Source organism: Leuresthes tenuis, unplaced genomic scaffold, assembly GCF_036924035.1.
Source record: "Leuresthes tenuis unplaced genomic scaffold, fLeuTen1.0.hap1 SCAF_21, whole genome shotgun sequence".
In the NCBI taxonomy this organism is placed as follows: domain Eukaryota; kingdom Metazoa; phylum Chordata; class Actinopteri; order Atheriniformes; family Atherinopsidae; genus Leuresthes; species Leuresthes tenuis.
Window position 1 is genome coordinate 4,274,929 of NW_027325375.1, and position 116,763 is coordinate 4,391,691.

The 116,763-nt window shown below is 39.3% G+C and overlaps 2 protein-coding genes across 5 annotated transcripts; one reads left to right on the plus strand and one right to left on the minus strand.

The window, feature by feature from the left end:
• Nucleotides 1-2,728: 2,728 nt before the first annotated feature.
• On the plus strand, nucleotides 2,729-67,997 carry stk32a (serine/threonine kinase 32A). Its single transcript, XM_072374799.1, has 13 exons — nucleotides 2,729-3,026; nucleotides 3,981-4,460; nucleotides 11,038-11,093; nucleotides 13,120-13,271; nucleotides 24,646-24,819; nucleotides 43,515-43,552; nucleotides 49,650-49,739; nucleotides 51,346-51,449; nucleotides 53,523-53,639; nucleotides 55,852-55,977; nucleotides 57,470-57,598; nucleotides 64,419-64,483; nucleotides 65,137-67,997. The coding sequence occupies exons 2-13, from the start codon at nucleotides 4,409-4,411 to the stop codon at nucleotides 65,246-65,248; spliced, it is 1,215 nt and encodes a 404-aa protein (XP_072230900.1). The 5' UTR covers nucleotides 2,729-3,026; nucleotides 3,981-4,408; the 3' UTR covers nucleotides 65,249-67,997.
• A 2,682-nt stretch (nucleotides 67,998-70,679) lies between these two features.
• On the minus strand, nucleotides 70,680-110,863 carry dpysl3 (dihydropyrimidinase like 3). 4 transcript variants are annotated; one of them, XM_072374491.1, is made up of 14 exons: nucleotides 110,483-110,863; nucleotides 94,414-94,502; nucleotides 92,997-93,181; nucleotides 91,312-91,476; nucleotides 90,786-90,847; nucleotides 89,608-89,688; nucleotides 86,720-86,788; nucleotides 85,482-85,602; nucleotides 84,209-84,365; nucleotides 83,393-83,534; nucleotides 80,908-81,078; nucleotides 78,190-78,369; nucleotides 76,255-76,408; nucleotides 70,680-72,431 (listed from the first exon to the last, which is right to left on the minus strand). In XM_072374491.1, the coding sequence occupies exons 1-14, from the start codon at nucleotides 110,846-110,848 to the stop codon at nucleotides 72,337-72,339; spliced, it is 2,037 nt and encodes a 678-aa protein (XP_072230592.1). In that variant the 5' UTR covers nucleotides 110,849-110,863; the 3' UTR covers nucleotides 70,680-72,336. The 4 variants fall into 4 exon arrangements, with proteins under 4 accessions (XP_072230592.1, XP_072230591.1, XP_072230590.1 ...); XM_072374490.1 differs by having other exon boundaries at nucleotides 76,237-76,408; XM_072374489.1 differs by lacking the exon at nucleotides 110,483-110,863 and adding an exon at nucleotides 105,436-105,626.
• Between the last annotated feature and the right edge of the window lie 5,900 nt (nucleotides 110,864-116,763).

Below are 116,763 nucleotides of genomic sequence, written 5' to 3' on the forward strand. Positions count from 1 at the left end.
CTTGGCATGAGGGAGTGGCATACAGGGGAAAAATGAGTAATGTGCACTGTAAGCATATCTGTTATCCTCAAGTCTCACCACTCAGCTATTCTCCTCTTGACCTTGGCCTGCTCTATTAACAGGGAACACAGGTGACTGTCCAGTCCTCATAATGGATGGGTGTATTTTGCACTCTGTAGTAAATGGTTGCACAACTTGATCTATGATATGAGACTGGACCAAAGCAAATTTCCCTAAAAGACAGAAAATTCCAATGAAGCAGGCATTTGCTCTGGTTTACAATCTGGCAGGCAGGCTATTATCTAGATGACACACATAATGTGAAGGCAATTCTTGTTTTTTTTACATGGTAGTTGTCAAGGAAACAGCTGACTCTTACAGTCCTTCATCTGCATTGTGCTTCACACTCAAGTAGTTTGACTATAAAACAATGATTCACCATTTCAACCAAACAAATTCAAGATACAAAAAAATAATGAAAGTATTAGCATCATGTATCTACACAATGTTCATGATGTGTTAAATTTAGTAGAACATGATATAACACAGATGTTGTCTGTCTGCCTATTTTTGCAGGTTACTTTAATTACAAAGTTGCAGGAAATTATAAATTCTTTATGACATACAGTACATCTGGTCATTTGAGAATGTGAATATAATGTGGATTTTGAGGAAGAGAAAATACCAAAAACCACACTTCAGTCTTTATGGACACTAAACTGAGCAGTAGACAAACATTATTTACTGTAAAACTTTAAAGGTTATTATGACGCAGTAGGTTCAGCTGCCATTTAAATAGATTGTGGTCCAACCCAAATTACCTCTTAGAGCCTATCCCAGCTGTCATCGTGCAGGAGGCGGGGTATATCCTGGACAGGTCACCAGTCCACCACAGAGCAACATAGATATTTTGAATTTATATTCAATATGAACTTATATTGATTTTTTTTCAAACATTGGAAGACTCATCCAGTTATAATCTAATGCACTCTATGTCCCTTGTGTGCAGCCCCATCCCTGCCTGTTCCTCTCTGTTTGTCAGCAACAAGCTAAGCTCTTCTGGCTTACAGCTTCTTCTCACTGTTAATGGCTTTATTTTTCAAAAGCAACCACCTTTACATGCTGCGACATCTTGGGCAAATTGTGGATAAATTCCCTAGAGGAGTGTTGCCAGAATCACGTTCATTGCCCTACAGAGCTGTTGACTATGACAGACCCCTAATCGAACCTTTCCTGGTAGACTTGCAGTCGTTTAAAGCAAATAATAATAATCCACACCACACACATATTTGGAAAACCACTCAAACAATTTCATTGTGCATTTTACAGTAATAGCGAAATCTACCAAAGCAAAGCTTGTGTAGTGTTCTGAGCCTCTCTACATCGCCCCTTTCCTCTTAATAAACATGCACAGGATCAACTACAATCACAGGAGTTACATTTGCTAGGTTACACAACTCGCTTTAAGCACTTACGGACTTCTTCTTCAGATCCTTTCAACACCAGCACCAACCACAATAAAAGGAATCAACTCTTTGAGGAAACCTTCACTAAGTTCCTTTTTGTGTTACATGCTCCCTCTCTGTCCCTCTCTGTTTCATCACAGTTCACTGAGTGCAGGAGGAGCAGCACAATAATTGATGTGACTTTGAGTGGGAGACAAGAAAATCCTGTTGCTTCTAATGTAAAAATTATGATTGAAGCATTCAATAATTCACATATTTTCAAACATGACTCAAACATAACATACAACAACTGCATTGGTTTTTCGTTTTCATTCCTGGGTCACATTCGGTAAATAACATGACAACACTTAATTCAAACACTCTTGTCACTTACTGGGTAGGTTTGGACAATACCATTAGTGGATTAGAGTTAAAAAACTGTCAACATCCTGGATGCTATTTCTACGCATCACATGCAGTTGCTCGAAAGACCAGGCTGTGTATTCTTCAAAAGGGATTATAGATTGCTTTGGTCTGCATGAACAAACAACACACTGGTCGTTTTCATACTACTTGGCTCCATAACTCCATTTTCCAAGCTTGAAGGTAGGATAGTTGCTCCTTTTCTCTCTGAGATCAAGAAGCAGTAGTATTCTAGCCGTTCAAATATTACTCATTGTCCTTTTGAAAGGATAGATAACCACTACCCCTTGATCTTGACATTGCGTCTGCACAATGGAGGACGAGGCCTAAATAATTTCATCATGGGTACCAGACTAAAAGCTCGTCCATAAACTCTCCTCCAGATGTGCACCTAGTGCCAACCAAATATCAGCAGCGGGGGGCGCCGTTGTATAGCTGACCACTTGATGGCAGCTTTGGGGGAAATGACCCCGCATACACAGAGAGAGTAATATAAGGCATTTGATTTTTAAAACACTAAAATAAATGGAAAAAACTCACTCTTAATGTGAAAGGAAGAAAGTTTATCTAGTTTGAATCAATCATCACTAAATGTTATGCAGTTGAAAGAACAAGACCAAGAATCTGAATGAAAAGTCTAATTGTAACATGTCTTCCAACAACACATGTTGAAAATGTACCTGCTATTTCTGTGGAAGCTTTGTGGATCTTTTATTTAAGATGTGCGTAAGCCATCAACAAGGAATCCTCCGCTTTACAGCTACACCAGTTCTGGCGGGGAGCCTATGAAACGTGCCTCCCCAGACGCACGGATGTGGTGGCCACTGGCCAGCCCATCATACAGACTGCGATGTGGAGGTCAGTCGCACATCGGCGCATTGTGCAGCACAGTTCTCCACTAAATCTTTGCTCTTGTCGCCTTTGTCCTTCAGAAACACTGCACTGGTTTTCGCTCTGCACACTGTCGGCGCAGCCCGCAAGTCACGTCTCGCCTTGCGGTTTAATTGTTTTTGTGTGGCAGGTGTCCCGGTGCCGCGTCGTTTTAACACCGGACAAGTGATGCCCTGAGCTGCGCTGTTGCTCCGCCGTCGCTTCTCCTCTCTGCAGCAAACTGGGCAAGAAATGGTGCCATGGGCAACTAAGCGGCAACGTTCGGAGGTAGGTACCCACAGCTGCCCTGCATGGATGGACAAAGGAGGGGGAATACTTTCTATTCAGCGCATGTTCTCCAGTTTGATCAGATAAGAGGCTCCGAGCTCCGTGTCCTCTGCGGGGAGCTCAGCACTGCGCCTTCCCGCACTAGTTTTGGAATATTTAATTTAACCCAAGAGGGTTATTCAGACGTGCTCTGGTGACCTTATCATGCAGTCTGGTAACGACAATAATTAACGGTTTCACCTAACATAATGTGCTCAGTTTATCTGTTAAACCCAATAATATGTCTCATAACTTAGTTCATTCACCTTTAAACCTTGAAAGTTAAACCTTTCATTCACCTGACACTGTAACATTAATATTTTGGTGAATTTAACCACACTTTAATAGTTAACTCCCATGTTTTAACGGTAATGTACATTTCAGTGACTTGCCAACACTAGCATGAAAATGTTTTTACCTACAGGCTTACAAAGAGGCAACAGAGCCTCTGTTTTCTTGTCTGGCACTGGAACGAGGTGTAGTAGCTCATGAAATCTTGTGAGGGCAGCTCAGAGGATTTCCATTTACAGTACATAACAACATCAAACTGTAAATCAAAAGCCTGCAGTTGTGTGCTGTTAATGAGGAAACGAATCCAACCATTCATCAGATCGGCCCTGTAGACAGTGCTCCTGTGGGATTTGTCTCTGATTAAAATATAAACGTTAACTAATAGATAGCTGGTAGACAAAGGAAAGATGGAGGGGATGGAGGGGAGGGGAGGAGGCAGGAAAACTTCAGCTTTCTGTTTAGTAAATCTATAAGTTTTATCTCTTTCAGTATGTTTACATCTCTAAAAAAAGTCTGTGAATATCTGAGGGGTTCTACTTTATCACTTTTTCTTTCCTCTCCTTTCTTTATGTCCCGCCTTCTCTCACTCAGCTGGTGGTGTCATGTTGTCTGCCTCTCTCACAGGTTAGACTCTCAGTCAACAGAGGGTCACAGCCACAAGCACATCACCAACCCTCTTCCTCCTCCTCCTCCTGGCTGGCAAAATTCGACCGTCTGCCTGCATTCATCTAAGCAGCATTGAAGACCGAATAAGTAGTGACTTTGCCTGCGTGAGGGAGTGTATGTGTGTCTGCACGTCAGTGCCTTCACTGCTCAGTCACCCTCCAGCCTTTTTTTCTGAGCGTGTGTGTGTTTGATGATGTGTGCTTGTGTCAAGGTGGAGAGTTAAGAGGAACAAGGGACCTCTTTCAGTCAGCAAAACAGAATCCAGTACAAGAGAGAGTGTGTGTATGCATGCGTGTGAGTTTAGCTGTTGACCAGGCTATGTGGGAGAGCCGTTCCATTCTGGGTTGAGTCGAGCAGAACAGGAAAGATCTGTAGGAGGAGCAGCCATGGGGCTCGGACAGTCCAGTAAGCCTCCGGTCACTGATGACACAGATGAGGGTGAGTTTTATTACATTCTGTATTCTTATTATGCCTCAGTTTTTGTGGTTCAAACCTGAAACGAAAGCAGTTTCTGAGCAGAAACTAGCACGGTCCAAGCTTTTCTGCAGCCTTATCAATGTGTTAGTCTTACCTGACAAGATTAAGAGCACTTCCAGTTAATGGTGGTGAAGCTGATTAGGTCTGAAAGCAGTCTTCTTCAGCAGTGCAGAAGAGGAATGCCAAGCGCTGCACAACAGTTTGCCTTTGATACGACCACAGAATTTTATATTTTTGCAAAGATAAATGTAGTCTGGAGTTTACAGGAGGACAGAAAGTTGTCTCTGAGCCTCAGATGTAGTCATTAATGCTAATCTTTACCAATGCCCTTGTATTTTAAAGTCAACTTCTTGATAGCTCTTGTCATAGTTTGTCTTATTCCTGCTACACCATTGCATTATCCATTTTTTTCTCAGACTAAACCCAATCAAGGTCAACATGAAAAGAGCCTTGATTGGCAAAGCTCTTGGTCTGAATTAATTTTCCCTTTGCGTGTCCTGAGTAGATAATACATTGTGATTTTATTGATCTGAGCCTGTCTCTGAAATTAATTCCATTCTGGCTGCAACCCAAAGACAAAATAAGTCAGTGTTACATGAGTCAGTGATTTAATCACAAGTGAAGTGGCTTTCCCACATTTGATCTCACTATACATGTTTTCCTCTGCATTTATAGGATCACAGGCCATCTGATAGTTTTGTTTCTTGTTATAAAGTTGCACATCATACATTTGTTTTATAGGTTTGGCTGCTGAGACCCTATCAAATGACTGTATGACTCAGAAATTTAATTCTGTGCTTTTCTCCTTTTCACTTGAGCTAACTTCTTTCAAAGTAGAAGTTATTATTCATGGTTAACCTTGCTGCTTAGTCATCTAGCGTGCCATTGTGGACGTGTTGCTCATAACAGAGCTTCTCTGAACTCTGAGGTAATGCAAGAGTGCATCCTCGCTGACTGCATGTGGGCGAAGTCACTGAGGGCAGGGTAGTGACAAACCCAGAAATACAACATTTGAGTTGAAAAAATAAGAACGTTCCGCTCTCTGGAAACAAAGTTATCTAGCTGATGAAACTCAGTGGCAAAAAGGATTCTCCTTATGAGGTTGGGGGAATGTGATCGGTGCTCCTTGACTTTGGGGTTATTGCTTGACATTGTGGGGTGGTGACTGGATCCCCTCACTGCTGTGTATATACTCCTCAATACTCCGCACATGCCTGAGAAACACAGTTCATGTCTGGGGGACAGAGCAGAGAAAGGGATGAGAAAGTAAGGATAATTGAAGAAAGACACAAAATGGTCAAAAGTAAAAAGGTTGAAGCTGTGTTAAAAACAGAGGTCAAGATGTAGAATGTAGAACAAATAGGGGCAACAGTGATTTCAGTAGTCCTTAAGAATACCTGAAAGCTTCTCAGCAATGATGACAATGATGACCAATCTCAGCGCATCTCCTTATGTGTCAAGAACCTCCAATTCAATTTTTTTTGCTGAGTGTTAGCAATCTGCATGTTGAGTACAGACATTAACACCTACCAAGAAATCATGGTAGGTGTTCGAGATGCAATAAAGATGCTAATTGGGCTTTCACTGCACAGTAATATTGGCAGCAGCGAAGGTTTGTTTGTTAATTCTGCCATGAAGCTATGGGTCCACTCATGTTATTACAGCAATATGAATACATGCTGACATAAAAAAAAAGCTTATCAATGTACAGGGCAGTCATTGCCATTGGCAAAACCTGTCTTGTACACTTACGTCAGAGTTTATGACATTTGTGACGCTTTTATAAACACAACCGCTCATTCATGTAGAAAAAGCGCAAACACAAATAAAACAAAAGGAAGTTAAGATTTGATACAAAACCAGCTGTAAGAATCAGCGAAGTTGATGAAATGTTGAAAACTGTGCAGTGAAAATCCTACATATTATTTTCTATTCTGCCACTGTTAGCTGTTTTACACTGAGAGGTGTGCATGACAGTGAAATTTGTCAAGACGTGTTTATTCCCCCAGAGAATATTGTTTGTTCATCATGTGTCCCCACATGTGTCTCTTTCTGCAACCAGGAGACTGGTTAATTGACAGGCCCTGTTCACAGTTCACTAGATTCTATTCACAATGCAGCGCCACACGGACCCACGGGTTCTGTTACGGTTGCCAGAGCAACCACGTAAATGCTGATTGCACCGATACCGCTGAACCCTCACATGATTTACAGGTTTCCATGTCAGAAGAATGAGAGGTAGAGTTAGAAAGAAAGAAATAGGGTGAGACATTATATCCACAATGAGTTGCTGATTTTGAAGATGTCATTTATATTTTTTGAATGATGAAACTATGAATTCTGTCCAACACATATGAGATTGTTCTGTTTCACTGTGTCTTTGTTGGTAAACCTGTGAGATTTGAATTCAAATTTGAGTTAAAGTTTGTTTCAAATTTTTTTCAGGCCGAATAAAACAAAAACCTCAGTTTTTTTTTTTTGGGGGGGGGGGGGGTTGAGCCCTGTTATTCCAATTTATCTTTGGAATAACACTTCACAGGCAAGTCAGCTTCACAAAATCAAGTGCAGCAGAGGAAGAAGTACACGATGTATAACAGTCTTGGACTCCAGGTATATTCTTAATTTCATGAAGATTTGTGATTTGGAATTTCATGAGAAACCACGTTAGCGCAGGAGATTCATTTGACTTTTTGATCCTCAGTAGTAATGAATGATATATGTTTTTAAGTGTTACTAAATTGAAGGGGGATATTTGAACTCAGTGTTCTGTTTTTTAAGAATGTCCTTTTGTCATAACCTTTTTACTAAAGACCAATGACTAACAACAAATATTGTGTCCGTAGCCAAAAACTCATACACATTTCTCTGTATCATCTATTGTTTTAGGCTGATAAAAGCTATGAAATTAAGTATGAACAGCAGATATTGACAAAGTACTATACTGTGTGTGAGTTAAAGTTAGTTTAAAAATGTAATATAGAGATAAATATGATATTTACATTTTTTTTTGTTTCCTTTTGAGAGGCATTGTTTTTTTTTGTTTTTTTTTTAAATGAACCAGACGGCCATCACAATGAGAGTGAGCATAATAATACATCAGCTCCATTGCAGGGTGAGAGTTGAATCTCCCTACAATTAGGGGAAAAAACTGAGAGCACAGATTAGTTTCAGGCATGATAAGTTGGAAGATATCTGCATATAAGATACAATATATGCAAAAGTACAATATGGTGCATCCCCTCAGTTGTGCATCCCTCTAAAATTAAAATACATCAGAGATGCAGATAATTACAGAGGCGACATGTTCCTTCATTAATACAAAGAAAAACACTTTATTTTGAGTAAACCTCGCTCACTTACTAGTATTGCTTCTCACTGGATCACCAGATGTGCTTTAATCCACTGCTGAGAATAGTCTCATGCAAATGCCCGTTAATTCTGGACTGAGTACTGTGTGCTATGGCACTTAGCTGTTTTAAGAATTTAATTGGCTGCTTTCAAGGCTCTGCATACAAGCTCAATTCTAAAAAAAAAAAACCATCGGGATGCTGTGTAAAATGTAAATAAAAAACGGAATTTAATTGTTTTGTCAAATCCATAAACTGATATTTTATTCAACAGAACATAAAAGACGAAATGTTAGCTCATCTTTATTTTCATGGCAGCAGCACATCTCATCAAGGTATAGAAGACGCAAAAAAAGGCTGGGAAAGTAAGCAGTACTGAAAAGAAACAACCGAAGGGAGCATGTTGCAGCTAACTAGATTAATTTGCAACAGGTCAATAACACAGATGGGCATAAGAAGAGCACCTTGGAGAGAAAGCGTCTCTCAAAAAAGGAAATGGGAAGAGATTCATAAATCTGCATCTACAGATGTGGAGCAGTTTAATTTGTAAATGTAAAATTGCAAGGACTTTGAGTGTTGCATTCTTTACAGTACATAGTATTATCAAAAATCTCCAAATCTGAAGACATCTCAGAAAATCTTATTTGCTTATCTGCTTATTTTCAGAGTTTGAGAGTGTGCAGGGCTTGAACCCAACAAGAGTGATTACTTCAGTCCAAACTGATTAGCATATGCCAGTCACATTCAAATTGACTAGCAGATGAGTTCCACAGTCACATGACTTACTCAACTAGTTTAAATCACAGAGAGGCTGTCAATGTGTCAATTCCACTCATGTCTGAGACGTCAATCATTACGCGCTCTTTTCTATGTATCCATCATTTAATATGGCACATTAAACCACTTACAGTAAAATACTAGTTTGCCTCTTGCTCCAGTCCTCCCTTCCCCGCTGCCTGCCTGTATCAGCTGTCTCTCCAGTAACTCCATCAGAACAAAATCTTGGTAATTCATCAGCAAAATGACCAAAAAAATCGGAATCGTTTCTGCGTATATATTGAGTTTATACAGTGGCACCTCTGTGTGTAATTGGTGGGTTATTCAGCTGGCCTCATATGGACCTTATAAGTGCACGTTGTATAAACACACCAACACAGATAGTGTGAGACAAGGAAGTGCTGCTGATACGTGACTAACAGAGCATAACATTGGCTGTCACATCCAATAGATCTTGTGACCGCAGGCAGATTGTGTGTCCGTGTGCGTGAGTGCACGCCATTCTGCTGCAAGTGGCAGGTAAAGTTTTAAGTCAGCACTAAATGTCCAATAAATGTGTGTGTGTTTTTCAATAATGAATGTGGGTGCATCTGTAAATGTATGTGTGTGGCAACATCTAAGTGTGTAAGGGCGTGTGTGTGTGTTCAGATGAGTGCTAATAGTGGGCAGCAGCTGTTCCATCCTCAGGGAAACTGCAGAGGGAAAACCGCCTGTCCTCGTTGTCACGACAACAAGAAACAAACAGCCCCATCCGGTTCCAGTTGGCGATAAATGTTGCTGATAGATGGAGGAGAGTGAGATAGGGAATAATACTGTCATTTAGGGTGTGTGTGTGTGTGAGAGAGACAGAAACCGACATGATAACAAAGTGAGGGAACTGCTAGTAAGCGGTAAAAAAAGAGTGCCCAAGATATATCTTTTCACATCTGTGGAATGGCTCTAAAGGAGAAACATGCAGATGTCATGCAAGACACCCGTGCTGAAGGTTATTTATGTCTCCATCATATAATGTCAATGACTTCTTGTTGCCCTGGAGACCTTCAGCTGCCTGATCTTGACTGAGGTGTTGTGTAGACAAGCAAATCTCAGTGATCCTTAGATGCAACACTTAACATCCAACTCTTTCCATTTATAATGCATCAATGATCATTTTTATAGGTGTGTACGTATAAATCGATTTTTCTATATTAGATTCTACCTGTAACACATTTCACACTGTAAAATGCCTGTTTTCAGAAGCAAGTTCAAATAGGTTTCATGAAGCTGAAAACTGAAATTTACAACTTTTCGAATGTTCCTTCGTTATCCATAATTACACGGAGCCATTTGTTTCCAAAAACATTGTAAAAAGAAAGAAAATGCAATGAATTGCAAATGATTTAAATTCTACAGCTAATTGGTGGAAGAAAATTTGCTCATTTTGAACTTGATGCTAGAAACAATTCATAAAGGTTTGAAGAGATGCATATTTATCTTTGCGTTGCATCATTTTCATTTACATTTTCACTGTGTTCCAGGTGTTTTTATGGGGTGACAGAACTGGACTGCAGACAGCCCAGTGCAGCATAAAACACACAAATATGATGTGATTTGGCACTGTGTTACTGATATAAGCAGCATATGTTGCTCTAAAACCTGTATGCAGGGGCACCATTGATGTAGTTCCATGCCATCATAGATCCTTACTCTTGAACTTTGTGATGGTAACAAGCCGGATAGTCTTGCTCCAAATTAGATAAGGTGATGTGGTGTAAATTCAACACAGAGGTTAAAAGTATGGAATCATCAGACCCAGGGACAGTTGAGCTCTGGGTAAGATAAAATGCAGCATTTCCAGCAGTTCTATGTTTTCTTTGCTTTGCATGAGTTCTAACTTGCATTTGTGGATGCAGCAATGAGCTGTTTTCACTGACAGTAGTTTTTAGAGGCGCTCCTGAGTTCCTGCAGAACCACAGAATTGTACCACATTACTGGTACAGTTCCACCTTAGTGTTGGTTTTCAGCCCTGGTGTTTTTATTTTTTATTTATTTTAACAAGACAGCATTTCTATTCATTCTTTACCTCTGTCCCAACTTAACTGATAACCTGGCATCACATTAAAAATGCATGTATTAAAAAAAGAAAAGATGATTCAATATTTTATATGTTGCCTTTGTATTTTTTCATTTACATGCACGATTCAAATCATTTTCAAATTAATGCCTTCTGTTTTTGTTTACATTTACACAGCATGATAACTTTTGGGGAGAGTGAACCAATAACAAGAAGATGTCAACATAACAACATGGGTTCTTTTTAATAATATTATCCTGATATGATATAATATTTTCTAAGGTTTGGAATTCTGCTTCAAATTTCGAATGAAATTGAACAATAACAGCTAATTTTTTTCCTCTTTTTATTCTCCCTGCAGTCAGTTTTGACCATTTCCAGATCCTGAGGGCAATAGGAAAAGGGAGTTTTGGAAAGGTAAGTTCATGTCCGCTCAAGTGTCCTCTTTTTTTATACTGGACAGGATGGAAAATAATAGATTAGTCTCACAATTACCTAAAGCTCGTGGGGGATATATGCCCCATTATGCTGGAAAACCTGGAAAATATGCACATTCCAAGGGCTGAAATGTGCAATGTGTTACTTTATGCTTCAGTAGTAGCAATTTTTGTGTCCATTGACTACATATTTGAGATTCCCTCTGATTTCCTTTCAGAGGAAAGGCTGCACTGCATAAACAATATGAACCTAAAAAAAAGAAAGCTTTTTAAACTGCTATTTAAAAAGAGAAAGAATATAAATGGACAATGTGTCACTTCAGACAAATTGCAGACCGTATATTAAAAAACGAAAAAATATTTTTGGTTTAAAAAGCACAGATATTAAGATGTAAAATTCATCATTCAGAAACTACATTGTAAATATGTTGCAGAAGCTCTTTCTGTTTTTTATAAGTTAAATGTGATGTTAGAAATAGCTGCAGAGAAACGTAATGTGTGTGAGTCCTCTACAGAGGGTTTCTGTTACTGTTTCAAGTCTGGACATTTTCCTCCTTGTGATTGTGGAACTGAGACCACCAAAAACAACAATATTTCTCTATGATTTGCCTTTTGTGTCTAAACCACAAATCCAGTAATACTGACCTTTCACTTTGCAGTTATTTTCATTTCAATGTCCAGTAATTTGGAGTAGAAAAAAAATCACATTTACATTTAAAAGACTGGCACGGAAATTAGGCTTCATGATGTTCTAGATTTATCTAAGATAAATGTAGTTAAAAAAAACAAAAAAAACGGTGTACACAGATTTAGTTGTAAATCCACTGTGTTTGTACACAATAGAAAAAAAATAATAGTCCCCCCCCAATTCAAATCTGTACCCAGAGTTCTGATAAGCACATATAGGGGATGCGCACGCACACTGAGATGCACACGCATACACACAACACAGACCCACACAACAACAACATGCTATCCTATAACAGATAAGCAGTCTAATCACAGTAGATGGCAAGCTGCTCAATGCTCCGAGTGATGCGATCAGGGCTTGGCTGATTAATTGTGCCAGCTGGTCCAGAGATTACTCTCTTAGATAGCAGTAATCAATGGCTTATTGATGCTTGTAGCACAGACAAGCACAACTACAAATAAATAGGCCGTATGACAACTCTGCAGTTTGGAACTATGAGTGTCAACATGTAATACACATGTAGCAGTCTGTTTGATATACACCAAATGTCAACAACCCAGATCCCAGATTGCACCAGGTGTTACACTTAGCATTTGCTCACATCAGTCATGCTACAGCCATGATACATTCATATACACTTAAACCACTAATGACTGCAAACATGTACTGGTTTCCATTTGGAAAAAATTCTAAACATACCCACGCTGAAAGCTAAACATCTTAAGAGAAAATTCAGTTCATGATCCCAGAGATAAAAGACACATCCTTTCCCTCCAAAATTTTCATCCAAACTTGATAGATGGTCAGCATTTCTTTTTATTGCAGGGTTGTTACAAATCCTCCATATGTGACGTGCAATAAAGCTTCAGGCAAACATGAATGAATGATAGAAAGTGAACCACCATTCTGAGAGATTTAATAAAAAGAATATTTTTTTCTAACATGTCAATCAGCCTATTTTCCCACTTCTGGGTTGCATGCAGTTGACACAACAGCTGCTGGTCAGTTGAAACACAACAATACTTTACTAAAACATTAAACCCCATCCTGGTTGGTTTTTGACAGCAGCATCACTTGGTTAGTGGTAGACATCGAAATTAGATGGTTAGAGTTAAAAAATAACAACATGCTAAAAACTTTGTTCTATACCAGATGTTGAATATTATATTTATTTAGGGGCACTTTTGGCTGTGGTGTTTATAATGATCTAATTTTGTAAGGAAAAGCTTTTTGTGAAAACAACAATCTTTTTCAATTCAATACAATTGAAACACTGCATTGCAACAAGCGATTCCCCCTCATGTGATTTCAACAGGTCTGCATAGTGCAGAAGAAAGACACGAAGAAGATGTATGCCATGAAGTACATGAACAAGCTAAAATGTGTAGAACGGAACGAAGTGAGGAACGTCCTGAAAGAGCTGCAGATCATGCAGAACCTTGAGCATCCTTTTCTGGTCAATTTCTGGTAAGCTAGTATTCTTAAATACATATTTGGCAAGTGTAATGGTATGTCTCTGTTTACTACTCCGTAGATTTTCTGTAAATGTGCAAATTCCTTTGTGTTTTTATCTATTCTGACCGAGTTCAACTACAATGTAACTGTTTGGCATCCAGTCTTAGAATGGCTTTCATTTGTAAGCCAGTGACTTTGACAGAACATACCCCACAGTTCAGTGAACATTCACACAAAAAATTTGAAATCTCAAACACACTATGAATGCTTGCTACTTCTGCAGGTCATCTCCACAAAAGCCAATGTTTTACAGTCAGTATTACCATTAGAGCACAACAGCAATATCGTCGATTTTTTAGTGCACTCTGTCACCCTTTTAATTTAAATTGTGGCTAGATCCTGTCCTTTAAATCAGTGAATGTACAGCCACAGTAAAAGAGTATTATCTATTTAAAGAAGCCTTTCACACAGTTCTTGGACTCAGGTTGCAGATTCATCCAGAAAGATGTCAACCACTGAGGAGCACTTACAAGCCTCCATCCATTTCTATATCACCCCCTGAAGTTGCTAAAAGGAAAATGTAGTTTGCTCACTGATCCAAGCGCAGCTTTATGGCACAAACTCTCCTCTACATGGCCTCTCCTTTGCCTCATCGCATTTGTTGTTGAAGGAATCTTTCCTTCAACACCACACAAAGCTCATGTCGGGGCTAATCTAAGATGACTCATCAGGTGCTCATTCATCATCAAATGAAAGCCAGCACCAGGGATCATACTTTTAAGTTGCCTGATAAGTAAAGCTTGTTATACTTCCCTTTGAAATGCATCATTCATTTATGATAAGCACCCTACCATCCTGGTTTTCTGTCAAGTGAAGAAGCAGAGAAAGGGGACCTCTGTCCAAAGGTTTTTTAGGTATCTCCTAAAAATTGCTAAAAATCTGAATCAAAGAATATCATTTGACTAGTGGAGCCGATTTTCTCCAAGGTCTTCTTTGAACTTTACTTTTTTCCATTCATATTCATCCTCTGCTCACCTAATTCCCCTTTCCCCAATTACAATTTATCTTTTTTTGAAAGCTACTATAAAATAATCAATAGCTTTCTTTTTTATTACAAATGTAAGGGAAACAAAAATAAAAGTCTCCCTTTGACAGGAATAAATTAGATTAAACTGAGGGCTGTTTAAAGATGAAGAGAGAGTCGAGGGACAGAGAGGCCCGTGAAAACGTGGAATATCCACACAGCAGAGGAGGAAAACAGAAAACTAGAGGGAGAGGTGCCGTTTACAGACTCATCAGACAAACAATGCCAGCGCTTGCTTTCTTGCTTGATTGCATGCTGTGCTGGCCAAAAGAAAAAAAAAAAAGCTGGAAGTTAATTCTGTTGGCAGTGTAAGCCCCCATGGGTGGGGGTAATTTCCTCCAGAGATGTGCTTGGGTCAGCGCTGTGCCCACTCAACCACCCACTCCTTCTCTTTCTGTCTCTCTCACTATGTTGAGTTGGCATAAGTTATGCTTGTCCTGTGGTAAGCACTCAAGGTCAGACGGGGAGGCACTACCTGCGAGTATATGAACTGAGTTGAGCCAATTACATGCACAAAAGTGTCCCGTCACTGTCCTCTCTTCTTCCTTCTGCATTCATTCACCTTGTCCTCCCCTACTTTCCACTTTGTCCTCTTCTACTGTATTTCCCTCCTTCACCACCTGCTCCACTTTCTTTTCCCTTCTCTTGCTGTCACTGTGCTTGCCGTTGGCTATGACCTCAGAGGTGCGCACAGCACGCAGCCAAGAAACAATTGCACTTAGAACAAAGGAACCAAAAAAAGGACAGTTATTATCCAGCCATACAAAGCATTTTACCACTTAATGGTTATGAAGAATTTTAACCTTTGGAATGATCAGTTTATTGATGTGCCAGCACAGAAGGAGAAGCCCTTTGTGCCTATAATTCCCGCTGTGTAAGGGGAGCCCTTACTGGCGCTGCTCCACTTCAACACAAATGCCAGATAGACACTTTGTGCAGGATCATAGGCAGAGAGAGACACGGGGATAGTTACGAGCATAAAATTCCAACTTGAGCTCATGACAGATTGTAAAATATGTACATTGGTCCACTGAAAAATACATAGCAATATCTACAATGTCTTTACTTAGTTCTCTACCGTGACACAGCTACTGATGATGTTTCCACTCCCGGTGTGACCTGACAACACTGACACCTGCAACGCAATTTTGTTGGAATTCTTGACTACGAAAACAATGCTGTATTAGGGGTTGGTGGGTCATGTTAAACCCACAACCTTCATGCAAGACTTTACTGGTTCAAATACTGTCCCGAACAATCTTTTTCACTCTCCTTTTACTTTTCTACTTTGCTCCCACCGGCTCAAGTTAGGAGTTGAAAGTAAATGGTTAGGATTAGAGCTAATATAAATGGTTAGGATTAGAAAAAAGGGTGGGGTTAGAAAACGCTACCCTACTCAAAACAACTGGCTACCAAAACATTTTTACCTCATAATGTTCCTTTTTTTTTTACAATTTCTGGGCTGACAATTCTGTTTTCAGTCCTAATGTTTTTTCAGCTGATTGGGGGAAATGGCCCTGCTGTCTGGTGTGATGGATGTATTTCAAATATCCATATGACCCCCACATTACTTAAGCTTCCAACGGAACAAAAAAAAAGCATGCAGTAATATTTCCCCAGACAACAAAAGTGTAGAGTAGTTTCTGTTCTAGGGGTTAACTCTTGTTTGGAAGCTTTTGTTACACTTACAGTAAAGTAATGTGTTATCATCAGCGCGAATAACTAACCTTAGCTTAATTTGTCCCTCCATGTGTTTCCCCATGACACAGCCTAGTGGGTTATTGGAAAAGAAGATTAAAAAAAATACCTGTGCTGTGTCTGGCAGAGCATGTACCCAAGCCACACACACACATTCCAGAGAGAAGAAAAGGAAGAAAGAGAGAGTGCAGCAAAATAATCATATTTCTGAAGTCTGAAGGACTCTTCATATAACAATATTTCCCATTTATAGGCTATGGGGAAAAAAACTACTATGATGTAACGCACTATCATAAGAACATAATTGCATAACTATCAAAGAAAAAAAGTAGTAGCCTACATTAACAAAAGTCTGAAAGATTGTTTAGAAAAAGCTTTACTTGCTTCAGGGCGTCCTTCCTTTCCTCAGTCCTTATGTAATCTTACAAATGCATCACATTTCTGTGCATAGCAAGTTTCAGTCTCTTTTCACTCACGTTTTAAACTCAGAAGACCAAATAGTGATGCCATTATGTGCCACCAAGGCAATGCTCTTCTCCAAAAGGAGCCCTTCTTTAAGAAACCTGACATAAAAGAACTTGTAAAGAAGACATGTTGCATTGTGAATTCACCTCACATATTGACTGAAAATACTGAGCAATGATAAATTTGACTCCAAGTACCGCAAGAAATAATAAGGCCCAATTTTACTTTTAACACTGCAGACTTTGTCAAACGCTTGAAAACAGAATGTCAGCATGTCAAGTATTTGGCTTCATGTCAAGGTGACCTGCTGAAATGGAAGATCGGATAATCCAGGATGGCAAGAAGAGGAAAATATCATAATCAAGTACTGGTAATGCCAATATGTGACCCAGCAGGAAGTAAAAATATACATACAAATATTCCTTGGAAATATTTTGTGAATAAAAAGAAAAAAGTAGCTGATTTAGAATCTGCTTGACTGCTAAATTACTGGCATTATGTGAGGGCATGAATTTGTAATGTGCCTTTTCGTTACAAACATGTTTATGTATTTTTGCATGGAGGTGCACCTATTTGTGTGCGCTGAGGGTATATTGAACATCAACTGATGGGAGCTGTCAGTCAAAGGGAGGTGTTGGGAGAAGGGATGGGAGGTTGGTTTGAGAGCAGTCAGCATTGATCCGGTATGTCACAGTCTGAGTGGTTGGCTAGCTGAGTCCATTTCAATGTAGTGCTATGGTCAGTGTGTGTGCATGTATGGGTTGCATGTATATCTAATCACTATAATTGCAGTGCTAAACAATTCTTAATTAAGCAGGTTATTACTGAGATTCACTGATGTAGTTTTTATGCTTAAGGCACTCAATACATACTGTAAATGTTAATTAGCAAAACTGCTCAACAGTTTAGAATAGGTTTAGTTAATTTTCTTCACAAGTCATAAAGAGCACAATAGCGCATTTAGTTAGAGTACAAATAATACAGCTTTAGTATTATTTTAACTTTCTTTGTAACCTTACAACTCATTACTGCTAATAACTGTTCCCTATGACAGGAGGAAAGCAATGCCTTTTGTAAGCATATGTTACTATTAGCTTGTGAGCCCCTGTGGTTTCTTGAGACATCCATTACCGAAGTGGCCCCGGGGTGCCTCTGCCTCTAAAAGCACCATACAGGATGCTTTCCTGTGAGACCGAGAGCCTGGAGGCCACCAAGAGGTCACATTGAAATGCATGTGTGGTAGAGACAGACTGAAAGAAAGAAGGACAGAATGAGTAGAGGACTGAGGAGACAGAGAGAAGGCATGGGAGAGAACCAGCACACCATAGAGGGACCAGGCATGCATCCAAGAAGGCAAATAAAAAGTCTGCACTATTTTATCATGATGTACAGTTGCTAATCTAAAGCCTAGCTATTGGTCTCTATTCTCTTCTCAAAATGCAGTTTGAGATATGAAATAACAGCAGCTGACTGATTTTGATTTGTTCTTTCTAGTGGTAATAAGCTCATTCAGCTGCAAAATACAAAACTCTGTTGTTGTTTTTTTACATCAGAAAACTATTATTTAGCAAAAATATAAATTTCTAATCATGTTCTACTCTAAAATGTAAGTTACACAGACAAATTGTGAGTACAATAGAAAAATGCAATGACATAATTTCTTTCCCACACATTTTACTGAAAACCTCTACCCTGGCTAATGTTTTGATGCACTAGTTACACTTGATAGGGATTTATGTTTCGAGTGCTTCCCTGCACATGTTTTATCCAGCCAACTTAACTTTCCAGCTGCATCTACCAGGGAAATTTAATGAGCTATGACAATCAGTCTGCATTGGTTATTGGGAGTTAGCTGCTTACTGCTGCTAGCAGGTTCTTTGTTATAATGCTGAGCAGTGCTTCCAATTTAGTGAGCCTACCATCCACTGCTGCCACTTAATTTATTCCAAGGATAAAAGAACACACTAAACATCTGACAAACTATGCAGGTGGGAGAGTAGAGGAGCAGAGGGAGAAAAACTGTTGCAACAAGTCCTCCAGTTAATATAATCATATCGGTCATTTATTCATATCCTTAAACAACCCATAACAGCATCCTGTAAAGGATGGCTCCTTTAGGCTGCAGGAGGGTAAGACAACCCATATGAGCATTTCCACATCAGGATAGATGTCATTCTGAAGTGTTTGCTTTAAGAAACAAACAAAAAACTCATAAATGGGGGGAGGGGTTGGGGGGCACTGTAATCAATTTAAATGATATAAAATACATTATTTTAACAACAGAAACTGTCACTTTCATGGACACATTTTTTATAATTCACATGCAGATGCTCTTCTTTAAACATAACTATAGGCTGTTTCGGCCCGCATGAACAAACGTCCAATTAGGACGTACTCAGGTAGGGGACAGTCTCAGCTAATGCTAAATGCTGTTCTTGCAAACCTGAAAACAGCACTGTAAAATGAGCAAGGCACTTTTAAAATAAGCCACTGTGCAGAGGAACTTTGAGTTGTAAGATGAGTTAATGTAAGATCTTTTTGTATGCAGCAGCACAACACAGTTTATACTGTGTGCAGTGTGTGACAGTTTACAGCAGTAGATGTCAATCAGACTCATCACCTCTGAAGCTTTCAGCTTTGTACAGGGCAGAACACAACCTCTTGGCTGAGGATTCACGCAGCCTGCGTGGGTACGGCTGATATAAACAGCAAGGTTTTTCTTCATCTTTTTCTTTCAACATCTTGAACAGTTTTGAGCGACCTGCAGTTGAGATGTTTTAGAATAAATTAAAAAAATAAGTGTGACTTTCTCAATAAGGCCATCAAATACTCTCTTAGTTTTTAAATATATATATATATATATTATCTGATAGAATTTAAAGATTTATTTTTTTATTTTCAAGTTTAAATAAAAAAAAAAACAGCAAGGGCTTTAGGGGTCAGTGATGCTAGATACCATTTGTGACTTAGTGGCAGTAGACCGGAATGCATTTACACAGGTTGCAAGTTGGATATATATTCAAGTTGGAATATTTCAAAATGACACAGAAAGTGAAACTATCTAAGATACAGAACAACAACAAAAAAAAAGATGAAAGACAGAAAAAGACAATAAAAGATGAAAGAAACAAAGAGATGATAACCATGAAAGTGTATGTGTTGGAACGAGTGCCATTTTGAATTCACTGTGACAGCAGAAGCAGCAGGTTAACCAAGACTTGGTTTATATTCAGCCATCTTCCAAATACCACGTCAAGCAAATACTGTTGAGCATTAAATAAAAAGGTCAGTTAACACCACATGGATGTTGTTTAGTGCCGAACACAGTGCATGAACTGCATAAGAATGTAGCTATCATAACACGCACATAGACTGATAAGTGTTAACATTGTGCATAAATCTATGGGATGACAGGGTCTGTCTGTAAGTGAGCTTTTTTTATATAAAAGCTTGCATGTGAGTCGGCCTTGATCTGCCAGCATGCAGAACGCATATGAAACTTTTATCACATCTCAAGAATGACTGTGGTTGGCTTATGCACCAACAAGCAGTGGGGCATGACTTGGCACACGTGTGGGCACACTCTACAGAAATCCAAGTACAAAGTACATTCTTTTCTCTGTACATATGTACATGTGCCTGTGTGCCGGCAAACTTCCCTACAACAATGATGGCTATGTCCTTTCACTCTTTACTGCGTTGGCTTTTTGATGGAAATACTATTGGGACAGAAAACATGGAAACTGCGGCCAAGCATGAGAGTTGGTTTTCTACTTGATTAATCTGGTTTCGCTGAGGACTCAGGTGGGATATTGATTGACTGGATGGCCTTTCTGGCCCTCTTTAACAGCACTCTAGCCCCCTTAACAAAATCATGTTCATCCTGCAGTTATGTATGTTGAAGTTATAATATGTTATCTTCTCATATGAATAGCTACCTGGATTTTCCTGCCAATGAATATTCTTCCTCAAAAAGCAAATACCACATTACTTTTGAATTTTTTTGTAATTCACAGAGAACAATAATTTGAAACATACACATAACGTATTTTAAGATGTAAACTAAAGCATTCTGCTTGATTCTTCTGATGATGAACACATTAATGTTTGTGTCTTTTTTGGCAGTTATTCAAATTCAGCTTCTCATGCACCTTTTGGTTTGTCGACATAGTTTGGAAAAGGTCGGAAGTATGAGAAGAACAAATTATAAAACAAACCAAATTAAATATAGCTAAGTTGCTACCAAAAGAGGTGTGGTAATCTGTAAACAAGGACCTGGTGTCAAGGTGAAACACGAAGCTAACTCCGAAGAATACACAAAAGGGAAGTAAAGTCACTAAAAGACGCTTTACACCCTCCAATCAACGTTGGGTGATGCACCTCCAACCAGTTCTCGCTGGGAGTCTGTGAAAACACTGCTCTCATTTTCACATCTTTCATACTAAATGCAAATAAATGCTGTAACCGTTCAGAGATTACCTCTGCTCTTGGCTCTGCTTGAAGAGCTCCAGCTTCAAGACAGTTTTTCTAATTGTATTATTATATTATCTAAAGATCATAGTCTTGAAAAACATCACTGAGCACACCACCACACAAGAAAAATGTCCCATTTTATAGACCGCATAACAGAACAAATAAATAAACTGCTGTTTGACTGATAGGGGCCACCTTTTCTCAGCCAAGAAAAACAACAATTAAAGCTAATTTGTGTCTCTTTAACTCTTGTGACAGCAGCCTCCTGAATCCTTTGCAGCCTTAACTAATTCTGCTGGGTTAGAGGTATGTACACACACCATATGTGTGTGTGAATGTGTGCAGAATACTGAAGTAGATTGAAGGAGAGAAAGAGAGGATGAAAATAGGCCAAAAACAAGAGTGAAAGCAGAAGGATGAGAGTTACAGACAGTTAATCAAAAGATTAATAGACTGGCTCCAGTCCAGCAAACACAAACTGTTGTCCAACTCACACTGTAAACAACAAAACAGTCTGTTTTTCTTGTCTTGGTTTACAGTTTTCAACCTGTTTTTTTGTACCTTACTGCTTATCAACCTATTGTGCTCAAGGGCACTGATCTTCTGTAACCACGCTTTACAGATGTTTTCATTATATGGTCTCCAGTACACACACAAGCATCCAATCAAAGACCAGTAAAACCTTCAAAATGTTAGGATTTAATATTAAGAATTCAAAATTTGCATGATTCTGTCACATATTTATCCACAGAAGCACAAAAAGAGCACTATGAATAATTAGAAGGAATGTTTTTATGGTCACGGCCAGAGCTGTGTCAGGCTAAAAAGACTACAAATGCTGTGTCAAAGGTAGGCAGGGCTCTGATATTTAGGAGAGTGCAATGTAAATTTCATGATGCAGGTCTGATGTGTGCTTTTTTCCCTCAGTGCCAGACTGAAGTGTCATATCATTTTCCAACTCACCCCCTCTTTCTCTCAGCTCCTCTCTGTTGCTGCAGTTTTTATCTCCCTTACATCTGCTGAAACTGCAGCCGCTGGAACTTTGTAGACTCCCTCGTGCAGGTTCCCTCTTTTCACAACATGTCCTTCTTAAATGAACTTTTCCCCTTATCATTACAGGACCTAGCTTTCTTTTTGCTTTAAAAAACGCACAATTAAAAAAGAGTTGAATATTTAACAATGAGAATAGGCACATGTGCAGTGGATGTGAGAGCTAATTTCAAAGTAACTAACCTATTCCGTTTCCTGAAGTTGTGGTGCACCGAGCTCTAATGTTAAATGTTAAAGTGAGTAAATAAAGAAAAAACTGTAATTTTTCTGTCTAATGCAGAGACAAAATACAGATGGACAAAATAAAAATACACAAAAAACAAATCAAAGGAATTCAAATGTAAGTTTTCTTAATGTAATTCACAACAAGTGATTTCCCTGATTTATCTTCACTGCAATTTTTACGTTCACTGAATGATAAAAGAAAATGAACTCAGCTATAATAGATCAGTGACAACAAGAACAAACTGTTATAATGCTGTAGCCATGACCTATTAAAGGAGATATATTATGCCTTATTTTCACAAGATTACTCAATTCCCTAATGTTTTAAAGAACTGTCTGTGACATGCTAAGAGATGCTACAGCAGCTCTTTTTCTTTCATTGATTTACATCTCTGTTCAAATGGATCCTTTTAAGGATGTGGAGTCACCCACTTGACTCCCCTTCATCTCTCTCTTCCTCAGGGTCTGCCTCTTTTCAGATCTTTTCTACTTAATAGCCCTTGGAGCATGTTATTATTGTATGAGAGAGTGGATACTGTAAATAGCCTGAGAGTTTAGCGCACACACCAAACTGATACTTGACTAAAAAAAAATTATTCAATTGAATTTCCCTACTCCGGCTTCCTCCCACCGTCAAAACACATGCATGTTAGGTCAATAGGTCACTCTAAATTATCCCTTGAAATGAGTGTGAGCGTGCATGGTTGTGTGTCTTGTTTGTCTTTGTGTGGCTCTGTGATGGACTGGCGACCATGTCCAGGATACCCTGCCTCTTGCCCAATGACAGCTGGGATAGGCTCCAGCCCTAAATTGGATTAAGCGAGTATAGAAAATGGATGAATGGATGGATGACTTTCCCTTCTCTGCAGTTGAATTATGGACAGCTGGTGGGCTATTGATCCATCTTTTAGGTGTGGTCCCATCCTGAATCGTGTTGAACTGGCCCAAGTTGTTAAAACCCCCACTGCATGTTCAATGATTTTCTCACATTTTTCAGGATTACAGGAAAATGCACATGTACTTACTCACATGCACATGTTTGCTTGCAGAGTCCATAAAAGTTAGTTTTGTCCCAACAGTGCGACTACATCATCCGTTTTATTTCATTAGTTAAGAATAGCCTAAGTAAAACTCAGACACACTTATTGAGGCACATTCTCCTGCCAAATCATTGGTGAACTCTCGCGTCTGCAGGCATGGCTAAGTAATTGTACTTGTCTGAGTAACTGATATTCCCATCGCCTCATTCACTCAGCTATACTGTATACACACATTTAAATGGTAAGTTTGGTTGTTTCTTTGAATTTCTAATATTTGTGTATTTGGGACAGAATGTCAACTTCGATTTCAGGATGCTCTGATAGTCTTTTAACAATACGCAATAGTTCACGGTGCATGTGAATTTCATCTGACACAGATAGTACTGCAAGTATGTGTTTCTTTCTTTAGGAAGCTCTTTGTCAAATGTGCAAGCATCTTTAGGATGGGCATCTCCCAGATAGTCTTTCCCCATTTGGAGGCCACTGGCAGTCAGATGTTACGTGGTCTCAGCATTATCTGAGCCTGAGCAGACAGTTTGGAGTCAGCTCAATCAATCCCCATCCATCCAGTGCAGAAAAGCACCACGTCCAGTTTGTCTTTGAAGGTCCCAGAGGGAGGGGGCGGTTTACCAACTTCATCTATGGTCAGTTAGCATCGAGTTGGAATCAAGATGCTGGTCTTTTTGCCAGCCAAAACCTCTGCAGGCTTTATAGGGAGGACATATTGATGGAAACAAGAAGGGGGATATTGTATACTTAGTATAGTTAGTGAGTATTTTTTACAGGATATGAACTTGTGAATGTAGGACATTTTTGTTGTAGACTTTATGTAGAGAATACCTTCAGGGCAAGTGAGGAAATGTCTGCTGCGTTAATTAGTTTAATGCAAAAAAGAATAAACCCATCATGAAGGAGAAAAAAGAAGTACAGCCCAGGTGGGAGGCCCGGTCAGTAAAATCAATAATTTGATAGGGATGAGTTGACCGATGAGAGACACACACACACCAACACACTAATAGATTCTTAAACAGGACATTATTCATTACAGAAAACCAACATTAAAAAGCACATTTGGCCTGAAGTAAAGCAAAAGAGATGTCACTAACCTGGTGTTTCCGTAAAAGCTAAACATTTATGTTTTATTTCACATTACAAATGATGGCAGATTTACAAATTTGTTGACATTAAAAAGTATTCTCATTGTCTTTCTCTGTTGGGAACTAAATTGTGGTGAACGTGTGAATCAAATATGTGGTGACCTCCTCACTTCCTCCATCTTCTCCCTCGTCCACATCATTGTCACGACCTGCTCCCCCTGACATTGTTATCTCTTTCTATTCTTCCCATGCAGGTATTCCTTCCAAGATGAGGAGGACATGTTTATGGTGGTGGACCTGCTACTGGGTGGGGACCTGCGTTACCACCTTCAGCAGAACGTTCACTTCTCAGAGAGCACGGTGAAGCTCTACGTCTGCGAATTAGCCCTGGCTCTGGGATACCTCCGCAGTAAGCGCATCATACATAGGTAAGATGTTTTCTCCAAATTCTCTTCCGCTGGCCATAAAGTGTCCCAATGTTCTTTTTTATCCACATATTTTTTCAATATGACTGCTCCACCACTGTACAGACAGTGCAAGATATCCTAAAATCAAGGTCAGACCTGACAGATTAGTTTACTCTCATCTGAAGACTGTGGTCTTTGTGAAAAGCACCAGTCCTGTAGATAGTGATGTGTTGATGGCTTATTTAATTTGTAAAATGCACGTTAAGTGCATATTATGCAGAAATATCTGCTACTATGGCAAATAAGCTTAGTCATATGGCCAAGAAAAGAATGGTTACTGCCAAATGTTATTACTTTAAGTCGTTAAAGTGATTCAGAAAGCTTTTGGAAATCCTGATGCAGTCAAATGTGCAGCCAACATACAAGGAAAAAGCAAAGTATGGGAAACCTACTCTTGAAAAACCTACCTACCTTGTGGTTGAGATGGAGTAAACAACTACATTCTGATTCTATGTGATTTGCAGCAATATTCTTTAATATTTTAATATCCAATATTCTTCTTTGTTAAATTTCACATAATTTAAACAGAGGTCATCAGCCTGGATGGTTACACAAAACACAATATTCCAACTCTACCTCTACTGTACCTGATATTGCTTGTGTGGAAAATATATAATTCCTCATTAAGTGCATTTAGTTATCTTGACAGCAAAAACAATTTGATTTTACATAGGCAGAATTGTTGCATAGTCTGTTCCCACTAATGTAAGCGATAGACTTTCCAACTTTTACTTCATATCTCTGTTGAAATTTATATTCCACAATCACAACTTCTCCTGTGCATCAACAAATTTAGGTCATACACACCACAATTTTGAGCCCCTCTTCTCGACTTGACCTGCATGACAAGGTCTCCAACTGATATGACCATATTCATCATCAGCTCATAACATCCTGTAAAGTACTGCCCCTACAAGCAGCTGGAGGGAGATACTACTCATCTGAGAGTCATATATATGTTATTTCAAGTAATTTGTTTTAAGAAATCACAAATCCCTCATATATTGCATATTGCTTTTATCTATATGCCTTCATGTGATGCGCGACCAACACTTGACAACTGTTGAAGTTAAATTCAGCGTATACACGACAACACTGGTTAAATTTAGACAATAACACTCCTTGGTTAGGTTTCATATTCACGGCTAGGGCTAAAATACATATCCTTTACAAAAAATGTATTCAATTGAATTTCCCTACTCTGGCTTCCTCCCACCGTCAAAACACATACATGTTAGGTTAATAGGTCACTCTAAATCAGTGGCTCCTTATCAGGCCACTGCAGAGCTTGGTGATGAGCTGATCATTTGAATCAGGTGTGGTGAAGGAGGGAAACATTGAAAACGTGCAGGGCAGTGGGTCATGAGGACCGGAATTGAGAAACACTGCTCTAAATTATCCCTTGAAATGAGTGTGAGCGTGCATGGTTGTGTGTCTTGTTTGTCTTTGTGTGGCTCTGTGATGGACTGGCGACCATGTCCAGGATACCCTGCCTCTTGCCCAATGACAGCTGGGATAGGCTCCAGCCCTAAATTGGATTAAGCGAGTATAGAAAATGGATGAATGGATGGATGACTTTCCCTTCTCTGCAGTTGAATTATGGACAGCTGGTGGGCTATTGATCCATCTTTTAGGTGTGGTCCCATCCTGAATCGTGTTGAACTGGCCCAAGTTGTTAAAACCCCCACTGCATGTTCAATGATTTTCTCACGTTTTTCAGGATTACAGGAACATGCACATGTACTTACTTACATGCACATGTTTGCTTGCAGAGTCCATAAAAGTTGGTTTTGTCCCAACAGTGTGACAGTGTGTTCATATTCATGGCTAGAGCTAAAAGACATTTCCTTTACAATGCGACCATCACCTTCATGGACATGATTTTTATACTTAACATGCTCTGAAGATTGTCTGAAGTTGTCATTGGACGAGAGGCAGGGTACACCCTGGATGGGTCACCAGTCCATCACAGGGCACAGATGGAATAACAGCACTGCATCATGTTATGGTTGCTACTATTATCTCAGACTCCATTTTCTTGTGGATGTATGTTGGAGGTACAACAGTGGGTAGTACCGTTGTAATAGAAGTAAAAGAAGATTTAGACGTGCTGGCTGACTGGAGTCTTTTCTATGTTTCGCAGAGTGCACATTGCATCCTTTGTTGAATTTCAGTTGAGATAGGCATAAGACCCCCTTTAACCTAAACAGGACAAAATAAGGTGTAGAAGACATGCATGGATTTCACGTAAAAAATGTTATATGAAAATGTACAATTTTAAGCCACTAAACCTGAATTTGTTTTCGGTTGAATATTGAAAAATCAATATTTCAGGGGCAGTGCTATGTACATCTAGTCAATTTACAAAAGAGTTGTTAGAGCACATGTGCTCACTTCTAATATTCCCACGGGTGACGCTCAGGTTCATGTCCTGGTCAGCTCGACCTATACATGCCAGTGTTCTGCTCTCAGGCAAAAATGAAGCCAATTAAGGCAACTTTTTGTTTTTTGGCTGTTATTAAAGCAACTTTTAAAAATATGCATCCTCTGAGAATGGAATCTGAGCTGATGTCAATGACTCTTGGCTCGTGTTAGTAACAAGAAAGAGGAGAATCCACATAGAGGAATACAAATACTCGATTTTTTTAAAATCTAACAGTAACAGCATTAAACCAGGTGGAGTGTGGAAATGTAGAGAGTCAGTGGTGTAATTCCATGAATGGAAAGCTGTAAATGCGTTTGGAAATATTGAATAAAGATGGCTTCCCAGAGACAAAGTGAGTGTTTGTATCTTTAGCCACTCCCACCTCTCAGCTGCAGAAAATCCTGTAACGATCCATCCAGGCAAATTTGTGAATTTGCAACAAGGCACTGAACCCCACGTTGCTCCCCCAGTGTATCATTGGGGGTATGAATGTGTGTGAATGCTTAGAAAGCACGTAGTTATATCCTAAGACGTGCTGTATGAATGTGTGTGAGAGGGGTGAATGCGGCATGTAGTGAAGCGCTTTGAGTGGTCAGCTAGACTAGAAAAGCGCTATACAAGTACAAGTCCATTTACCATTTACCATTGAGGAAAACAAAGATGATGGTCAACCAGGAATTAATTACCGATCACTATTTTATTGGTTTGCAACTGAGTAAGAGTGGGTTATCATGTGTGTCTGTTCGATTAAAATGATGGAAAACAAAAATTCTGAAAAAAACATCTTCTATGTGGATTAGCCTTTGGACTCATTCCTCTGGTCTAGCGACTGAGCAAATACGTAGTCATAGGAGTAGAAGCATTCTCAAATCATGACTAATAGGAAACATCACTGCAACAGGGAACACTCATTTATCAACAGCCACAGATAACTAATTATACCACTTAACATTAAGCAGGCTGCTTGCTCCTGTCCATGCCCTTAAAACTCCACAGGAAAGAGAGCGGGAGACTGTGGATTAATAATTTGCTTATTCATTGAGTCCTTCGGGGGATATGAATATTTAAATTATGTTTTCTATTTTAGTCCTGGAGAGGACACACTTGCCACTTGATGTGCAGGTGGTGGGCTTGTTTGTTTAGATGGAATCAACATCGTTTCAGTCTGCATTCATTAGTTTCAAATAGGAAGAGTGACTGAAAGTAACTCTCAGCTCATCTCTATGGAAATTGAATAAATAATTTCCACCCTCAGATGTGGATGCGCTGACTTTGGTACAGTAAGTGAATGCACTTGTAGCCTTGAGAGTGTGTTTGCGTGTATGCACCTGTCAGTATGTGTGTAAATGCAGGATGTGCATGTTTCCCTTCCGTTTGTCTTTGAGGATTTTGATGATAATGAGAGGTGTAATGATGATAATGAGATCAGTCAGGTGCAATATGGTTTTATGGTAATTCTGTTATTAAGAAGATGAATGTGATTGGCAATAGTTTGTTGCATATGGTGGCAAGATGTCCATATTGGTTGCATAAATTTGCCTGCATCTATTTTACAGGGGAGCAAAAGTAACTTCCATACCACAATCAAAAAAAGTATACAACTAAGTCAGAGCGTCTGATTATTGGGTTTTGCTTGTATGTAGTGGTTATTACTTAAAGGGGAACTCCGTTTTTTTTAAACCTAGACCTTATTTCTGCCATGAAATACGTTTATCTACTCACCGAGAACAGTTTGGCGAAAGTCAGCGTCCTTCAGAAGATATTTAGATAACTCGCGATCGACGTATATCCATATAACGGAGTGAACAGGGCAGGGATGATGCAGCCTCTAAATAAGGCATTATCTGTCTTTATTTCACCAATACTTTAAGACGAATGAATGAACGAACAGGTACTATAGCTCTGTTAGTTCATAGCTGCTGTTATGTGGCTACTTGCAGCTATAGGAGAGCTAATGGAGGGAATTCTACACACACCTCTACTGGAACCACTTCATCCACACGCATGGCTGCAGCACAGCTCATTCACTCCGGTAAGAACCATCTTACTCAAAGTTGTCATTCACGTTGTCAAAATTTGATAAATATCCAGCCAAGTTGCACAAAACTAGCAGTAGCAGACTGCGTGTGAAGTTAGCAGACTGTCACAGTGAAAGAAATAAATAAACTGTGCTCCAGGGGTGTGTGTGGATGAAGTCGTCCCAGTAGAGTGCCTGTGTTAGAATTCCCTCCTTTAGTTCTCCTATAGCCGCAAGTAGCCACATAACAGCACCTACGTGCTAACAGAGCTATAGTACGTGTTCGTTCATTCATTCATCTTAAAGTATTGGTGAAATAAAGACAGATAATGTCTTATTTAGAGGCTGCATCATCCCTGCCCTGTTCACTCGCCAATCGCAAGTTTTCTAAATATCTTCCAAAGGACGCCGACTTTCACCAAACTGTTCTCGGTGGTCTAGGTTTAAAAATACCGGAGTTCCCCTTTAACAAAAGTGTCCCAAGGAAGACCAACCAATGAGCCAAAGACAGGATCATGAGCACCAAAGTCTAACTGATATTACTTATAAATGTCATGTTTACACAGATTTCTTAAAACAAAGAGTTAAGAAAGTTTCACAGATGTGTATCTGATTGCAAATCTGTGGATTGTGCACTAAAATCAAGCCTACTCCCTTGGGCACCATCCCACAACCAACAGCAACTAGAGGATCCACAGCTATGCCTTGGAGCCAGAGACCACAGGACACCTTTGTAGGTGGTTGTAGAAGTATCAGAGACCTTAGTGAGATGGACATCCTTACAGAATAGACAGTAGTCCTGGGTTTAAGACCAGGGCATATTTTTGGCAACATGTTTTATAACTTAAGAATATGAATACAACCCATTTAAAAATAACAAAATCAAAATAACTACATTTATAGCTATATATCGGCCAGACGACCAGACTAACACGACAACAGAAGTGACAACATACAGCGCTATCTATAGTACTGCAAACTGTTTTCAGTGATAAACACTTGTCCTGTAGGCCACTGAATGGAAAATGGCTCATGTGAGTATGAACAGAGCATAAGTTAAGCTCAGCAGACAGAAAATGGACTCAGTTTAGTGTAATTTACAGGACAATACAAGAAATTTGACCTATGATTGGATGGTTGGTTGGACAATGGTAGGCAAAAATCACCTCAGGTTGTTCATTTGTAATAGATGATTGAATTGTCCAGTTTGGTTAATAATTTGTCTGAATTTCTCTTACACAAATTACGCTGGTCTGGTTTGTATCAGTGTAGATGTTTGACTACCAGTGTTTGGCACCCTCAGATATATTTTCAAGCACCCAGTGCTCACAGATACGTCAAATCTTGTCTAATCATAAAATCCCTCCTGCAGCTACCACACACTCCTATCACAGGATTAGGGAGAGCTGTGTTCAGCCACTTCATCATTTTTTTAAACCTGTGTATACATCTACATACTGAGATGAAAAAGTAAGCAGGGTCGTAACCTCCCTCCCTGGCTCTGTTTTATTTGTTGCACTGTTTGGGAGTGCTACAATATGAATGCTTTTCAGGAGACAGTCTGACAAAGTGGAGCATTATATCCAAGGTTAACCTGCGTTTTTGTTATTTGTTTTTTACTGATGCCTCAATACTGAGTAACTGAAGCAATTTTTTCAACACAGCGTGGGCAATATGAAGAGAAGTGCAGCTATACTAGCACATGATATTTTAAATAGTAGAACATCATCTTAATTTATAACTTTTAATTAATTTCTTAATATGAAAAAACAAGTAGCTCATGGCCTTAGGTAATAGTTGAGTACTTCAGTCGCTTATAACTGGAGAAATCCCAGAGGGTTTAGTGATATAGCATTTTGTTCTACTCACTGTGGCTACCGGCTTTTCACTGCACCCATGAGAACAGAAAGGAAAAGCTATAAACACTTTTTCCAATGTGTTAATCTTAGCACTTTAAAAAGGAAATTAAAGACATTTATCTATAAATCCAGTGCATGACACCAAAATTTGTGTCACACAAATTTTCAATATTTTGTCCTTCACAATCATTTTTGTTAAGATTTACTTTTTGGAGCATCATGTTCTCACTATGCTCTACCAAAAAGGTGTCCTATGTCTTCTTGAACCTAATTCAGGATTTGTTAGTGTTTTAACACTAACCCCTTTAGGGGATTTGAATTATTAACGATAGAGCGAGTCTCAATTAGACAACATCTTCAGAGACAAGACAAGGTCTCTCAAACAAGTGGAAAGATAAATGGAAATTGTGTGACAGGGGAGGTGTGTGTGCGTGTATTCTCATTGGCTGCAGTTGTTGTGTGCAAGTTTAAATCACCACATGCTCTTTGACATCAACAACAATTATCTCCGGATGAATCCTCTGGTGCATTTTGGTGCCTCCTCGAATCCTCGTAATGGAAAGACTTGCACGTTGTTTGCCAGCAGACACTTCTAACGAGTCAATATGCAGCTGCAGTGAGTTTAGGAAAGACACTGCCCATTAGACTTGTTAGGGGACTAATCACTCCTTTTACAGCTGGAAGGGAAGTTAATTTATTTTGTGAGAGAAAGACAGCACACACAGTAATGTAATAGTGACACATCAGTGCGTTTCTGCAAGATTCAGCTGCTGAAACGTACACACACTTAAAACTATTAAGCTTTTATTTTGTACAATAAGGGACACAGTTGGTTGCTTAGCTTAACTTGATTAAAAACTTAATTTTATCTTTGTTTGTTTAACCCTCTGGGGTCTGAGCCGTAATGACGTCATGCGATCTGATAACACCGACGTGATCACAGACAATGATAATGTTGTACGGACAGGATCAGATATTCCCACCAGCGAGGAGCCAAATGCCGGTCAGTTTTGGGTTAAATAAATTAGATAAATGAACTGGGTCCTAAGACTAACATGACCTCTGACCACCATACCTACCCTGACGTCAAACTAAAGCAGCTTACTAGTATTTGGTGTTTTCTGCAGATAACTGCTGGGTGGGAAGAGTGGCAGTTGTAGCGCATCAATATAATTCATGTTGATGCTGTTTTCATAGTAAGAGTTTAGAAATAAGCTGTAGATTGTTTGGTTTGTCTCTCTTGAAAGAATAGAAAGATAGCTTTTCCTGTGGTACTCTCCATTACATAAATGTAACCAAAGCTGGCACAAACATCTTTGGTCAACATTTTATGGACTGAAAACTGACAACAAACCAACTTATAGTCCCTTGCCTATACGTTCTTTGCATTCTGCCTATAGACTGATGACACTCTTCCCACTGGTAATGGAACTAGTGCCTGTAGCTTTTTCCATCGGGCTAATGGATGGATCAACTGTGTCAAACAAGAATTCAGTCATCCTACCACAACAGTCACTGTTGTGACTCTTCATCCTCTGCTCCCTTTTCTTCAGTGGAGGGAATGACAGTGACAGTCTGTCACAGTTCAAAGTGAAGGACAAATGTAATATTTCCTCTCCTCTCGAATATCAGCCTATAAGGAGGAAAAGCCAAATCTACAATGAAAAGTTGGCATTTAAAAGTGTGAAGCCTGCTATAAGCCAAAGTGAACTAGCTTTCAATTGCCATGGTTAAATTATTCTAAGGTTAGGCCAGCAGAGACAGGAATGTCACATCAAAGAGGTGTCTCTGCAATCAGAATCAGAAGTTTTGACCATGTTTACAGGAGTTACAGAATTTTCTTTGTGTTCTACACAAGGTATCCTGAATGTGATCAAATCGTTTCTTATTGAATTAGTGAGACCCAGCTGTCGCTGCTGCAAGCGTAATACGGCCAAGTAGTATGAAGATTTGTACTCTCTGACTCTCAAACACACATACACACACACACATTATGCATAACTCCAAATAAGAAGAAAGTTGAGATGGCAACAATTTTTGACAATTTTAGAGACACCAACTAACCTGACATGCATGTTTTTGGACAGTGGGAGGAAACCGCAGTACCCAGATGGCACTGCATCAACAGCCATGATTCATTGATACCTGATATAACCACAGTGGAAAGGGATTACTATGGTAAACCTTTTGCCTTATGTTAACCTTGTCCAAAGACTGCAAAGACTTCTATGGGCTCAATGGCCATCATACCGTGGAACTGAGTAATGCCAAATCAATCAGGATCTAAGATCTGTTCTGCAGAAATAGCACTGTGTGCTCTGGACAAAGACAAAAAAACTTTCTGGACGGTTGTCAGCAATCACTCCAAAAGCAAGGCTCTGTGATGGTATCGGGTCGTATCAGTGTGCTTGGCAAAGCTCATTTACACCTGTGATGGCAGCGTTGATGTGGAAAAGTTCACTGAGATTTTAGAGCAACACATGCCGCCTTCAGTATGGCATCCAAGGATGCATTTTTCAGCAAGACAATGCAAAACCAAGTCTTACAAAGACATCTCAGGGAAAGATGGTACAGGAACTGCTCGGGCCTGTCTGCAGTTTGTACTTGTCCCCAACAGAGAATGTGGGCAGAATTTTGAAAAGAAAAATATAAAAGAGAAAGTCTTTCACTGTTGCACACCTTAAGACATGTTTGTGGGAAAAAAGGAACAAAATAACACATGAAACACTGCATAAAACTCCTAAGTGTTGTAAAGAATAGCAACAATAGCAACTTTTTTCGGAATGTGTTGCAGCCCTGAAATGCAAAAAATAGATATATAGTAACAAATGAAATGATGTTGTGGAGACAAAACATGAAATTTCTCAGTATCATATAATCTACAAAGGAATTAACCAACATAAGTAAGTGCAGGAGTGCTGCCTTTTCTCTTAATTAGCATTTTCCATATTTTCTGAACATTTTTTTTGGGGGGGGGGGGTTATTCTGTTCTTCTCTAATAATCTCTGTCATTATTGCTCTGAATTCTGTCTTATGCTACTGTTGCTGTACTTGTGTTGCTTTCCCTTGCCTATTCTCCCACATCCAATATGTGCAATGTCATTCTCAGAGGGAGTGGCACAAGTAAAGCTCTGCTTCAAATTATTCATTTGCTTCTTCATCCCACTTCTGCTCGAGAGGTCTCTTCTCAAAGCTGCCAAAAGGGAATATTGTCTTAATTCACCAAATTTGGTGAAGTGAAGGTGAAGTGAAGTGGGTCATCTAATGAAGGGTTCTTAACACGAAGATGTTATACTCAATTCTGGAGATTTAATTAAGATTTACAAGGTCATCACTCTTATTTTCCATCAGCTGTTCAAAATGGGGGCCGTTTGTCGTAGCTTCAAGAGAGATATTCTTTATTCATGGAGAGTGTTAATGTTTTATTTCCCAGCAGAAGAAAAAAGAGGGGTGAGAGAGAGCGGAGAATGAGGGTGAAATTATATTCTTGTTTTTCATAAATGCAGATTAATGTGCCAGCTGATGCCAGCTCTCCAATTTCCACCTTGAAACGGTGAATTGAGCACTATCATTGTTGAAAATCTCCCTCAGCTCAGCCCAGCTGACAGCAGGAGATTAGATGAGGGGAGGAGCATTGCACTCTGAACATGATGGACTGTTTACTGGCGAGTCTGCTCAAAAAAGATCACAAATTGCCTCTTGTTTATCATGCTTATGTGTCTGTCTGTACGAGGAGAAGAGGAGAGATTAGAGCTAAAAGGAGCGTATTCAGAATGGCTCATAAGCAGACAGTGAGACACAGAGAAAGGCAAAGATACACACTCAAAAGAGCCAGTTAGAGAGGGTGGAGAGATCTGTTTTTTTTAAACACTCTCTGAATGTTTCTGACTCTGAATTATTCATCACTCATAATTGTGATGTAAGTTTTGGCCTTGGCTTTTTAGTGCCGACTAGCTGTTTTTTAGTGTCTGCTTGGCACTTTATGTCTTATTAGACCACCAACTTGTCAAAGTCTTCACAAAGAACTCAGAACACTCAGAAATTTGTTGATGAATAAAGAATGAACATCTTGGAGCTCAAGAGTCAGTAGCATCGTACACACCATTTGCGCAAAGTATATTTACTTGTGTACATAAAGGTACAACATGAGCACCTGTGCCATTCTCACACGCGCCAGAGCTGCTTTCCCCAGCAGAGAGAAAAGAGGATGAGTTAGAGATGCAGCAGTTTGTTGGATTTGAGCTGTTGGTTTCTGTGGGTCGAATGGAGCTTTCAATTCACGTTCAAAGGCAGTGACTGTCTGACTAGCTCTTAAGCGTCTGGTGGGCAAGAGCAGGAGAGAGGGATTCTGGCACTTTGTGTGTCTGGAAGTGTGTACACATTTCTATACATTCTATCTATCTATGTGTGTGTGTGTGTGTGTGTGTGTGTGTGTGTGTGTGTGTATTGCTGGTTTTGAGTGTAGCTGAGCTGTGGTCTTTCTGGGGCTTCCACAACTCATCCATTCTCCTTTGTGATAGAGATGGAGAGGTTCAATCTCAAACAGCACTCCACTTTGATTTTAGAGTGGAGAATATATATAACAATTAAAGCTGGAGAGCCATGAAAGAGCCTTTGATTAAACTGCCAGTGATTTACTTTATGTCGAGAAAACCAGTATTCGCAATTTTCACTGTAGCAGCTATGGATCTTTTATTCTTTTTTAGGTATGTAAGTGGAAAAAAAACACAGATTAAGGACACTATATGGCTTGAGAAAAAACCTTCAAATTTACATTTTGTTGAGTACAAGAAAGTTCTGAAATCATGTATAATGTAACTAGCACTGTGTAACCCATCTCAGCAGTTTCAGTTGCTCTAGAGCAGTGAAATCTTTCAGGTATTGCTTACATAGCTCATCAGGTAACTCAACAGTTGATTTAAAGTCATGGATTTCATTATAGATGAATCTTCTGAGAATCTTTTGTTTACTGGGGGTTTTGACTGTTGTTCAAACAAATTATGTAATTCAACAATGTGGTATCTCTACACACACCAACTAATGACATAAGTCCAAACTAAAAAAAAAAAGCAAGAATCTGTTAATTACTATTAATATTTGTCTGTGATTTTGTCAAGAAATGTCACTGATTATTTGTTGCTTTTATCGTAAAAAAGGTAGCGTTGTATTTGCTTTAAATCCACAAGAAGCACCATTTATCTCTCAGTTTTGATCTTATTTTGCTTTTGTATGCAAGACACCAAATGTGCATTCATGTGCTTTTAACTATGTCAGTGTGTGGCTCTGTGGTTGCAGAACCTCGGTGTGAGTGTAAGTCTCTATTTTCGGGTGTGATGGCCTTCTCCAGTATCAGCTCAGTATCATATGGCCAGGTAGAGGGCTCAGTTACCCCTTTGCCTGTGATAGCAGGCTGTAATGAGATCATTAGATCCTACTAATAGCTTGTAGGGCCAGTCAACCGAGAGAACAGCCAAGAGGATCAGTTTGCACCGAACCAAACTGGCCCTGTGTCACACAATTTTTTAGAGGAGCCCCAAATTTTTTTATTACCAAGGCTCACTTCGTTCCTTTATCTAACTTGCTCAGTTGACTATAAGTATGTCTTGTCTCTACTTCCAAGTTAACCATTACAACTCCTGTAATCTCCTTTTTGCTCAAGTTGTCCAATGGGCTTTCCACTTTATTTAACCATTCTTTCCAAGTAGAATTGCACCATACACAACTGCATTTTTTCTGACAATAAACTATTTAAAACAATTGAGCTTTTTGGCATTTACATTTTTATAGCAATATGAACCAAGTAAAAAATAAGGCCATATATTGACAGTATAACTAAACAGATGGTAAATGGACTTGTACTTGTATAGCGCTTTTCTAGTCTAACTGACCACTCAAAGCGCTTCACTACATGCCGCATTCACCCCACTCACACACATTCATACAGCACGTCTTAAGATACTTAACTACGTGCTTTTTTCTAATCATTCATACCCCAGTGATACACTGGGAGGCAACGTGGGGTTCAGTGTCTTGCCCAAGGACTCTTAAACATGTCGCCCGGGGAAGCCAGAGTGGAACCACCGACCTTCCGACTGGTGGCCGACTGCTCTTCCTCCTGAACTATATACCATAGCTATATACCTAACAATATACTCTTATTTACAGTAATTGTTGCTGCTATTATACACTACATCTGTTAGTGGCGGATGTATCTGGCCTCCAAAATGAGGCATGGTTGTTCCAATTGTCTGACACAAGATTGTCTCATTGACTTCTCCAGGACTGTTCAAGAAAACAGCAGTCATACCATGATCAGTCTGTACATCTGTGTCTCCCTCCTGATCATCTCCATCAAAGACTGCATACTGTACAGGCTGAAATGAAACTGTATCTCAAATGTTAAGAGCTAATGTCTGTTAAGGTAGCTAGTTTAAAATCCAACCATTTATTTGTTGCTGTTGTTTTTTTTAACTATGCAATGTTGTTTGCTCTGAACTTACAGTGCTGATTGATTGATACCGTTGTAATTTATCAGTCTTTCTTCTGTTGGTCTTTGCACAAATTCCACTTTTCAAACACTGTCGTGTCACAAATGTCAGACAAAGAAAAAAATGGAAACCTATGATGTCACAGCATAAAAAGAGGAGACAAACTGAATGAGTTTTTCACACCTGGTGATTCATACACCTGCCAGAACTCCCCATAGCAGACACACCTTTCTCTGCTGCTGCATGAAAGGTAGCATTGTGCGTTCATTGCATCATATGAGGCTTTTAACTGTGTGAAAATATAAGTGAATATGAGCAGCTTTATTGGGAGTTCAATTATAAATTAATTGAAGGAGGGAGTCGGAGTAGGAGACAAGAAAATATAGGCTGGAACCAATCAGAATGCAAGTGTCTTGATGGTGCTCTACATTTGTGCAGCACAAGTGCTATAGATTACCCACCGAAAATATCACCTGTAACGGTTAAAATCCTACGTTAATAAAATTATCACCATAGTTTGCAAATTATTCTTTGCCTAAGAAAGACTACATAAAACAAAGAAAAACAATATTATCTAATTTCCTCCTTTTTAGATGTTCACGGAGAAACTATTACAATAGCTCTTAAGCTGCTGACAGCCCCCCTCACATGTGTGAGTGTCACTCTTCTGTCACAGAATTAGTTTTGAAAGGCTTGTGTCCTTTCTCAAAGGTAAGAAAATCCATGTTTCAAGTCTGTCAGGTTACATGGTCCATAGTCTGGTCAAAGAGTACGATCTTTACAAAAAGAGACAGGGGACGAAAGATCTTTTTGAATTGTCCCATTGCTTATTGACTCTATTTCCAATCAGTTTAGTATTTTATTCACATTATCTGTACGGAGTTGAGGAAGTCACTGAACTCAAAATCTATTCTGCTTGAGATTTCAAATTGTAAGCAGTTGTGTTGCTGCTGTTGGTGCTAAAAACCTGTCTAGTGTACTTGTTTCCTGAGAAAATTTGGTCAAGAATCAATAAGGATATCAATAAAGAACCATATTGATTAGACGCATTGCTGATGGAATTGCTATCAGTAAGATGTTATTAACTACTATCCCCTGTGAACACACATAGTTTTAGATATAAATCTCCACACAGTTTTCTGCAACTAGCCCCAGATGTCCACAAAGTCACACATGGCTGAAGTTTTAACCTGCACAATATTGCTGAGTAGATTAGCTCCTTTGTCTCTTGTGCCTTTTTGATGTGTCACCCCTGAAATCATCTTACTCACAGTTGTAATCGCTTACAGATGGTAGAGGTTTCACCTCAATAAGCAGTTTTTCTTCACACAGTCCTGCTGTGACCGCCGCTGCGACAGACCCATCTGTTTCTTACCAATAGATGCTGCATCGCTATTATCCTGGCAAATAGAAAACATGACAAACTGCTTGCTGAGATGAACAACTGACAGTTTCTTTCTCATGTCGTCTGTTTTACTGCAGAAATGGAGGGTGAGGCACTCTGATTAGTAAATGGGAAAAAAAATAAACATTATAAAACAAATCACTTCATTATAGACAGTAACATTTATTGAACAGTAATATTTGGAATTCCTCAGAGGAGATGGCCCCTAAAAAGCAGTGGACATGGACAGGCTTCTAATTTCTTAAACTGTCCTTAAAAAGAGTTGGGAATCTGGGATTATTACAGCTTCACAGTAAACACCTATTTAATGCTGAGTCTGGGAAAACATTTCATCTAAATATTAGCTCAGCTCTTTTTCCCTGACATCGTCATTAAAAAGCTGTTTGACCTTCCCCTTATCATTGCTGTTTTTGATCGAAAAACTTTAGTTTGGCAATTTTTGGGTGAATCTGCTGGATACTGCAGAAGAAAAATAATAGTCATTTCATGAATATTAAACTGAATGCAACAAAGTGTGAGACTGTTTGCATAGGCTTCATAGTCTCTGAGGTTAAGAAAATATTACTGTACTTTTGCAAATACTACAAATGACTGAGTTTCTGATTGTATTTATTCAACTGCTCTGTAGATTTATGTAGCTATATTTACAATATTCAGCCCAGTCTCAGCAGAAACTGTGAAAGTGTCATTACAGTTCCAGTAGTACAATATGACAGGATATATATATTTAAATGTATATGTATATATGTTTATATGAAACATATATAAAGCACAAGGCTACTGCCAATGCAGCCTTGTATTACCCAATAACAAAAACATTGCAGTGATGGTCACTCTTATTTTTAAAGTGTAAAAGAGGATTTGTTCAAGCTATCAGAAGATAAATCATTTGAATCACCATCGCCTCTATCTTGGCAGCATGATGTTCGCCATGCACCACCTCCTAATGAGACTTGCTGCTCTGCTTTATCTCTTTAGCCAGGTGTCCCCTACCAGTCCCGTGGCTTCACAATGACAGTGTGGCCTTTAGCTGTAGAAGAGACTTCCTTGTACTCACTCGCAGCCTGCTTTTTTAGCAGCAACAGTTGCCCCTCCTCTCCCCCTTAGTGGCATCCTTTGAGGCAAATGTCAGCTAATTAAGGGTTACATGGTCGACCTTTCTCAACCCCACCTAGGCCTGCACCAGTCTATCTGGCAAGGCACCCCACAGCCAGCTCTATGCTAACAGGTTGTCCTTTTCTGCAAAAGCCATAGAAAACACACATATTCACATACAGGCTTCTGTTGCCTTTGAAATGCTAAAGACTGCTGTGCTCCTCTGGGGCAGTAGACTTCATTAGACCTGTCACTAACACTGAGGATGCATCTGTTGAAATGGATTCTCCAAAATGTTGTGTTTTACCAAAGCTTGCTGTGTGATATCTTTGATAGCACTATTTCTCAATTAGATTCCGTTGTCCTTTTTGTTCCTTGAAATTCTCGGTGGTGTAAGATCCAACAGAGAAAGCCATACAAAAGAGAACCACATCTTAATTTTAAGAGGAAAAGAGGCAGATTACAAATCATCTCACATGAAAAACACAGGTGAAAATGTTTAAGAATGCTTTTGTGATATTCCCAACCCAGTTAAAGATCGATGACTGATTATTGTGTCACCGGTTGAAATGCATTTTTGTTGCTATGGTGATGCGTTCCAGAACCGAGAGAACAGTGAGAACAGTGAGAACCCACTATATCCTTCCACTCGAGTTGTAGTTTTTTTATTCTATAGCCTCTCAAGTGGATGCATACCAGAATATTTTGCTGTCTACATTTCTCATGTATGTATGCCTACCTGTGTTTGATGAGGAAGGTGAAACGAAAAGAAGCATGTAAACACACGAGACTCTGGGAATACTGCAAGTGTCACAGACAATGTCATGGTATGAAAGAAAGAAAGCTGACTGTGTCAAGGACAGATAAAGATCAACGAGTAAAAGGAAAACGAGAGAAATAATGGTGCCATGAATTGTTCTTTGAAGTCTATGATTGTCATCAGGGACTTCAGCATTGCTGCCGGTGGCTTTGCGGAAAATCCAGTGTGTATGTATCTGAAATGGTTAGACATTCATTTCCCCTCCATTAATCCACTTTTTGTAGTTGTATGGTTATTTCTTATTCTAAGTAATTTTCTTCCTCTTTTGAAGATGGCAGGAAAGGCATTTGTTCACAAATGCCTGTAATTCAAAAGAAAAGGGCTTATATTAACGATTAAATAAATGACGCATTAAAGAAACAAAGTGGCAGAGACACAAAGATCTGTTTGAAAATACAGAAGGAGAAAAATGAAGACAGGACAGAAGATGAGAAAGCAGCAGAGGCTGTGACTTTGAAGAAGGGTCTCAGTCAGCACCTGCTCCTCTTCTCAGGTGTCTCAGCTACACCTACAACTGAACCAACTGCTGTTCTCCCTTCCCCTCAGCTGTATTAGATATTCATTTGTTTTCCCACACACACCTAGTACATACTGGCCAAGCACTCCTTCATGATTAAGCTTTGGTATAAGGTATTTTATGTCCATTTTTATCCCCACTGTGGTGAAATGATTCATACTGATAGTGAGTCAGCCTACTGCAAATTTACCTTCTGGAAACTTTAGCATTTGATGACACGTGCATACGGTGTCTCTCTTGTTAATGGAATGGGGTTTTTTTTCTCTTTTGCTTTGTTTTGTTTTTAAGACCTGTTAATGTGTGGTTTGTTTGGAGCAGGCAGAGAAGAACTGGGGAATTAATATGGGCCAACTAATCTCCAAGGCAGGACACAGAGAGCGGATAAGTACCATCTACGGAAACTGAAATGTCAGCAGCAGTAAATAAGACATCACAGCACCACCCACAACAGTTTATTTACAGGTGAAATGTAGGAAGTGTGATGCAAACCCAAGCTTTGTGAGCTAATTACAGGAGACATCACACCACTCAAGGTCTTTGATGATTACTATCTCATAGTAGGCAGCAGTCACTGTAAACCCCAACTTCTCTACAATAACACAATAGCTGTGTTTTTTTATGTAATCTGTGTTTTTCAGCATCCTGAAAGGGCAGTGAATCTGAAAAACTCAAAATATCAATTTAAAATAAAAGGTGTAATGAAGAAGGTTATTTGGAAAATACTTAGAATGCATTTTAGGAGATGGACACATTCTTTCTGAACGCTTATGTTCAGATTCAGTTGTTCCCCATTTATTTGCCTTTTTCATTGTGGAAAAAAAAGTATGACTGATACTTGCTCAAATGAAAGAATAATGAAAACGTATCAAGCTAAAAAAATCACATCACCAAAGTGACTGGCTTCGTTTCCTCTTCATCAAAGCTTTGTTTCCAGTTAATGAACACCGCTATGGTGTTTGTCACAGCCATATGTCACCTAGCCTATATCTCCAGCTTCTGACAACACCACGCAGCCAGTAAGTCAGCGTTTTAAATTTTTGCTGTAAATTTGTTTGACATTTGTCTGGAAACCCAAGTATTAATAGAGGGTCAAGAGTTAAGTACCTCTCTAAGTGATAGGTATGAAACCAAATTTTTCCATCAAGTGAAGTTGCTTATAATGATGATAAGAGTAAAACAAAACACTCTGAGAGCACATCCTCCACTAAGGCGAATGCAGGATTTTGCAATTTTAACAAAAGAAAAGAAAAATGGTTCTATTAGCACCGAAACTGAACAGATTTTTCCTTTGCCCATGCTAAAACTTGTTAAATTTCATCAAATTCATCTGGGTAGTTTTTGTTTGATCTTTCAAGCAAACAGACAAAGAAGAAAGCAGCAACGTTCAGAAACATCCACATCAGCTCCCACCTTAGCAGAGACGTGCATGTAAATACTATCTAAAAATGTATTCAAACTACTAGCCATGACAGTTTACTCATCCTGGCCATATGTGGACAACCACATAGTATTGCTGATCTCTTAGTGTTTCAGTGTCTGTTTCAGGAGTATGTTTCACTTTACTTTGCTTATCTCTTGACCTCTGTTCTACATTTGTATCCTGTTTGTATTTGCATGCTTACATTTATTATAACTGCACCAAAACACCAAAGCAAACTCCTTGTGTGTGCAAACATACTTGGAAATAAATATTTCCCAAACCTCAGATTGTTTGTCAGTTCCTTTAATCTCTCTCCCCTGAGTTTAAGTCATGCTTGAGATTAGACAGTTTACAAACTGTTTGATTTTCTTTCTTTTTTATTTTATTTTATCAATGCTGCATACAAGCTTTCTGAAAAAAAACTCAAAACAAATATGAGTGGACAAGGTTCTCATTGTAGTTAATGAAATGAAGATTGAAATTGCCATTAAAGTATATCAAGTTAAGACAACTGTAACTCAATTATAGCCTGATACCTTATGCCTACAAATAAATACATTTAAATAATAACGTGTACTAATCCTGCTGCACTGTGTGCTTCCCTCTACAGAGACATCAAACCTGACAACATACTACTGGATGAGCATGGTAAGACCCTGTTACTCGTCATATTTTTTTAATTGATTCATGCAGGGATGGTGTTCCCTTCCTTAAATGGTAACATGAAATTTAAAAATTATTTTCTAACTTGTTAACATATAGTAGAAAATATGCATTTACTAAACTTACCAGCCAAAATCCAATCCAGCTACTTCTGACCAAGCATTTCACCAAACCTCCAGCCTGTGATGTGGTTGCGTATTCAGAGACAGGCTGCACAGTCATGCCATTACTTATTTGTTAAAAATATATATAACTCAGAGAGTACACGCACGAGTCAATTTATACATTTCCAAACTGTCGGTCTGAGTTAGAACATCGTGACATCTAGAAACTTTATTTTTTCAAACAATGGGATGAAATAAGAGGAAGTGATATAATAGGAATGTGGAAGCCAAGATCATATCCTTCATGTCACTTCTCCACTGAAAGAGAAAATCCAGCTCTGACCGATCAAGCAATCTTCAACCACTCAGCTGTTTCACACAAGTGGACATAGACTCATTAACACACATAGAGTCAGAAAATAGGGTGTGTGAAAAGAGAAAGTGTGTGTGTGTGTTTACGGTCTGAGAGGAGAACGACAGGCAGCATTAATAATACACACTATAAAATCTTTCATCAAAATGTTAATGAGAAGGAATATGAAGTATTTCATATTATGACTTGTACTATCCTACACAAACATCCTCAGATGTATTGCAGTGTGCACATGTACCGAGCACGACCAAATGTATGTGGACAGCACTACATTTCTAAGACAAAACCATGGACTCAAGTATGCTGACAGCATTTGCAAGCATTCCACAGCAAGAGCATAAGTAAAGTCAGCAAAATGATAAAGCTGCTGTCAGCTGGGGTCAGGACTGGTTACACAGTTTCTTTGAGACCTCCCTGTACGCTTAGGAATTAGGGAATTGCAGGCTAGAATAGGAAAATAAGTTAGGAAAAAGAGACAAATAAATATGTCTAGAATTGTACAGACAAATTATAAAAAATAAGCATTTTAATTATTTTTTAACGATCGCTTTTCTCTATAGTGATTACTCCAAGCCAATCAGGTTCGAGCACCAGTTGTCTGCTTCCTCTTTATGACACTCATCTTGTTGCAGGAAGATACGACAAAATGTGTCACTTATTACAACTTAATCCATTAAACTGTGCTTCTGAGCAAATTTTGTGGCAAGAAATAAGTAACATAAAGTTTGTAATGTAGCGATATTGTATGCAGGTGTGAGGATTCATTGTCTGGCCTAAGAAAAATTAGGGATTGTTGGTTATTAGTTAGGATTATTGATGTTTATTTTCTGTATCAGGTTTGCTTCTTAGCTAATTTAAAAGTAATTTCTATGGGATGTAAACTAAGTAACCAAATATACTACAGCCAGATTTATCTTGACTTGAACCGAAGGGTTCCCAAGGGTTCTATGGTCTAACAGACTTCTGGCCATATGCTGTAATACTGTACATTATGCACACACACAGCAATCACACACACAGAGGCACACACCTGAGAAAGTCCTAAAATCTCAGAGGACACTGGGCATCTGCTCAGGGGAGCTGGAGGGATATGTAGGATGACAGTCCGGCTGTCACTAAAAAACTGGAAGCAAGCAGTGAAAGACATAGAGCAAAGAGGGAGATAGAGTTAGGCAAACAGGAAAGGCCACAAGGACACAACGAGAGGAAAAAATATGATGAACTTTCTGAAAAGGTTTGTCAAAACTGAACAAAAAGAGAGAGAAACGTTTGAGAAGGACAGAGATAAAGAAAAAGGGGAAAGACATAAAGGCAGCTTTTTCAGCTTTGAGTCTGATTTCCACAGGACAACAGATACCTGTGGTCTGTGTGTGTGTGTGTGTGTGTGTGTCAGTCCCTCCAACCACAGTAAGCACTTTTCTCCACTTCATGCACTCAGCCCACACTGTTTTTCTGCACAGACCTGTGGTTTACCACCTCACTGAGGTCTGAAAAAACAACAAGAGGCATCGGAGGGGGAAAGTGAGCTGTTTGCTCCTGCGCATTTGAATTTTACAAGCTGGAATTGACCAGTGTTCCTGTTTTCCTCTGGGAGCCACTTCATATAGAGAAAAATAATTTACTCATGTCGCTTTGTTAAACGGCATAGCCTGGGGTTGGTGGGAGAAGCTCAGAGTGTCTTTGTCTAGGTTATCCACTGTAAGTGTGCATGCATGTTTTTTACAAAAACAGAGATAGTCCATAAAAAGAATATTGTTGCTGCACCTGCTAGTCTGTGTTCCCCTCCTAAACAAACACAGATCTTCACAGTGAAGAAAAAGTAGCAGTTTTTATGGTAAGACACTCATACTGTGTGGATATGAATCACAGCTTTGCTATAACCTTAATACTACCAACTTATTTCTGATCTGGTTCACCTTATGCAGCCTTAGCATCTCTGACCCCTCAGGCATGTTGCAGTGTTTCACACACCCTTCCAAGACCTTTGTCATCTAGAAATGTTCCCTTACTGCCATTAGAGTTTACATTTACGTTTGAGTTCAGTAATGGTTAGATGGGTGGTCCATGAAACATCCTGATATAAGCCAGTACTCAAGGTTGCCCAGCAGAACAGTTCTGTCGGTGTAAAACACAGAGTTTCAGCTCTAGTGTATGTTTAAAGATGACAAGCATGAACTCAATGGTGTCTACTGTACTGAATGATAATTAATTTCTCTCAATAGGGAAATTATTTTCTTATTAGTGGAAGTAAAAATGTTTCATTATTTTTTTTATCATTTATAACCCCAAATCAAACAGTCTGTGGAGGTTGTTTATCATGTCATCAACAAACACAGGTTAAAGCTCTATCATATGTGAAGATGATACAAAAAGGGCCAAAGCTCCTTTAAAATGGGTCATGGCGCATTGAAAAAGTGATCTGTGGTCAGACTAATTGAAATAAAACATTTTTTGGGAAATCATGAACACTACCTCCTCTTGAGAAAAGAAGGTTGGGGTCAGTAGCTTCTTATTAGCTCTCAAGTCAAAACCCTGCATCTCTGATGGTTTGGGGGTGCCTTTGGAACCGAAAATGTGCATACTGTATCTTGAAAGGCACCAACAATGCTGGAAGGTATATATAGGTTATTAGAGCTTTAAGAGAGAGTTAAGGGACATCTTTTTATGGGAAGACCTTACATATTTCAGCAACACAACACTAAACCGCATGCTGCGTCTATTACAATAGCTTGACTTTGTAGTATAAGAGCCTCTAAATCACTACATGTTTTTGTGAGTTACTCAAAGAGATGAAAACCGTCTCGTTAAATACTATTCTCTGATGACAGGGATTGCACTGTATGTAGTTTTATTTTTTCCTCAAAAAGTGTGTGTGTGGGTGTGTGTGAGGGGGGGGCATAAAATATAAGTCTGCACCCCCACTCACTTTTTTAGTATTAGGTAGGTGGTCCACTTGTCCCATCAATCAAACACCTTTGGGGGGAAAAATGTAATTGGATTAAATTATGTGTCGGGTTTATTACCTGGTGAAAGGCTGTAAAGACTTTTTATTCATCGAATCTACTTCATGAATTAGGTCAATCAACCATTTTACATTAAGCTTATGAATAAAGTTCATGTAGGGATTTGTACAATTCTTAGTGCACTTATATAAATTGGTCGCCAGAAATTAATGTTGAGACCATTTATAAAGTAATTTGTGTATGTATAGTATAGATGTGATAAGTGGGGGGGTTCTGAGAAACCAGTAAGCAAAGTCATATTGCAAACAGAAGAGATAAGCAGCAGAGTGACATAACCTAAGGATGAAACCTCAACAGCTGTGGAGGTAATCCCAACAAAACATGTTAGATAACTAAGCCACCATGAATCACACAGAGTCTTTGTTCAGCGGCCACACTCTGAACTCTGAAGTAGGGACAGTGGGAATCCACTTTTACTTAACACACAATGTACCCCCTCAGCTCGAGCAATTCATTCACATCTGACAAGCATTTCAAAATCACCACTGCTGGCTGATTTTTTCTTATCCAAAAGCAACACATTTGACACTTTTAGTCATGACTTAAAAACTGGTTTGTTTTTATTGCTTCATGTCTGCCCAAGAAGCAACACTATCTTGTGCATTTCTATAGTAGAGTAGAGTATATAGAGCTCAAAATGGGTCTTTGCGGGGTGACAAAATTCGATACTTGACCCCATTTAGCCTCTTACAGTAAAGTCTATTTTTTTTTCAATTCAATTAGATGTATTTATTTATATAGTTTTCACTAATCTCAGGGCACTTTACAGCACTAACAGGGAAGAAACAAACATTTGAGTACCAAGCCTGGTCAGTTTTTAAGTATTAAAACTCATCTAAGATCTTTTTATTATAATGTCAGGCCATGTTAAATGCTTCAGCATGCTCTTTTTATGTTTATGTATTTAGCAGATGCTTTTATCCAAAGCAACTTACAAATGAAGATATAACAAGCTATATAAAAAGCTAACAATAAACTACACAGAATGAACCCACTAGTCAGACTCTGTCAGAGGTGACAGAGTAGAGATAGAGTGCAGGCATAGAAGGAAGTGCAGAAAGATAAAGTGCAGAGATAGAAGGGGTAGGGAAGTACAAGGATAGGAGATGCTCTCTGAAGAGCTGGGTTTTCAAGAGCTTCTTGAAGATAGACAGGGACGCCCCTGTTCTGGTAGTGCTCGGTAGGTCATTCCACCATCGTGGAACGACACATGAAAAGAGTTTGGATTGTCTTAGGCGTGGTGTAGGCACTGCTAGACGACAATCCTGTGATGAACGGAGGGACCGAGTTGTAACATAAGCCTTTGCAAGAGCATTCAAGTAGATGGGAGCCGTTCCATTAAGCACTTTGTAGGCTAACATCAGTGACTTGAATTTGATGCGGGCGACTAAGGGTAGCCAGAGGAGTTCAATGAACAGAGGGGTGAGGTGTGCTCTTTTAGGCTGATCGAAGACCAGACGTGCCGCCGTGTTCTGGACCATCTGCAGATGTTTCACAGCTCAGGCTGGGAGACCAGTTAGGAGAGCATTGCAGTAGTCTAGGCGGGAGATGACCATGGCCTGCACCAGGAGCTGGGTGGCATGTTGGGTTAGGTATGGTCTGATCTTTTTTATGTTTAGCAATGCAAAGCGGCATGAACGGGCAACAGAACTAACCTTTAAAGGTTAGTCATCATCATCATCAAAGTTCGTCATCAATCATGACACCCAAGTTTCTAGCTACCTTTGATGGAGCAAGAGATAGGGATTCAGTTTGGATGCAGAGGTGTATGGTTGGTTTGGGCAGTTCAGTCATATATACTTACATGTAAGATGGTCTCCCACAGACAAAGTAAGAGGCAGAATGTCTTTTTTCAAATTTTTTCACTATACTGTGACTTTAAAACCCTATGCTCATATTGAAGAATGTTATAAAATCTGCTCACACAAATGGGAGAAGGGAGCACTACAGGAGAGGAAAATACACTTGAGTATTTCAGGCCCTAACTCAGTAGCTTTTGTATTTTCTTTCTGTAATACAGTCATGCATTCATCTGAACAATCATTCTGGAGCAAATACACTCTTTCTACCACTTTCTCTCAGTATGACATAGACATAAACATCCAGTATATGCACACACATATAGTACATTCATCTCATTACTGTGTGATCAGCGAGCATGGCAAAGACTCAAGGCCATCTAGCTGCATGGTGAGACACAGGTCAGTGGTTTGACATTGGAATTTACTGACGTTGCTTATCCACCTCCCTCACAGTATCAATAAAGCTTCAGTTAATTTCCATTAGACTCTGTTAACAAGAATAAATAAATAAATAATAAAAAAAGAAAAGAAATATATATATATATACTTTGATCCTCATTTTTTCAATATTCACATAAGCTGCCAACAAAACAGATAATAGCAATGATTGAGCTGGTTAAATTTCACTTCTGAAGACAAATACTGCATTGTTAAGACTTATCGCCACCTTACAATGCATGTTTTGGCAGCAAAGGAGGGACCTACTCAATTAGACAGAATGTTATGTGACTGATGACGCTGTCCATCAAGATACAGTAATGTAATCTCTCTCATCTACAGGGCACGTCCATTTAACAGACTTCAATATCGCTGCTATCGTAAAGGAGGACCTAAAAGCAACATCCATCGCTGGAACCAAACCATACATGGGTAAGAAAATTAAATTTTGGAGGGGAGAGGGTTGGGTGTCATATTTAATACAGCCACCTTACACTGAAAAGAATATCTTCCCTTTTTTGTTTAGAAAAGTTGTTACCTCATAGCTCCTCCGTTTGTATTCACAGAACAGCTGCACACCTATGGGCATACTGTAATATTCAATTAGTCACACTTTTCTTTTCATTTAAAAACTAATGGCCACCTTGAGCTCAAAAGCACAAGCTTATTGTTGCAAGGGTACAGGTTGTCGGTTCTGATGGTTATGCAGCGCTGAGTGGGAGAAAAACCCTATACTTTGTGTTTAGGAGTGATTTTCTGTGTGCAGTAGCATGTTTTGTAGCCACTATTCTGGTAAAATTTCTCAGACGCTGAATCTCCTTGAGGGTGAGCAAAGATATTTGAAAGTGATTCATGTCCTTGAAGCTGGAAATGCAGAGGCATAACAACACTTACAATTTCTTTGATAAGTATGCATCAACATTTGTAAAACTATATTTGATTTCCTGCTGAGTCATGTTTCTATGCAGAGTAAATTTTCAAGCATATTGTCTAATTGTTCACAAACAGCAGATATTGTATGCAGACCAAGAGTCGTGAGGGATATTAACTTTAAAGTGACCGGTATGAGAATCTTTGAATTGTGTTGCTTTACAAGATTGATAAAACCAGTGACGTAAGGTTTTAAGGCATATTCAGTTGTTCTGCCATGAGAAAGCATGGCGTATCCACTAATGTGGATTCAGCTCCCGATATACCAGATAGGAGCTAACAGGATTTCAGGGGGATATAAATGACAAGGAAGGGCATGTATTTGTCTGTATGTGTCTGTGTGAGTATGTGTGTGGTTGCCCAAGACTGTTCTGTGTGTGTTTTGCTGGTGTCTAAGTTTTGACACTTTTAACCTTGTGTGGCAAGCTTTAAGCTAAATACTGTGGTATAACAGGTCTCTCATAGGTATATAAAAAAAATCCTATCTCTCAAAGGTTTAAATTTTTCTTCCTAGCATGAGAGAACTCTGTGGGCATGTGTGTGCAAGAGTAGATGATTTACATCCATAGAAGGAAAATTATAAAACAAGTGTCCCTGTTGCAAATTAGTCATTACAATTCTTTATTTAGGTCTAATGTCCAAACTACCACCTTTATCACTTTTTACATAAAAGTGGTGATACTCAACTGTTTCAGATGTAACAACATTCCCATAAACCTTTCAACACCCATAGCCTCCTCGAGTACTATGTATCTTTTATCTTTGCCAACTGTCTTGAAAATAACTGCATCTAATAGGATCAAAGCGATTAGAAAAAAAATAATGAGGGGATTCACTGTATATTGGTTGGAATAAGAATGCACTGAACAAGATCATTTGTGTGCAGCATCTTTCTGCAACATTCCTGGTCTGTCTGAATAAAACCATTATGGAACATTTAACAAACGGCAAATAGAATCTGTCTCAATAGTCTAAAAAGAAAAAAAAGCCAGATGAACCAATTGGTTTTGAGTTTTCTGTGTCTGAAAGGGAATCGCTGTTTTAAATTAGGAGAGCTGAAAATGCCATCATGTAGTAATTGTGTTGAACAAAATGTGCCTTTTCTCAGCTCCCGAGCTTTTTCAGACCTTCGAAGGATCCCACCCTGGCTACTCCTTTTCTGTCGACTGGTGGTCGCTGGGGATTACAGCCTATGAACTACTAAGAGGACAGGTAACATAAACAGTCAGTGTACCGTCACCCTGTCCACATCGCAGCTCTCCTCAGTGTAGCCTGGCACACTTACATGAAGTCAATAATGCATATGACAGCGATAAGAGTGTGCTAAAAAAGTCCTATCTCTAGAAAATTTGATGCAAAGAAAATCCTCAATTTACAGGGATAGTTCAGCATTTTTTAAGTGGGGTTGTGTAACATACTTACTGCTATGAGTATTTAGTACCTTACCTGCAGGCAGCAGTCAGAGTACTGTCTGTTTGGAGAAGCAGGAAGACTTATTATGGGGGAGCCATGCTTATAACTACTCAGAGCAGGGACCAAAGGAAAATAATTTTCTAAAACAACTCAAACCTCAAACATTTCATTGCTGTTCAGTGCACAGTGCCCCTGATGAATCAGACTGTTGTTACCTTTGTGCATGCAGTGACACAGAGTAACACAGATGTTGTACAGTCAAGCTTTCACTGAACTGCTACGAAATTTTGGTTTATACTGTTTTAGACTTTTGTCCCTAGTCTTAGTAGCTGTTCATTCGTCTCTGCTTCTCCAAACAGACAGTGCACTGACCACTGCCTACTGCAGGTAAGGTACCAGCTACTCATAGGTTAGTCACTCAGTTAAGTCCACTTAAAAAAACGTGTAAAAAAAAACCTATCCTTTTAAGTTACTGAGAAATATATTTGAATGTTTACTCATAGGGGTGAAACGAATTGCTCCAGGAGAATGACAACACAGAATATGAGTAATTCCAAGAGCCACATAATTGAAATGAATCATTAAGATATATGATGCTCCCATCTGGAGGAGTTTAATTCTGATGTCACGGAAATTACACGGGACAAATTGTGTTCGCTCTGAGTTCTTACTCTATTAGACTCAGTCTTAGAGCTGAAAGTCAAGCTTTCACTGTTTGTTTGTGGAGTCAAGTCAAACTGCAGCTGCTGAATTCTCTCACATATTTCAACATGGTGATTGAACATACAACAGTAGGACCTATCAACACTTAATGACATCAGAAACTGGTCTTGAGTCATTAACATTTTAGTGTGATCTCCTCACACTGTACATGCAAAGGTCTTGCTTCATCACTTTCTCTTACGCCCACTAAAATGCATTCTGTTCTCTACCTGATCCTAACTTGACCATTCCATCCAGCTTATTTAACTCCAAATCCTTCCATTATCCCTTCTTAAATGTTTTGTCATTTCTGTCCTCTTACTGAAGCAAGGGCTTCTGCCAGCCTTCATCGTTGTGCAATTAATTCTGTGTCCTGCAGTTTTGAAGTATCTCTTGACCTTCTCTCAATCAATAGAAGGCTAAAAAATGTTATTCTTACCAAGAAATGACATGAAGTGACTCAGACTTTGGGCCCCATTTTGTGTCTTGCCACACACTCCACTTTTTTGGAAGTTCTTCCTGCCCCCTACCACCCTAACATTCTCCCAGACAATTCATTTTCACTTCGTTCTCCCCCTGCCTCTTGTGTGTTTTCCTACACTTTTCTCCAAACGTCACATTTCATCACTATCCATAACACAAAAGTCAGATTTAGGGTGTCAAAACTGCCCTGTTGGATGTGCAAAATAGCCAGCTGTGGGAAACTGAGATCCCTCTCACTATTATAAAGCTCCAGGCATCTCCATATGTAGCTCTTCTCAACTTTTGCTTCAACTCTTTATCTCAAGCTCTCTCTATTTCTCTGACAGCAATAATGTCTCACTTTGATTTAATCATTGTACTCACTTTTTTAAACATGCTTTCCTGCTGGATTTGACACTTACTCCTAGGGCAAGTGCTGAACTTTCTCCAGACCCACAAGTCTTTGTCTCAACTTTTACCTCATCCAAACTAGATTTTTTCATTAATTTGAGTAAACATTTGGACCTTCACAGAAGGACACAGAACCTGCAAGGTGAATTAACAAAAGGGTATTGTAAATTAGTATATAATGTGTCATGAAATGAAAACGGACTAGATATCTGAGTTGCAAGTTGTAAATACAAGTATTTACAACTTTAAGTTGTAACATCACGTCTCCTCCCGTCTCCTCTTCCGTCTTTATTTCAGAGACCATATGTGATGAGATCCAATACCCCAGCTAATGAGATCCTACAAACGTTCCACAAAGTCCATCCCAGTTACCCAGCAGCCTGGTCTTTGGAAATGAAGTCTCTTCTCAGAAAGGTAAATAAGTTGTGCATTTATGAACAGAGGTTTAAAGGTAAATTAGCTATATTTAATTTTGCGTAACCACTAACCACCAATGAGACTTTTCTCTCATGTTTGATATCTTTATTTCCTCTGGGAAGATAATTATACATAACTGATACCAGCAATTCATTAGTAGCTACAGAATCTTAATTAAGGTTCTCTTTCGTTGCCGCAGCGCCACTTCCTTGCAGTGTGGTTTTTGAATTATAATCACAGAGCAAAAGCACTCAGTATTCAGGATCAGTGCTTAGTAACATTCCCTTTTATGTATTTTAGCTTGTAAAGCCAAGAGTTTTCAGTCCTTGTCTGAAGATTTTTGCCATTTCTTCCTAGAAAAGGCTTCTCAGTTCTGAGAGTTTCTTGGGAGTATCACGCTGCTTTTCTTAGGTATATTAGCCGATTTTCTATCATTTATAAGTCAGAGGTGTGAAAGAGCCTTGGAAAAACCTTCAGCTTACTCCTCTTCAAGGAAACCTTTGTGAATTCTGAGGTACAGTATTGAAAGGTAATTGTCCTTTGAAAATTATAGTTTTTCCTCATAAAGTGCGATATTGATTCAGAAATGTGTTGTATACAGTATAAGCTTTCCCCATTTTCTTTGTGCCATTGGCTGTGCCACAGTTGGAAAGATGTCCTTTTCGTGAAATCCAGGACCTTTTCTTCTCTGAAAACCTTTGCTGATTGCGTGCAAAACCAAAGATATTTCTGTCTCTTGGCTGGAGTTTTTCTAAATGCATATGGCTTGCTTAGATGTTCATTTTAAAAGGTTTTGATGCAAAATTTTGCTGTGCAGGAAATGTTCTCCTCAAATAACTATTCTAAAGGTCATATTTGTGCATGTGTGGGTGCACAATGCATGAGTGTGCCAACAATCCAGTGTCTCCTACATTTTCTTCAATATCTTTTACAATGAAACAGGGGGTTTTGATTTCCATTTGGCTACATTGTCATCTTCTTAGGCCTGTCTCCTGTTTTATTAAAGTTCTATTGCTAAATCATTGCTGCTGATAATTGGGACAAGAGACAAGTCAGGGGACTCATAACGAGATTTCCATGTTAGCAACCCAATTGGAACTTTGCAGATATATATAAAATCCATATTACCTCTTGGCCCAGCCTGCCAATCCACAAGCATGTAAGATGAGGTGTGGATAACAGCAGTTTTCCAACAAAGTTTTAAATCAAGTGTCCGTGTTGTTATTTGAGTCCTCACATAATATGCTATGTTCTCTGAATGGAGACTGATCCAGGTACATGCATAGCAAATATTCGGGTTGAATGCGTTTGGCTGCAGGGGAACTTGGCGGACCCTCATAGACTGGTGACGATGCAGAAAATGATGTCACACGGGTAGCACAGGAACGCAGAGTATGAGAATTATCTTTAAAGTTTTGCAAATTTGGATAATTTTGCTGATGAAGTCCTGATGAGCTAATTCACAGAACAAGGCGTTCACTAAGGTAGTGAAGGCTGTGTAGGCTTTCTTCTGGGGCCAAAATTTTACGCTTTTTTACTGTCAAATGTACACAACAAAAAAATATCAGACAAATCTTGCTCAACATGTTGAGGATAATCTTAAAGTTTTGGCATTATGTCTCATGGAGATTAACTTAACATTTATATCATTAACATTTGCATACCACTAAGTTACATCTGTTACAATACTTTAGATGATAAATGGATGTTAACAGTCGATTCTGTAATCTCAACAGTCTGTTAAAAATGAGTTGCCAAAAGTCTATTCTTCTTGTCACAATAAGCTAAGCTAAAATATGCACTGTTGTAGTAGCATTTGGGTTTTTCCTTGGCAGCTATCCACTGCAGTCAAACTGTTGCATTGCTTCGTGCTCAGACTCCTCGAAGCTCATTGGCATTCCAGTTGCATGTGCTTGAGTGTGTGTGCGTAGACAGTGAACAGGAGAGTGTGTGCGTGTGTGTATGGAAAAGAGAGTGGGAGATGAAAAGAAAGTGAGCATAACAGGGAAGAGTTCCATGCTCAATATATTTGTCCTTCATCTTTCATACCTGACAACTCACTGAATTCTCCTCTTCGCCATTTGCCTTCTAAATGCATTTTATTTTCTCATCCTCTCCCTCTGTTTCCTCTCTCCTCTCTGCCCTTAACTTTTCAGCCGTGCCACCCTGTGGACAGTCATTCTCACTCTCATCTTTTTCTCTCTTTCAGTTGCTGTGCATAGATGTCCAGAAGCGAATTTCTTGTCTAGCAGAGCTACAGGATCTGGACTACATGTCAGATGTCAACTGGGACGCTGTGCTTAGCAAACAGCTTCCTCCAAGCTTTATTCCCAATGTGAGTGTCAGAAATAAACTGAGTGCTACCTTGCTCTGAAACACCATGAAATATTAAACTGAATATACTGAAACTGAATTTAATGTTTTTTCTAGCATTCACCATTTTATTATATTGCTAATCACATAGGCTATCCCAAATCTACAATTCATCTACAAATAAGCAATAATATGTAATTATTTTAAGGCTGTGTATCCAAAAAAACAACATTATTTTGTCAATTTAAATGTTTCCCTCTGTTTTTTTTTTCCAATACTTGTTTTTATACGATTATATTTGTAAAGAAGACATAGCTATGGATACAGAAATATGTAGCAAGAAGTACCCTCTACTCTCATCTCATCTTTCCCTGTGAGGCTGTAAACACCACCCCCTGCTGGGGTGAGTCGGATCACCCACTGAGTGTAAACATGGTCTGTATCTGAAGCCACCTACTTAACCAGCCATACATACTGGGTTGGCCAAATTGCTACATATATTGTGAAGTATTGTAAGAGGCTAAATCGGCTGGACTCCAAAAATACTCAGATGACATGTTGATTTTGTACACAGTACACAGTAGGAATACTTCAGTTGTTCAGTGAATGAAATTGGCTGGTTTGAATTTTGGAAAGAGCCAACCTGACAGACCGTATCACAGCAAAAATACTGTTTGTATACCTGTTAGTCACAGATAAAAGCAGAAAGCATGCAGACGTCTACATGCAGTCATTATGATAAGTTGGGTGGAGAAAGTCAAGCTGCACGGCCGGCACACTGACATGCATTGCCCTCTGCTGTCAGACTCCAACTGTAGCTGGACTTATTTAACAGAGGCTGTTTGCTGGGTGCCTATAATGAAAGCCTACAGGTAATTTAACTCAGTTTTATACAAGTGTCTTTAGAAAAGTTAATAAATGTGCAACAATGCAACACTGAAGCAATATTACACTATACTGCATTCTATCACTGCTTAGTGTCAGAGATCAATAAGTGCATAATGATGCCTGTTGGAAGTAAATATCCAAATGACTATCTAACTGTAAGTCTATGCAGAGCAGCAGATATCTTTATTAGTCAGGCTGGCACAGAGGAGAAAAAGCATCGATGGGGATCAATGGGGGAGTGACGGTGCCTTCTTGTGTAACAACAGGCCAATCCCGTGTCTGGTTAAAGACTTTTAATGTATGGCCATAGAGGGAAACTCAACCATCATGATTTGTTTCCCTTCTCAAAGCATTCAGTTGTCTCCTTTATTAGCTTCTTGTAATTTAACTTAAATTCATCATTGAAAGTGTCAATTTCATCATCCTATTTAGTATTACATTTCATCAAACTCTAACATATCGCACAACCCATAGATTACATCACGATCATTTATCCAATAAAAATGTCAGACATATACAGCAGTGACACAGCTGTGTAGAATTTCCTGACTGTATCATTTGTGCCACAGGAACCAGCCGTCTCCTTTAGCTTAAATGTTTCCCTTTGTGTGTTTTTGTTGCTAAAGAGACGGAGGCTAAACTGTGACCCCACTTTTGAGCTGGAGGAAATGATCCTGGAGTCCAAACCACTTCACAAGAAAAAGAAAAGGCTTGCTAGAAAGACCAGAGACCAGGGATCTGATGGTTCCCCACAGGTAAGGTTTTCAATTAAACACATCAATTACATTTTAAAGCAGGATTTTAAGGACACCCGGATCACTTGAAGTCTGTAGCTAAAAACACTGTCATATTTGGAAAACTTGGATTTTATTACTTAAATTATTCAAATGATTTACATGTCATATAGTTTTTGAAAGCTTTTTAGAAAAGACATGTTTAAATATAATTTTGCTCAACTTTAAAAGGGCACATATGATCCTCTGAGGTCATACTGAACCAGCTCTTTCGGTCTCTTCCCATCTAACGGCTCAATATTATTCATTAAGGAAAGCAGTCCGTTGGTTCCATTTAACCATACTACAAGTGACGAGTTGCTCTTTATTTTGCTGCGTCTGGATGAGGGCATATTGTAGAGCTGTGTTTTCCCTAAGCTTCATCAGGATAAATAGCAAAAGCAAAAACCGTGACAGCTGTATGCATGCAAAACACAAATAATGCACTTAGCTAGCTGTGTTAGTCTCGCCAGTCTTCTGCATACTTTCAAAAAAGCATTTAGGAAAGCACTGAAAGGTTCATTTGACCTTCTTAATCAGGTGAAAGAGATGAAAATCCACATTACAGGGTCATAGACACTTTTAGCGAAAGCAGTGATTTTGTTTGTGCTCTTATACAGGAGATGGAGCAGATCAGTGCTGTTCTCTTTGTTTTTACAGCTAATTGTACCTTATAAGAGCTTAATTCATGTATGTTTATGTACGTTTAGCTACTCTAAATTCTAGGCTTTTGTCCAAACGTGAATCTTTTGAGCTTCCCATTGAGACTAGAATCTAATACATACAAATGTTCCCTTGGCTGTAACAGTGGCAGAAGTGTGGCACTTCTGAGCACATTAGAACAGTTTGTGGAACTCCTCACTAATACAAGGAAAGCACTTTGTGTTTTAGACCTAACATGCCAGCCCACAATGAGAAGTCAGAGCTGGCCCTAAAATGCACCATGTTTTATGAGAGCTGACAGCTGTTTGTGGAGATTTGACTTTGTCTGTATATCAGTGTGCAGCTAGACAACATTTATCATCCTCTGGCCCTTTTAGACAAAGATATAATGACACAATGATAGCAGCCTTTCAGAAAAAAATGTTTTTCATGTTTATGGAGATAGATGAAGGACCATGCCTGGTCAAATAAGCATGAACCAAACACACTTTTAGAGACATTCTAGTCTCATTTAGGCAATATGAAAACTACAAGTATCACATACTGATGGGAACTTTTACTGATTTAAAGCAGGTTGTTGGTTGTTTTTTTGGAGCATTTCGTCCCCCTCGTGTTAAGACTTCAAGTCCTTTCCTTGTAATCTATGATGCTGCCATTGCATGCAGCTCTCATTCTTTGGAGCTCGTCCAAATTGTTGTGGCCAAACACAATTTTCTGGCATCATATTTTGCAGTGTGTGCTAATCTTTGCCTCTGTCAGTCAGGGAAAATACTGGCTTTGCTGTCTATAAATATCACTTTGTGTTTGTGCAAAGCTTTAACATATCCATTTACCAAAGGCCTGTGGGGCCACTTGAGATATATGCATTTAAGAAAGAGACAAAGCAAGAAGGGTGAGTGCTTCGGGTGTTGCGGAAAGAGAGAGGTAGATGTCTATATGGCATCGCTGAACCATAGCAGATTAATATTGAATGAAGAAGTTCGCCCTCCCGTCTGTCCCAGCCTACTTTTTTCTTCTACTCCACTCTGTTCTGTATTCTTTTTTCATATTCATCCTTTCTTCTCATTTCTCTCTTCTCATTGTCAAGCTTTGCACTCCTCCTTTGTCCTGAGACTCCCTCAGCAACGCAGTCTGTGTCGTCCTTGCTGCTTTTTTTCTCTCTTTTTTAAAAAAAAATCTCTCAGCCTCTCCCTCCTATTTTTCTGATATGCTCATAATGTAGAATGGAATTAGCTCAATTAAATCACTGATAATATACAGCAGAAAATTGGACTTGCGCTGAGAGAACAAAATAAATTGGCACTTCACACACACACACACACACACACACACAAGGCCACAAGCTCTCAGAAAACCCATTTTAATCACTAATCAAAGCCATCCTCCACACCCTTTCCTATGCGCTCTGTACACATAACAGCAGACATACACGTAGGTGCATAAACTTCTACACACACAGAAAGATGCAGCTACACACACACTTCTCACACACACTGTACATTGTACATTTTTACAATGTACACTTTTTTTCTTAAATAACATTAAAGAGATGAAATGAGGAAGATATATCATGCATATCTGTACATGTGCTCACTGTTCCATTCATCCTTTGCAGGGATGATTCTGTGGTCATTCTTCCACATGAGAGTGTAGACAATATAGGAGCTTAGATCTCATAACAGAGCATTTGAGCATTTTTTTGTCACAAATATCAATCATTGTTAACACAAAAGAAGTTCATACATTGGAATGTTTTTGTTACTTTCCCATCTACATTGTAAAACACTTTAAAAAATCTTGTGATTATCAATTCAGGATAGCTTTGCTTATAAAGGTAATATTAGTGCTCCATCTCCTGGATTAACATGCAGACTATTAATGGTGCAGTGCATCTTTCTATGCAGAAAGCAAATTTTGAATTTTAACACGTCGTTCCATTTCTAATGTTTGAAATTCAAATAAGAAGTGACATCTCCAGATCGGAGAGGTGTCACACTAGACTGTTGTGGTGGTGTTTTAAATATGTGGCAGGATCTTGCTGTATGGTTGCTAAACTGTTATTGTAAGGGTGTCTCCCTTCGGTACGTTGGTGTCAGTGACCCGTGTGCTTTCTGAGGAGCACAGACAGATTATTACAATTATGTTCTATGGGACTGTGACTCCCGCAGGTGCAACATGATGTGATATTGTATGATGAAATGATGTATGTAAAATTACCACTAAATTTTGTTTGGTTTTGTTGTTTTGCACATGATCATTTTCCTCACTAATTTGAATATACCAGAAAATAAAGCACAACCACGTGTAAATATAAAGTAAGGAAACGGGCACATGGAGTGTGGCTTCACTTATCCTCAGAAGATAAAATATAAAAATAAACATCAATGCAATGTAGGTCCTCGTTTCTTAGGTAACGAAAAGACGCAGTAATGTTCAAAACGAAGTGAAACGTCAAAAGTTTGTATCAAGTATGAGACAAATGTAGCAAATTAAAATTTCAGAGTGTACTTAGTTAGCCAAAATTTGAAATAGGATGATATTTGGTAAGAGCTGACATAAGCGTCTGAAAAGGGTTTTAGAAGCATTTGAAGAAAAAAAAAAAAAAAGGTATTGCACACTTTTTTTCCTTTAAGTAAGAAATTTAAGAAATTAAGAAATTAATTTAAGAAATTTTCCCTTTAAGTAAATAAAATGTAAAATGATTCTGTTCTGTTAGTGCAAGTCAGTTGTAGTTATTAGATACTTAGCGAAACCATTTCTGGCAGATAACAGAGTTCAGAGGACTAAAAAAGAGAACCTATTGTAATTTATGTGTAGATCAAAAAAGGAGACAAACAAAGATAAAATATAAAATATAAGTACCACAAAAGATAACATTGCAAAAGTTTGAGCCTTGCAGAGAGACTCTATTTCAGGCAGCATGGCATATATGCTCATCCCCCCGCTGGAACTACATTTTACATTTACCTGAAATCCTTTAGCAGTGCTTTTATCCAAAACAACTTGCAAGTGAGGAAATAATATTAAAGCTTCAATGGTAAAGAAATTCTGGTCTCTTGGCTACAATAAGAAATTAATTGTGGGGAAATTAATTAAAATGGCGCAGTACAGGTAGAATAGATACAGAAGGGCAAGTGAGCCCGGATTAAATGTTTCAGGGTGTTAAAGGTGTAAAGAGCTGAGATGCTCGTGGAAGAGATGAGTCTTTCAGAGATTTTTAAAGTTAGAGAGGGACATCCTGTTCCAACAGCATTCGGTAGCTTGTTCCACCATGATGGAACCACAAATTAGAACAGACTGGATTGTTTTGTGCGTGTCATGTCTTGTGTGTGGGGATGCCTGTACCAGACCTAATGAAACTGGTCATTTAAAAATGCTATATTGATAAATGCAGTGTTTTTACTTCTAAATGGCCCTGCCTTTAGATTTATGCGCCACTGTGAGAGCTATATAGAGACTGTACATCATTCTTCTCGTCTCATCCATCATGTCTTTTGCGTCTCACATCTATAACTCATGTTTGACAAATGGTCTGCAGTTTTGTATTTATCCTCGGTTTCTTTGTCCTTTTTGTGGTCATCACAAGTACATCCTGTTCTCAAAGTCTCTGTCTGGATCTTTATCTTCTTTACGGGTTTGGTTCTTCCATTTTCTTCTGTATAATGCAGCGATAGTGTCCCAGGAACTAACAGGCTAACCTGCAATAAACATTTTTGCCAAGTATAGATCTGTTCCATATTTCTTAACTTTCTCCCTGTCACTCATGCATGTAAAATAATTTTACAATCCCCTTGCAACTACTTTCCTTCTGTTTTCCTCTGTACTGTTACCACTGTCTTCCTGCCACTAATTGATGGCTTTTGGATAGCAGTGGAGCATCTTCCCTGCTGTGACAGCACCTGTGAAGGACCTCTCTGCTGAGCTGTGGGACTGACAGCTCCAGACTCTAAATCAGCTGTTTGGTTGTTTTATGGGCCAGCTTTGAGAGGAACTAGCGTATGCGTATGGACTACATGTTCGAACCTTTTAGTGAGGATGAGGGCTGCCTTTCTCATGATGCTGTTAAAATCAAACCTTTGATTTACTGTATAAAGTTTTGAAGATCCTAAGATGGTAGTTTTGGAATTTGTCGAGGGTTAATATTGAAATGTGAATGACGCACAGACTTGAGTTATATATATAAAATGTAGTCTTGTGTTCTTGTGCTAGTTTCCCCCAGACCCACATTCACAGAGTACGGTTTGGTAATGATGACGAATATTTAAAAATATCTGGAATTAAGTCATTAAAGACCTGTGTGTCTCAAAAGCAATTTATGACATTCAAGTTTTATCAGAAGCCAAAAAAAAAATTTAAAAAAAACAGGCAAAATATAAATACTGATGATAAACATGAGCTCAGAGTCCGTGAGGACATTATCCCTGACCTTGTACAGGTTGCTAACTTCTTTACTTCATCTGTTAAAGATCTGACAATGAGTTTCCTCATGATATAACTAATGTAAAATCTGTAATCTGATGAAGATGATATCAACTCCTTTGAGATTAGGGAAGTTGACCAATGAGATCTAATGAGAGCCATCAATAACTAAAGACATAACCTAGATATTTTTTTTAAATAATGTTGTCACATCGTAATTCTGTCCCCGTATTTATCTTGTTACTGTTTCTATTAAAACTGGACAATTCCCTGATTCAAAGAAAAATAGATAAACCCAGCATTAAAATCTATAAATACAGAGGTGAGTAACGATATGGCTATCAGTCTCCTTCCAGCTCATTTTAAAGTGCTATCGAAGGTTGTATCAGAGCAACTATTAGATTATGTAGAAACAGTCTCTAGATAAAGAAGATATTGTAGGTGGTGTGTATTTGAATTTGAAAAAAACAAAAACAAACAATAACTTAATTTCAAAACGTTCTAAAATTCAGTCTGTCGAAGAAATCACTATCGTGGTTTAATTCATACCTGCAGGGCCCCAAACTGTGCGATTGTCATTGTATAATGTGAAGTCTCTCCCACATGAAATCTTATCCATTTTAGCCTGCGCATTAATGACCTTGCTATGTGAGATTTGTCCTATTTTTAGCTTTTAGATTTGCACCGATGATGCAGCTGCTTGCGTTTCTGGTCAAACTTCAGATGCTGTTTAAGAAAAGCTAACCACAAATAAAGATGGAAAAAGAAAAAGAAGGAAAACAAGATGTCTGTTTTTCTAAATGAAAAAAGTGCATCTGCATCTGAATCTCTCAATTTATAAATTCAATTACATTTTCACATAAGTCACATGGTTTGACTGTCTGATCTCAGGCAAGCCAGTCTACAATCAAATCCAAGGAGGTTCTCGACAGCATTAAAAATCCTTTTTTTAAGATTTTAGAAGTTTATTTAACTATATTGATTTGCACTGCATTACGTTTGTATTTAAATGTTTTATTGGCCTTGCTCCTCCACCTCTTTGTATGCATTAAGAAACTACAGAATTGCAGCAGATCCACTCGACCTGCTTTATGTGGCAACTGTAAACTCTTTTGCTCAGACGGGTTTTTCTGTGAAAGGAGCATATATTTGGAATGCACAACCTGTTTGTTTTAAACTCAATGATGAGACCTGTAAAATGTTGGTTAATTCAGCAGCAAACGTGTAATCATGTCTAGTTTTGAATATTGTGTTCTTAATTTATTTACTTTTTTTCTCTTATTTAGAGAAACAAGTGTTGCATATTAACGTCTGCTATATGTATTTAAATAATTAAATAAAATGCATCTCTGGGACCTTCCTCCTCATTGCACGCATTGGGGTGTGAGAAAGCACCTGTCTTCGTGTCTTGGCACTACAGCAGTGTTAGGACAGGCTTGCATGACAGCCGGATGTGAAGTGAAGTGGGCCAAATACCACAAGCAGGTGGAGGCATAAAAGCACAAGTGTCCTCCAAAGTTAGAGGGATTTCCTCAACTGGCATCTCAATAAAGGAGCCGAAACAGATAAGACATGATAAATAGTGTGCGCAGTGAACATCTTGCCTTATGCTGTGTGTGAGGTCTTGCATGCCAGCCGATTCCATAAAGTAACACTGACACCGAAACAATGTGATCAACTCTGAAACTAAGAATTATGTTGTGTTTTTGTCTCTCCCCAGAGTGGGCAGTTACAGCAGCGTTTGGATAATGTCCAGAGAGACTTTATTGTCTTCAACAGAGAAAAGTAAGAAGGCTCCATGACCTGTCCTTCAACTTCTACAATCAATACTGCCTTGTTGTGAAATAACTGACATTGAAGTAGTAACTAAAGAAAAAAACATTGCAAGTGTTAATGTTGTAAAATGAAAAGGATTTAAGAAAGAATCGCACCTTTAATAAATAAATCTAATTCAAAAGTCAATATATTTATATTCAATGTTGCTTCCACAATTTTCAGTGTATGCCCTGGTAAATAAAAATTAAGTTAAATGAAAAAGGCCTTTATTTTATTTGGCACAGTCAACAATATTTATATCACGCAGGTAAAATGTTGAGGCAGACTAGCAAAGTTAACTGTGACCTTTTATGGTTATGTATGGTAAGGCAAGAGTAAAACGATTGATTAACATTTCTTATATTCTCTAACTTTGATTCTGAGGAAATAAGAAATGTTTATGAAATTACCAATGAGGTAACTTAATACATGCCTGTCAAAGAGAATCAGTATTGTTGGTTACCCTTGGTCATCATTTGGGGAAATATAGGAATAACAGTAAATGTGACCAAAATGTGCACTGTCGGAAAATTCTGTTGAATTGATCTATGAGTGTTTCTGTTGCTGCTTTTTACTCCGAAAAAATGTTCGGAAAATACAAGATTCTTTTTTTCAATAAACAGGTCAAGAAAGGCATTGGTGAGCTCTTCAGAGCTATCCACGAGTGAGAAGAACAAGGCGATAGAAGATGGACAGAACAACAACGTTGAGCCAGCTGCTTATTTATCAGGATAGGCCTCGTGATCCGAGAGCTGAGAACCCCACCTCATTATTTGCACCCACCTGCAGCTTGTAGATGAGCCAGCTACACAGACCCCTCCTGCTCTATCAGCACATGCACTCCCAACCGGTCTTCTATGTTCCTACACTCCTAAATATTCTGTACAAACACAAAAGCAGCACTGTATGCCCTTCTGCAGCACCGTTCATTCACAAAAGTCACGTTGTCAAGAAATCAAGAGCTGCTGGAGTGAAATGGACTCCTGCAGAAGCGGCCATGTCAGAGACCGGCTTTTTGCTTTGCTCTTACTAAAAGGATTGACTCTCAGCAGTGTGTCACTCAGATCGTGCTCTCTTATGTTACTCTGGTGCTCCAATATCTGCTCAACCTCTCCTCTGGGCAGCATGCTGAAGTGAGAAAAAAAGCCAGATCCTTGCCAAAAAGAAGACAATACCGCACCTGCTCAGCTGGTAAACTACGCCTGAAATCTGAATTTTGTGACGTTGATTTGTAATGAGACATTTTTCAGGTTAAATATGGTTATTTAGATATGATATGACAGGTCTCCAGTGTTCGCCACACTGACTCCATAGGCTGACAACATCTACACGAAACAGGATCCAAGCGTGACATGCCTTTCCAGAAATGCTTGGGAATTTTATGAAATGAAATAAAAACGGCGAAACTGCAACTTCTTTATTAATCTGAGCAGTCCCTTCGTTGAACAACTTAACTGCATTTTGAAAATCGAGAAAAATTATCAAATTTGATGCCAGCAACACACTCAGAAAAAGTTGGGAGCCCGGCAAGGAAGCTCAATTTTTCAGATTTCACATTCCGTCAGCTGATAAACCGCTCACAGGTCAGGGTGACGGGATTGGGTGTAAAAAGAGCATCCATCACAGAGGTTTTATTTTCAAATGAGGCAAACGTGTCATTGCAAAGAGGGATGGTGTAACACAATGGTAAACGTGCCTCCACCCAACTTTTTGAAGTCTGTTGCAAGCGCCAAAATTTGAAACTTGTTCAGACTTTCTAAATACAGCCAAGTTGGACAGGGAGGACACTGGGAACCGTTTCTCTGGATTTACGCCAGTTAAATAAAGGCTGAGTCATCAAATTGCAGATTGCAGTTTTAAGAAAGAAAATGCATTTCACAAAATGTCCCACTTTTTCTGAAAACGGGAGTTTGTACAAATTCAAATTTATTCTGTCAGTAGCTTAAACAAGAACTTTGGTTTCAAGAAAGAAATCCCAGATTCACCTAAGACTGGACTAATAAGAGATTAACTGAGCTTAAGCATGAATGGCTCACTTTATCATAGCAGCAGATAAACGGTTGCAGTGATCATTATGCATAGCTTTGCTAGTTAAGCTAACAATAATGGTATGTTTACAACATTTGGAATGTCAGTGATAGATTTGGGCAAAAGTTGCTGCAGTTTTCTTGATCTGTGGTTGGTTTAAATAGTGCATTCAGAATCTTAAATGCAGCAAAAACTAGGCTTAAAAGGCTTTATTAGACAAACCAAGTAAGTAAATATTATGATGAAAGCTTATGTCAAACACTGGCAGGTTGGACAAACTTGCACCTCCGTTTGCAAACGGCCAACCGGGTCTTCAAGTAGAAAAGGTAGATGGTAGATGTTTGTGTTTGCACTGAACCTTGCTTTGCACACGCTTCTTTACTAATTGTAGCATTTATGCACAGAAAGATAGAAAATATTGTAAAGCTGTGAGTGAATACTTCCTCCCTTAGGAGATGCGGATTAAGCTGACTCCCTGGACAAGATTCTGTTTTAGTTATTGTTGACACTGAAATTTGTTTTAGTCAAATATGTATTTCCTCTTTTGTGTTGGATACAATCACTTACATTTAGTATGTGCCATTAGATGAGATGTTGTATGACTCTCGGCGGTTGTTCAAAATTACACCCCAAAGAAGCAACTAGATGGCAAAAGCAACACCCCTCAGTTTGGTATTGGGTTTGAACTTGTTCACAGCCACATAAAAAAAAAAAACATTACTTGCCTAGTTTACAGAAGGATGCCTTAGACCGTTGATATGATGCACATCTAGATTCTGCATCTGTACATAGAAAAAACCTGAGCTGTTTTCCACAGTTCGTCAGTACAAATGTGATTTCTACATATACCTCATCATTCTACAGACCCACGTCTGATCTATCTGCATTATGGATAAATTATTTCAAGCATCTCATCTCTTGTAATTCAATTTAGAATATATTTCAGTCTCTTAAATTTGTTCGTGTTGGCACATTGATATTTGGTACAATGTTTTGACTTACCTTTGTGTTGTTGTTTTTGTCATTGTCACTAATGTAATTTTTGCAGTTCCAAAGGTGGCTTCTCGTAGACTGTAGGTTAGTGGGACGGTGAAGTAGGGTGGTATGGTCTTTGGTGTGCCTGGTGTAATAATATCTGGGAATGGTTATTCTAAAATACCTAATACGAGTACAGAATGAGGTGGATTTATTGCACCAGGTTAATGATTTGTAATAATTTTTAGGGGGAATTCCGCTGGCATGAAAATAGTATTTAGGCCAGGCAATACTGTTTATCGAAAAACAAATGTCTATTAAAAAAAAGACTGATTTCGTCTGGAAACAGAATTGTTCGACACCTGTGAACCACACCTCGTTTAGGTTTGGTTGTCCTTCAGTTGTCACTGTGTGTTTACTGTAATCAAATGTGATGGAATAGTTGAAACTATTAAGGTGTGCCTTAAATAATCATTTTCTTTTTCTGAACCAATATGGCTATGACTTGTTTTTTATTTTTATTTTAACTGATTCATTTATGAATTATCGTACTTTTTCACTGATCATGAGCGAAATGGTAGAACACCAGCAAGTGTCGCTGCTTGTTCTACATCTGGCTTCAATGTAATGCCGCCCTCTAGTGATACAAGATGTGTACTACAAGTAACCAACAAATACACATTTCAAACAACACTAAGTGAAACAGAAACAAATAGAATTTGTCACTGCCGTAACTCGTCCTTCATATTGCCTTTCATTTAGCCACATTTATCCATGGTTTACAGACTGAAGACCACCACTTACCCATGTCATCTAGAGGATACAGTCCCTTCTCTCCTGTACAGCAGTCTGAGACGAAGCAGCATTTTTCCACATTAGTAGCTAAATTGGGGGAAGGCCTTTCAGTTAATAAATGCCTGTATGTTCTGTGTGGCATCACCTAAGATAAGCAGCGAACCTGGGCGTATCATGGAAGTCTTCCAAAGATACTTAAAGTCATCTAGAAGACATACACACAAAGTTTTTAACCACCATATAGAAAGGAAGGAAGCTTCTGAAGGCTCTAATGTGCAGATGCAGTCACACGCACACACTTCCAGAGGACGAGAGAAGTAGGATTCTGTGTGCAGGATCGTGATACAGTCTATGAAATGGAGCATCGTGCAACTTTGTGTGTCATTTTGTTATTATTCCCATTACATGCAACTCAGAGGCTAATGTGACGTCACACAATAGTAGAAAAAGCGTTTTCTGACCTTGCTGTGCCGCAGAGTTTCTGTGCGTTTCCAAGTGTTCTGGACATGGATCATTTCAACTATTAAATCCATTCTTTCATGAAGAATGGACAAAAAAATACCTATATCATGTAATAATGTTACACCACTAGAATACACCAGGTGATACTACGGCTTAAGTACTTTGTTCACAGGAAAATGTGCAGCAGTGTGAAACACTGCGTTAAAAAAATTTTTACCGTATCTGTTAAACTAACTCTATATAACCACCTCTATTTACATTGAATATAATTAGAATACATTAAGCGTACGTTATTTATCATTATGTCATATTTACCGGATCTGAGCAGTTTATCACTGTTAAATTAATTAATGGTGTTGCAGCAGTGCACTTAAAAAAAGAAAAAATGGATATACTGAAGTGTAACTTCTGTATTATTTGAAGGCAGCTGTAAACATCTTTCCTCAACTGCAGGTTTTAATTTTTTAGAGCAGCTAAGCTAGTTAGCATGACACTAAAACCACTGGGTTATAGAACATCAAGAGAGAAGCTTGAATCTTACTGAAACTCACATTAAACGTTTTGGGTTTTTTTTACATCAAACCCGTGGCGTCTCTCTGTAGGTTAATGCTTACCCACAGGATGGGAGTAGTTAGCATCAATAAGTGTAAAAGAGCAAAGCCGAATTTGAGAAGCTTTAAATGTTGCTGCCCCTAGCGGCCACGAGACGGTGGTGCAATAGTCAGGCGGTTGACGTAGGGAAAGTTACAATGACATTGAATGTTTCATTATTTAATTATATTATTTATTACAAATACATTTAATTTCTGATCAATTATTGTATATCATTATATAATATGAATATTAAAATAGAAATTAGATAAAAGTTTAGTTTTAGGGCATGTTTAACAACCTTCTTTTGCTGTTTTTCTACTTAGCGCAGTCATTTAAAAAAACAACAACAAAGACAGCATTAAACTAAAGAAAACCTCTCTGCTGTGATTTCGGCTTAATTTTTACATGGACAAGTCACCCAGAGAAAAAAGTATTAGTTGCTCCACTTGCATCTCGCTCACCACAGTGACTCTACAGCTAAGAAAGAGAATAGCGAGATCCAGGCGAAGTGACAACTTTCACATCTACGAAGGAGCCATGGTTTGTTAAAAAAGTTACTATATTTTTGTTGCCAATTGTTTTTTTTTAAGAAAAACGCTGGAAGCTTCAACACTTCAACCTGAGACAAACAGTTCCAGGGCATGGAGCCTAATTAACCAATCATGTCTTACAATTGAAAAAGTCCCACTTTGATTGGGTGACGCTTGCCTCCATTCTAGAAACCTCCGTTGACCTTATTTCACTGTAAGCACGGCCTGAATGTGAGTGACACTCATTCAAGCACTTTGAGAAAGTCAAGGTACCATTTATTTAATGAAATAAAATTACATTGAAAAACATGAATTTTGGAAACAAGCTTTATATTCTCACTATGGCGAAGGTAGAAATTATGTGTTACGTTACTTCTCAAAGTGAAGTTCCCTTCCTGGACTTTCAGGCTTTAATCAATTTATTTCTAATTCATTTATTTTATCTTATTTTATTGATGAAGACATAGTCCTGCAAAGTTTATCAGCCTGAATTAATTAAGTACCATAAGTAGGCTAAACATGAGAGGAATAAAGCAATATATATATATATATAAACTTTAAATCAATATGAAACCAAATGTAAGGTGTAATTAGCTTTGAAAACCAATAATCTTTTATCATTAACATTATACTTAACTAAAAAAAAGTATAGTCTGTGAGTTAAGGCTATATATGCCTAATTCTATTGATAAATAAAAACGATTAGCTAATTCGCTTTTTTCTATGTTATACTTCAATGTGTGCAGCTTGAGGTGTAACATTAATTAAAAAGTCAAGAGATGTCAGTTGCAACTCGTGTTTATTCAGGAAACAAATCATACGTCCACACCTTATTTTTGACCTGCCATCTCTGGGTTTTGATACAACAGTAAAAAAGAAACAAAAACAGTAACAAAGGTTGTCAAACTAACATAAATACAACAAACCACCTCTTGTGCATGCCTCAGTCTGCCAAATAAAAACAGCACATCCTTCCAACCCTCCCCCACAAGGGGGCAACAACAAAATAAAAAAAGCTTCCCTTACTGCACCACAATTCTCTGCCTTATCAGGAAACAGCAGACACATAAAAAAAAGCTCAAATGCGCCCCCAACAGGATCAGAACCAGAGTATTGGGCTCACTGACTTTCAGGCAGGTGCTTGATGCACTGAGGGTTGTGTTGGAATGACAAGGGAATGATGGTCTTCCGCTTGTCCCGAAATGAGAGCCCAATTTGGTCAGGAATGAAAAAGTAAAGCTGGAGGTTAAGCACTGTTATCTGAAAGCAGTTTTTTGTTATATTTAATCATGTCATTGCATCTAGTCTTTTTTAGGTGCCCTGAGCTGCAAAGCTCTTCATAACGTGTTACATTGGAGCAAGAAGGGACAGTGAATTCTTACTTTTTGTGATCAGGTTCTCATTTTTTGCCCACCATTCTGTTTGTCATGATGATTTCAGGATTACAAGAGCAGCCACTATACTAGAAGCAAATACAAGGGACAGTTTCTTGCAGTTTTCTTTTCAAAAAGCAAGAATGAGTGAGAGCAGGGGACAGAAACTAACATAAACTTTTTGGAAATAAAGAATAGTCAGAGCCTTCATCTAATTCCTCCTTGTATTCTTTTGTCTCCACAAAGTCTTTTCTCAAGCAGATGTTATTTTAAACATCAATAAGTATGTGATGGGGATGGTACTCATCAAACACCACAGAGGGGGAGATGGGAAAGGATCATGGATCACGTCGCCCATGTTACTGTGGCCCATGCAGGTCCATGTCCAGCAGCCCTCCTGCTCTCAGATTTGATAAATACACTTTGCTTGGTCCTGTAAACCCAAACAGGCTGCAACAACATCATTCACAAAGCTACATTACGTCTACCATATATACAATGTCACCTAGAGCTAATCAATGGTACCGCATGGTTATGACTAATGTGGGATCTAGTGTTAGGTTTTGCTGACTATGGAGAAAAGGGGGGTGACATTGAAAGCCAAACAGGATGAAAGAACAATAGTATCATTCTGAGAAAATCTGTGTCCATTTTCCGTTGAGTACACAGTTTGTTTTCTTTCTTGTTTTAATGTGATTATGCCAAGTTTTACTGATGTATTCTACCAAAACCAAAGTGCCAAGAGGACATGTTTTCCCCTTCGGGTGTGGTGTACTGTGTAATGAGAAGAAAGCTTTAACCAGTCGGGTGTAATGTGCTTTGGTGGCACATATCCTAACCACTTTAATACTCTTCAGGAAAAGGGACACAATTCTCATTGGAGCATAGTAGCATTGTGACAGGTAAGGCATGAGGATTCAGTGTTTTGCTTTTTAAACTTTTAACTAATTATGGTCCTCTGCATCTCCTCCTCCTCCCTCCTTCCCTCGCTCCCCATTTCCCTCCCACCCACAATCTTGCACTCTGGCTGTTTTTCTCTGGGAGCGGCCTCTCGTCCTCCTGCTGTTTAACTAAGAGAAGTGATGTTGGAGCGACCGCCAGGGGGCACTACAATACGCCGGCCAGCAGGCCTGATAGGGATGTCATCAGGGGTGGGGGGGGCTGGACAGAGAGAAAAGCAGAGAAAGATGAAGAGTGTTACATGGACAGAGAACAAAGAGATCAGAAAATGAGATAAAAACAAGGAAAATAAAAAATTAACAGTTAAAACTGTGGTCGGCTGTCTGAGCAGATGAAATCTATAGACCAAACTTTGAAAAGTTTCATTTTCTCTTCTGAAAGCAAAGCTGTTTAACAGGAAACAATATATCACAGCATTACTCAAACTTTTGAGTAACGCTATTTTGAGTAAGCACTGTCAGTTGTGTAGTATTGGATCACTATGGGCCTCTGTAATGGCCAAAATGTTGGTTTTACATTTAAGAAATACATCTCAACATATAGGAAGTCACAAGATTGAAACTTGTCATTCTCTCATGTCGAGAGTAAGCTATTGGTCCTGGGGGAAGTTTGTGTTCTCCAAGAGCTACTCTAATGGATCAGTGGTGAGCTACGGAGCAACCGCAGTGTGAGCCCAGTCTTTGACCTGACTCATACAATCCTAAAACTTCTATTTCTGTTGAAAAATCTAGGATGAAAAATTAAGCTAACTAAATTCTCAAATCCCCTTCACCTGGGATGCTGCACATACACGGCTGTTGTCGAAACTTTGCTGCAATAGAAATGCAGAACTGCTTTACTTTGAAGGAAAATGGTGTCTCCTAGTGAAACTAGTGTTGGCAATTGTCAGTCATTTCAGACTTACCCAACACATGGTAACTCTTATACCATCATAGTATACATCCTTGAACACTCACTTTGTTACTTTCCAAGCACTGGAGGCTCTTAAAGATATTATTATCAATGACGCACAGCATGTGTCACTAAAGTGACAGAGGAAAGCAAGTTATAGCAGACTTTGTGCTGTATGAGTATTGCTTAACTGTTAACAAAAAGATGCTCAAGGCTGACATAAAGAATGGTGTTTCCAAAGGATGAGCCAGATTGTCTGCTGAAACAAATGATCAGTGAGTATATAAATGGAAAGTAGAATGATGTCAGCCTGTGATACACTGTGTCTAATCAAACAACCCCTCCCATCTTCGTCCAGAGCAGTAAATCAACTCTGCAGGTGGTATCCCTGGAAAAACTAAAACAGACAGGAGACAGACTCATTCTGGGAGAATGCAAACATATGTGCATACACAAGAATGCATAAGCACATACGAAGTACAAAGCCTGGGAAACTAAGAGCAGCCTCACTCTCCTCCAAATACATGTACTTAAATTTGGAAATTCTTTCCAGCAAAGGTCACTTTTTTTTCTTCAGTGAGGTATCACACATTAGCTATGCTTGTAAAGACACATTGCTCAACACTTCCAAAGGCCAAACAATTTTATACACTTACAAGTAGGTTATCACCAACGAAAAAAAAGATTACTATGTTTATTTACAAAGACTATCAGTAACATAGTGAATACAGCTGTGTTCTTGTCCAATTAAACGAGTTTGATCTCCCCGAATTAAGGTTACACATGGACGCGTTTAGTCTGTCAGGGAAGACAGAATTAGCAGTGGTTGCCGCATCTGACTGGGAACACTGAGCACAGGATCCATGATTTTACACAGGTATAAAGTGTCACTGTTTGATAGATTGACAAAAATTCAGTTCTTTAACATTTGTTTTTCTGTTTCTAATCTAATCCTGTGTTGACCTGACATATGGACACAATCACGTTGTCACTCAGCAACCCCGCACAATGGAACAGATGTCTAACAAAAATACTATTGTGATCTCTCACATTACATCGGCCCTTCCAGCAGCCCGTGTCCAGATGCCTGAACTGAAAACACTGTATGTTTTGAGTCTTAAGCCAAAACCTATCCAGCGTGACTTCAAATAAAAGTGCAAATGTCAGCAAAACTTTGTTTACTGTGGCTTAATCCATTAAAGAAGCTGTAATTGAGACAGATTAACAGAGTGTCCTAAACAGCCTTAAAAGTATTATTTGGTAGTTGTAAAGATCTGCATGGAAAGTTTTCATTTAAGGAGGGGGGGTTTAAAAAAGGGTTAAAAACACTTTTTTTAAGAGATGATTAAAGTTAATGACACATTCCAATAAGTTAGGGAAATCAAACAAAAGCGATATACTTTCAAGTCAAGTAATAACACGTTTTACAAATAAACTCTCTGACCACAGAGTGTACACTGTATGTAACAGTATTAGTGAAGTTACCCATTGAGTAGGATGCCAAAAGCTTTGACTGTTACTGTATTTATATGATTCAGGATAGAAGTAATGTGAAGCAGAACTGACAGACAATAAGCGCCCCTTAACTGCCGCGGTGGAACAACGTTTTTTTCAAGAGTGTCCCTCACTTGGTTTTTGTGGAGAGTGCTGTCAAACACAATAATCCAAAATATCAAATAGGTGCTTGGTTGGGTTGTGATCTGGTGACGGCATGAACAGCTTATCATTCACATCATTTTCATCCTTATCAAATTGGCCCCCGGGATCAGAGCATTGTCATTCTTCAAGAGAACACTCTTATAAGAACATGGTGATCACTCAGAACAGCTCACTCTAAGTCAGTAAGTCAATGAGTCAAGTGAACTAAAACCATGCAAGCAAATTGCATTCACCGTATCCTGTCACTGTAGGGGCCAAGGGTTAAGGTTTTTCCAATCAAATTATCATCTGTTTGTGATATAGAGCCACACAACAGCTCTATCCTCCCAACTTTCACCAGCTGTATATGTTTATTGTACAATAGTTTACAGAGAAGTCACAACTACATTATTGTTATTCAATTGTTATTAACCCTTGATGTCAAATCAATAAAATCTGGACAAAACAAAAAGAAAGAAAAAAGACCATTTTACTGCCATTGCTCTTCTCACTGTAAGAAGGCGGACAACTTGATGATATGCATATATAAACACTGCATGAATTATCTTACAATAAAGTGGAATATACTGTAGACAAACGCATGCCCCACAGTGTAAAAAAAAAACTATGCATGCAAGATGATAAATAAGTAGGTTATTCTATAGACTTGAGACTGATGCTCAATGGTCAAGTCATGATGAATCATTCAAGAAAATCAAAATGCGCTAAAAATTGTATTACTGTTCACTCAGTGGGGTTACATGAGTGCCATCTGATCGGATTAATGGCTAAATTACAATAAGACTGAGTTATTCAGTTTATGTAGACACCTTAATCTGACAAAAAAACGGATCGGAACGGGTCTGAATCCGATCGCGAGATAACTCGATCCAAACGTACACCATACGTGCACGTAGACGGCAGAAGCATGTGGTGGATTGGATCGAGCGTTCTGCGCATGCTCGAGATTTTTGCCCGGGATCATCACCTGGAAGTCGATGGAGACAATGTTAGTGCCATAACCATGCTCATCATGAACGAAATGTAGAGGGACGTAGTTTCATCTTGCTCTTCGTTCGCCATCTTTCTCGAATGCCTGAGTTTGTTTTTGTTGGTGGTGGTGAAGAGGTCAACCGGAAGTGGCTCTATTAGCGATAGTTGAAATGGGTACAGCGCCACTTATCGTACTGGGATTATGCCAGTGATTCGATTCATTCACCGCCATATATCTAAGGATAATTACCCTTGCTCAGATAAGGAGCATAATCCAACTATAGCTATAATAGAGTTAATCTCATCATGTAGACCCACTGACTGACTTCACAACATGAAGTGGAGACCAACGGGATGCCAGATGGAGGACCAAACAATGCACATGCTTCCTGTTTAGATGTTTGTACATGCAGTGGAAATTGATGAAGACCATTAACAGAAAATAAAAGGCTTAGTAATTGTTCTAATAAGAAGCTGGGCTCACCACATGGTGCAGGGTTACCTGCTAGACTAAATCCAGACTGGTGCAGGTTTCTGACAGGCTGTTTGGTGGGAGAGGTGCGGGCTGACGCTGAGGGGGTACCACCACGGGACATGGAGAACTCAGACACGGGGCCATCGTACATTCCCCTGGGTACTGCCCTCAGCACTGCCAGCTACAAGTAGTGAGGAAAGAAAAAAAATTGCTATTTTATAACAAATCCCGACACAGATGTTAAGTATAACATGGCTCTTTGTGCAACTGTTTGTGGCCTACTTTTAAATACACTTCTCCCTCTTCCTTCCAAGAAACAGTCCCAGATTTACACATCCACAAACAAACAGGCCTTCGCAAACACTGACATACATAATCAAACCATTCTAAAGGTTAGAGCGGAAGAAGCACATAATACACTTTCTGTGCGCTTTCACATCAAATTTCATGCTGTCGCTGAACAAGCCATTGTCTGTATGTCTGTCAGTGCCGTGACTCAGTGGAATCTTGGACGCTCCTTCAAGAGTTAAAAAGAGACATCTGTGAACCAAGAAGGCATAATAGTAACCGCTACCAAGATAAACAGCACACTGTTACTACAGCCCCATTTTCTCATCAGCAGCCAGCTGCAAATTAAGAAACTGTGGGGAAATGAGGTTTCAAGGGGAAGGAAGAAAGATGCCGAGAGAGCAGAAAGCAGGGTCCATGTGGTGCTTGCACGGGAGCATTTCTCATCATTTGAATTCGGTGTGGATAAGTAAGCTAGGAATGTTCCTTTTTTTAAAATGCATTTGTATTCTGAGCTGGTACAACTAATTGACTTTGGACAAATTGAAGCTGTTTGGGATTTGACCTTTTTGGTATTCAGGAAAATGGCACTGTAAGAAATATCAAATAATTCAATGTTTTTTTTTCTTGTCTTAGTTTGTTGTAAACTATATGTATCACACAATTTCCACTTGTTTACATATATACTATCTACATTTAAGACATTGGAAAAAAAAATATCATTAAGCTCATTGTGGGAAATGACAACAGATGACTGATACTGCTCTTATTTTTTATGCTACGCATAGGGCTGCCTGCAGTAACTTCAGGAGTCTTGCAGTCAGCCTTTGGCTGCATGGCAACCAGCAAGCCATTGTCCAGGAATGTCCCTTTAAAACTTTCAGCTTCTCTGTGGCTTTTCCTGTGATGAAAGCAATGCTCCTTAATGGCTTTTGGAGCATGGTGTCTTACGACATGACAGTAAATTTAGGACCAATTTTAAAACTTTAATAGAACATGTAAGCCTTATATTGTATACTGTGACAAATCTCTCAAAAAGAGTTATAACTTAAAGTTTCCTTTTTAAAGACGTGATGACAAAGCCTCGACCATCCATACTGTATGGACCTTACAGTCCTTACAACTGCCTTGTGGTTGAACCTTGGAGGGTGAAGTCAGACTTGCTGTATCCACATCTTAGCCACATCTCACTTCAATGCCTCATCCTGTTCATGATCCTAAACTCTATTACAGTCCAAGACCTCATATTTCAACAATTTTGAAGGCCTTAACTCCTACATTCCACACGCTCTAATCTTCCCTGCATGTATTGCAGGCATCCCTTGTGGGATTCTATGCTCAAAATATTCCTCCTCCCATCATATTTGCTTCTATTTATGCAATACCTTTGATGGCACAAGGTCAGTGTAGTATATTCTAGCAAAACTTTTCCTACTTTCTGCATGAAAACAGAGTTGAGAAAAGTTTCTATGTCAAGTCTTTTTTATGTCTCATGTTGCAAGTCAGTTTTATTTCAAGTTTAAGTTACTGTGAAATAATTATCATGGCAGTTTCATCTTGGAAAGTTTATCCAAGTTCAATTATTGAAAAGATCACTGTACACTTTCAATACAGTATATGATAATTGCAAAATGGTATCTACAAAAGTGGACATAAGCAGAAACCGGTATTTACCTGCTTCCTGGCTTTTACACGCTTATAAGCAAAGTCAGGGAAGGGTGAGCAGGGAATGAAGCGACCCAATCCAGAGGTGACATGGAGGTTTCCATCTTCCAGAACAATCTTGCCCTGGCATATCACCACCAGTGGGGCTCCACGCAACTCCATGCCCTCGAAGACGTTGTATTCAGCAGCCTGAAACACACAAGGGAAATCATTGGAGAGATCTGTGGAGAAATCAGTTTGTTACATCAGCTGCGTAAATATCAGTATAATTAATTCATGTTAAATTGTGGAGATCAATTCTAATTACTTTGTCATGTGGTTTTTATGTTGGACTTGGATCACAATTTTGAAACATTGTGGAGGCATGAACTCTTTCTTCATCCCTCTCTGAATCTCATTATTTTTCATTCATCACCTCATTTCTTATACTTGTCTGTTTGGCATGCACAAACAGCTGTCATCATCCAGTTGGCTACTGACGCTTTTGTAGATCGTCACACTGTTTCCCTCCCTCCCTTGGCTCTATATCTTCTCCACAAACTCTCCTCACACTACTCCTTTCAGTCTATTGCCTTTTTTTCTTCTTTTAATGGCTCTTTCTCCTCCTGGCGTTGTCCTGCTCAATTTATGTATGTCTTGCAGTTTTTCACCCATGTGTACTTTCCATCCTCCTCCAATCTCTTATGAGCAAACTTTCTTTTCTCTACATGTTTGTTATCTCTGATGGTCCCCTCCCCTCATTCCATTGTTGCTGATTTCCTCTGCACACGGCCCTATTTTCTGCTGCCGTCCAAATTCAGGCCAGAACAGGACATAACTAAGACCTGCTGCATGCCAAACATGATGTCATGACTAAGCTTAGTGTATGTCTGTGTGTGTGTGTGTGTGTGTTCCTGCCTCTTCTTGTCTATGTATCCAAATATCCCTCTGCACTTTGATGCGTTTTTTTATGTTGACAACAACCTTCAATCCAGACCAGATGAAGGTCGATTGATAAACTATGAGACAGCACAGTCTGGGGGAAAGTGTTCACCAGCTTAATGTGTGGGTAAAGAGGGTCAGTCATGTTTAGTCTGGCATCTGGGTATACATTAAGTTAGATTTATTGGCACTGGGAGCTTTTCTAATATTTCATCTGGAAGGACAACCAGCAGGAAATGAGAGGGTGACATCATTATGTAACAACCCACGAATCCTCAGTGGATACACTCCACTTTAAGAGAAGGCATGTTATTAGTCCAGTTCTCTCCATGTCACTCAGTTCCTCCATCTGGAGACAGTGCAGCTCTCTTTCTCGCCAACCATTAAGAATTTAGGAAAGACAATTTTCACTTCATCTTCATCTTCACCTTAAATTCAAGATCAACTTCACTTGCTATGAATATAAGCTGTTAGTAATTGCATTTTCCCCAACTCTTATATTTCTGTGAAAGCAGGACTTGTCCTGAGCTGGTAAAGCCTTCATTTCCTGTACGCACACTTACCCTGCAGCTCAGCAACTGGTGTGCAATCCTCTCGTGTCTGCGTAGCGGCAGAAACCTCATTTTTTACTTTTTCCAGGTGTACTCACAGTGTGTGTATGTGTGTGTGAGAGATGTGTGAAAGGTTGTGTGAGCAAGTCTTCACATGGCTCATGTCTTGGGTGAGACAAGAAACATCTGCAGCGGAATATAGTTTCACATGTTTCTCATGTAGTCTTACTTTTAGTATTTAACTCTGAAAACATAACGGCGGACAAAAGCTTGACTCAAATACACAAAAATTTCCAAATAACAACCTATGAAATCACCAACTGTGATTCATAATAGGTTTATTCAAATCCTGCCATTCACATCCAGAGAAACTAAACAACACGAAAACAGTAACAACGTAAAAGACAAAACATGTGTCATGCAAGGGGGAGGGGGTCATGCTGCACTTGTGAATCAGACTGCATCATTTGGTGACATGTTTTCTACTTATTGGATGCATTATTTTTCCAACAGTGTGCACCAATGTCCAAAATACCTGCGGTTTTATGAATGTGTTTAATGTGCATTTACTAGAACAGAACCTCGAGGTAAGAATGACATCCTGTGAGCCCACTTTTCTGTTTGAGTGAAAGTGATCTACAGGAAGGAAATACCTCCTGATTATACAGCACATACAGCACGTTCCCTGTTGACTAAATGCAGCTCAGCTGCAAAGGAGAAAATGTTTGCATTACTGACAGCGTGTTTTTTTATGATTTGGTGAGGCTCAACTTTACATTAGGAGCTGGTCAAGTGACACATGTAGTGAGTGGAATTAGTAGTGAACATCCACTGAGACTTCATTTCCGTTCAGCGGAACTGAGAGCTCTCTGGAAGCTGTTCAAAAATGTGCTCTCTCTCCCCAACCATCGCGGTCTTGCACACACAGATGTAAACACTTATATCATATATTCTAGTTGGCTGTTTTTCTAAAAGTCACACCTCCCAAAATAGAACCTTGAATTTCCTTCTTCTTATATTGTAAATAATAGATAATGTTCTATAACCCACCTGCCATAGTTAATCAAGTACAACTAGAAGGCGTGACTAGGACGAAGATGGAGTCTCCAGTTTTACGAATTTAACTTTGTTTAAAAGAGGATGAAATGAGAAGCAGCAGAAGAAAGGATGCAAAGAAGAAAATACAGGAGCTGAAAGTTTAATTGAATTGAAACGTAAGACAAACACAAAAAGAAGTTTTGACCTGTGTACATACCGAGTTGTGTGTCTTGGCAGTGATGGTGCGAATGGAGTCTGTGTCCCAGATGACCAAGTCGGCGTCAGAGCCCACAGCAATCCGACCTTTCCTTGGGTAAAGGTTCAGGATCTTAGCTGCATTGGTGCTTGTCACAGCCACAAACATGTTCTCATCCATCTTCCCTGTAGTCTGAGAGGAAAAAAAATGAAAAAAGTCTAAGTCGAGATATATACGTCTCATTACGATACTAACACCAATGGGATCTACTAAGACAACCTTACACTGTTTCTAACAGGAACACTTCACAGACAGCCGCTCAATTTTTGTTTTGTAATGCTTAACTAATCATTAGGCTGGAGTTGTGCAAATATGTTTTATAGTAATATAATCAAATAAAAAAGACAAGCTTAGACTGGGAATGAGCATCTTTTGTAGTTTCACGGATTAGTTCAGCACTCTATATCTATTAAATTGGGAGAAAAGTTGCTTGTCCATCTCAAAGCCTTTCAAGCTACCAGTGACGAAATGCCTTCTGCACATGTAGGAATACTAAGAGTCAGGATCCCACATGTTTCTTTTTGCTGACGCCCTACAATGCACTGCCTGTAACCACTTTTTTGTGTGTGTCATAAACAGCTTCCCACTACACAGCAGTTATTTTTCAGTTCTGGAGATTAACTGTTTTCCCATCAATTGTGCCTTGGACTTAACTGTGCTCTAATGTTAATTAGTCAAATTTTATGAGCTAATCAGAAGGTGCTTCTCAAATTCAAGGAAATATCCTTGATGGTTGCATTTTTCCAGGTGCTACGCCAACAAATCTCACCAAAGAGCTTCATTCTATGTGCAGTGAAATTCGACCAATAATTCTTTCTCAACCTCTATGTTCTCGAAGCACCCACAATTCTTTGTACATTGAGGAAGATAGATTATTTTTTGAGGTTCTAAGTTTGTTTTCAAAGAAAGTTGTTAGCATCATAATGGGTTCCATCAAAGAGCAGCAAAGTATAATTGATAGCATAAATAGCTATGAGACAGTCAACAACTACGAGGTATTTAAGACATGTCAGTTTCTCAACTGTTGTATGTAGGATGTAATTTAAGGTGGGGCTGTTGCCCACTTCTTGGGACTGTTCCAACTTGCATTTTCTGAATTGAAGAAAGGAATATAATATTACAATATTTTCTCGCCTTGAAAGGACATAACTTATAATGACCAATGCTACCAAAGAAGCATCTATGACTTCAAGGAGCACTTAGGGTCTGTTTATCCTATTTCTAATTATGAGCACATGATATTTGATATACACAACATGTGAGTAAATACAGTTTGAGAAGTAATATATAAGACATGTTAATTGCTCATGTGGTTAGTGTGCTAATCAGCCATGTGGAGGCCTGGGAAATTTTAGTCTTTCAAGCATGCACCAAAGTACATATGTTTGTGGCTGTACGAGACGCTACACACAGCCCTGCTGACATTCTGTTCTTTGGATGGAATTTTATGGTACTAGTGTTAATGTGCAAGATGTGCATAAACGGACCATTAAAGAAGGTAAGGAAGCTGTTAAAGCTCAACAACATGTAAATGTAACTTTCCTTTGCTGAAACATAAATCCACAGGGGGCCTTTAAATACAAATACAGCATAAGATAATGCATTTTTTTGCAAGGTTTTATTTCACCTTGTGGTATGTTTTTCATCAACCAATGATAAAATGGGCACTTATAAATGACCTGAAATCAGATACCATGGGCAGAATATTCAAGGAATATTTCATCTCTTTGGGAGATGTCTGTGTGGTAAACTATGGAGCTGCTGTTATCAGGAGACAATTAGCCTGAAAGAGAACTGGGAACACAGGGAAACAGCGAGTCTGGGTCTGACAAGAATGAAAAAATACACCCTGCAGCAGTCAGTCCAATTTTGGAGCTTGGATTCTAAGCAGCTGTCCTATGGAAAGACCTACCCACATTTTATAGGCACCACTACACTCCACAGCAAGGCGCAACAAAGCTGCTTGTTAGCCAAATACTGATGCAGTGATAACAAGAAAACACAAAAGAGGAGCAAGGGTAGTGGGCTGTATGAAGGAAAAGACAGATGTGGAGATAGAATAAAAGGGGATAGAGGAAGGCTGACAAAGTGACAACAAGACAGTGAAATATATACCTGAGAAGAAAAAGACATGTAGGGAAAAAGTGAACACCAGATAAAACACAGGGAGAACAAGCTTCCTTCAAAAATAAAGACCACAGTAATGAGTGAGACGTTGATATGTGAAAATAAACAGGAAGTCCGATCTGGACAGAATAAACACTACAGAAGAAAATCAAAGCTACTGCACAGACACGAATGGTTTTATATTTCAAGAAAAAGTGTAGAAAGCAAGTGAAGCAGTAATAGGTCTTGGTCTGACTCTTTTACTACTATACTTCTCTTTTTCATTTTATACAATTGAAACAATTGAAAGAGAAATAGACCCTGGATAACTAGTACTCACCACAGCTTTATCCCAGATGAGTGCCATTCTTTCCTCCACTCCGTTGACACCTTCTGGGATCTGAGTGAAGTCGTCCTTGCCAATGGCCTTCTGGGCCACGCTGAAGGTACAGTGAGCACTGCCAGTCACACTCAGGTCTCCACTGGGAGAGGAGGACACATGAAGATGGAATTATATCAGCAAAGCAAAGTCTGTGTGTGTACACAAGGAAATGTGTTTATTTACTTTACTAGAAAAGGAGCTGAAAGAAGCTGAAGTAAGCAGAGTTTCTTCTATGAGGACAAGACATTACTCATGCTTCCTATGTCCATACGAAGCTGTAAGTCTTCTTCCAGATGAAGTCAACAAACTGGTATCATTTACAAGTCAGGCCCAAATTAATCAAACTTTTATTGAAAACAGAGGTGAGAGATTTCAGTTTGTTCAGTCAAAAACTTATTTTTGCACACATATTTTCTGGCAACCAGAATGCAAAAGGACATAAAACACTGACCAAGCAAAAAAGGTGCATTTATTACAGGCTATACACATCCCAGGAGCTCCATTTTGCACAGTTCCTGCATGCGGGAGCTGCAGAAAAGTCTTAGTGTACATGTAGATTACGAGCAAGCAGAAAGATGTTTGATATAATTAGTTCTACTTGAACTGTACTGCATTCTGCTATGCTTTTTGTTGTGTTATCTTGACACACTGTAGTAATATAAAAATGGTAGAACAAGACGTGAAAAACAAAAATACGTAGCATCATGTGTGTGTATCATACTAAAGGTTAAATAGGTCAACATCCAAACCAGAGGGAGGTGCTGTGGTACGTACCTGGCCAGCAGTGTGTTCAGATAGTCTGGAGTGGTGGGATCAGGGCTGAGAGGAGGTGATGTAACAAAAGAAGCTGCTTTGGCCCAGTTCTTGCTCCAGTAATGTGTCCCATCAGTCCCCAGACTGGCTGTGATTGGCTCCCCAAACACCACATTTCCTGAGAAACAAATAACAGCAGAAAAAACTTTACTAAAGCGCCAAATGTGGAGCGATTCTTGGCATTTTCAAGATCATGAGTTGCATCAGTTAAGTCTGATTCATTTTCCAGCAGTTTAATCTCACTAAAAGCTTTGGTGATTCATCAAAGTGTTTGTAAGAGAGGAACATGCCACTGCTGGCAATGAACTTATTCTTCTATGCATGACGATCCAGACTTTGATTCCTGTGACAAACACGTCTGCTCCTATGTTTCTTTATAGTCCTTTATTCTTACATGTCCATGACTAACATCCTTCCTGGTTTTAAAAAAAAAAGGTGACGGGTCCATGAAAGCATTTAAAGGGTGGACATGACGGCACGAGGAAAGCCATGCAAGGCCACCTCCTGTCTGTTAAAACCTCATGTGGCCTATCATGAAAGACTTCCAAACAAAAGTTTTCCTTTACTGCGCTCTCTTGTTTTCTTCCTTCCTTTCTCAAAACTGAATATTTCACAATCACTCACAGCCCTCGGGTTCACATCTGTTTTTTTTCTCTAAGATATGACAGCTGAGCCACGGAAAAAAAAATACAAAATCTGAGTGACAAAGCTGCAGATGACAATAAATGTCACTTATGATAAAAAATATAAAAAGAAAGAGTAGAAAGAATCATTAAAAAAAATCAGAAAGGATGTGATCTTCCTTTTAGAGCCAGCCCTCTGTTTAGTATATAAATACATGTGATAAACAATTTCATATGAGGAACTTAACACAATGCTTTTATTTTAGTTTGCAAAGCACATATTTATTCATATTCTAAAGAGAAGTGTTAGTCTACTGCTATCCCTGTGATTCGGACTGACTTTTTCCTCTAGCAGCATTCCCTGGTGCACAAACAGCACCAACACAAATTTTAAAAGCAGCACTTGAAATGTTCAACTGAATGGCTGCTGTCTGGAGACTTTTATTCAATTCTCAACATTCCTCGAAGAAATAAGATCGTTTTAGTCCATCTTGTTGCAAGGTCATGTAGCAATTCCGCACTGTTAAGCTTGTCTTTAGATGTGCACACAGGAAAAATTTAATTCATCAATCTGCTGCCCATTTGATCTAGCTCTAAATGCTTCTTGTTACCTTTTTTGCGGGCCTGTGAGATGATGTCAGCAGCACTCTTGCTCATGACCCGGGTCACATAGAGAGGACAGTTGGTTTGGCTGGCGATGGTGATGGCACGAAACACCGCCTCAGCCTCCAGCTAGAGAAGGGACAGCACATTGTGGTTGACTTGGAAATGTTTTTCCCATTAGTTCTTTGTCAAATATACTTCAAATATCTCAACCACAGGAAATATTTCTGGAGTCGTATAATTTGAGTGATTCATTTTTAAGTTAAATGACAGTGGGGCACATATAATTTAAATACTATTAACTGGAAACGTTGAGGGCTCTCTGTTGCACTGAATTCAATTGGTTAAAAGAAAATTGAAGAAAATGTGTAAACAAAGGCTGAAATAAACTGTCATATAGTCAGATGAGCACCACGTGTTTTCACATTTTTGAACTCTATGTCTTTGAAAGCAGATTTTGGACACATGTTCACAACGCAGAGCACAGCATATGGCGTTTTGGTATGGTTAATACATTCATGAATTTTCCATTTAAACAGTTCCATATTTGTGCAAGTCAGTTTTAGAAGACTACAAACAACTTTCAGCACAAAAGAAAAGAAAAAGGCTCCAGACGTGGGAAAAAGGATGCTGCATGTGTTGTGTACTTTGAAATGAGAGACTGACGCTTTCAGCTGATGATTGTGCTCCAGTCAGAAAGCTCAGTCTGATTCCAATAATCAATAAATGAGAATCAAACAGGGCAACAGACACTGATTAAACTGAAAAAGCAATGATAATAATCCAGCAGTGAAGTCTACCAAGTTTACCAATGACATTATGGCACTGGTGGAACAACATCACTTCTCTGCTCCACAAAATGGAAAATGCCTGTCAAGCAAATGGCAGAAAAGTCAATGAGTTGAAAGTGTGGCTTTGATTCCGTTGATTGTGGGAAAACCTGGGGGAAACCAGCACTGGGGAAACCAATTGTCATTACAAAGCACCCCCAATGTGTCTGAAACCACATGTGTGCAAAATTGGTGTTTAAGGGCAGTCTAAAAAGTCAATGTGACAATGTGAGTATTTGTGTGTTCAGCCATATTTGTGCAGCAACAGACATTTTGTACCTTTTTTTTTTTAACTGTATCTGAGTAGGATGTTTACTTAAGATTTAAATCTCAGTCCAAGGGTCCAAATCAAAATGGTTTTATATTTACTATACATGACACATACCGACATAGTGCACAGCATGTGAGTGTCATACCTCCTCTGGCCTGCTAAGAACATGTCCCTCTGGTCCAGTGATACCCATCTGCAGCATCCGGGCTTGCTCCTGTTGAACAAACACAAAAAACTCCATCAGCTGCTCGGTTTCATACAAATACTGCATCATATGCAGGACTCTTCTTTGGTCATCAGGGGCTTGAAAGCTTGAGCAGATGTAAACTGGTGGTCACGGTTCAGAATAACAATCTGTTTCTGTGTAAGTGACGTACATGAGCAGCAGATTTATCATTTCTGTCAGGCCACACACAGTGGGAATCCTCTGGCTGTTGAGGGTTTTTGCGCACATGTTCACATTTTGTCTTTGTAAATACAAAGGTGAGCCCTGCATGAAGAAAAAGTGATTGTTTCCAAAATACATTCTTTTCCATTAATCCAGCGGCAATCGAAGATGTCAATCTCCCTGCTAAATGAGATTACTTTGATTATTTTTCAATAAAAAAAACATGCACAGATCTGAACTACAGCAGTTGCGTTAGATGATAGGCATGCACCAGATTATGCCTTTAAATGTCATATTTAATAAATACATTTTATGTAAATATAGATGTTGAAACTGTCTCTCTATGCTTTCACCAACTATCATTAAGTGTAGCACCTCAAGCATCTTCGAAAGACTCTGGGCTAAATGCAGTCAAAAGTTCTCCCCCTCATTTACACTCTCTGCTCCCTGAATGACATTTTATGTTGAGTTGACAACAGTCATGCTCATTACTTGAAGTGCAATTAAAAGTATGACAGAAGTCTCTTATTGCAGCATGAAGAAAATCTATATTTTCCACTTATACCATTGGCTGTTGCTTAGTTTTACACATCCACAGCACACTTATCAACGAGGCATGTCATCGTCAGAAAACTCTGACCTTCAGTGTTATGCCTCCCTTACTGTCTAATAGTGTAGGGCTGGCAGATACTGCATGTGTACTATTCCTCTTTCCATCACTCTTTCCGTCTGTAGTGTCTGAAATATGAACAAAGCTGTGATGAACATAAACTGCTATGTCTGAATGTCAGAGTATTTGTGATAACAAGAAAGGTGCTTAACGTTGATGTGCTTTTCTTCTTTGAGGCATTAAAGGTTTTGGGTCTGGCAAATTTTGCATTTACCACCTCAGAAATAGTGCTGAATGAAACACCATTTTAAAATCTTTCCAGATCTTATTTCCATCCAGATCTCTATAAAACTGCATGTTTGAGGCTGTTGTGTGAGAAATGGTGTGTGAGGCTGTTGGTTTAGCGTTAACAAGCTAAGTAGAGAGGTAGTTGCAAACATGAAGCAGTGTTAGCCTACACTGCTGTCCTGTAGCTAAATATAAAAAACTAAGAGCACTGGTCATTCAGCTGACTACAATTAGGATGTCAGAATTCCATCTGATCAACAATAACAATAGACAAGTAGCTGAACCAAATCAAATCATCAAAAAAATAAAGAGTCTGCAGAGGCAGCAAACTCAAGAAAGTGGTGGTATCCCTGCAGCCTCTGTCCTTGTCTAAGGGGAAGAACTTTTTTCCATGAAGTGGGAAAGGTGGCAAATCTACATGAGAGTGAGTATTTCCAGCAAAAAGTAAAAACATGGCTTTGTTCAGCCCCGCTATGATGGTTTTGTTTCCAAATCTGAATTCAACTAGAAGAAAAAAGCTGGATGAAACAGTTCCACTCGTCTTTTGCAGTAATGCTTCTTAAATCCTTAGCTGCAGATGCACTTAAATTAGATCAAAAGATTTGAGAGAATTTTGTGTTATACTTGTGTAAGATAATCCAGATGTATATATCCAGTCTTTACCGTTTATATGTTTGTAAGGCAGCAAGATTGCACAAAAAACAAATTCCCTGAAACTTGTTGTTGAGGGTTAAATATGGGGTAAAAGAAGAACCTACTAAAAATACAGGCATAAATTTGAATAATGCAAAACAGACAATTGACTTGGGCAGAGATATACCATCTGAGTGCTCCTCTATTCTTGGAAAGCCTAAGAAATCTTAATCTAATTGCCCCTTTAGCTAACCCTGTGTATACCACCTCTTTACAAGGAGAGCTGGGATTATAAATTTAGCAAGCCATAGTCAGAATGGTTTAATGGAAATATGGGGAAGGAAAATACTTGAATAAGGCTTTCATATATTCTTGGTGGAATAATACTATTTAAATTCCATCCGAGACACACATTCACTAATGAGTCGCGATGCTTATCAGGAATGTTTTCTTTACTGGATTTTGAAATTTGCAAACAGAGTTTAGCTCAAACAAGTTTTGAGTACTGTAGGAGGAACTGTAGCTTTAAGCTCATTAGTCGTGGTTTCAACATTTATCCATGCTGGTTGTCACTTGATCACAACACCATTTATCACACGCAAGTCTCAACAAGGCGCATCTATCTCAGCGGGTCTAAAGTAAGGACATGACATAATCTGTCAGTTCAAATGTATTTGGTCTTACAACTGATGGAAATCAGGCTACTTCAAAGCTCCAGTTTCAGACTGGATAAGGGAGCCCGGATTTATGATGAATCAGATCCAACATGTGCACAGTGACAGGATCCAGGCATGGTCTGGAGTTCTGACTAATAACAACTGTCTAAATCCGCCAAGTATTACGGCTGATTCACTTTCATTAGTCCACATACGGCACAGCCCCGTACAAACTATAACCACACATTACTGTCCCACACAGTCTCCCTCACATCGGTGACAGTGTGTTTAGTCTGTAGGTAGTGGACATGCACTGTGATAAGACTTGACTAGAAAGGCGAACTCAAGTGAACTAAAGTTTAGTAACTCACATTAAGCATAAACAGATCACAGATCTGGAGACGGAACAAATAATTAAAGAGAGTGTAAATAGGGAAACGAGGAATTTGTATCGTTACCTCAGCAATGATCTCGCCATTTTCAGCATGGACCTGAGCAATGACTCCCCTCTCTGCCAAGAAGGTAAAGACCTCATAGAGCTGCAGGAGAAAGAGACAGAAAAATCACAGAGGTACTGCTTTTACTTTTAAAATCCAGCCTCGCTGTTTAGACAAGGACAAGACACTGCTTTTTAACTCGGGGGTCACTCATAGGCCACAATTTAAAAGAAGCCCGCAATTTTACATGATGTCTACCATGACACACTGCAATTACTCTGTGTGGTCTCCAGAAATGTTGGGATGAGCTCCAGTTGTTGTCAACATTGCTGTGCCATGGTTCCTTAACAGGGTGCATGACATCAGTTTTTCAAGATGGACTATTTCAGTTGCTTCATGTGATCCTATAAAAACCAAATTAGCTATGGCTGCATGAGAAACATGAAGAATCCTGCCTCACACTGTCTGAACTTGCACTTGTTTACAAGGACTTACAAACTCATGGTATATCACAGGCTACAGTACATGGTATTTCCAAAAAAAAAAGGTGAATACTTTTTAATACTTGGCTAAAAATCTGTGCTTAAAAATAAAGTCTATCTCTTTTTTTACTTCATTTTGCAGTCATGCTTCTTGAATCCTTAGTTTAACAGCAAGTTCAGTTTGATTAATTTGCCATTAACTGCCATTAATCTGAATCACAGATGATAAATCTAAATAACTTTAGATTTAACTTAAAAACCTCTTCAAGCCAAGTCTATTCACATGTACAATACTTTGGCTTTGGTTTCCTGTGATTTTCCTGTGATTTTTTGTCTTGTTTACAATGGCCATAAAGAGCTCCTCTTGTAACGTGACTGTACTGTGACAAATTAGTGATAAAAGTGACTGTTCTGATTGGTGTAAAGATAATACAAGGCCCTCAGAAACAGGAAAACTCAGTTAAAGCTGAAACAGATGGAATCTTTTATTTATAAAAATCAGGGACATAATTCTCTTACCGAGGCAGAAGAGAACTGAAGGAATGCAAAAGTGAACATTATTGAAGAATTGTATTTTTTATAAAGAAATGTTTTTGCTCCTCATCTCGTCAAATCAAATACTTGCAAAACAAAGACAAAAAAAACAACCACAAGCGGATATCTTCCAACACGAACTTGGGAATCTTTAACACATGAATGAGTTTAAAGTTATTGTACCTCACTGTTGGTCATCTGGTAGTAGTCCTTGTAGGCCATATAGACCTGGAACGAGTTCACACCTGTAAAGAATTAACATCTCAGTAACAAGAAAACATGACCAGTTGCACCTACCTCAACCCCACCTCTATTAACTTAAATGTGTTGATGTATTTTTTATTTTATTTTATGAGTTCACCTACTGCCACATAGCTTGCACTGGTCCATCCTGCCAGGTAGTTACCTAACAGCAATGTGGCCTGGTCACTACTTTTTTTCCACAATGTAATTTAACTGTTTCTGTGGAATGCCTCTTTTAGTCCTGCTAATGGACTACAACTCCACCATCTTGGACAGCAGCTAGCGATGGTGGTCCTTGTTGTACCATTACTAGCTGCAGTCCAAGACAGTGGAGTTGGTGTCAGCCTGCAGCACCAGAAACTCGCAGTTGAGGCCGCTGAAATACATAAAGGACCACCACAACAGCAACCAAGCAAACCTGCAGGTAGGTAGACACAACATGGGCTATTTCAGAACTAGCTGGTACCTTTCTCCTTGATAAGATCATCCACCTCCTGCTTTACGCTGTCGTTCCAGTGGGTGATGTCCACATGGAGAGAGTAGTCACAGCTGGCTTTCTCATCGGCCCACTGCTTCCACTGGTCATAGGCCTCTATCAGGCTGGTGCCAGGCTCTGGGATCACGTGGTCCACTGGTGAAGATGTATGGGAGACCAAAGAGGACCGCAAGATGAAGGAGTGACAGGAGTGTGAGAAGAGAGAGAAGTTTGTTAGGGTTTTTAAAATGAAAAATAGGTCATAAAGAGGTCACAAAGAGGAGAGATGACAGGAAAAATTCAATGAAGAGACAAAAGAGTGACAGAGTGGATTGGGTATAGTCACATGAGAATTTGTCTGCTGGTGTTTCTACTTTCTCTGTGTATTGTTTATCTTGCATAATCAGCTGTCTGAGTTCCTGCAGTGCTCAGGCAGTCGCGACAAATCTTGTCAGATGTCACATTACATTTAGTTCATCTGGCTGTAGATGTCCTGGGAAAAACTTGGGGCCCACTCAGCTGTTGGCATTTTCTATTTGGATGTGTCACTATAATCAATTTTTTTAGCAAGATGCGAATCTTGAAATACACTTTGCACATTTTACAAGCATGTGATATCTACTGCTGTGGCTCAAGCATATGAGAAATATATTTAGAAATATAAGGAACATTTGCATGACTGTATTTGTACACTGAAGTACAGACAGTAGATGTTTATCTTTGCACATGCCTGTAAAGTGAATACTCACAGTAGTTTGTGTCTGCTTTGCCTCACTGTACACAACTGTATCCCTGTGAACTAAATATCTTGCTCCATCTTACTCAGCTATTATAATATAAGGCTTCCTGCTGGCTCACCACCTGACCATCTTCTTGATCTCATTAAAGACAAAGACAGCCCAATCTGCTTATGTTAATAGGATACAGCTAGAAATGGTAGTCACACACACACACGAAAAAAATGACAGTAAAGAATAGAATAACAATAAATTGGCAATAATATTGGCAAAAAAAAACATCATTATCGTTACCCATCAGTCATCTGAAGCACCTTTTTATTCACAAATCAACAAACGGAACATTATCTGATGAAGAGAAAGACGTGAACTGGATACAGTACACACAAGGAGACACGCAGTATACGTTTCCACTTTCTCACACATCACCCCATGGAATATAATCCCTCTGTGAATAGATCCTATGAATAGAGCTTACTACAGCAGCATGCCTGTTAGTGTGTCTGAACACAGAGCCTCAGTGGCAAACAGGCAGCAGAGTGGCAGCCAGCCTGAAAGAAGTTCATGGTATTAATGAAACTTTGTTATTTACCAGCTGTTCACTGTGATAGCGTCTCTAACCCACATGCAGTTACAGACTGAATCTAAACTCTACACAGACAAGGATGCAAACACACTCCTGAGTGGTGCCCTATTTCCATGGGAGCAGTGTTTCACTATGTACCGCCCACCATTCCTGCCCCCTAAACTCAGTCTTTTGTGCAGCACTTTTTTGGAGAGTTGCCCATTCCTCCCTTGCTCTTGTCCTTATTTTGGGTTCCAGCCCTCCCTCGCCCTCGTTACACCCCCCTTCAGGCTTTAGTCTCTATGTGAATGCTGAGTGAGGCTTCGCCTGCTGTCAGTGTCACATGGGTGGATGACTTTCGCAACAGCACTTACCGATCATGGTTGTGCCACCAGCAAGGGCAGCTTTTGATCCCTGAGCAAAGTCATCCACAGTTGTGGTTCCGCGGTATGGCATCTGGAAGTGGGTGTGGATATCAATGCCACCGGGAATCACCATCTTCCCGTTGGCCTCAATGGTCTTAACACCACCAGGCACAATCAGGTTGTCACCAATTTGCCTGTGGGGACATTATATTATTATAAATGTATGTAATTTCACAGTGAATTTATCGTGAATAGATGAATGACTTCATAGTAAAATGGAGAATAAGAAAACACACATACAGATATACAGTATGAGAATGAATAGATGCATACAAATAACTTAGTAAATAAAAAGAAAGAACAATAAAAGAAATGAAAAACGATACCATACTGCTCTATGAAACAAGGTGGGTATATGCAGGTAGGCTGCATAACTGTGCATCATAATCATGACCTAAAATATTGCACATGAATGCAGAAAGCAGGGAAAAATAAATAGCTAAACATATATTTTGGTTCAACATTTTTTTCATTAGTCCAATCTGGCATTTTTCAAAAGAAAGTCATCATTCTAAAGCAATTAAATTAAGAAAAAGTAATGTCGTTTAAATTTCCCTGTGTACTCAGCTAAGCTCGAAGCATACCATTGTCACCATGTCAACAGATAAACATTAGTTAAACCTGTTTAAAAAAGGGGGAGGGCGGCGTCGTCCTGACTTTATAAAGGAGACGAGTCAGACAGACAAGCAGGCAGAAGCCATGTTTCTGTGCATTTGCCAGCAGCTCGATAGCGCTGCAGGCTAATGGGTGTTTGTTATGCAACACCAGACTTTCTGGGGCTTCCTCTGTCTGAGCTGCCTCACTCAGAAGAAACAGGGGAAAAGTGACTCTACACTTGGAAAGATAGGGGACAACTGATCATGTTCCAACCACCCTGGCTTCATCAAGCAGGGTGGAGACAGAACATGGAACTAGGCAGATTTTTAAACTATACCTTTAAGACAAACACCTGAAAAAAGCCCCATTTTCATTGATGTTCATATTTGTGGTCATGCATTCATTCTTAAATTCATTGTGTTTTCTTATTTTTATTCCACAGTTAGATTATAAGAAACCAGATATGTTGACATGGCTACTTACTAAAAATTATGTTAAATTCAGTCAAATACATGGGTTGATAGTAGTGGAAATCAAACCCCCTCGCTCAAAACAAACAGATTAGATTGTAGCTGGAAACTGGAACGGCTGAAGTGTAAGGTGTTATGTGTCATAACAGGAAACAACTAATCTTTTATCCCTAGCGTTCCACGGAAGCCATTCAAAGCCATTTGGGGGAGGGAACAGCTGAGAAACAAATAAGATTAGAAAATGAAAGGGTGAGTTGAGTGATGAAAGTAAATGGGAAGAGTTGCAGTGGAGGACTAACTTAATGAGGCCATCCTCCATGTAGATATCAGCATGGAAGGACTGGTCATCGTTCACAATCCTTCCGCCTTTGATCAGAAGCCTGTCGCTCTGTAGGGAAAAGCATGGGAGGAAAGAAGAGACAAGATGGGGGGAGAACATAATTATTCAGTGCAATTCTCATCCAAGAAAGATTCAGTTTGTCTAACAACACAGTCAGGCAAATATCAGCTCTTGGAAGACTCATTGAGTAAGGATGTTTCTGCACAATATTTAGAGTTAGACAGTGCTCCTCTATTTCTCTGTAGCTACTTTATGTCCTTATTTTTCCACCCAGAGGAGATGCACAATGTTTCATTCACTCATGGCTACAAAAAGACAGGCATGTTTGTAACTCTTCTTCCATATAAACACATTACACCCAGTTTCACTATGGACCATCCGGTAAGCTTGCCAAGCAAAATAACCCATAGTTTTGAGGGAGTTTTGCTCAACATTAGGTGCTATAAATATTAGAACTATTTTTATTCTTCTATCTATACACAAAATGGTCATAGGATGAAAAACTTGGAAATCAGAACTATAACACAAAACTGTTATGCATACATTTATACACAGATAAGCTCTTACACATGTAAGCAAAACTATACAACCCATTAGGAAAGTTTGTGTATTCATTCGGCCTGATGGTGAACCATTACCTGTGGTCAAGTTTAACCTGACTTAATACTGCAAAGAACCTCACAGAGCCCATATGAAAGCCTAATAACTGCCTAACATTCACTTAAGTCAATATGCAACATGGTAAATCTCTCCAGTCTTGATGACATCATCTGAGAAATTGACATTTTGCTGCTGGGAGCTGAGCAGATGCTGCTTTTAAGCACTGATCAGGGCTCAAGATCTTATCCATGTTTATCCTGCTTTTATTATGCAACAAAACTAGCTGTGGAGGTTACATTCTCAGTGCAATCCATCATCAAACAGACCAAATGCAATCATCTAATCAGATTACTAATCACTTTCCATAACAGGAAGTGTATAATGTGTATGAGAAAATAATAATCCTCCCCAAATGTGATGCACATGCTCCACAACATCACATCTTCTGTGTCACATCGCATAACTTGCTCTTCTCAGGACGTTGCTACGGTGCCACACAGTCAGACAGCAAAATTGTTGCAGCTACTCTACCTCAGACTGACTGTAGCAGGTCGTTGTCATGGCAATGGGTTGCTATCCGTAGAGAGACTGAATAGGAGGGGAGAGTAAGAGCCTGGTTTTGCTGATGTGCTGTGTATCTGATTGGGTGTGGAGCAAGGTGGGGGGCTTTAGGGATGGATGGAGCCATCCCTAAAGCTAGCAGATGGGCAACTGGACAGCTGGTTGGCAGCTTTCTGAGCAAACTGAGCATTTGAGCTTATTCTTAATCCACTGGGCACGAGAAGACATGTTGACACAATATATCAGTGGGAAAAAAAAAAAGAAAAAAAAAAGAAGTCACTTTGATCAAGTATTCATTGAACAAATCACTGAACCAACTTGATGAGCAATGTAGTTTGTTACACAGAACCATCCGGGAAGAACAGACTGTATATAAAGAATGGACATAACTATCATAACATTACCCATTGGTTTATGGACTATCATTCAGAAGCTTTGAGCTTCTCATTTGGCCATAGTAATCTTGGGTTTTTGGAAGCAGCAATTATGTGTAAGTGATGAAACTGACAGAGAACCTGTGGTACATGGTAACAGCCATGTCCTTAATTATGCACAATTTTATGCAATTTAAACTGGTAGGTTATGTGGATGTATTTTTACTGTAATGTTGGAGGTTTTAACATGCTGTACTCTGTAGAATGACTATCTTCTGGAAACTACAGTCTTTTTTAACTTTGCAACTGACCTCAATTTTTCAGCCCCAGAGGTTACCACTTCATGGAAAGCCAAGTGTGTGGAAAATGGTAGGAAAAAGAAAAAAACCCTTTAAAATATAGTTGGCAGGTAAAGTAATAACACATCATTTTTATGTGTTCTTACAGGTAGATTTATATTTAATCTTTTTTCTTTAGTTATGATGTCCATAGTTCTAGTTTTTATATTATAGTTTATATAACGACTTGCCATCTCGTATCTTTGGAGCCTACAGTGACAAACTTTGCTCCTCTCGCAGTCAAGAAATACTCTCCAGTCCTGATATTGTCCATGCTACAGCAGCATCTGTGCTAATCTCATTTTAATCCACCATTGATGAATACCGGTGGCTGTCAGTATTGGTCCCATTCACTGATACCTGTCCACAAACACATACTTTGTAAGAGTCACTCTTACAAGATTTGCCAAGATCACTGGCCCAGTGATACATTTGATTGACTGTCTTTGGGTTTGGGGTGACAACAATAACTCAACTACATCAGAATAAATATAATTAAAACAGTTATTACTTCCAGTTCTATAAATGCCTTAGGCTCTTTGGAAGTGTATACACAGCCAACTAAAAAACTCTCACACTTAGTCTTCTGACATTTTTAATGACCAAGCTGTTTTCTGCTCAAACGTCACCCCACCCCTACGTATGTGTTCATGATTGCAGGTACCCCAGCACTCTTACACTCTCAAATGAAAAAAAGAACAGTACTGCAACTTTCCCATCATTTGAAGTTGAATTATTTTGTTATTATGTGCTTTGAGATCATTTCCAAACCAAGATGCTTAGGCATGTGAACTTGTCAGAGATAATTTTCTGTGATGTTTTATCCTGTCTGGTAAATGAAAGGTCAACTAATCAAACATGAAGATGATTGAATGCAATCTGTGCTATTCTGAGGTGATGCAAAGCAACAAATACGGCATGTCTCTGACATAACAAGACTTTTTTACAGCAACAATATAAAGTTTAACATCCTTTATGCATCTGCACTCTGTTACAATAGCAGGACTCATTTCCCTACCCTACTGCGAGTTAGAGTCCTCCATATTTTCCCATCAGCACATGTGTGCAGTGATTTACGTCCCTGGCTGTGGACCCAGAGTTTCATCACTGTAATAAACTGCAGCTATTTCATTTTCACCTATTAAAAAAAGGAAAAACACACACCCCAGTTTTGCCAGCAGCTCAGAGTATACACGCATAATATCTGCTGAGCTCATATGCAAACACAATGTGGGTATTCTTGTGTCTTTCTGTGTGTGTATGTGGTTGCGATGGTGAATGGTGATGTATGTGGTGATGGAGTAGTGTGAAACTGAGCCCAGGGCCTGCAGGCAACCACACCCTGAAGCAGCACATAACAACCATCAGTGGCTGGAACACAGCACCAGTACAGATCATACTGCTGAGCTCGCTGCCCTGAAACTGTCACTCATTAACTCAGAGAAAGTACCTTCCAAAGCAGAGCACTATTGAAAAACTTCATCATCCTGCACTACCTAATTCTGAGGTTCAACAGTGGGTGCATACACATACCTTCATCCCACCTAACAGAGTATAGCAGTTAAGCAAGTAGCTGGATAAAAACAAAAATGATCAAGGGTGGCAACTAACTAAATGAATAGCTTGTTTTGTTACACCAATCAACTCAATTTTTTATTTGTTTTTCTCTGTTTTGCATCATTGTGAACTAAATTCTTTTGGGTTCAGTCAGATAAAACAAGCTTCATCCTTTCCTGACATTTAAATACGTTGCTTGTTAATGAGAAGTAGAATTAAAGAGCACACCTCAGCAATACTGACCTCCTCTCATCAACTGCAGCAGAGAAGAGTTCTCATCGGATTTATAGCACTGCAGTCAGGGCACTGCCCTCACACACGGGTGACTTCCTCATTCAATCACTGTCATCCACACACACTGATGACAACATGGAAGAGTTCAAGCTCACTTAACAATCAATAGCCTTCCATATACCAGTGGTCCATTGCTGGCTTGAACAGAACTACATTTAATACTAGACTTATCTGAGGTCAGTGGAAAACTGAAGGTTAACAAACTTAATGCCAGGAACTCAGATCATCAATCAAAAAATAATGACTCAGATCATCTGAATAGCAACAAATATGTCCAAACTGTAAACGAATGTCAAAAACACATTATGAAGATTTAAGTGCTAGCGACACAAAAAGTGTTACCAAACTGTCAAGCCTTTAAAAGACACCTAATATGAGACAGTTTTTCACAGCCATTTTTCAAACGCACGTCATTAATCTGCTTGTGGATTTAAAGCAGCTTTTTCATACAATCTGTTACAAACAGCCTCAAACCATCACACTCACCAGGCTTCGTGCTGTTCAACACAAAACAGCAATATTCTGCACGTATATTTACACACGCGTGGTAATATAAGTAGTGAAACCAAGCTGCTTTCAAACACCACCACTGTTATGTCACCAGCATGTGCCAGAACACTGTTCATTGTGCAATCATGCATCCAGGATTCCATCAATTACCACACATATGATTTTAAGCATTACTTTTATTGTTGATTAATTAAAAAAGATGGGTAAACTACAAATTAGATTTTTTTTTACAATAAGTAAGCAGGAAGTTCTCACAATGACTTTTCATTATGACGTTCCCCTCCATATGTAAAGTGACTCTTGTGGCTTTTCAACAGTCACATTACTGGAGTTGAACCATCTGTGCTATTATGTGGTCATGGGAATAAATCTGACCATTTGTTACAACATTAACGAGACAACATAGTATCCACATAATGAACACTTGGCACAGTGATAATACGGTTTGAATTTTTCCTGCAGCTCCAGCTTTGACATTTAATGCCTTTAACTGGCCGATGTGCGCTTCGTACAACCAGTACTGAGTCCTGGACTGGATTACATGACCACAGCTGTTTCAAGATGGTGGGTTTAGTTACATGCAACATCAGAGCTAATGACAAACTTTCATCTTATTAAGTGTTGATACAAAAAAAGACTAAAAACTATAATAAAGTGTAATAAAGAACAGCTGCTATTATAGTCCCTGACTGCCTCCCCTACTGAACTGACATTATCATTGTTTAGTCATGCTTTCACTCACATCTGACTTGTGATTGTGTTTACTATCTTGGACATCCCTTGTTCTTAAATTCAGTGGTATCGCATACAGATACCAGGAGTCACACATCCTCGCTCTATAATTTAGAAATGATACCATCTGTCTATGGTTTAAAATTAAGATTAAAATTAAATAAATTAAGATACACTGTACATCATAGACTATAAGAGTCCACTGACTGTTGAACATTTGGGATTGTGTGCGTCTCTAAAGTGAGAATCACTGCTGAAATAGAGATATAGTCTTTGAAGTTAAAAAAAAAGAAGAAGAAGAAGAAGAAACAGGACCGAGACTGAGAGAAACCCAGATGGACTGGTTCTCTGGAAGAAGAGCCTGCTTTTCTGTTCTTTTCTAAATATCATGGTTCATCCTGCCAGAGTAGGAAAAAAAGTAGCACAAAATGTACTATTTTTGTAGTTTTCTCTGTTCTATTCTTACTCACTCGGACTAAATACAACACCGTGTTTGAATCAGGTGTCATCACCATGCAGTGTTGATTGATAGATCAAATCATTGTAAAATAGGAAAACAAATCATGCTCTGCTTTATCACAGGATTTAATCTTAGGTTTGATATTCACATTCAGATTGCCAAGATCACGTTAATACTGATATGGTCTGACCTTCCAGGGTCACTGACAACGCCCTAATTCGTCAGCCATCTTTTTCTGCAGCAAAGCATATCTTTCTAGAAGAGCTGTGGATACTGAACTGGTTATGGGTGACTGCGTACAGGGACAACACAGAAAATTCTGCTCTCAGACATTACTAGTTATTTTCCATCTTTCTTTTCATTGCTGCAAGTTGATGAAACAGGTACATAAATAACCAGGACGAGCTGAAATCTTCTACTCAAGTTAAAACAAAAACTGAAACTCACGTTTAGTTTCATTTGCAGCATCAGTGTTAAAAAGCATCTAACTGATTTGTTTCTTGTTAAAATTCCTCTGACTCCCCTTTTTCCTTCACTGTAACATGTTACTGTTTCATGAAAATATAAGATTTCAAATATGAGTTTCAAAAACTAAACTTGGTGTTGTAACTAAATACATTTTTTATCAGATTGACCAAGAGATCTTAAAATAACTGCCCTTTAAAGGTGCCAGAGATTTATGTGTACAAGCTAACATATGTATGACTATGAGCTCTTTTCAAGTCTCAAACAGCTGAGGTTTCAGCTGCCTTAGTTAAAACAGGACAGTTGGAAAGGATTAGTTGTGATGTAAACAATGAGAAACCATTACAACTGTCTGAGATCAACCGCACAAGATTACAGCACCAACTAAATGCATAAAATACAAATGTCTCCCATTAAACTAAGCTGACAAAATGGATGTTAGAAATGTTCATTATTAGGGGAATGTGTGCTTCGACCTGCTTTTCTCCTTTTAGGCATTTTAATGTTTGAAGTCGGTATTTAAATATGAAACCTCGTCTTTAAACATTCAAAATTTCTACTTGTCTCAACTGCAACGTCTCACAAGTGCTGACAAGCTCATCTGTTAAACTTCTGGCAACACAAAGGGGTGTAAAGTTGAGATGGAAAAAAATATCTTGTCTTTCAGCTCCTAACAAAAACAAAGCACCTAAAATAAAGCGCTGCACAGGAAACTGTCATTTTGTGTTACACAAGCCAGCAGTAATCAAAAATAGACGGCAGGATGTTGTTCTTGTATTACTACGCTGATACCCACTGACAGCTTTTTTCCACTTTCCCCAGACTGGAGAGGGAAGCGCTCATAAACTGGGATGCAAATTACTAAATAGCCACGCTGCGGTGCTTAATTAGTGGGAACAGTCCTGGAAAACTGCATAGCCACAACGCAGGTCAAATGGGCTGAGAGGACATTAGAGGCGACCTCCATTAGCTGTGACAGAGACCCTTGTGTGGGTGGAGGGAGCTGTAGGGAGGCAGGCGGGGACCAGTGGAAGAGGGAAGTCATCTTGAATGTGCACCAGTGCCTCTGCTGCAGCCCTGTTGCCTAGCAATCAAAAATATTTACTCTTTAACCAAAACTGTGGAGGATTTTTTTTTTTTTTTTCACATTCTGGAAAAGTGAAAACAATGAGTCTTATCCTCCTAAATTAATTGTGGAGGCCCCTGCCAGCCTTGGACAGAGAGAGATCCTGCTTGTCTGGAATGTTGATCTTGTGATAGGCTAGGGTAGTGTAACCATGTTACCATGGCAACTAGGGAAAAAAACATATCTTGACTGGGCTGTACAGGTTATAGGCTGTTTGTGTGTTTTTGATCAAATTCACTTGTGTGTCAAATCACACAACAGACTAAAGGGGGGTTGCATTTTCCCGCTGTCACAACTGTATATTCGTTGCCATGGTGACTCATACTGCAAAGTCTGGGTGGCCAAGGAGTATTATGTTTGCTGCAGCCTGCATGGTGAGGGTACAGGCGGTTGTGTGGTGCGTTTGCACGGGGAACGGGTTTTATTCCCCGGACGCAGCGGCTCTCTGCTGGGTCGGTTTCATGCACACAGATGCTCATTCCGGCTGAAGGGGATTATTGATGACATGTACCAGCCTGGAACAACACTGAGACTGCTCCAAGTGGGTTTGACATAAGGGAAGAACCACACCTAGAAATCTGACAGAGCCACTCTGGCAGAGAGCTGACACATGAAAACAGCTGGAACAGAAAGGACAGATGAGGAAATAAAGGGGGGAGAGTGTGAGTGGGGAGCAGGGTTTAATACAATGGAAACAGGAACATTATTTACAATAAGGTCTTCATGAGAAGTATCCTATTGGTGTAAAATGTTCTTCCTGCATATTGGAATTCAAGAGTTTGTGACCTATTTTATTGTTTTTTTCTTTTTATTATCAACCAAATGTTTTGAAAGAGAAAGAGGTCTGAACTGCATGTGGCCAGTTTGACACTGAGACTCCCTCTCTACAGGACCACGCTGTTGCAATGCGTGCAGAATGTGGTTTGGCATTGCTGAAGTATGTAAGCCATTCCCTGAAAAGGGCGTCATCTGGGTGGCAGCATATGTTGCTCTAAATAATGTGTTCATCGTTCAGCGTACATGGTGAATGATGAATACAGCGTACATGGTCACTACCCTATCTCTGTACCATCGCATACAATGGCTTTTGACCTGTGGTCTTAAGCTGTATACCCCGCCCCCCCCTTTCTTCGGCCTGGTCGATGCAGCAGTTCATGATTCCCAAAAAGAATTTCACAGTTTGAATCTTCAGACCACAAGACATTTTTCCACTTCAACTCAGTCCATCTTAAATGAGATTGGGATCAAAAACAGCACCAGTATGGAATTACTTGTGGTCATAGCCAGCTTCTTTTTTTTTTTAATCTCTAACAATACATTTGTTTTCAAGTATTACCTGTCCACGTTCTGGCTTTCACTGTAGCGTTCTGACACAGAAGGAGATGGCAGACAACAATCTGTGCAGTTTAACTGTATTACTCATGACAACATTATTTTCCTTAAACAGCTCTAACTAAAACCATCTCGGCTTGTCTGGGCAAACTAGAAACAGATATGTAAGTTTTATTGTATTCACTATTCGTAGCTCACAACATTGTAGCAATCCCACATGGTTGAAATGGGAATTATCACGACCAAGTCCTGCAAATTTTCCAACATACAAGTGTCTGTGCCTTGTAGGCACAGAGATCCATTTTGTGATCCAGTGCTCTTAACTGTAACAAAACACTGCTGAAAGATGAAAATCAGTTCTGTGGATAAGGTTTGGTTAGCTTTTAGCACAAAACCAATTGCTCAAATAGAAAGATGGTGGTTTTATGTACAAATTACTACGCCGTTAGATCTTGGAGATCTTTGTAACTATGGTTACAGCAATAACCCTGTGGTCAAGGTTAGAAAACGATTGTGGTCATGCTTAAAATAAGGAAAAAAAAACTGATTAGTGGCTCACAAAAAAACAAATCAGACATGCTTAAGTTCGATTAGTTTGTTGATATATCCCACCCCCATGACCACTTTCATTGATGGATTTTCAGTCTTTACGATATTGTCAACGAGATTCCTTCGTTTGCTTTGTAGTTTTTGTTATTGCCTCTTGTAGAAAGCTTTGTCACTTGAGCACAAACAGATTTGGACTTACTGAAAGCTGTGAGTTTTCCAGGGATGGTAGTGACAGGAAATGGGTGTTTTGTCCTGCTCAGAGTAGGAATTCTGCATCCTCTAGGTCTTACCCAATAAAGTAGGCATCACATTTTAAGGCTATCTCTTGGACTGGTCACTTTATGCTGAGACCAAACGGTTACATCATGACTTAGTCTCATCTCAACTGTAAAACAAGGTGACCTCATATCTGTCATAAGAGAAACACTTTGTGCTGAGGTAGAAGTTGTCGCTCTCTGGTAACATACTCGTTACATCTGAACAAAGCAACACAGACAGAAGACAGACATTATGTTGGTGTGTCCAACACTCCATTTAATGCTCCATGCTGCGTCATCCATTCATGATTGTAACTATGATTACACATTTCACACAAGTATCTGACATCAAAACATTTTTAAAGAAAGCTACTCCCACCCTTTCGATAAGTGGCTGGTAGACCTCTATTTCAGCTCCTATAATGGCTTTTGTCTTGGAAAACTCTGGCCTATTTCAGCATGTAATAGAGACATGTCCTATTTGAGGAGTATTAACACAGGATAGAGATGAAAAATGCAAGATCTGTACACACATCACCCGTGTGGTGTAAAATCAGCTGAGGAGAAGAGACAAAGGCTGTCTCTCCCACAGCCAAGCAACACACCCCTGACTGCAGCCTGAGCCGCAACAATGAAAACTGGAAGGCAGGCAGGCAGGCATGTCAGTCTCCATCACACACACACACACACACACACAGAGAAGGAGAGGGAGTGGGAGAGGATTCTCTGCAGTCGGAACACCCACCAGCACCCAGCTGCCTCGCTGTGTAGCACTGGGCTGCCCTAAATTCAACCCCCCACCCTCTATGCTGTGGCAGCAGCCTGAACCTTTCTCCTCCTTGGGATGCAGATATCCAGGCGCCCCACTACACTGGCTAATCACGGCTCATCACAAATGGGCGTGTATCCTTCCCCTTACTCTTCTTTCCTCCTCTTTCTCTCAGCCGCAACACAAGCCCGTCTGTGTCGTCTGCTAAGAGGAGGGGGGGTTCATTCTTTACATTAAACTAAATTAGGCCCTTTGTAGAAACAATGAGCTGGTCTACAAGACAAGCAAATAATTTTACAATACTCACTTTTGTTCAGTTATTTGCTTTAGACACATGGTAATATGATTAGAATGTATGAAGTGTGTCGCTAAACACACAGTGCATCAAAATGACAGGACTGCAAATGAGACCAGCCCTGGTCAATATCCTCCCAAATAGCTAGAGGATCAATAAGAGCTGGGCAGAATAATCCCACAATAGCTGAACCCATTTGCGTTAATATGACTAAATTCTAACGGCCAAACGTATATTTTCTTTTGTGTTGTTCTTGTTTTTAATGCAATCAATACAATTTGTTGGGGGGGGAAATAATAAAACTACATTTCCTCGCCAGTTTAAGGTTGTGCTACAATAGTGCATTTTAAAATAATCTATTAAACATGCAACTATGCACAGCAGAGAGCAGAAGTCCCTGCAGAAACATTTCAGTGTTTTTTTTTGTTTTTTTTTGGGCGAGCCGGCTCACCACAAGGCATGGATCCCCTCAACAAAGAAGATGCAGGACACCTTTAAGAAAACGCCTTATCTCCCTGCCCAGGCTGTCACTATGGCAGCCAGTCATGCCATTTCATTGTGTACTTATTATTATTATTATTTTCCCCAAGCGGCTTACTGCATTCTCGTCCTCTGACAGAAACAACCTTTTTAACATCGAGCTGGTGGTTCGTGTGATTTTATCGCACAGCTGCCTCAGCACTCAAACCTAGCGCAGTGATTTGCAACAGCGCGCATCAAAGTTGCTGCAGCCAGCGAGGCAGAAATAACTCTTTTACTCACTGTGATCTTTGGGATGTTCTTTTTGCCTTGATAAGACATCTTTTTGTCCGATTCCACCTCTGACAAACAAGCTTAAAAACAGGATAGTTCCCTCTTTACGGATGCTGCTGCGGCCCTCGCCTGGATGGGAGCTTCAAGGAATGGTCGCCCCTCTTGTCAGTGCGATGTTCAGTGCCTCGCAGTGAGCTATAGGAGCGTGTGTGTGCTCCAGTCGCCCTGCCCCTCCCTCAGGAGGCTCGCTTGCACAGACGCAGTGTCGCAGTCTCTCCACCCGAGGGCGCAGTGGAGCAGCTGGGGAACATGAAGCCCTTGGCAACATGCACTCTGTTCAGTTAAGCGGTGTTTAGGTCACTTAACGTGGAAAACTACACATTAGGAAATAGGAATAAATCACCACAATTTTTTGACTGGCTTTGTTTTAAAATTCTTAACGCAACTCCTTCATTCATGACATAATTCATGTCTTAAGTTGAGCAAATTAGTATTTGCTAATCATTACCCACAGATTTTGGTGTTTTGTTGTCATGTGCAATATGGTGTAGCTGCTGTCACAGAGCCTGTTCACAAAACTGCACCCACACACACACACAGTCCCTCCTCCCTGTGTGTCCCCACCCAGCCATGTGTCTCTATTGTTTGAAGCTAAAGTGGACCCCCTCTCCACTCACCACTCCCCTCCTCGGCCCTAATGCAGGTCTAATGAGTCGAATGTGAGAGCAGGCTCTTGCAAGTATGCGCGTCTCTTTGTGTGAGTGCACACATATAAATATCAACTAGAAAATCATACTTTTAGTTAACATCTTTTTCTTTAGAAGACCAATCTAAAGCTAAAAGATATTCTGATAATCCATCGTACAGGACCATATGTCTCTAATTAGTATCACATATCCTAAATGTAGATGTACACTTTAAGAATCTGCAGTATGTAGAATTTATATAGTCTTTAATACCTAGAATGAGTGTGACCACTCATCATTTTCTTCTTGCTTTAGCTCCATAAAGACACAGGGCCTGCATGCTGACATGTCCTTTCATGGCAGCAAGGCAGTAAGGCATTACCTCAGCATTCCCAGGCCTTGGAAAATGCATTAACAACACACTCTTATGTTTGTTGGCCTGCTACCTCTGCAGACTGCATTAACCAGCTGACACTGACAGACAGACAGGAGGCAGGCAGATCAAGGATGCAGAAATGACTCTTGTCAGGTTATCAAGTCTGCACCAGCAAGTTTCTCCTGCCTTACTGGCCCATAATGGTGCGAGAAGCATCCTCTTCGACACCCAGCAACTGTGTTTAATTACCCTGTTCAAGATTAAAAATGCAGCAATATTATATTTAACGATCTAGCAAATATGTGATGTCTTTATGAGGAAGCAACCAGAGAAATGTGAGTGTGCCCTATGTTCACCAATGCAAGGAATTGCATTTGGGTGATGAGAAAAGATGGAAGTACTGGGGAGCTCCACTTAAATAGCTTTGCATTTTGTAGAAATAGTCCACCTAAATTTTAGTGAAGACAGCCTGCCTAAATTATGCTTCAAAAACACTGGATCTTATATTTCCCACAACCTTCCAAGCACTTTAAGAAATGTTTTCGTTTGGAGAAGCTTAAATATATCACTACATATTTGGCATTTATGTTAATAATATACGTGTGTGTGTGTGTGTGCTCACGCGTGTGTGTGTGTGTGTGTGTGTGTGTGTGTGTGTGTGTGTGTGTGTGTGTGAGTGAGTTGAAAGGGAGGAGGGCTTCCTCCCTTAACTTGTTTCCCTGGACATCTGGCTCACCACTCCCCATTGTTCACCCCACTGCAGCAGCTCTTTGCACTCATTAGCTCACCAGACAGAATTATGATGAGTAATTAAGATCATCATCATTAACTATTACAACATAACAGCAACACAAGCTGAATAGTTGAGAGCATTTCAGCTGACTTCTTTTTTCTCTTTCTCAGTGTTTAACCTATTTGAACACACCCATGAAATAAGCACAGTCCTAGCACTAGGAGACGATAACAGCATCAGTGTCCTTTAGAGATTGAATTATTTACCATCAAAGTAAAGTTGGTGCACTTGAAAATGATGTGGGAAGAGAAACGATGAATTCTCACAAAGGGCAGTTTGAGTAACAAAGTTAATGGTAAGCCTGAATCTGTTAGATTATGTTACAAAGGGTGAGCACATCCTGTCTCTGTCATCTCTTTGAGTTTGATATCCAAATAGCAAATGGTCCCTGAGGAGCTGCAATAGTGTAGTTCACGTATAGGCCACATGGTGGGAAACTGGCTGCCTGTCACACTCAAGATTACCATATTCAACTTAGATTAAAAATCTCATTGAACATTACAGTGGACTGTTGAGGTTGTTAAAGTTAAGATATGGGTTACATTTAGAATTTACAAGCAGGGAATGTTACATGTTACAGTTTGACTATTTTAAATGCAGATGATCTCTTAAATGGTCAACTGCAACAAAAAGAGCCCCAATTTTAGTGGAGAAGGAAGAAGTCCAAATTATTCAACCAAAATCGAGAAAAAAATATGTTCAAGAAAAACTTTTGTCCTCAAATAGACAGAGCACCGTGGCTTCAAACTGTCTCCAAGCGTTAGTCTCATACCAGGTCATTCAGTCATCTGCCTTGCTGCTTAGTCTGTGATGAAGACCATTTGGAAGACAACAAAGTGAGATAAGACATCTGTCATCACAGCAGAAAGAGCAGTAGACACAAGGCTGAAAATTGTGAAGAGCTTTAATACTGTATTTGTCCCTTCTTTCCAGCTTTTTCTAAAGTAATAGCTGAAAATTTCACAAAATGCTCATAAGAGCACTGATTAGATCAATTTCAAGACCTCACTACCCTCTCATATAACCTTTAAAGTTGAAACATCTCAGCCTAGCACTACTCAGGTTTAAGGTTCACTAAGATCAACTGCAGATTTTAGATTAGAGTTTATGTAAGGTTGATTAATTTTATCAGATTATATCGAAGTTTATTCAACTAAAGCAGATCACTTAAATGTTTAGTTTTGTCTTCCCTGTAAATGTTATTTTACTTTAGTCATGCATTAGACTGACGTGTCACCAGCACTGCAGTTACTGCAGACTAACTGGTGATAATCTTCATTTTGCCTAATGGCCTCTCTCCTCTCAAAGCCTATTTTTGTGTGAGTATGGGTGTGTGTTTGTGTGTTTATTGCAGAGCCAGAGAGGCATGACTCATCACTTCTGATGCCCAAAGTGATCTCAGTCAGTCTGACATTAGGACAACCAAATTTCTTGCTCAGAGCAAGTGTCATTGAACAGTGAATACTGTAAATAATTAGTTTGCTCCCCCTTTTTTTGCCAAAGGAAAATACCAGTACTTTTAGTCTCAGATACAAATGCAATAATCAAAAAATATAACACAATAAAAAGTGTTATGATATTAAATTGAATGGGTTTATCAGCTATCTTTTATATCACCCTGGCCCTGTTTCCAACTTTATTTTCATAAATTATGAATATATTAAACTATATTATATATATATATATACTGTATAATTGCTAATTGTTAACTTAGAGGTTTTGTATTGATCTCTGTCTATGGTGCTAAAAATTCGGCCCTGCCTTTGTTTGTGTCTCTCTCCGTGGTGCTGAAAATTCAAAATTCATTATCTTATTTATTGCCTCTCCATTTTGGTATGCAAAAAATGATAATATACCATTGTACTGCGATATTATACCAGATATCTGCATCATAGTTTACTATGGATCTTCTGAGCTCTTTGGCTTTAATGGCAAAAATATGGCAAAAATGAGCTAATCCATTACTACCCTCCTTGTCCACATCCTATAACCTTGTTTTTCTCCTCGCAAAGCCAAAACATAGAACAACAAAGGGGCCAGGTAATGCAACAACAGACACACAGCATCACAGCATATTGCAGTTTCCAAGGTAAAATCAAGTTAAATCAACACCTCTCTGATATGGAACGTATTCAGATTTTTTCAGGTCTTCCCCAACAGAGTGGTATGGATGTAAGAAAGTAGAAGCTTTCTATAAAGTTAAACAAATATATATGTTTCCTTTAAGTAAAATCTTTTCATTCATATCATATGAAATATGCACTAATTGAAACCTCACATACCCTGTACTTCTGAGATATATATTTTTTGTCTATTTTTTGCACATGTAGTGTTCACATATATTGCTTCCATTTGGCGTGCAATACATTCTCAGGCTTGTTTATTACAAGCGTCTCTTTACTACGCCAACAGAGAAGTGTACCACTGGCTCGCACCTTCACTTTTTAGGCTACAGTTGTCACACAGAAATAGCACATCACCATGAATGTCCAGGAACACTTGTAGCTTTCTTTTGGCATGGCCCATCAGTTATACATACCATTATGCCCTCTGGTCTCTTCATTATTTGACAGAAGCTCATTCTGTTATATTTTCTTTAGGACAAACTTTGAATTGTATTTTCTTGCAACACGTCTTCAAAAATCATTTATTTAGCTGAGAAACTAAGTTTGTTCATGAAACTGGTAGTGAACAACTTCACTGTTTCATTCAGTCATTCTATGGTGCCAGTTTCACTTGTTAATATGGCTCTGTTATATTACACAGACTATAATGTGGTAGATATACAAAGTCCGATGTATAATTGAGTTTCTAAAATGTACTTGGCATAAATCCAGCCTCTCTTAGTGGAATAAATGGCCTATATTGGAGACTCTAAGCATGTTGATTATGGACAGATTGTGAACTGGCTATTTAGGGTTTGCTTTCGAAGGAACAGCATCTTTAAAACCTTCTATAACCTTCTATACCTTCTATAACACCAGTTCTACATTTTTCACACAACATGTTTATCCTTAAATATCGCAACAACAAATTGGAAAGCATGGGCTTCCAGAATAGTTCAAAAGTAAAGAAAGAAGGGATATAAAACAAATAACCACAACAACAACGCCACTTTTTGTGGGAACCACTCCTGCTAAAAAAAAAAACACGTGCTGCACTAACCAGCCGCCAGTCACGCCGAAGTTCAAGTCCTCTCACCTTTTCATCCCCCAGATTCTGCAGCACTTCTTTACCACCGCTGGTTCGGGTCTCAACTTGCGGCGAGTCTTTCCCTCCCCGCCTGTTTGCTGCGGGACTTTCCTCACCAGCGGTGCTCTGGTCATTACTAGCCGGGGACCTCGCTTCCTCACCGGTCTCACGTTGAGCGGTCCTAGGGGTTCGGGAGCCCCTTTGCCCAACGCTGAGGGCATCAAAGTCAATGGTTTTACTCTCAAATGCGTCCTCGACGCTGCAGAACAAGCCGCCGTATTTCTGCCGGGGGACCTGGTCAGCTGTGCCGGGACGAGCGAGATAAACCGGCAGGTCGTCCTCTGCTTTCTGCCAATTTCCTCTGCGCTCTGCCATGGTGGAGTTCCTGCACAAGTGACCGAGAAATACCGTGAAACTAGTGGTGAAGTGGTGTCTGTCTGTGTATGTGTGAGGGAGACAAGCAGGCTGGAGTTGAATCAAGGCCAGAGGTGGCACTGTGGCAGTACTTGACGGGTTATCTTTGCACACAGGATGTGCTCTTTGAGATTTGGTAGCCTGTGATTGTATGAGTTTGAAGTGATAAAAACAAAAACAATGCAGCAGAGGAACCAGGTACTTTACATGAGCATAACTACTTTAAAATCAGGCAACCTGGTTGTATATGTAAACACATAATACTGGAAAATAAACCCAAGTAAATGACAGCTGGCCTACACCTAGAGACGTGTTGGCGCACTGATATCACGGTTAACTAGTGCCCAGGTAAGACAGATGTCAAGTTCTTCGCTGTCCTTTCAGCACCTCTAAAGGTATTTGGGAGGGTCACACCTGCGTTCAAAACACAAGTCAAAGCGGTGTGAAGCCGAGGAGTCTCCAAGTGCTTGTCTGGCTCTTCAGTAGCAACATCTCGGGGTGATTACTGACGCCAGCACATCTGAGACGAGATCGTGTCAGCAGCGCAGGAGACAGGCAGCTTCCAGTCAGGCAGCAGGTCTCAAACAGAGAGACTGCTGAGTCCAGAGGGCTGCACCCTGCAAAGGGAACAGGAGTGAACACCGTCACTCAGAAAACAGGATATCAGCATGTTTCACATGTTTGTGTGGGGTACATGTGATTCCACCGAGAGGGAACACAAAAAAAAACTCCACCTGCACCTTTTCCGTTAATGATGTTGAACCCACATTCATTGCAAACTACATTTCAGACACTGTAACAAGCTCATATTTATTAAGTTTATGAACAACAGAAGAAATATGGATATCTGCCTGGACAAACAAGCAGGAAACATCTAAAAAATGTCAAATTTGGGACACTACATTATCTAGCTGTACTGCTATATTCCACATTACCACACACGTAAAAGATAAGGAGCGTAATGTGAACCTAAACTTCAGTTCAGTCCCTCAACAATTTGTCTACTACAGTTAGAGGGTGGCTATTTGTTTCACAGTGAAGTGAAAGCATTGGTGGAAACTTTCATCAGGTGGATTAGAAATATCATCCGGATGTCTGAGTGCTACATCTGAGGGAGAGAAAGTGTAAATGTGAGCACACAGACTCCACAGCGATACCAAAGACTCTAGGTCAGTCACACTGTAGGCTAAAGTGAGGTCAAACATGCTACATCATTGGTTCTTACCCAACAGGTTGTCATCACTGACATGAAGCCAGACAGGGGGCTTCATGGAGCAGGGAGGTCACATGCTCAGTGTTTCACTCAGTAGCCTTTGATAAATAAACCATATGCGGCAAGAAAGTGTAAATTATACTTTAAAATAATAACTGAGCCTGAAAACAATTTTGGACAAATACCATAACTAGATTCATGCACAGATATGGCAGAGAAGAATGAACAAATTAGATATTTTTCCACATATTCCTTGCTGAATACTACCGTCGCAGTTCCTGTGGCTCTACTGACATCTAATGCAGCAGTTTCTTCTGGCCAGCAGAAATATCCACTCACATGACTCAGATTAAACCACCAAGGTTTTAGAAGATGCCAAAAGGCTGCTCTGTGAAAATGTATCTCTTGTCCTTTCCTCCAGAATGTAAGTTTTTCTTCGGTGGCAAATAGGGCTGAAAGATAAGGACAGATAACCTGTATTTGTTTTAGATTTTTACCCTTGAAGCAGTTTGGTTAGGGTTTTTTTTGTTGTTTTTTTCCCTTGTTTCTTGCAAATTTATATGCAGACACCATCTGGTGTAGCTGCCTCAGACAGAATTGAATATTATGTGAAAGAACAAGAACAGTCATTAAAGGCTTGTGCAGAGTATGTTTGTCTTGAAGCATAGCCTGCTCCTGCTCTTGGGACAGAGTCTGTGACTGGGAGGCAGTGGAGCAGCTCACACTGTCTGACTTTCAGCGTCAGTGATGTAACAACAAAACAAAAGAAAAAACATTGTTTATTTTATTTACTGTCAAAGTAAGTCCTTCTGCTCAAACAGAAGGGAAGTTTGTTGGCCGTGTCCCTTCTGAGAGGCATCCACAACTCTGGGACATGAAGTAGGCACTTGGACAAAATGCACACTCACAGGATATTGCTCTGACTTAATGAGGCTTTTAAGGCAATGACAGCCAAGCTGGAACACATCAGGAGGCTATCCTCTTCTTCATATTAAAAATGGATGCCAGCTAGTAAAACCGATGCCCCATCCAAGACAAAAGCTCTCATGTTACCACTGCTTAAGTGCAGGTTCATTGAGGCATGATGGATTGATGGCAGACAGGACAGCGTTTGGCAAATTCATGCCCACTGGTTTTCATGGATTTGGCACAACAGGCCTCACAGAGTCTGGGACCTTTGAAGAAGGAGGTAAATGGGCCACAGGCAAGTCGGTTGGATTTAACTCAAATGATACGCAGTAATGCATGAAGTCTGGCAAGCAGAAACTACTGTAGGTCTGGATCATGAGTGATTTTTCATGGAAAAAGAAATAACACAACACATTCCTCTGAAATAAATTCCTAATAAAACAATTTAGAGGGAAACGCAAAGGAGCCACGTGCTAAACTGTGGGCACTCCGAAAGATCTCCTATTGAGATAAGTTTAACAAAAATCTCAAACATTTATGAGTTGATTAGGGCTAAGTGTAATTCCCATTCATTTTTAGGTGATGTTAGGTGATGCAAATGTCATAGCTTTGCAAATACTGTAAAAATTACAATAAATAATATCCACACAGCAGCAGTACTGTAACAGACTCTTTTCTTGTAGCTATTCCCTGTCTGTAATGTGAATAAGAATCAGCAGTTACAGCTAAAGTGTAATAAGTAATTTGAGGTCTGGAGGACCAAAACAATGTTCAAAAAGCTAACTACCTCTCCCCCAATCAGACGCTGGCAATTGAAATTGAAAATTTGCAGAATTTCACGAAAAGAACAGCTCTTCAACTGTTAAGAGCAGGCATGAACTGATCATGCATTAGGCTTTTCATGCAGCATATGGCACAGGCAACTCTGCAGAGATAGAGTGAATGCAACGGAATACAGCGCATCCTGTACACAAACATCACAATGCTGTAAGTTTAGAGAAAAGTTTGTCTTCTACAAGATAATGATCCTAAACAGTGTTGTCGTGGCCCCCACAGTACATGAACATAATTGAAAACCTTGGATAGATCTCCGAAGAGCATTGCATGAAAGATGCTCCAATAATTTCACAGAGCTAAAGACCTCTGCAGCAAGAAGGGGCAAATGCATAATCTCTAACAGACAACTGAAATCAACAGTGATGTTGTCAAACAGGAAGTAAAATCATACCTCCCTAATGCTTTGATATATGGTTTCAAATTTACACATCTTACACATCAATTGAAACTGAACCTTACATTGTAAATATTGCTGTGTTTGATTTACACAAATACTTCCAGGGTCTGCTGGTACCATGGCCATGTCATGTCAACCTAATTTGATGTGACCATATTAAGACTTCACAAAGGTTTTACAGGCAACAGATTCCCCCCAACGTGACATTAAATTGCCACGGCCATATTTACTAGTTGCCATTTTCTGCTTTCAATTTTTCTAAAACAGCACCACCTCTAAATCATCATTGTGCTCAGCAGCATTAAGCAGCTTAAATAAAGGCCCGTGAGCCTGTCGTTGAAAAAATTAAAAAGGGATGGAAAACTGGAGTAAAAGCTGGCGGAGGAAACACATCTCTGTTTTTTTCTAGGACACTGCAATGCTGATGTGTTTCCCTGTGTGTGCAATATGTGCAAAACATCACTACATCACTTCTGCTGCCTTAGAGGAATGCTGGTCTTGGCTCCGTTTGTGGACTCCTCAGCCTCAGAAAGGTAAAGAGGTGAGAGCAGACAAGTGAGATGCCACTATGAGGACACAAGTCACTGTTGCTAAGCAGCTAAACACAGCAGACAGGACGGCTGCATCCGCCGGGAGGGTTTGGCTCCTGACCAGCTGCTGCTGAAATAAGGTTAAAGAGCCTCCAAGGATGGATATGCTGTCATTTTAATTTTGTATCCCGTACAGTGAGCCAGGCTTTTGAACAAACGGTTGCACAGGGGTTTACATGTTATCCAGGATGACTCATCATTGAACTTTGACTTTTAAACTGCCCACTTTTCTAAAAAAAGGTGCCATTTTTTGCAAAAGGTTTGTGCCCTAGAAGCATGTGTTCTGCAAAAAAATGAGATTTTTTTTTACACAAATCTGTCATCTAGAATTAACGTGTTTGCAAAATGTGAAATTCGCAGAATCGGAGCAGACTACAGAAAAATAGAGAAACTCAGCTCAAAGATGTTCTATCACTTCAAACTTTATTTTCCTTTTTTGTATGGGTTGTGGAAGGCAGTTATTTGGTCAGTCCACAAGATGACCTCTGTGTGAGTGGTGAAAGGAGGACAGATAGAAGTGCTTTTATGACAGATATCCTTTGGCTGGGTTGGTCTACAGCACAAAACCAGGCTTGACCTCGCCATTCCTGTCTGGCTTGGCAGGGAAAGTAATTGAAAAGACAGGCTGTTATCTTGGATAGACTGTCACATATAGCTTAAAAAAAGACCACAATGTGGAAAAGACCACTGTTTAACAAGCTTGTGAGACTACTGAAGCCTTCAGTGTGAGATTTTCATATTCCTATAATATACAGTACCACAAGCTTTAAAACTTTTAAACACTGAGCTCTGCGACTGAGCTGCAACTTAGCGAAAAACGTGAAAGACCACAGAAATTATATTTGTGTCTACGTCTGACTTTGCCTTGTAATGTTAATGTCAAAGGATGTACAGATGCAACAGTGTGCCTGATGTTTCAGTCTTTTGGTTGTGGATGGAACAGATGGAAGAGTAACCATCAGCAGCCACAACTCCAACCATAAGCCTGTTTTGCTCTTCCTGGGTTAAACAAAGCAGACCTCTGTTAGCTGGGAGAAGTGATGACAGCTGCTAATAGGTGCTAAAAGAAATAAATAATAATATGATAACAAACCAAGGAGGGAGGATAGAATAGTAGAAAATAACTGGAAGCTGCAGTTATCCAAAATGAACCCATTTTTCTCAGCACTGTAACTGAAAATCTTCAGAACAGGTCAAATGACCAGATTATGTACCACTGTTTTGCTGGATAAAATTCTGATGATGCTAATTATAATATTTAATAGAAAAATATATAAATTATGATTTTTTTTTCAAATCAAAATTTAAAATAACATAACAAGCAAAATGTTAATAATAATATGAAAATAAAATATTTTAAAACAACTTTCTTCACTTTCCCGCCATGATAATGTGGATCCTTTTGAAATATAATACGATTAAAACGTATATATAACACACTTCATAAATAAACTGATTGCCGCTTTTATTACTCTTTAACTCTGAAAGTAGAAAAGGAGTAAAAGTGATGATGAAACACCTCTATTATTACCAGTTGCGGATTACTGGCAGATACTATTACCAGTACAAAAAATACGAGAAAAGAAGACAAACTAATCTTTAATGTCAAAGGCAATGATGTCTCTTTTCTTTCCAGGCTTAGTCATTTCTTGGTTTGTTAAATAATCTAAATGAAATAAGGAGATTTTATTCTTGTTGGAAGACAGACAAAAGACAGACTAAATAAAAACTTCTCTGTCAAATAATAAAAACATTACACATTACATATAATGTAATGCACATTTGTAATATATATCATCTGCATGAAATAACAACTACATGAAAGGAACATACATGACGAAATGGGGAAGAGTGCATTTGTGGCAACTGCCAGTTAGCTCAGTTAGCCCAAAAACAGCATGAGTCATTCTCCTTGTGAAAACAGAAGTGG

Excerpts from the sequence above, each read along its gene's own strand:
- stk32a (XM_072374799.1), top strand. The coding sequence starts at position 4,409 with ATGGGGCTCGGACAGTCCAGTAAGCCTCCGGTCACTGATGACACAGAT. Across the intron at positions 11,094-13,119 it reads GAAAAGGGAGTTTTGGAAAG|GTCTGCATAGTGCAGAAGAA; the intron begins GTAAGTTCATGT and ends TGATTTCAACAG. Across the intron at positions 43,553-49,649 it reads CATACTACTGGATGAGCATG|GGCACGTCCATTTAACAGAC; the intron begins GTAAGACCCTGT and ends TCTCATCTACAG.
- dpysl3 (XM_072374490.1), bottom strand. The coding sequence starts at position 110,848 with ATGGCAGAGCGCAGAGGAAATTGGCAGAAAGCAGAGGACGACCTGCCG. Across the intron at positions 93,182-94,413 it reads ATGGAGGATGGCCTCATTAA|GCAAATTGGTGACAACCTGA; the intron begins GTTAGTCCTCCA and ends ATGTCCCCACAG. Across the intron at positions 86,789-89,607 it reads ATGGCGAGATCATTGCTGAG|GAGCAAGCCCGGATGCTGCA; the intron begins GTAACGATACAA and ends TTTGTTCAACAG.